This window comes from Pseudopodoces humilis, chromosome 6 (assembly GCF_049639895.1).
Source record: "Pseudopodoces humilis isolate 2021_Gansu_Grassland_sample_001 chromosome 6, ASM4963989v1, whole genome shotgun sequence".
Classification (NCBI taxonomy): Eukaryota; Metazoa; Chordata; class Aves; order Passeriformes; family Paridae; genus Pseudopodoces; species Pseudopodoces humilis.
Window position 1 is genome coordinate 49,460,150 of NC_142205.1, and position 144,179 is coordinate 49,604,328.

The 144,179-nt window shown below is 39.0% G+C and overlaps 2 protein-coding genes across 7 annotated transcripts in view; one reads left to right on the plus strand and one right to left on the minus strand.

Annotated features, from left to right (window-relative positions):
- Positions 1-1,334: 1,334 nt before the first annotated feature.
- Positions 1,335-81,495, plus strand: TSPAN5 (tetraspanin 5). 2 transcript variants are annotated; one of them, XM_088056326.1, is made up of 9 exons: positions 1,335-1,890; positions 17,603-17,812; positions 60,254-60,304; positions 71,274-71,420; positions 73,243-73,413; positions 75,294-75,419; positions 78,512-78,559; positions 78,695-78,811; positions 79,354-81,495. In XM_088056326.1, exons 2-9 carry the CDS (start codon positions 17,795-17,797, stop codon positions 79,417-79,419), a joined length of 744 nt encoding a protein of 247 aa, XP_087912452.1. In that variant the 5' UTR covers positions 1,335-1,890; positions 17,603-17,794; the 3' UTR covers positions 79,420-81,495. The 2 variants fall into 2 exon arrangements, with proteins under 2 accessions (XP_087912452.1, XP_005517530.1); XM_005517473.3 differs by lacking the exon at positions 17,603-17,812.
- A 6,321-nt stretch (positions 81,496-87,816) lies between these two features.
- Positions 87,817-144,179, minus strand: part of RAP1GDS1 (Rap1 GTPase-GDP dissociation stimulator 1) — an 89,946-nt gene continuing 33,583 nt past the window's right edge. For 2 of the 5 annotated variants that reach the window (XM_014263173.2, XM_014263172.2), the window contains exons 3-15: positions 131,240-131,362; positions 126,100-126,225; positions 113,514-113,660; positions 105,620-105,748; positions 103,196-103,321; positions 100,521-100,664; positions 100,174-100,305; positions 99,633-99,767; positions 98,082-98,207; positions 96,951-97,090; positions 93,935-94,061; positions 92,545-92,673; positions 87,817-88,479 (exon numbers count right to left, since the gene is read on the minus strand). In XM_014263173.2, the coding sequence (XP_014118648.1) occupies positions 88,352-88,479; positions 92,545-92,673; positions 93,935-94,061; positions 96,951-97,090; positions 98,082-98,207; positions 99,633-99,767; positions 100,174-100,305; positions 100,521-100,664; positions 103,196-103,321; positions 105,620-105,748; positions 113,514-113,660; positions 126,100-126,225; positions 131,240-131,362 (1,712 nt within the window). In that variant the 3' untranslated portion in view covers positions 87,817-88,351. Of the gene's footprint in view, positions 88,480-92,544; positions 92,674-93,934; positions 94,062-96,950; positions 97,091-98,081; positions 98,208-99,632; positions 99,768-100,173; positions 100,306-100,520; positions 100,665-103,195; positions 103,322-105,619; positions 105,749-113,513; positions 113,661-126,099; positions 126,226-131,178; positions 131,363-144,179 lie in introns of those variants that run through there. The other 3 variants (XM_088056398.1, XM_014263176.2, XM_014263175.2) reach the window with 3 other exon arrangements.

The following is a 144,179-nucleotide window of genomic DNA, read 5'->3' on the forward strand; positions in this document are numbered from 1 at the left end:
TTCTTGTGATAAACTCTACAGTCATGGTTAAAGTGTATGTGTTGCATTAATTTCTCATTTACCAAAAACATCGCTTATGTTCATGGATCCATTTCAGCACATTTTGCTTTTTCTTCTCATCGTCGACCAGATGCGACAGACAAATATTTCTCTTTGCTCTCAAAAAAGACTCACAACAAGGCCCCATAACTGATATGATGTGATCTTGCATCAAGACTGCCTTCTGTAGTTCTATCAGTGTCATGCTTCTGAAGTGTGTTACCTTGCAATCCTGTAGAGATGGGAAATGCATTTTATTATAAAGAAATCTTCCATCTATTGAATCATAAGTTATACTTGCAGAATCATATAAACACAGAATCGATTAGGTTGGAAAAAGACCTCCAAGAATGAGTCGAACTTTAATCAATCCCAACCTTGTCAACCAGATCATGGCACTAAGTGCCACATACAGTCTTTCCTTAAACACCTCTGGGGGCTTTGACTCCACCACCTCCCTGGGCAGCCCATTCCAATGTTTAACAACCCTTTCTGTGAAGGAATGTCCAACCTAAACCTCCCCTGGCACATCTTGAGGCCATTTCCCCTCATCCTGTCTCACCTGGCACAACATCCTTTCAGGGAGTTGCAGAGAGACAGTCACCCTTATGCCTCCTTTCCTCCAGCCTCTCTCTTAGAGCTGGACCAGAAAGCCTTGATCCACTGAAATGACGACATCCTTCCACAAAGAAAACCTATTAATTATGCTGTTAATGCCAGACCATCTGTATGCCACTCTGAATCCCAAACAGCATACGAATACAGCTAAGCCACAAACTTTATAGCTGACAGGTTCAACATAAACTCGGGGTTTGTTAAAATATAAACCCTAGCAATCATTGTAAAATGGTTCTTCATGTGTTCCTGCGCGTATGGCGCATACGAGATCATGTGGGAGGCGATCTGACGGCGCCCATTGAGAACAACCTGCACGGTGCAATTACGGTCTTGCTCCTCCTCATTACCGCAGCCAGCCTAGAACCGGTGCTGCCCTCCTGGCAGCTCTCCCGCTGTGGAGCGGTGTTCTCCGTGCCAGGCAGGGACAGTCCTCGCTGTCTCAGCGTTCTCCGGCGTGTGTCGCCGCGGGCCGCCGGAGGAGAGGGACGGACAGCCGGACGGAGAGACAGCAGGCTGAAGGGACGGCGCGCTGGAGCCCCTCAGCCTGGCACGCCCGGCCCGGGCGGAGCCTCAGGGCCGCTCCCGCCCCGCCCCCTCGCCGGCGGCTCCCGCGCGGTCGGATTGGCGGGGAGCGGTGCCAATCACGCCGCGGGGCGGGGCGGGGCGAGCGCGGCGGCCCTTGGCGCTGAGGGGGCGCGCGGCTCCGGCCTCTGCCCGGGCCGACCCTGCCCTGGCGGCGCCTTACCCGGCGGCCGCCCCGCTCCTTGTCTTTCTCTCCTGCCTCCCGCTGCGAGCAGCCGGGGCCTCCTCCATGCGGGAGAAGAGGAGGAGGAGGAGGAGGTGGGAGCTGCTCGCCGGCCATCCCCGGCGCCCGGCAAGTCGGAGCCGACCCGCCGCCGCGCCGCTCCTGCCGCATCTCCCCGCGGCGCGGAGCCGGCCCTGAGCTCTGCCCGCCTCGCCGCCCCCGGACCCCTCCTCATAGTCTTGCCGCCACCGTCCTTCTATTCTTCCCAGACCCATCCTCCTAGTCTTCCTTCTTTTTGTTTGTTTGTTTGTTTTTTTTTTTTTTTTAAATTCTCCTCCTTCCCTCCCGCCCCCCCACCTTTGGTTCTCACCCTGGCTGCGAGCAAAGCGTCTTCATGAGCGCAGAGGATGTCCGGAAAGCACTACAAGGGGCCTGAAGTCAGTTGTTGCATCAAATATTTTATCTTCGGCTTCAATGTCATTTTCTGGGTAAGTGGGGCCGCTTTCGTGTCTTCCTCTGCTTCCTCCTCCTCCTCCTCCCCCCCTCCCCGGCCGCCGCTGCTCCCGGGCTGGGCACGGCCAGGAGCGACAGGGACGTGTGACAGCTCGGTATGAGGCCGCGGGGGGATTTTTGATGAAGTGCGGGTGCGAGGCCAGAGGTGCCGCCGCCTCCGACCCGACCGCCCCGGTCAGCCCTTCCCCGGGCAAGTTGTGGTGCTGCATTCCTCCACCTCCCGAGGGTGCCGGTTCTCTTCCCTTCCGGCCCTCCTAATTGCTTTTGTTGTTAGTATGAAGCAGATTTCGTGCCTTCTTCCCCACTCCCCGTCTTTTCCTTTTTTCCTCTTCCCTCCTTCCTTCCCCCACCTCTGCTTTGTGGTGAGAGAGGAAGGGAGCAACCAGGCACCCAGGCCTGGAGAATGAATTGATCTGCATGTTTTCATGCTGTCATCCCTGTTAGATGCAAATAATAGAAAGAACCACAGCTCAGGTTCTCTGAACAGTGCTGTTTAATGATTTCACAGTGATGAAGTTATGTATGGCACAGGTTTATTATGATTAGCTGTTAATGCATAGTAGTAGTAGCAATAATAGGATGGAGGAGGGGGGAAACGGTATTGCCACCCGTCCCTAAAGTGCAAGCCCGTGGGAAGCCTGTTTGGGCATTTGTTGGGATTCCTGGCAGTGCTGCTTGATCTGCCTGCACAGTATCTTGTTGCACCATTCCCCACCGGCTGTGGAGTAGGCAGAACTGTACAGTGAAATGTAACCTCCCTGTAACAGTACTTCTAGCATCTTCTCAATGTGCTGGATTTGAAAGAGAAGCGACTGTTTTTGGATATTCATGCCAAATTTCATAACCACGGGGGAGGTTAGGGGGGGCCGAGCATTCTCATACATGTGTGAGTGATGAGGTCTTCTCTCTGCACAGAATGCTAAAGTCAGGTGAAGGCTCTTACATCTAAAAGTTCCCCTTTTTATATGAGGTATTCCACAGAGTAGTGAGAAACATGCACAAACCCAGTTTCACAGAATATTCTGAGTTGGAAGGACCCACCAGGATCATCGAGTCCAGCTCCGGATCAAACCCAGGTAGTGTGGATGTGATTTTGAGGGCCTTTGGAAGCAAGTTAAATACATACCCGGTATAGTGGCTTGTTTGGACTAGAAAGGAGAATTGGGGTAAAAAAGCCCCAAACACCACCTTGAAGGTTATGGATGAAGGTAGGAAAGAACAGAGGAGAGAAACCTTTTGAGAAGTGCTGAGTTTCTGATTGTTCCCTTGGGGAGAACAGAGGATTCACGGATAGAACTTCGGGATTCACGGATAGCAGGTATCCATAGCTAACCTCAGGTCAGTGTTCCTGGAAAATAAACATGTCTGAAAAAGATGTTTTGAAAGGATGGGAATTTTGGTTAAGTCCAGTTTTATACTGTATTACCTTTTCTTAAACAAGAAGATATGCTGCCAGAGTGAAGCTGACTGTGGCTTTATGTCAGTGTTTACTTGGCCCCAGATCGACCCCTGTAGATGAACGGTAGCAAGCTTTGTAGTATTCTGACCCTACAGAACTGTTGTGATTGAACTCTTGGCTCAGTTTTTGGTGGTTGAGTTTGCTATGGTTCTTCGCCCTTGTCTCTTTCTTTGTTTTGATTTTGCTGGGCATATGTTGCTGTGAACATGGATATTTTTCAGTAGGGAGCAAGTAGTGTGAGGAACACTTGTGTGCTGTGTCCTTGGATTTAGGGGGGGATATTATGGTGGAATATATATAACCATTTAACTCACTCTTTCAGACACTGCCAGTGTCTCAGAAGCTGTATATCCTGTAATTTCCTTCATTTTATTCTCTGGAGGTGAATGTGTGGACGGTGCAAGCAGGGAAGTGGTTATGTTTTAGGTTTTCTGTAACTAGTCTTTTTCTTACTCCTGTGTTCCTGAGGCTGATGCAGTGTAACTTCTGCAGGATGACAGGTGTGCCTGTGTTGTAGCTAAATGGGCCAAAGCCTTTACACTGCTTGAATGCTGATCTGAAAGCCCGAAAAAATAGAGTTGTGTATCGCCCACTCTGCCACTTACTTGATGTGAGGCCCTTACTTGCAGATTTCCTCTTTTGCAAAGCACTAACTGTCTCATTTGTGGTCCTGGCTAAACTTTTTGAAATTCATGAAGACCAAGCACTTTGAGAGTTTAGTCATTTCTTTAGAATATTGTAATCTCTTTAAGAGAAAGCCTGCATTTATTACCATGTCTCTCATGATTGGGAGTGAAAACAAAGGCAGATGCTCTTGTTGAATACATGTTAATGTTGTTTTTACTGATGTAATAGCGAACTCTTCAATAACTGGGCCAGAAAAGCTGTAAATGAAAATTGCAAATTCAGTTGCTTGTTTACAGAAAGTGATAATCAAAAATAGCCACTAATGTAGTCATTGTAAATAGATTGAAATGATGAAGAGGTTGTCATATTAACCCCATGACACTTTACAGGATCTTGCAAACAGGGAACATACCTTGTAAGGCCTTCTATCTGAGCATTATTATATAGTGGTTTTAACACAATCTTTTAAAACATTAATGTAAACAAAAAAAATACCTCTATTCTGCATCATAAAACAATGAACTAAAAATAAAGAGAACTGAGTTGGAAGAGTAATGATTTTGACAAGAAAATTGTCAGTGCTTTGAATAGAGGAATATTATAGATCTGCTGAAATTATGCAGGGAATGATTATACTTGCTACTTAAACTGGAGTTATTACAAAAAAATTGAGGCTTTAAATACAGAATAGGGGCAAGAAAACCGGCCAAACCTTATTGTCTTTTTTGTTTTGTGCTGGTCAGGTATTTAACGCCTTAATAACCACAGCAGAATTATTAGGATAATGAATATGGGAAAGTTGCACTCCAATGTTGTGTATGTAGTTGTGACTAAAGGTGAGTGACAGTAAGCTTTTTAGGAGGTAGTTCTCAGGCTTGCACCACCCCAGGTAATGTATTCTTGCCTAAATATGTGTTTCATTCTGTTGTAGAAGACAACATTATCTGCTGAGTCTGTGCATAATTAATGTTCTAGATATATTTGCAGGCTTAATTTCTTTTGGCAATTCAGTGTTAAAGTTGGTAAATACTCTGGAAACGTTTGTTCAGAAAAGGTTATTTTATGAGACTGCTATGCTGTTGTGGATGAAGAAAGCTCCTTTCTGATTTGACTGATTGGGCAGTCACTGAAGTAGTATTTAGGAACAGGGAACTAATAGGCACAAATGCATCTAAGTCTAAAGCTGAGGTCAGTGTAGTGTTTCCCTTTGCTGTGCTGCCGGTTTTGCACTGGGGCACACACCTGTGCTTTAGCTCTGCTTCCATTCTGCCAGTGCTAAAGCACCACATGCTGTGTGTGCCACCTTTCCTGGCTGGCAGCTGCTGCAGTAGACACTGCTTTTTCATGAGCCTTCCTGCTCTTGTCTCAGTAAAGCATAAAGCTGTAATCTGAGGTAACAGAGAACACTTTTCTGTACTCCAAGCAAGCAAACAAACAACGCCCCCTTCCCCTTTCGGCTTCCATGTAGAATGATGTCAAAGGTATGGTGCAAAAGGTCAAAGTATGTTGCCGTGCTTCACAAAAGAACTATTTCCCCCTCTTTCCCCCTTACTTTGGGAAGACAATTTTAGGCTGACTTTTAGTTCCAAGATATGTTTTTAATTGTTCTCTGTGCTTTTTTTATATTTGATGGAAACAGTGGATGTATTAAGATCTAAATTCCAATCCACACTTGATTCCACTGACCCTGATCTAACTGAAAAGATGTATGAAAAGCACTGACACCTCAGAAACTTTTGCTTTAGCTGGTGATTCACTCTAAGTTATGAGCTATGCTGCAATTATGATACATCAGCATATTACGAGTCATAACTTGTGTTTTAATTTGCTTGGCATCTGCTCTATTTGATGGCAACCATATGGGAATCTAAACAGTCTTCTGAATTACAGAAAGATAGCAGAAAGAAAATAAGGTTATGTAAGTGTGTTACAGGAAAAGTATTGGACAAGTGCACTGACCTTTAAAGGACAACCAATAGATTGCTTATTAAATTTTGTATGTTGTTGATAGCTTGTTTTTCAGAGGAGGTGAGGGTAATTCTCTGATGTCAGCTGGTTTTCAGATATCCACAAGGAAGTTTTGATTTTATAGTTTTTCCCTTGCCACAGTGTTTAAAAAAAACTCCAAACAAATCAATGTGAAGCTTGTTCCATGCAATTTTGAAATGCATTCTGTGGCATTTAATCTTTAAAAATTTGCATTGGGAGGATGTCCTTGCAGCGGAAGCATTCTGTGAATTTCCCACCCCTCCCCCTTTTATGATCAAATTACTTTTTTATTTCACATTTCTTCATAGCACAGATGAAGCATAGCTAAGCATTCTACCAGTGATCCTGCCAGAAACAGAACAATGCTTGTTTAGGGCAAGTACTCCACTGGTTTGTGATGGTGAAAGGTGGAGTATATGTATTGACGAAATAAATGCATTATTGTGAGATCGGCATTCTTGAATTCCTCAGTGTCCCTTTCAGCAGATGTAGGCTCAGTCTTTCTAAGGCATATAAAAATTTAGTAACCGCTGACTTTGGGGGACTTGTTTCAGATCTGTAGAGGTCATTCTCAGAATAAAAATTTTTCTTGCCTTGTGTTCTCTCACAACTTTGTGGTAGGCTGTATCATTGGTAATATAAAAAGAAATAGGTGAGGAATATGGGAAAAACTATTTCCTTTCTCATAAATATTTCTTTTGCCAAAATTGAGTGTTTATAAATGTGATACTGTTTTAAGTTATTTGATGTTTCTAGTTTATTAAAGATTGAAGAAGCATAAGGGAACTAGAACTGTAGAAAACCCATTGTGATTAATTGTGTGACTTCTCTTGTTTGATGTCACCATGCTTTAAGAGAATACTATTGGAACTATCATGTGCAGCTTACATACTTAGTGTTAAAGATGAATTTGGTAAATATATTTACCAGTTTTCTACCTTGATTGAATTGTCACAGTACATTTTTTCTGGTGGCATATCTATCTCAAAGTATGAAGAGTCAAATTTCAGTGTCCAGTCAGAGAAAAGCTGGTCCATGTGAATGGCATCCAGAGCACAGGCAGCTCCAACTGAATACTTCTGCAAGTGAAACATCCTGTGGATATTTGTGTGTGTGAAGTTAGCGCTGGTCCTAATCCCATTGCCCTTGTTGCATGTTGTTAATATTTCCATATTAAAGGCAACAAATTCATGTTCTGCAACATTGAATTTGAAGGCAGATGTGCTACCTTAATTCTAGTAAGGCAGCCTTTGCACTGTGAACTTTTTGGTGTATGTATTAGGTATTTATGTATTCAACTGTAGTGTATGATGTAATAGGCATGTAGGGAAGGCATGAGTTGTTCCAGGGAAGAAAGGTTTTCTTTTCCAGATGGGAACCCAGAAGACATGTTCTTGTAAACAAACAAAAAAATTACATACAAGGTACAGTTGATATAGGATAATTTTCAGACGGAAAATGTGGGAAAGAAAGTTTTTTTTGGAGGGGAGTGGTGGGGTTCAGAGTGGTGGTGGTGTTCTTTTTGTGGAGAGTAGTAAGAAGAAAAATCCTCTGAAGTGGACAGGAGTTTGAAAGTATGTATGTAATCTGTTATTTAAGAATGCTTTCTAAAACCTAATTCTATAGATTACAATAATTCTGATGTACTTCTTAGCTAACTTTAATTTATTCTTTATTCCTCAGACTCTGTAAGATGCAAGTAAATGATTAGTAGAGGATGAGAAACTTGAGCTTACAGTTAATGAAATATCTCTTCCTTTTCTTTTGAGTCCCATTCTTACAAACAGACATTTTGAAGTCTATGTTGAGAAATAAATATAAACTGGTTTTGGCACAAGGTCGGCTACAAGTTATAAATTTGGAGCAAGAAACATGTTGTTAAGTGCTGGGGCTAATTACATTAGCAGTTCATACTCCAGTAACCAAAAGCAGTAACCTGTGAAGATTCACTTATGGGCATTTAGAATATAATGTTTTGCTTTCAGTAAAAAACTGGAGGTGAGAGAAAATATTTTTGACCCCAAGAAATCACTTGACCTAATTCTACCAGTTAGGAAATTCTGGTCTTAAACTATAGTTCTGTAGTGGAGCCTTGTTTTGGCCAAAATATGCAGCATGCTTCTCAAATGCATGGCTGGTAGCCTGTCAACAGGACTGTAATTGTTTTATTGATGTAGACAGGAGAGCAAGGAGCTGAACAGCTTGTGAACTAACCCAGCTCTGTTAGAGATGACCCAGAAGTCACTGTCAGCATTAGCCATAAAAGTGTCTTCCAGTATGGTAGTATTTTTAAAATTTTTCATATCTGACTTTTTAATTAGCTTGAATTTTATAGTGACTTTGTACTTGTGTACAATTTATCTGTTTCTCATTAAAAATTAGCTAATATTGTTAAAACGCAATAAAGAATTAAAACCAAGAAGAAGCTTATCCAATTTTTAATGAATGTACTGAATTGCACTTCATGACAGTTTTACGGTATAAAATCCATCAATACATTGCTTACTGATTTACACTACTTACATTCCTTTACTTATCTTTAAGTAAAGATATTTCTTTACTTAAATCAGTAAAGAATAATCTGTTTCATTGTGCTGTCATATTAAATTTGGAAAACATCCCAATTTTTTAGATTGTGCTACTACTTCTACCACAAAACATCCTATGTTGTGAGGTAAGGCCCCAAAAAACACTTGCTGGATGAGACTCCTGAAAAGGTTTATGGTTTTTCATGTACTCTGAGTTAGATGTACAGGAGAGGTATTGACAAGATGTTGTCAAGAGGTCAAAACAACAAAAAACTTTATTGGTAACTTCAGAAAATTGGAGAATATTGGTAAAAGTTTAGAGCAGCATTCACTCAACATAAAACAGTTCACAAAGCCCATTGAACTCAGCTACTCCAGGCCTGTCTGATTTTAAGTTACTCAAAACTGAGAAGAGAGAGTTAGAAGAAGAAGAAAGAAGAAGAGAGAAAGACAGAAAAGATTGAAAAGACCAAGCATAACTGCCCCTCCTGGTTCCACCAGTGTTCAGCTGAGAGGAATTCCAAGAGGAGTTAGGGTCAATACCTGTGCTTGCCTCATGCTTCAGTTTAGTACCCTTTGGCTTTCCTGGGCCCTTCCCTCAGTTTGGACTTAAGGTCATCTAGCCCCTCTGGGGCTTGACTGGGGCTCCAGGGCTGGAGTGTGGAGCACTTCCTGTGGGGTGGCGGGGACTGGTGAGCATCTTGTGGCTGGGATACAGGCCCAGAGGGGGATGTGTGTGTGCAGAGTGGGGCATCGCCTCTCCAGAACAAGACCTACCTATTCTCCCACACATACACGCAAAATACTTTGAGCCAGCAGTCCTTCCAGTCTTTCACATGTAGTTCTCTGTGGATACAGATTTTCCCTTATTTCAGCAGTATTTTGTACAGGTGTAAGGGTCGGTGTGGGTGGAAGCCACTGTTGGCACAGTGCTCAGTGTAGCTGCTTCTGTAACATACACAGAGACCTAGAGCAGTTCAGGCTTCTCTGCTGGCATTTAAAAATGTCACTAGCACACTGAGGCTTGCAGTCAGGGGTGCTTGATTTGGTATCAAACTCTGACTCAATGTGATCTCATATAACCTCCAGATGGCCTGACTTGCAGAGATGCAGAAAACAGTCAGATCCTACTCCTTTAGCTTTATAAATTAAATGAGCCTGTAGCAGTATTTATTTTAATACACATCAGTCTCTACATCAGATTCTTCAACTAATGTTTCAGCTTTCAAGTCACTTTCCTCTGGACAGCATTTAGAATAAGTATTTCATCACACACAGAGGATCTTATGAATGAACTGTCAATTTTCCACAGAACTGGGAAAAATCAATATGCCTCTTCCAGGCCTTGAAAATCCCTCTGCTGCTAGTGAAGACTGTTACATCAAATCATATTGAAAACCATTTCAAGCAATGTTCCTGATGTGTGGTGACAAAAGAGCTTTTTTCCTTTTGTGGCAAAGGGAAGAAATATTATGAAAACACTTTGTGTTCCTATTCTGTACCTGTTGCCTCCTGGTTTTCCCAACAGCAAAACTTCCTACAGGGAAAAAAAGCCCCAAAGAACTATAGGAATTTTTGCTTAAACGGGTTTTCTTTAATAAGCAAATAATGTTATTTCTAAAAGTATTTGGTCCTTCTTTGTGGTATTGAATTAAAAAAAAAAACATTAAAAGAAGACTAGATGTCTTTAGACATGTGCAATATTTTGGATTCATAGAGACTTCTGTTCTGCTCACTTTGTAAATGTGATATTGATGAGTTATATATAACCTGAGTGTGTCTGCTGTCATTGCCCTAGCTGACTACTGTTAGAGGGTACTGAGTATGGAATAAGTGATACTGCAAGGATGCCTGCAGTACCTTGGCCTGTGGGGTGTTTCCTAGTGTTAGTGGATTACATTTGATGAGAGTCCAGCTTAATTTTTGTTGATTTAGGGGCTAATCTTACATGATGTGGAACATCATTTTTTGTCAGGATTTTCTCTGTGTCAAGAGGGCAGGTTCTTTCAGTTGAGCTCTGGTGCCCCAAGCAAAGGTGCAGCAGTGCTGTGTGTGGGATGTCACCCCAAGCAGACCCACCTGGTGCCTGTCACTTTGTCCGAGCTTGCAGCACAGGTTCTCCCTGTTGGATACCTTTGCTTTGCTTACCCATGTAGGGCATATACTTACCCTTGTGAGGCTGGGTTCTCTGTGCTTCCTTCTCACTGAACTGCATCTCTTCTGCTACATTCTGTTTTCCAGTGGGCTGTCATTTAAAGATTTTGTGATTTAAAAAGCTTGGAGGGAGTTCCCTGTATGTGCTGTAAATGGTTTTTATATAGGAGCAGAGACCCTGAGGAAAAAAAGTTCCCAGATAATGTACGGCAAGGGTTTTGTTGCTTTGTGCTGTGCTTCAATTAACTATGTCACCTTGTGGAAGATGTCTCTGCACTGCCATGTGATTGGAGTGTTTCAGACTGGAGCACAGAATTTGGAAATGGTGGAATTTCAAAGCAGTGGGTCCTCCCAGGTAATGAGAAGGGTTGCCAAGTATCCCAGGCACCTCTCAGTTCAAAGTATACTGGGGTGTTGTACTGTGCACAGAGCAAGGGTTTCAGATTTTTTAATTTTAATTTTTCCCATTTAAATATAAAAACAGAAAGGTTCCATGTGGGTTAAAGACAGCATTTTGTAGAAATTGTCTTCCTGACTGCCAGTTCCTGATGGCTGGTTCATGTGGGTATATGTCTAAATGAATGTGTGTAAATTCAGTCAGTCCAACAATAATTAAATATATAATTAAAAAGGAAGAGGTAAGACTTGTAAAATTAAAATTCCTCTTTTTCAAGAAGTTATCCAGTTAATTTCTAGATGAAAATTCATCCATCTGGCTTGTGAAGACTATAAAATATATATATATAACTATAAAATATGAATGATTGCAGTTAAAAAATAACTAACATACAGTGTTGAATGAATACTGCTTGATATCACAACCATGCTCTTGTTTCTTTTTCATTCTGTGGCCATTAAGGGTGCCTAACTCAATTTTTTTAACTCAATTTTTTCTTTCATCTCTGAATGCCTAGGAGGACTTGTTTCTATTGCAGGGCCACTTTCCTCTTTCGTTGTGGGAACCTTTCAGGATTGGTTTTCATGTGTTGTGGAGGAAGCCCAGCCCTCCGACAGGCTACCTCCTTGGAGATCTGTCCCCTAAGATAAGACAAAACTACTTAGTCATGGTGACTAAGCTGTGGACCCCTTCCAGGACCCCATGTTATCTCCTGTGGACCTGATTTGCTCTGAACCTAAGGGAATTGCAGGCTGCCAGTGGCAGATCTGTTCCCAAGGGAGTTTCTTGAGAGATCTTTCACTCAAGGACAGAATTTGTAAATCATCTTGCTTTCTCAAAACAGTTCTGCATAACTGTAGATAGCATGTTTTTCTCTTGTCCCAGCAATGGGACAAGAGGTGGTGTTCCCTTACCCAATCATGTTAACCCTGTAGCATAAGACTCTATAAAAGCTGAAAAGTTTGGAGAATAAAAGCCCCTTTTCCTAGCAACTGATGGTGTGTTTGCTGTGAACCCACACTGATACATCGTGTCCAACAGCGACAATCTCCCTGTTAACTTCTGGTGATGTTATCCCGGTCTCAGACCATCGGTCCCTTTCCCAGTTCTTCCCTTCCCTATAAAAACCCTGGCTTTTGCCTAGTTCTGTGGAAGATCATCACTGGCTCCCTTCGCTGAAGCCTCCTAATAAAGGTCCCCGTGGAATGCTACACGGTCTCCCTTCTACGCGTTGGCTGGTGTAACCCATGAGCAGAGCTGGGCTGATCTGAGCTGATCACTAGAGCTGAAATCACTTCTAAAAGAGCTGATCACGTGAAGCCTCAGACCGCTCCTAAGGGTTACCCCTGGCTGGAAAGTGCCTGAGACTCCCTGGATCACTATTCCTTCTCAGGACCTCTATCCAGGATAGTTTGTGGCAGAGCTGGGGGTCGGACAGGCCCCCAAGTCCCAGCCTCGACATTGTGTGGCCTTGCAAATTCTGGTGTCAAAATGAGAGCAGGAGGCTGCAAACCGCTGAGGCTGGCACAAGGCTGCAGAGCCAAATCTGCTAATGCAGCTTCAGTGGACTGACAGCAGTCAGTTACCAGATATGGCTGAGAACTTTCCCATCTGGGTCAATTTCTATCGATTTGCTGTTTGGCTCCAAGAATGAAGTGTTGGAAGATGGTGGGACTGGCTCCTTCTTTCCCTGCATAGATCAACTTAAAGTGATTGTACAAGCATGGCCTGTTTCAGCTCTAAGTAAAGTGGTTTTGTAGTATGGAGTACACAGACGTGTAGGACATAGTGCTGGGTCAATAGTTAGCTCACTCCAGTGAGCACTGTTAAGTAAGTGCTACCTCTCTGGTGCACTTTGATCTTCACTGTTTTGGAAGAGTTATAGTGGTTATCTGTTTACTCCTGCTTGCTCAGTGATGTTAGAGAAACAGAAAGCAGTGTTTCTCTTCCAAGGTTATTGTGATGGGAACTTAACTTGAACCTAAGTGGACAGCTCCATCATTTATCTCTCTGGTTTCTTTTTCTTCCCATAAATGTTATTCCACTTTGCCTCTCCCTCTTTGTTGGAGTGGCCTCCTAGATGGGGTGGCAAATGACCTCTCTGAGATGTTTGTCATGATTATCCATTCCCAAGTAGTGTAGTTTCTGCTGCCTTGTTACATACAAAGGGTTTGTATGCATTTAGTGCTGGAGATGCATTTGTATATGTATAACACTATGCATGCATATACATATATATACACACACATACCTTTAATTACATAGTATGTACACAAAATAACACAGTACTTAAAAATTAATTCTAATTTGCTAGAGCAGAAGTTTATTAACTTAGGTACCTAAAAGCAGGACTCAAGGGGACTGGAAACCCATCTAACTGCTGTTGCATGCAGAGTAGGACTTTTGCTTCCCCTGACTGTTCTACTGCTCTGCTCCTGCTGGGAGCTCTGTCATGGTCACAAGTAGTGTTCCCTCTTCAGCTGTGTGGGGCTGGGTGTGGTTTGAAAACATTACTTTATTTTTGTATTTTTTGTTTTGAAGATAGGCAAAACCACTGCCTGGGTAGTTTAAAGGTTTGTGGTGATATTTGAATCAATATTTTATTCTGCAGAAACTTTTTCATGCAAATAAGTGTGTGTTTGACTCAGGAACATAAGTCAATTACATTTTTACATAGTTTATATCCTTGTTGGCTTCTGCTTTCCTACGTTTTTTCCTAAACCACTTTCATACCTGTAAGGAGAGGAAGTAGCTCCTGAGCGGATGCAGTTAATAACTTTGCCTGTTAAAGAAAACCAGTCCGAATCCTGATGAGATTGTCACTCAAGGGTTTGCACCACTGTAGCAGGTGAATGAATTGTGACTCCCATCTGGCCATTTTAGTTTTTGAGTACTTTTCTCTGCCCCATAGATTCATGATTCTATCAGCTGTCCTGCAGTGGGGATGACATCTGACAGAGGGAAAAGGACAGCTGTAGGCTACAGTAGCTTTTGTCTTCAACTTCCCCATCCCAGAAATAGGGATGTGTGTAAGATTTCTAGTGAGCTCTCTATCTAATCTGGTATTTCATATATTGTTTTAGATGTCATGCCTAATAAATGACAGTGATGAAGTAGTCCACTTACTTGTGGTTTTCTTGTCAATAGCAGCTCACCACTATCTAGAGAAATTACCATGCCTTTTGTAAATATCCTATTCTTGTTGGTTTTGCCCTCCTTTCAGTTTGTGCTCTTCTCCAGCTTGAAGAGGCAGTTCTCTCTGCTCCATTCTCTGAGGAAGCCCTTTCTGTGGCTCTCCATGTGTCTGTGTCTGTTCTTACACCTGGAATAAAAAGGTCACAGGAGCCTCTGCATGTTGCGAGAGGCAGTTTGTGGACTCTGTTACTGGAGTCCAGCCACATGACCACTGGAAAGTGGGAAGGAGAAGTAAAACCCCACCTCTGGCAGGTTTTTGTACCATTTTCTAAGGTACTTGCTCCTATTTGACAAACATCTTTGTTCCATAAACATGTGTACACCTTTCAGGGTAATCTGCGAGCATCTCCCTGTGAAACAGCAAGCCTCATGTTGGTGCAAGACTTCCCAAATAACATCTTTGGGAGATAATCCTTCTCTAGTTATTGTGTCAAATTGTAAGTCTGGTGAATATCAAAGCTATGCACACAGCTCTGGCTCTGATGTGAAGAATTTCACATTTCATAACAATTCATAAAAAATGGCTGCAAGACTGAGCCAAGTAGAATCAAGTGAGGTGGAATGGATGAGGCTATTTTAGATTGGCATGATCATAGAGATTTGAGGGATGTGCAATGTCTCCTATTTGCACCGCATGGAAGGCCTGTTGCTGTTGAAGCACAGGATCTCAGTGATGTTTTGAGGCTGGAGAACAGGACTGATATTTAAATAGGCTGGTGGTTGTTGTTGCTGTATGAGTTAGAAACATACAGTAAAGTCCTAAGTATTTTATGGTGAGACTTTGTGGGGCTCCTTTTTTGTATCTTTGGTGATGTATCAGAACTCCAGTGAGTATTGCTATTTAAATCTTCTTAGTGTACTAGGGTCAGATTTTCATTTATGCTGAAAGGCTACCTGTTCCTACCTGCCACTGTAACATGTCCTTAAAATGACTGTAGATCATATTTATGGAGCAGGGTAGAACACTTCTGATGTAGCGGTGTTATTGAAATCATTCAAGTGAGCAGTATTAGACTCCTAGCTTGAGGAGTTGGAAGGACTTTAGAAGATGGAAGGATGGACTTTGCATTGTGGGATGTGATTGTATTTCTGTATAAATGATGGCTAGAAGAGAAACCTGTAATTTTTCACAGAACAAGGAGGAAAGGAATACACACATTTGTTCATAAAGCAGAAGGTGTTTAAGAATGTAAGCTTATAGAAGTGAGAGGGTAGCCATATTTTGTCTGAAAAAAGACCTGCCTTGTTTTTTCTCTTTCTTTCTGGGAAGATACTTTTCTGCTTGTTGTTATCAAAAGGCCACTCTTGCCATTATTTCACTTGGTTTTGTTAGTAGAACTTCAGTTCAAAAACTTTCTGCCGTGGAAAATACAAACACAAAGGCAAACCAAAACAAACATCCATAAAATTGTTTCAGAATTCACAGAAAACAAACCGTGGATCAATTATTCAGTGCCTTCCCTCTCCTCATCCACTTCCTGATGCGTTATTAATTTTGCATGAGCCCCCTGCTTAGCCCTTCATGCACTTAAAGTATAGAGCGCAAAGGCTTTCAGCTCTGTAAATGACTGGGCACTTACTACGACCCTCTGCGCAAGAGCAGATCCTGTTGACTTCAGTGGGAATCACTTGTTGGCAGCTGCATAATTGTTTTTCAAACAATGTAGGTTTAAAAAAAAAACCAAACAAAAAAAGGGAGGATGTGTGAGAAAGCCCAAAGAGGTTCCCCAAATGAAACACTGAAAAGTCATTCAAAGGAGCTGGAGCAATTACTTCAGTTGCCTAAGAAGTTAAGACCTGGCAAAAAGGGTGATAGAGTGCTCTAACCAAAAGCTCTGGCAGAGAACAGTCAAGTGCACCAGACATCCATTACATGATAACTTCCCTGCAGTAACAGGAGCTCTATGAGACTCTAATCCTTGGAGCACTGAGAGAACTTTTAGCTGATGAAGGACACAGAGGTTATTCTCAGCAAGCAATTGTGACTGTTCTCTCTAACTGCAGAGTAGTGGTGTGCTTGTAGGAAATAGCTTTACATGTGCTGAAATATGTGCAGAAAACAGTTGTTTGTGCAGTCTATCTGCCTTGCTACCAGTCTGGGCAGCAAGCTGGTCACTGCTGTCATTTTTATAAGTAGTGATTCCTAGCCCTTCGTTGCCCTGCTTTCACCAGGCATGTACATAATAACAGCAACTTCATGATACATCTGTGTCCCAGGGAGCTGCTAATGCCCAGCTCTAAAGCACCACTGCTGATGTGCTCTACCAACAACCGCATAAGAAAGCTCCACATTTTATTAGAGGCATCTGAACTTTAACGACAGCTTAGGCTAAAGATAATGGCTTCCATATGAAATACGTTCTGTTACTGCTAATGCTGTCTTATCAAGTAAGTTAGTGTGTCAGATAGTAGAATTTCTGTAAACAAATAATAAAAGAAGGTGTGCGTATATAAATCATGCCTGAAAATCAATTTACAGATGAATGGGGACTGAACATCTAGGTCTAGTTTTGTCTATGCTTTGGTGATTGATAGAGAAAAAATAAAAAGTCTCTCTAAGTGCAGAACTTGATGAATATTACATTTATTTCTTACTATTGGATTGTTTCAGCACTTTGTGGTAAAGCAATATGAGGAGGTAGTTTTAGCTGGTGATAGTACCAATGGTTTCAATACTGTTAAAAGTAAACAACAAGAGCCACCTTTCTTTTTGCCCTTAAGGAACACTTTAAAGAAATGTGAAACTGATTCTTATTGATGGTTTAGGGAAAAAAAAAAAAAAGGTTAAGGTTAACAATCCCTGATTTTAGATCCATCATACCACCAAGTGAGATGAAGAACTTTAATCTATTGCACTGAATCCTTAGTCTGCTACATTGTCACGTACCTTTACATGAACCATTAACCTCCAGAGCCAAAAACTGTTCCAAGATTTTGGAGGAGAGTGCTGAGCTTTGCCTTTTGACCAGATTCAATGCAAGGGAGTTCTCTAGGGGAAAGACATTGCTCTTATTTTTCCCTTTAGTGTGTGAAGAAACAATATACCAATGGATCTACAGTTCTTATTAAGCAAGTTGAAGTGTTAATGATAAAGAAGTGAAAAAAAATGTTTCTTTAAAGATCCTGTAATCTGGATTTCTGTTACTTTTGTGTGGATTAACAATTTAATTACCAAGAACAGGTTTGTTCGTTTGTTTGTTTGTTTTAAAATGTGTTTGGCTGTGTTTTGTGTGGTGTGAAAGATGTGATAAAAGGGCATTTCTCAATAATCTTTAATTTCTGCCTGGGGTACCATGCAGTCCAAAGGTAGTTTGGAGTTTTGATGGTTTTATTCCCAGGGGGGCGTTTGAAGATGGTGTCTTTGCCAGCTAAACCAGCTTAAAGCCTGTGTAAGATATGGCTTCATGGATCAACCGGGAGGCTGGTGAAGAGTGACATGGAAGAACAACTTCCCTTGGGGAGGATGTGACTAGGAGAACCATTTTGCTGCTGAAACACCAGACTGGTTTACCTGCTTTGACTTAAAGCCTATGGGGTTGTTTTTTTTGGTGAGTAGCGCCCATGTCAAACATGAACCCTGCAATTAGTATTTGGCATAATTATTAACTTCTGTAGACAGATCCAGTCTGAAAAAAAGTCTACTGTACACTGAGCAATGCCCCCTTGGAATATTTCAGCTTAATTAGCTCAAGTCTGTGGACACAGACTGTGTCACGTTGTCTGTTGTCCTTTCCATATTGTTTTCAAAGCCTGATACCTTTGATCAACCCCAGGCTGAGTTAGGAAAGCCTAAGGCATGAAAGGAATGCTGAAATCTGCAGAGTTAGAGTTACTACAGAAGTTATGGAAACTAAACCATTAATACTGGTCTGATATGACCCAGTAGGAGTTTGTCTGGAGTGGTATTTCTTACTGTACTTTGCTGAAAGGTAATAAAGGTGAGGTTTTTTCTTTCTCCCTTGAACTTTTGGGATGAATATGTCTAGTGAAAATTTTTCTTTGCCTTAACCTGAGATAATGCCAGCAGTTTGTACTTCACGGTCTGTAAACTGTTACAAAATTGCAAAATGGATTCTCAATGTTCACAATGAGAGTAGGGTGAGGCTCATGTATTTGTTGTTTGTGCAATGTTCCTAACAAATTATAATAATCAGTAAAGTAACTGGAAGCAAAAGGAGTAACTCCTCCTAAGTTTCAAAGGTTATTGGAAGTAATTTTGTGAGCTTATTAAGGGTAGCTCCTGAAATTTTCAAGAAATTGTTACTTTAATAAAATAAAGAGCATTAAAACATTGTTTTAAATTCATGCACATTCACTGTTAATCATTTCCCTTAATATGGGTGTTTTGCATTTAAAATAAAAGGGAATGTTCTTGGATTTGGATAGGGCACAAGAATGAAAACTTGCACAGAAAGTTGTTTTGAAGCTCTAATGGGTGATGTGCTATGAGATGTTCTAGTCTTTTCTCTCTGACATGTAATATTATGCTTGGCTGGAGTATTTCCTCATATAGAAAATAACTAAAATAAGGTATCACTGCCAAGGAGGACCTCAGCCTTTTTAGATATGCAACTAAGAGGCCATACCTGTGATCATGTTGGATCAGGCAATAGGTCTGTTTAAGGTAAATATCATCAGAAAGTGGCCAGTGGTAGAGAGCTGTTGAGAAGTGTAAGAAGCAAGGTAGGTACACACTGATACATCTTAGGGAATGTGCTCTCAATCCCCAGCCTTTCAGACCCAGAACTAATATCTTTGTACTTGGTATCCCTATATTATATTTTCTTTGTGAATTTATCTGGTTGACTGTTGAATCTCTAATTTTCTGAAGTGAGTGACATCCAGTTGTTAGCTGTACCTTTTTTCCATTAGTATTAGCTTGCTTTGGGAGAGGTGGAGTTCCAACAGGCATCTAATAAAGCATTCTGTAGCTTAGAGTCGATTAACTTTCATGTTCATCTGCTTAGCTTCTGTGAAACCACAATGAAAATCCTGCATCTGAAGAATGTAGCTTGAAACACCTTTTATCTGCTTCCTGCTGTGCCCTGCCCCTGGCTTTTGCACATAATACCATCAAGAAACAAATTTTGGACACCTTCCTTTTCAGTGGTTCACATGGTTGAATTACAAATGTAGGAGGCGTGTAAAGTCGAGTGAGTGTACCAGTCCAAGGCAACTACAGCTGGATGTCACAGATGAAAAAGCTTTCTGCTGCGAAGAGGAGCTTTAACTTTCCAGATGGTGACCTAGTTGGATCTCCTCAGAGCTCCTCCAGTTACAGTGAAATAACCATTTTCAGCCCAGGCCATGTTTAACAGTAAGACATACAGTTGGCAGTTTTTTATGTAGGATTGCAATTCCTTGAAGTTCTGTCCTTTTTCATCCGCCCTTTCCTATGCTTCACAGAAGGAAGAAACATGTAATCCTAAACTCCCAGAATCCTTATCTAATTTTGCCATTGATTATGGTGCATTTTTATTAATTAACAAAATAGTGTACAAAATATGAGAGTTTTGTGCTGGGCGGGTGAATCTGAAGGGTGTTCTCAGGCAGACACCAGGCTATGCCTTCCTTTGGTTACTATTTTGGAAGATTGCAGTAATTGGCTGCAACATAAAAGGTCAAATGTAGCACTCACCTGTTACTTTGGAAGAAAAGATGTAAAGTTCCTTTCTTGTCTGGGCCCCAAGAAAGCTCCTAAGCAAACGTGTGGCTGGCTTATTGGCCGTGCTGCCTGAAGCAGAGATCAGTGTTGTGGTGAGAGTAGAATCCTGAGGGGTTGCAAAAAGTAAATCACTGGCCTGGCAGAAGAGTGGATTCGTTGGTGCTGGATAAGTGTGACATCTGGAAGGTTGTGTTGTAGTCCAAGAAAATTTTTCTTTTGTTAATCAAGGCAAGTTTATAAAAGTCATCTTTCTTTGTACCACAGCATTGGACATCTGATAAATGAAATGTGGGACTTTTCTTGTTCATTTGCATAGTAGTCCTGGGAAGGAAGGAAGAAAGAATGTGTTGTGGATGATGACTAGTATTGACTGGCTGACAAAGAGAGAGGCAAGAGTGCAACATAAACTTGATGGCATGATCAGATCCTTTGAAACTAAGTGACCATAGAGAGACTGGCTTCAGATTTGAGCTAGTTTACTAGGCTTGAGAATGAGAAAAAAATAGCTTACAGAGTTCTAAGACTTTTTTGTTTTACTTAAAAATAATAAATGAGTGCTTCTGAATTCCTTTGTAAATTCTTATTCCCAGGGCTCAGGTCTATGATCCGATCCCCTTGGGAACTGGATTTCCAGGTAAAGAACTTAGTCTTGTTGCTGTAGGAAAGCTTAAAAAAAACAAAAAAAGAAAATAGCCCTGAGAAAACAGTTTGGTAGCTGTTCATCTTGAAATCTGTTTTATTTGCTGCATGGGGATCTATTTTGGAAGTACTTCAGTGAAAAGTTGGACAATGGAACAAAACACTTCAAGGCTTAGCATTTAAATGTGTATTACTTTGGTTGCTTGTTTTGGTTTTCTTACGCTTTTCGGTGTGTATTTTTGGGGGGTGGAGGTGGGTGGTTTAGGGGTTTTGTTTGGTTATATATATATGTGAAGTACTTGGATTAATTCCTGTTTTCTTGGCAACAAAGAATTGTTCCCTCTCTGCCACATCCTTGTTGCTCACTATAACTGTGTTCTGCATTGTGCCTTGATCTTGCATATGGTAGATTCTACTGAATGAAAAAAACCCATGTTGCAAATTCAATTTAATGCTGTAGGCTAGCTCTACTTCCAAAAGTTTAATTGGTAGGAAACTGTGGATTTTCCTAGCATTAATAAAATTGAGTGTGGGCAGTGTATGTTAGCATGTTTACTTTTATTTATATATATATATATATGTGTGTTTGTATGTGTGTATATGTGTGTATATATACACACACATGCATATATACAGGTATGCTTGTGTGCATGTATATATATATATATTAACTCCTTTTCCTGTTTCTGTTTTTTCACTTCTGCTCCATACCAATACTGCTGAAGCTTGTGTAAGAGGACAGCTTTTGCTCTTGCCAGCCAGAATCTGTTTTTGCAGTGAGGGGTCCCTGCTGGGGAAGCCTTTCTTTTCCTGCTCTTTCTTCTCTCTACAGGGTAGCAGGCATAAGGACTGCCCTCCCGTCTGCTCTGCTGACAGCCGTGCCTTCTCTGCTCCATCTGCAGCAGCTGCTGCTCCTCAGCCTGCCTGAGAGAGCATAAATTAAAATACAAAGGTCTCCTGTGGCCATTCTTGGCTGGCAGTGCAATGGCAGATCAGACCTTCCTACATCATCTTCACTTGACTTTCTTCTTTTTCTCAAGAATTTCCTCTGCATTTGTCTCAGTCACAGTCTTTTGCCACTGAGCTGAATAGAAGTAGCAATCCAGTAACTCTCAATGTTTTATGTGCTTGTGTCACTGGAGCAGTTTGCAGAGAAAAGAATCAGAGATGTGGGTTTCACCAAAAGCTCAAGTCTTTCTGCTTTTCATGCTGCCTGGAGGAGATGGACTGTTTGTGTGCTTTTCATGGCTGCTGAAGATCCCGGGCTAATTCCTGTTCTCATCTCCCCATGAAGTCAGTGGGAGTGTTAGAAACAGCAGAACCATTGTGCTGCCATTGTGTCTGTGTGACTGAGGGCACAGCAGTGAGCATGAGTGTTTTCTCCAGTGGGCTTTTACTGTTTTGCAACCTGCTGTCTTACAATGCTCGTATTGGGGGTCTCATCCCCAGAGGGTGGAGAGGGAGCTACTTAGTGGTGGGATGGAGTGCCATGCCACAAAATTGGCTATGTGAAATTCCTGACCCAGCTGTGGTTCGTTTACTTTTTTTTGTGAGGGAGTTGTTTTGGGTTGGCTTTTTTTTGCCCTGTGCTTGTCTGACATAGATGTTTTTTGGCTTAATGTGCTTAAATATGAGGACTGTTCCTTGTAGGTGGTAAGTGGTGAGGATGATGGCTATTTTAAATTGTTTTATTAAAGTAACTTTATCTGCTTCCCCTGCTTTTTCCTGCCTTAGACCCTGCAGGCTGGTTTGGCTTATTGGGCATTCAGCTTATGCCAATGGCTTTGAATATTCTTTTTATAGAGTGCTCACATTTTTGCTAGTCGTCTTATCCGTTTCAGTCAAAATCTGAATTCCAACACCTTTATGGGAAAAAAAAAACTGAACGGACTAATATTTTAAGTGTTTTTTATTTTTTTAAACCCTTCTTGAAATTTTTTTTTCTATTTTTTTCCCTTTTCTTCCCAACCATGGAATGCAGTGTTAAACTTGCATCCTCTTGTGTTGTAGCTTCTATTCTGTTTGATTTGTCTTCAGGGCATTGTCAGGATTGGAAGGCAGCCCTAAGGAAAGGCATTTCAGTAAATGGTTCATTTTCAGTCCCTGAAAATCATGTAAGAAATGAGAAGCTGTGCTTTTTTATTTCCATTTGTATAATTGTCAGCTAGTCCTCAATGCAAGTTTTTTTGGGTCCTCTGGTCATTTTATCCACTGTTCTCTGGATTATGGATGTAGAGGTTCTCCATGATTTGTGCAATGACTCAATTGTTTTTGTTTAATGTAAATATATTTTGGCTTTAAATGTAAGTCTCTACAACAGTGAATGTTACAGGCTAAATGCCATTTTGTCATACTTAATAATATTCTGCATTGTGAAAGCCTAAAAGCAAAACATGCCTAAGCCTAGAAACTTTCTATCCACAGTTGTATTACATTTAAAATGTCTTGATTTCTATAATTGACTTCATGCATTTGGAGGGAAGGAAGTATCAGGACTTGCTCATGCTGTTCCTTTTATCATGCTGGTTAGGCAAATGAAAGCTGCTGTGGTGGTGGGGCAAGAGGGACAACATCGTGCAAGTGGACTGTTAAATGAAAGCAAAATGCTCAGGTGATGAAAAATGTGTGTGTCCTCTTTCTTCAGTAAGTTCCATGCTAGTAGCAGGTGCAGTTGAAGAGCTGGCATCCTGTATCTCCATGTCACATACAGCAGCATGAGTGGGGACAGCAAGTGGCTGTGCAGCACCCACACTGAGGTACAGTGGCAGAGCACTTCTCTAGCTGGTAACTCTCTCCTGTAATTCCATCCCAGCTGGCACAAACAATAGTGGGTCTGGGATGTGAACTTACAAGGCAGGGCTTGCGTTGAGTAAACTGGGCTCTGTTCGCTCAGCTTCTGGAGAGCTGTTGTAACAGCAGGTGGGCTCTTCCATTCTTTTTTTTTCCCCTTTTTTATCTTAAACAGTGAGCTTTCTATGGGGGGAGAATGAGAAGTATTCTGTGCATTGATTTGCTGTTTGTGTGCTTAATTCTGATCAGTTCAAGAATATTTTGGTACAAAGAGTTCAGGGTGTGGTGAGATTACCCAAGAAATTTGCTAAGGACATATGAAGTTAATTGCAGGGATTTTACTGTTCCTGTCAGATGATGGTGCTCACTTTTTTTTTATTGGTTCTGAAATGGTATCATCCTTGAATACATTTTTGGGAATCACTGTCACTTGACTTGCTTGTGGGTTCAGAAGATTGATTTTTGTGTAAAGCTCCTCCCTGTCCTTTCCTGGCTGACTAAATGAATAACATTTTTGTGAACTTTTGGCATATCTTTGTATTTGTGTTATCCTTTAAAGGGGAGGAAGAGAACCGAGAAGCATATCTATATCCTCTTCTTATTTAATCCCATAACCAAAAAATGAAGACATGAAGAGCTCACAGGGGCTCTTTTGGTGTTTGTGCTGCTCTCTTGTGCAGGCAGGAAAATAAGCAAATGGGAGCAGTAGCTGAAGTACTTGGTAGACTGTAATTGTCTGCAATTGCACTGTGATTTGCAAAGATTGTAGAAGCAGTATAAGTAGCATTGGTGGTGATTTCCTTTTTTCAGGCAATGTTCTTTCCACCCTCAGTTACAACCAGTGCCCTTTAATTACAGCTCCCTGTCTAATATGAGCTGAAGAGGCTCAGTGTCGGAGAGGGAGGGTGGAGCTACAGTGTAGAATTCATTCGCCTGGCACTGGTGTGATTCAGCTGACAGCTTTTATGCTTGCTGGCATGGCCCTTTCACAACATAAGATACTTTGTTCGTTTGTTAGTATTGTGCTGGGTGATTGCAATGCTTTCAAACAGGCTGATCATGAGTTTTTTGACACTTGGTTGGGGTTGACTGTGCTGGCCTATGTACAGGCCTTACAGTACCTACTCTTGTGGATACTGTAATGGTATAAATAACTGTGCTTATTCTGACCAAGTATATTCTTGAAATGTCATTTCAAGTGTAACAGTGAAGAACACATTAGTAAGAAAGAATGAGGCATGCAGCTATGCAGCTGTTGGGTTGTTTTCTTTTTTTGACACTGACCTGCTTAATCTTCCCAGGACCTTCCATTTTTTCATGGGAGCTTGGGAAACAACTGCTGATGGATTACCTTGAGGACTTTGAAAAGTATTGTTCAAAAGGGTAGTTTGTTCTGTTCTGTTTCCTCTGCTTCCTACAGCAGTGAGGCTTGGCCTGGTTTCTGTGTTAAGAAGCCAATTACTCTGGCTGGGTCTCTTACAGGCTATAGACAAACACAGTGAAAACTTGCCCAGGATTTGGTAAGGTTTTGGACTAAAATAGTAGGCTTTGTTTTGGTGTGGCTTGCTGTTGTCAGTGCTTTGGTCAAAATTGGGTAGGCTATGCAAATAGCTGGCTGGTTACAATATGCTTGCATTAAGAATATTTATTTTGGCATTAAAACTACATGTATGTTCATGCTATAAGTAAAGTCCTTTCATGCTGATCTTGCATTTGTTCCTAAAAGGCACTGTACTTTAGAGGTGCCTGTGGAAAAACAGAAATCATTTAGTTTTCGAGCAGTTACTGAAAAACTAATCCTGTAGTCCAGAATATAATGAGTTGTGAATTCTTTGCTCCATTGAGTGAAATATGACTGGTGTGACCTACTTAATTTGCATATTTAACATATTGGATACTTTTTGTTAGTGGGGTTGGCTTTCTTTTTTTTTTTGGCCTGTTTCCTAGGAACCAAATGCCCTGGTATATTAGAGAACAGCTATTATATGGAGACTGCTGCTTGTCTGAGCATTGTTCTTTTTTAGGTGGAAGGCTTTAAAGAGGAAGGAGCTGGAATTTTCAAAACATCTTTATTAACCGAAATAGCACAAGGATGTGTTTCAGACTGCTGTGCTACTCCTCCATATATTTGTGTTTTTCTCAGTAGGAGTATTGGTGTTGGTTTATCTAGTGAAGTGCTTGTATATGTTCCCATTGAGGGCATACCAAAAGAAAGTGAATGAGTAACTAATAAATGGATGTTCCTGTCATCCTTATTGTAGATGTATATTTCTGAATGTGTTTTGTATTGAATTATCTAGAATGGAAACAGTAATGCAGAATTTGGCATTAGAGTTGACTTCAGGAAGTAGTATTTTTGTTAGTGGAGTAGGTAAAGAGAAGGGTTTCTCACCCTTTTAAATACACCTTTTAAATGTAAAAATTGTCTCAAGTTGGTTTTGCTGCTGACTCTATTTTTTAGCCCAGTGTTTATTGTTGCAACATTAGAAAAATAGGTGTGGTTGTTACCATGTTAAATTTGGAGCTGTGATGGTGGAATGGTATTAGGATTGGTAATGCTGAATGTTACTAAGTGGTGAACAAAAACTGTCTCTCTGCTTGAATTGTTTGGTGAGCTAACAAGTGGTTAGGAGAGTGTTTTGGTAGTGTGTGACAAATAAAGCTGAGTTCTTAGCTTAGAAAGTGCTGCATCATTCCCCTTTGGTCTTTCTATGTTGACTTCAAAAACTCAGGTAAGGGCCAGTGCTCAGTGGTGCAGGTAACTTACAGCTGCATCTCTAGGAATCTGTAACTTTGCTGCTTCCAGACTGCTTGAACTGAGTGTGTAGCATGCGATGCCAGTCTCCATACACACAGCACTGGTGCCTGAGTTGTGTGCTGGGAGGGCTTGGTGCTTGTTATTCTGATAATTTTCTCTCCTCTTAATCCGCAGCATGTTGAGAAGGGAATAGAGGCAGGACGAGAGAAGTCCATGAAGCTCAGCAATTCCTTGCCAGGGCTGTATTTTGTGCTGCTTTTATTCAGCCCCTTGCTGAGGGAAGGACAGGTAGCTGACAGTAACAGCGTATTATCATGAGCTGCCTAGAAAGGGGAGCAAAATAAGGAGACGTGCTGGCGAATGGAGCTTGTTTGTTTGCAAGTGCTTGAGGGTTTGAGATTCAACAGGTAATTTTGTCCATATTTGCCAGTAGTAGGGATATAATGCATATTTCTTGCATTCTCTAAGGGTTAGAACTGTCAAAAAGCTAAATATCCTTTAATAATAAACTGCAGTTAAGGCCCCTGCTTAAGTGTGTTATTTTTTCTTTTCGTAATTAAAAAATTGAAGTTTTCAAAGTAAGACTTCAATGCAAGAATGAGGGGTGAAAGGAGAGTGAAGCAGAGTGAAACCATGTCCCAAAGTGCCACATCTACCCTATATTTTGTGGTCAATTCCTACAATCGAGGATGTTTTTGTGAAGGGAAAGTAATGAGGAGTTTTCTTATGAGAAAGGTCTTTTTGGGGCTAGGGGGAGGTTCATATTCTCTGTGGTGAGTTCTGCAAATGGATCAGATGATCTTCTCCCCAGGTGGTCATCATGTAGCTTATTCAGTGGTTTTGCCTAGTGGTAAGAAGGTAGGTGACTGACGTTGCTCTGGATGTTCAATACCAGCATCAACTGCTGTTCATGAGTACCCGTTCCTGCCTGTGCTTGGTCAAAAAGATGACTGACAGGAGTCAGTAATAGAAGTAACAGAAGATTTTACTGAGTTTTTTCAGATTTTTTTTTCATTACATTTTAATGAAAGTTCTAGTCTTCAAACTCTACACATGCCAGCTTTTTTGACTTGAGAGTACATTATGGCACTGTACCTCTTCACTAGTTACCAGTAAATTTGATCAAAGTAAACCTAAATCTGAAGACACAAACATTGTTTAACAAACTCTTCAAGTAACTGATTCAAGTTCTTGTGAAAGCAGCTGTAAGTGATGTGATCTGGACCTCCTGCAAGAGCTGTGTGCCAGTGGAACTGCTGATTTTCTTATCTGACTTCATGTGTGTAAAGTAAGACTTTCTCAACAGATAGACTTAATAATATGCGAGCAATTTCAGGTTTCAAAACATAAAAGAGCCCTAGTTCTCACACAGTTAAGGCATCTAAAGTAGATTTTCACCTCTTAGGTCTAGAGAGAGGGAGAGAAAAAAAAAAGCATATCTAGGTGTTGTAGATCTCTTGAAGTAGTAACTGAGCTGTCCCTTTGTGTGATACATACTCAGCATGTGAATGAATAAACGATTTAATGAGAGGTTACTGGTTAGCTTACTCTGTTCTCTCAGTGATGGTGGGACAGTTCTTAGGGAAAACTCTGTGCCTGACTATTCAGTTACTAACACTCATGGATGCAGCAACTAAAACTGCACAAAATGGAGAGGCCAAGCATCTAGGAGGGAAGATCTTGTAATTTCAGCTGGAATTAAAGCCTGTGAGCAGTCACCATGCAAATTTTGCAACATTCCATGTTAATGCCATGAGAATCCTTGTTCTATGAGTACATTAGTGAACACTGTTATAAGCTGTTTTCTTGAAAAATGCTGAATGCCCTTCCCAAACCCAGTGCTTACTTTTGTTGCCTTTCTTGTGGTCACTTTTTGAGAGAAGGTGAAAGGAGGTTCTGGTGAGCAAAATGGCAATTGCAAATAGGGCTGTAACTTCTGTCTCTGCATTAAGTGTTCCCATCTATTTTATCTTTAATACTTGTCTTGTTTCACTTAGTGTAGTTTTTCTGGATAGTACATGTCATGTGCATTTATTGCTGCTCTTAGGGCACTTATATGTAAATATAAAAACTCTGAACTGTGGTCTATTTGAGGTATTTGTGTGAAGCAGTATTTGAGTATACACAAATGCAAAGTGAAGGCACACTCTGCTGTGGAACAACTAAATGTGCCACTTAGGCCAAGATCTCAAGTGTTGTAGAAAATACATGTGGAAGTGTTTTAAGAGTTCATTACATAACTAGGGCATCTGATTATTGTTATTCAAATCTCTCTCACAATAAAAGCCAAAAATTTGTAGAGGAGTTGTCCTTGTATGTTCGCATCATCCCACTGTTCTGTAGTGCCGTGTAAATCTCAAAGCAACACTGATGCAGTGTTAGGGTGCTTCACTCTCATCAGAAAGTTATTTAATTTCACTGTTTTTCATTATATTTAATGATATGAGCATAGGAAATTTTCCATCTTTTTTCATTTTGGTAAGGAAATTCAGATTTGAAAATCTGGGGTGGATGTGTACATAAGGAAGCAGTCACTCCAAATATCATTCTGCCTCGTTGGTTATATTGCAGGATGATTTCCCTGGGCTTTCCCTTCTGTTTGTTACCTACTGTAGCTTGATAAGGAGAACCAAAGTGGACTTCTGTGGGCTCCTTCCTTGAGCTCTATTTGTAGCCTGCAACCGCAAGGACCATGAAGAAGCCAGCTGGACACTTAGAAATGTAGGAATGGATATTGGAACATAATCACAATGAGTTTCTTAACTCACCACTGCTAAAATTAGCTTTTGCCCAAGGTTTTGGAAACCGGGTGACCAGCTAACAGAGCAATGTCAAGCACTGGCTACAGCTGTCCCAGGTTGATGTCAGCTGGCACTGGTGATGTGGGAATGTATTCTCACAACAGCTGTAGTATTACTGGGGTCCCTTTGTGTGAATTGCATGTAGCAGTGACTGCTGGGAAAGATCGCTTTCCTTACTGGGGTTCCTTCTACAGTGTTGAAGGACATAGTGGTGAGAGGAGAAGCAGAAGGTAAGGACTCTGCTCTAGTGTGCTTGTTCTTACTGTTTTCTTCATCAATGGTGACTCACACGTATATCAAAACTTCAGTTCTGCTAAGTGCTGTGAATGCAAAATTAATGCTTAAGTTTTACATCTTGATCATTGTCAAGTATGTTCTAGTGTCTGCAGAAGAGATCAGCAAGAGAATAGCAAGGTGCAAATGACACATCTGCTGGTTTAATTCAACGTATTTGATTATTAGGATTCTTGGGTTCCAAATCTTTGTATAGTAATAATACTGCTTTTTCCTGATGCTTCCAGTTACATTCAGTAACTTCTTGCAGAACAAAATAGAAAATCCTATCTGCTTTAATCATGCTTAGTTTGTTTTGAGGAGCATCCTTTCAGAAAAATTTTGGTGAGTTTTAGCTCTGTGTTATATGAAGTGACTGTGTTGGTGGCAGATTCTCCATCTGCTGGCAGGCAACACTGTTAATTGTACTGGTGTCACTGTTGGTTTGACAACTCTCTCAGCTGAAATGGTGAAATTATATAGGTTGCAAACGTACTGTTCTTATGTCTTACTTTGTTTTCTTTGAAAATGACATAATTCATGGTTCCAGTTTAGAGAACAGCTAAAGAAAGTTGAGGAGGAAGCAACCTCTGTGCCAGGGTGGAGGAGGAATGAATATTGGAGGGAAGATCTGAGGCTTAAGAACTGTTGCTGATAAAAGGTTACTTGCATAGGCACAGACCAAACCCTGCCAGAAAGCACATCAGTATGTGCCCACATATTCCTGGAAAGGAAATTTGGATTAACTATAAGAGAATGTAGTGGAGGTTCTCTGTTGTGTTGTCAGTTTTTTGCTTGCAGGCTAAATGCAGTGCTGCAGTGAATTTGAAATGGTAGGAACTTAAGAGATTTCTTTTGCCTGCAGGTGTCAAACATCAAGAAGTTATCACAGGTTTATTGATGATTGTTTTTAATGGGAATATTAATCTGTTATGCTTTGGTTGCTTTATAGCAACCTGTTGTTCAGGCTTGTCCTCACTTTTTTTTTCCTCCTCTCCATTTAATGCAAGTTGCTCGCTGCAGGACTACATAATCATTTTTACTCTCAAGTAAATTGCTGTATATTAGTAGTTATACAGCAAGATTTATTTTATCCCTCTCTTCATTCCAGTGTATCATCAGTTCTTACACCATGTAAACCCCTGTATTTCAGCATTGTTTTGCAACCTGCTTTGACCTTTTTTAAATGCAACTGGCATTTTTACCTTACACCTTAGAAATAGAGTTGAGTAATTAACCTGCAGAATAGCAAGTGCGATTTGGGTTATTTAGACCTGAAATTTTTAGGGTATCTTTTTTTAGGATTACTCTAGTGTATGATTTTTCAATTTCTTTTGCTTGCACAATGACTAGTGCATGCATACTGTATGGGATAGACAGGAAGGTTCTCTTACTTTTAGACCAGATTCTCCTCAAAAGAATTGCAGGGAAGAGGGAATTGGTGTTTTTAAGTTGCTGAAGTGTAGATGACTTTATTGACACATAGCCTTGATCGTGAATTAAGTGCATGAACATTTGAACATTGCCAAGAGTGAGGTTGTATGGCTGCTGTGCTGCCCTTTCACTTTTATTGGCTCTTGGTGGCACCCCAGCCTGCTGGTGGGGGCAGACAATCTTTGTGTTCTGCCTGCACTGTGAACCTGTAGTGGTTGGTGTTCATCTGTGTTCACTCATTCTCTTCTAGTGCTTCCTTAATTAGCTGAGAATGCTGCATTACTGCCTTTTTCCTATGGATATGCTTTTCCTGCAAGGAAATTAAATGAAATGCAGCCCTATGCTCCTGAAACAGCAGATGGAAACCTTTTTGTTGCAGAGGTACTTTTGTTGTTAGCTGATCCATGAATTTGAGTTTCTCTTCAGATATGGTTAGGTGTACTCCTGTTGCTGTCAGTAGACACTCTTAGCTGCTCATGCTTTCAGCAGAGCTCAAGGAAAGAAGCAGCACTGCTGGGAAGAGTGACGTGATGGAACTTATTTTTCATATTCAAGAGCATCAAAGCTACCTGCATAGGAAAAGGCTTTTACAGTGAATGGGTTTTTCTCATCAGCTGGAGTGAGACTTTATCTTAACATTTTCCCCAAGAAGCTGTACTTCTGAGTTTGCTAGAAGTTGCTTTATTGTGTGATATGTATTGGCACTGATATTATTGAAAGCCCAATTTACATGACAGTATAATAGTAAATTTAGGTGCTTTTAAAACATTTCACAAGAGCTGATTCAACACTATAATTCAGCACTATAATTTTTTTCTTGGGTTGTGTTTCAAATAAATTATTTTCTACCTTTATATAATCTGTAGGGAAAGAAAGCAATTTAAAGATCAGCAAATAGGAACTCATCAAAATACATCTATAGTAGCTAGTGATAAATAACCTTTTTAACAATGGATTTCTTGCTGAATCTAAGTATTGTTCCCCGGTATTCAATTACTTGAGCTGAGTATATATACTTTGTTCATATACTAGAAATATTGTGTGCTTCAGTCCTCTGCTTATTGATCAAGTTGGAGTGTCTGTATTGCTCCCAAAAAACAGCCAACAAAGCTCCAGACGACAGAGCTTTTAATACAGGAGTCACGCAGCAACCATTTCCTATTGTCTTGAGTGGAGCTGCCCCAAACTGGCAGTCCTCAGACTTGCAGCTGGTTTGCTGTATTGTGCCAACGCTGGCTGGACAGAGGCAGCAGGCAGGGAAATAGGTTTTCCCAAGGGGAGGTAAATTTAAAATACTTCAGAAATTATGCATTTCCAGAAAGGGGTTAATATGGGGAAACTTAGTAAAGGTGTTTGAAAAAATGTGTGCCAGTTTGCAGATGATCTTGTCTCTGGGTTTTTGTGTGTGGAGGATTTTGCCTTGAAACTGGGCAGATCATGGCAGGTGGAATTATTTTAGCCCTTAGGTTCCAGAACTGTAAAATATTTGAAATATCTGCTTAGTACAGTTCTTACGATGTTACACTGTGGAGCAGTGCTGGGTGTGTAGTTATTCCCACTGTCCACCCCTCCAGCTTCAATACTATTGATGGAATCATAAACACTTAATATATAATCACTTTGGATGATAAAACCCTGCCTGGTTAATTTGCCTTTAGGTATTTTGAAGAGCTCTAACCAGAGAATACTGAAGGTTGAGGAGGATTTAAAAAACTTTTTCCACAACTTTTTGCCTTTCACTTTTCTCACTATTTGTGTGGTGAAGCCAAACACTTACAAGCTTATTTGGATTTGGAAGGACAGAAAGAATTTATGTAGATTTGTCAGAAGCATCTTTTAACAGAGTAGATTTTCTGATAAGAAGCATACATATTTGTATGTTTTATATATTATTTAAATATTCTTGTAAGCTTTTTGATGTTTTAGGAACTTTTTTGTTTGATTTTATATTCTGACTTGTTTGTATGACATTTTGTGGGTTAAGTTTATGTATTTTATTTCTTGAGTTTTTTTTTTTTGTTTTACACTCTCTGATAAGGAGTTTCTCTAATTTTTTTCTGGTGCTCTGGTTTGTGTTACTGTTATTACTTAGAGAGGTTGGTTAGTAGCTGTGGGGGAAACAAGCATAATTGTTTTACACAATTCTTTTAGTTATTTAGGAGCGTTTTAACATTCTGTGTTTTGTTAAGGTTTATGATATAATGTATTTATTACACTACTATTTCTACAAGCTATATGGTGCAAAACTAATAGATTATGTTACACTAATAAGCAGCTAAAAGGAGTTACTAATTGTATTATATCTAAATATTTATGCTAATACATAAATCCAAAAGCCAATATAATATGGTCATTTTTAACAGAACCCACAAGCTTATCAGCACCACCTGTGTGGCTACAGGAAGTGCTGTGTAGCTCTCAGACCTGAAGCTGGTGACTTGTGACAGTAATTCTCCCCAGTACTGGCTAGCATGTGTGCATCTGTACAAAATACCTTTTGTAAATCTTACTTAGAGGCTGCAGTCTTTGACTGTTGTTTCTTCTCATTTAGACAGTTCTGGTGCATTGTACATCTTTTGTTTAATGCCTTGTAGCAAATTTTCTGTAAGAGGCTTAAATTTGCAGGACTTGTTATCAGTTCTAACATGTTAGTGGTTCAAGTATAGTGCCAAATAAACAGTTTGTTCAATTTTTAATTAGGATTATTTTATATCTGACAGTTTTTTGTAATTGCCAGTCATTCTACAATTTTTAAAAAAATGAAATCAGATTACTTTGGTTGTCCAATTCCTGTTACTGCTCCTTCTGTGAGTACTTAGAAAGAGAAGCAGCCCACTTCAGCTAATTGTACTGTAACTCTCCTAGTGTCTATGACAAATTGTATTAATTCTTCTGTCCTTAATGGAAAAAAGAAGTGGAAATAGACTTGATGCAAAAGGCTGGCTTTATTTGGGAAAATGTGTTTTAGTTTAAACTTTCACTTGTTTTCAGCAGCACTGTTAACTTGAAGTTTAAATGCCTAGTTGTTTTGGAGATCCCTTGAGTTGAGAGCCTTGACAGGTATTGGTTAAGGATTCTGTTTCATGTTTTGTATTTTATGTAATCTTGCTTCTGGAGAGCTCAGCTGGGTCTTCCATGCAGTTCCTCAACTCAGCAGCTAATTTAGTTTTGTCTTATTTTGAGTTTGTTGTGTTTTATTTGTTTGGGTTTTTTGTTATTTTTTGTTATACTGATATCTCAGAATAGCAAGTCTTATTTGTGACTAGCCAGCATAATTTATGACTACTTGGAACTAATTTTTGAGGGGGAGGAGGAATGTATTGAGTTTTGCGAAGTCCTGGTCCTATACCATGGTCTGACTGAAAGATGGCATTGCTGTGGGACAATTCTTGGACCACCAGTCTTCAAACTTTTGCTGACCTCTTGTCAAGAGTACAGGGAGGAGTAAGGTGCTAAATGTGTTATCCCTTCCACCTTCCTCTGTAATAATTCTGAAGCCCTTTGGCCCACATCTGCAATATTTATTGGAAGGGAAAGGAACCTTTGATCCTATGCAAAAAGCTTATCTGAAGAGATGGAGTACGAACCTGCTGCAGAGGACCCTGTTTTATTGACAGGAACTCTTTGAGCAGTTGAAGTTCTGAGCTGTCCTCTTCCTGACCTTGAAAGAGGAGGGAAAAATAAAAAAGCTAAGAATAACTGAAATATCCCTTAATATTCATATCCTAGCTCTGTTGCCGAAGGAAAGCTGCAGCAAAGCAAGAGGCTAAGCTGTGTATGATGAGTTAGTGCAACCCCTGAGTTACCCTAGAGTTCTTAGCTGAGCATGGGAGGAGGCTTGGCTTTCCAAAGGAACTACCAGCAGAGCATAACTTGATATTTTGGCTCTGACATATTCCCAGAGATATGAATAGGCTTCTTATGTTGCAGCACGTAAGCAGGATTAGAATGCGAGTCTACTACAGCAGTTGGTGAAAACAGCATATGTTTAATTTTATGAAGACTTAAAGACAGATGGTGTCCCATAGAATAATTATATAACAGCCAAAATTCCCTTAACAAATCTTTTTATAATAGTTGTGATAATTACTCATGAATAGCCAGTCATTTCAGTATTTTTCTGTTACATAAATAGTACAGGGATCTAGTTTAGCCCCTCTTAAACTCCTGGGTGAATTTGTTCTTTAGTCTGGGTTATTTTTTTCACTTGTCATTTCTAGTCTTCCCTTGTTTTTGACAAAAGGCCCAAGTGATGTGCACTTCTGTCCAATCAAGTGAAATAAATCTGAAAATGTCACCTCTCTACAGCTGTCTCTCTTAGGCTTTTTCCTTTGCTTTCATGGACTCCCTGTTTTTTAGTCCTCCCAGTCTCTGTCCAAAGAGATTAAAGTTCGCATAAGAAATTGGTTACTGCATATTCCCCTGTAGTCAGCCTTGGAGCAATGGAATATAGAATTAAGATCTGTTTTCTGGCAACTGCTGGCTTTCATCCAAGATTTTATACCCATTTCTTCAGCTGTTATCTTGGATGTTTCTTGCATGACTCTTGGGTGGACTGGGAAGTTGTGCAGATTGCTGGAGAAGAGTTGTTAGAAATGGGTATGAGCTGGGCAACTACTTCTGAGGCATCAGTGTCATAACAGCCATTGAAGCACCAGTGGCCCTGATTGATCTGACACCAAGATGAACTGCCTGCTAGCAAAGGACAGTTGCCTTTTGATGAGGATTTTAAGGAATGGATTTAACCATGTCCTTTCTTAACTCTTTAAGTCTAAGCCTTTTCAGTATTCAGTAGCTCATAACCCATCTGCTTTCTGTATCCAAAGGGCAGTTTGCCAACTCCTTGTAAGCCACAGGTCACTCCTCGACTGTCATCATCTTGGGGGAAGGGATAGAGAAAAGCTTTTTTCCAGCTCACTGACTGTATCATGTTTGTGCCGATTTCTACCTTTTCTGGCAAAGGTAGCACGCAGGGCAGGGATTCAGATACAGGTCATGTTAAATACGCTGGCCAAGGTTAAGGAGACGTTAAACTTGTGATGGACAGAATTCTGCTAACACACCATTTTAGGTGATGCCAGCGAAAAGTAGAAGCATATATTGAGCACTGGCCAGTTTGTCTGCACAATGTGCTTCTTATTTATAGGCCTCTTTGTATGAAGCTATATTCCTGCTTTCCCCAAAGAAAGCCTTGGTAGCTTCCTTGCTGGCCGTGGACCTTTAGCAATCCTAACAGATGAGGATTTGAAGAAGTAATTTTAGGAAATACAGCAGCAGAAGTACTTCAGTAAAAGTACTTCAGCTGTTTCTCAGCTGGAGAAGTACTAATAGTGATTTCCTTTGGGACACCACACTTTTTTCTCAGTGGTAGATGCAAGTCTGGACCTTGACAATTGATCAGATTCAGCCCATGGCTCAGACAAATTGAGAAATTAAACAGGACAATGTGTTTAGCATCCTAAACAAGTTTCCAAGCAGCTAGACTCCCAGTTACTCCGTGGTGATGACTTTCATGATTATCCATCCGAGAAATCCAGTGATTCCTTGGTCTGGACGTTGTTAGAACTGTTGCAGGGTAGTTAAATGTCTTATCTTCCAGGTCTAATGTGGTTTTTGCTTTAAGACTTTTAAAATGTTCTTTCACATTACATGTTTGCATTATACTGAACATGTTATTTGGTGTGGAGTATCCCTTGGGTCGCTTGGGGTCAGCTGTCCCAGCTATTTCCTCTCAACTCAATGGGCACTCCAGCCTCCTTGCTGGTAGGGTGGGATGAGGAATAGGAAAGACCTTGACTGTTCAAGTGCTGCTCAGCAGGAATGGAAACATCACTGTGTTATCAACACTGTTTCCAGCCCAAATCCAAAATATAGTCCATAGTAACTACAGTGAAGACAATGAACTCCATCCCAGCCAAAACCAGCATGCTGATGGAAATGGGGACTGCATGTGAAAGAAGGGAGTTAGGGGATAAAGCAGTGAAATGTTGCAAATAAGGGTTATTGCTAATATTGGTGTTTCTTATGTGGTCCTTAAAAATGACTATATTCGGTTTTTTATTTTGGGGGGAATGGCTAAAGGGAGTTATAATTTAATGTTGATATGCTGATGAATGTGGCAGTTGCCAGCATTTTGCCATAGAATATTCTCTCTGATTTCTCCAGTTGATGCAGCTTCTTTGCCTCTTTTTAGCAATAGGAGTCAGATCTTAAAGGAAAAAAGGTCTGTGCTACTACAAGGCAAACTGCACTAATATTTTATCTGTTCGAGACCACAGTATTATGTGGAAGGTACAGGGTTCATGAGAAAAAGCTTGTAAGCAGCAGTTAGTTGGTATGTGATTTACACAGCATGAAAATCCATTGAACTATTTTAGGCCTTTTGTGCCCATGATTCTAAAGTGGATCTGTTGTCTGTCGCAGTCGGAGGACAGAGGCACTTACATCCTCAGCAAGATGCTAGTTTAGAGGAGTAAAGTTTAGCTCCCTTTCCAACCTGGGGATAAAGAAAGGTAGGATTGTCATATTTCTCCAAGTGATTTGCAGCATGTATGAAGTCTTTTATAGTGACCTCTATTATACTACTTTAAACAATAACACTGAGAGTGTTGAGGTGTAGAGGATTATTATCCTTGGTGTCTACTGCCAGATCTGGAGTCTACTTTAGTCTCTTCAGTTTGCTATTTTTGTTTCACTAACAAAATCTTTCAATGCATTCAACTTGTTCTTGTCCTAGAAGAAAAAGCTTCCAGCTCAAAAGCAAAGAATGTATTCATTGAAGACGTGGGACATGGAGTGAGACATGGCAGCATAATTACAACGACAGCTTGTCAGTTAGTCTGTACTAGCTTTGGTTACATCTTATTTTTACAAGTTTTTCTTGTTTTCCCAGTATTTGCCTTTCTGGAAATTTTAACACCACCTTGTACCCTGTTTCTTGAATCTCGGATAAAAAGAAAGACTGGAAGTCAGATCAGCTTCTCATATTGATACTTGAAAACAGAAAACTGCTAATAGTTTGTTTTGATTGAGGTCTTTAAGGAAAGCTTATTGAGAGGTTGAGAACAAATCATCCCAGTGTGCAGAGTACCAAGAATGTCAGAAGAAGGGATGTTGAGCTAAGCAAGGAGTCTTAATGAATTCAAATGTAAAAGAGCAAGAAGAAAAAAAGAAACACGAGCAAAGACAGGCAGAGGCAAAGAGTGTGCAGATATCCTTGGGCACTAGGGCTGCTATCCAGCAGGCCAAAGCCTGGTTGCAGTTCAAACTGTCTTGGGACATGAAAAATTGCTAAAAAGGGCCTCTACAAGTATACCAGTAGCAAAAGAAATTTATTTGAAAAGACAAGTGTGTTGTTGAATAGGGAGACAGCTTAATAATGGATCATACAGGGAAGGCTCAAGTACTCATTGTTTTTGGCTCAAAAAAATGATAAATCAGGGACTTAGCAGAGAAGCTGATGTGTTCTACTGTCCTCCTATTAGAGCTTTACTTGATATCTCATCTGACTCATCTTTGATTAAATATCAGCCTATTGCTGTTTCTGTTGCGGACAGAGAGTACAGGTTATTCCTTTTTCCTTATGCAGTGGTTAGAGTCTATTACCAGTTTGCTGTCCTTTGTATTGTAAATAAGGATTCTAAGCCTGTTGGAGTTTTTTAGGCCAACATTTACTTCTTTGCTTTGTTAGGTGCTCAAAGCAATCCATGTTTTTGTAAAAGTTGAGTGCCTAAAACTAGATGTAACATCCAGCTAAGCTTTACAGGGAGTAAATAGAACATAAGGATTACTGTCTGTATTTTGCAGGATATATGGCTTCAATTTTAAGCTCCTGTATGGACTAGGGTTTCGTGTAGTTGCTCTTTCTTGTTGACTCAACTTAGAATAGACCTGAGCTCTTTAAAACACTTGCTATTATAAACTTCAATTTTTTTAATGGTGCATACTCAATAAGGAAGCAGTGTGTGACTGAATTTGCCAGAGAAACACATAGTTATTGTGACCGAAATTATAACAGTGCTTCGGTGTTGATGTTGGAGGGAGGAAAAGAATGGGAAGTGGGGGATCATCCTGAGAAATCTGCATGCTCTGTGTGTGTATGTATATATAGCTGGGATCTTGAAGTCTAGGCAGAATTTACTTGCACTGAGAGTCTTAACAAGCATCAGCCATTTGGATAATCCTGTATTAGATGCTTTCTGGGAGGAGCTGCAACACACTGCTCTCTGAGCTGCACTTCTGCACTTGGCTGTGTCAGCTTTTGAGTAGCTCCTTGTATGTTGCCTCTGCTGAATGGATTGTTTCATTCTGTCTAGATCTCTGGACTCAGTTAAAATAAAGGTGAGGTCTCATTCTGCCTGCTCTAGGAAGACCGATTAAATGTGCTGTTTTCTTTTATCCTGCTGGTAAGAAAAATACTGAATGATACAAGACAAGCACCTGGAAATTAGTTGTCATGTTCTTCCATTTTGGTGGGGAGATACTGGTAATTATTTGCTTACTTAGCCTGTCCTCCCCATTCTCACTGTCATGTCCTAGTAGATTCACTAACACTTCTTATCCAAACTTGATAATAAGAGTCTCTTAATTCAAATTCCTTCAAAATGCTGAGGACTAGTCAGTTTTGTTGCAGGTAGTGGGACCCAGAGCAGGCACCAGAGAACTTGTGGGTGGATAATGCTGTTAGAATAAGGGTTTTACTTTGTACATTGACATTAATCAAAATAATTTCTACAGTACAATGCACAGCTGCAGTGTCAGTGTCCTCTGGGAAACATTTTTGATCTAAATGCAGTGGGTGTCATTAAGAGCATTTGAAGTGCATGGGGGGAAGTGCAGTCTTGTGGCATGAAATAATAATAGTCTTCCCAACACAGAATCACAGAATGGTTTGTGTTGGAAGGAACCTTAAAGATGATTTAGTTCCACCCCCCACCCCGCCATGGGTAGGGACACCATTTGTCGGGTTTTACTTTCTAAAGAACACAGAGACAATTAACAGCCTATTTTTATTATTGTTATTGTTATTATTTTTTTTTTTTGGTAGTTGTTTGTCCTTCTCTGAATGGAGGAGAGGAAGAAATTTCCGCTCATTTTTGATTTGCTTCAGATTCTTTATTAATTTTGGAACTTAGTAAATATCTGAGTTAATGGTTACTTAGTTGCTTTTCCAAGTGGAGCTGGGCTTGGCAGAATTTTGCCTTGGTACATGGCAAATATGGCAAAGCTGGTCATCAGGGCCCTGTGTTTTCATTCTGTACACTGTAAAGCAGCAACAGCAGTTTGAAATACTTTTCCCACTGATCTTTTAAAATATTTTAAAGGATGCTCTTATGAGACCTCACCTGGAGTATTGCACCCAGCTCTGTGGTCCTCAGCACAGGAAGGACACAGAGCTGTTGGAGTGAGTCCAGAGGAGGCCATGAATGTGGATCAGAGGGATGGAGCTCCTGTGCAGACAGTCTGAGAACTGGGGCTGCTCTGTCTGGGGAAGGGGCAAATTCTGGGGAGAACTTCCAGTACCTAAAGAGAACCCACAGGAAAGCTGGGGGCCAATGTTTTAGGAGGTCCTGTTGTGATAAAACAAAGGGTAATATTTTCAAACTGAAGAGGGTCAATTTGAATTAGATGTAAGGAAGAAGTTTGTTTTCGAGAGCATGGTAAAACACTGAAACTGGTTCTATGATTTAAGGAGATGCTACCTTGTGAAGCTTTCAAGCTTTTAAGAATTCTGTGTTATTTCTCTGATATGCTGTTGTGGTTTAACCTCAGCTGCCAACTGAGCGCCTCACAGTTGCTCACTGGCTTTGACTACTCTGCCAGTTTTGATGTAGAGTTTACTTTGTCTTGTCATTGCTGACAGTCTGTGGGAAGAAATAAAAGTATTTGAATGAGCAGAGTCAACATTTTGGATGAAAACACGAATCTCCTAGAAGTCCTTCTATTTGTAAGTGTAACTTACTTTTTTCTTATTAAATGAAACAAAAACCCGTATCCCAACAAAAATTAAAAAATATGCAAAAGCAACCCAGCCTTCAACATAGAGAGTTCAAGAACATTCTAATTTGAAGTTCTTCTTTAAACACCTTTGGGACTGCACAGCAAGTATTCAGTTGAAATTACATTAAATTAGTAGTAGTCACTTAAAGTTGGTGATTCATGTGAAAAACTCTAGATAGAACTGTTTTGCAGTCTTCATTGCTAATAACACTGTCAGGAAACGTTAAAGAATGAACATTTTGTCACTGAACAGTAAACTTATGTCATGTTTCAGAGCATGGGATGGTTATTACATGGGGTTTGGATTTTTTTGTTTCTCTGGAGAAGCTGATTAAAGCTGGTTGTTGCCTAAAGGCATGTTGGAACAAGTTTCTGTTCTTGTTTCTTAGGGTTTCTGTTTGTTTTTAAAATAATCTAATGCAATGAATGCAATCTGTAGTGCAAATGAAATGGAAGAAATCTGCTGTCCCAAAACAAGGGTTTTGTTCCAAGGTTCATTTCATAGGGGAATTTCTCCTCTTCTGGGAATTGGGTGGGTGCGCAAAACAGTTGAGGAATTTTGGAACAGACGAAATTAGCAGGTAGCTGGTACTGCCCACAGAGAGAAATGTTATCACAATTTTGGTTTCCTTTTCTTTTGTTTTCACATTGTTGTTAGTATCTTTTCATTGACTTGCCTGGGGTCCATCTGTGATTTTGGCCACTACCAGCCTGATGTTTCCTGAATTATATTTGTGATGTCCAAGAGAGGCAAAAAATATCACTAGGGGCAGGTTTCATTCTGGTCAGCACTTCATCATTCTGGCAAGGGCAAGGCCATGCAGCTTGTAGCAAACAAGCTTAGTGCCCTTGCTCTCTTAGGATCCTCTGTGGCATTATTAGACTTAATTATGTTGATCCCAAATGCACTTCAATTAGGACAGGCAAGGAGAAAATGAACTAGACAGCACAAGTCGCAGGAACCTCCTCTATCCTGCTTTTTATGTTCTTTGCTTTATTTTTCTTTTCTTCCTTCTTTGGCTCTTGGGCTTTTAATGGAATAAAAAAAGTATTTGGCTTTGTCACACAAGGTAATTGCATCTTTTAAAGTATAGCTGCCTGCTGTGACTAAAAGGTACCAAAACAGCCTTTAATACCCTGGTGCTGATGAAAGTTTGTCAGGTGGGAATGGTAGATAAACCTGCTCTTAGATTTTTTTTCTACTGGAGTTTAGGACAGGCCACTAGAAAAGATGGGTTTCTGCATTTCGCTTGTCTCCTCTGGGACTTCCCTAGATATTTTTATCAAATGTCTATACAGCCAGCCCTTTACACCAACATTTATCTCACTTTTCCCTCCCCTCCCTTTCTTTAGACTTTAAATCTATCAAACAGTGGATTTGTAACCCACTGTAATAATGTATGGCCAAAACCAGTGACTGTTGGCAGTACTGCTTAAATGAAACATTTGCTAAATGTTTTTTCAGATGCTGTGTTCTTTCTTGTGTGTTCAGTACATTAAAGTGAACCAGCAACAATCTGTCATGATACCCCAAATTCAGTCTCATTTAATTGAACAATAAGAAACCATTTTTTTTTTTTCATCAGTTTCATCAACACTTTACCCTTCCTGAGCCTGAGAAACTACTGGGGTTTTTTGCTTATAGAACAGAGGTAGCATTGTACTCAGCCATCAGCTTTGAGACAGGCCTTGTCCTGAAGATTTCAGTCTATTTGGAGGAGACAATAGATGATAGGAAAAACTGAGGCATGGAAGGGACGTGACCTGTGTCGGATCTTGCTGCAGGTCAGTGGCAAAACCATGGTGACAACTCGTGTGCTGTAGCTGCTGTCTCATAGCTGGGTCAGCCCCTGGTCACTGTGGGCAGCCACTTCCCAGGCACCCCTGATAATCAACTTGTAATGTGTGTACTGCAGGTCAAGCTGCTCCTGAACTCTGGTGGTGGTGCTGTCATCTGTTCTTTCAGTTCATTGTCTGATTTATAGCTTCAGGTCTCTCGCACTCCTGTTTCTAAACTTCTTCATTAATTCCAAGACTAGTTTGGAATGAGAAAACGTTAATTTCTAGAAGTATCTTATGCCAGATTATAATAAGCAGGTCATTAAGCTGTCATGGTCTATCGTGTCTGTGGGACTTGAGAGACCTTTAATCAGCAGATTATTGACACTACATGGCAAACAGTCTGGTATGTAAATAAAAGTTCATGACCTTTGGAATTGCTAATAGAAGGTCGCCATTCAGGTTACTACTGCTAAAAAAGAAAGGTCTATATATGTTTTTGATGTTTTTATTGTAAGGCTAGTGAAAGGTAAAGAGTGTAGTGCTTTGTAGTTCAGGCCCAAGGCTTTTTTATCAGCAACTGTAACATTGCACTGCTGCTAATGTTTGATTTTGCATCCAAGAGTTTCCATATGTTGTGTTGTAATCCTCTTTTTGGTGATTTTGTCCTCTGAAGTTATTTCAAGTTCCTTTGTCATAATATGCATTTAAGCAGCATGAGTGTAATTTTAGGCATTTGTTTTATGGTAGTAAACTCTGATGCTTTTTTTTTACGTACAGTGTAAGCACTGTACAGAAGTTGCCATTTAACTCCATGAGTCTTTGCATGTGTAAGACTGATTAGCTCTCAGTTTGTAATGTGTTAGATGGTCTTAAACAGAGAAAAAACAGAAAACAGAATCTTCCTCTATACATCAAGACAAAATGCATTTTGGTTACCAGCCCTCTCCCAGTTAAAGGTATGAGAACATCTAAACTAAAGACATTTCGCAGCCTTTCTCTAAAAACAGCTGTGTGGTCGCCCCTGCCCCAGGCTCAGTGCTCTGAGCCCAAGGTGGATTGTGATAAACACACCAGAGCTGGAAGGAGTTCCTGGTTTCTGTGTGAAGTGCAGCAGCATTTGGTGCAGAATGCAAGTACAGATGGCCACAGTTACTTTAGCTCCCCTGGAATTTCCACTGCAATCTCTTGTCCTTATACAGTTGCCCTTTTCTGTGTTTCATACTACAGTACAAATTAAAACTAATGTTTGAAAAAAATAGTTCTCAAAAACAAGCTGCAGCCTTAGTCCTGGGTGTCTGTAACTGACCATGGAAAATGAATAAACTCCACAGAACTGAGCATGCTCCTTTGTGCTAAATAAATTCTCTTACTGAGTAAAAAAAATCACAAGAAATTGATAATAGCTGAAAGTTCATTCTTCTCATATTCTTTAAACTTGCTGCAATTTTACTGCCTGTGTTACTCTTATTTTGGAGGGAAATATGTTTATAGTTAATTTGCCCAATCTTCAGTTAGCTGAATTTGGTACACAGATTAAATTTTAATAATGAAAAGCATTACTGATTAAAAAAATAGATAAAACTTGTGGATATTGCATAAAGCATTCTAAATGTTAAACTGAACATGGGACTACAAAAAAAGGCTTGCTTTTAGTTCTTCATTCAGCCAAACATACCAATTAGATGCTGTACTCTTTGTCTTAGAGGTTTTGTCTTTCGTATAAGTTTTACGAGAATTTTAATTGAAAATTTGTAAAAAGGCTTGTCAAAGTTACCAATTTCAGCGATAGAATAAAAACAATGATATAGGATGAAATATATATTAAATATTGTGTTAGATTTCTCAGGAGAAATACTAAACTTGTTAGGTAGTTACTTGTTTTTCTTTGACTTCTGAAATACAGTAAAAGAGCTCATTGCCCTAACTCGAGGCTGGTTTCTTTTTTCTTTGTCTCCGCTACAGTGGTATCAGTCTTAATCTGTTGCTCCCAATCACTCTTCGATTTTTAAAAAGGATACTATACAATTTCTGAATACTGAAGTATGCCCTATTTTTTGTAATTTGATGTAAGAATATACAGTATTCACTCAGTAATAATTCAGTGGAGAATTCCCTTTGCTGATTAAATAAACACTTCTTGATCTTTATTATTGTCCAAGTTGCAGCTTTGCTTTTGTGGAATGGAATTGAACAATTGAGAGGAAAAGTCAATGGAAATGCATTTATCTGTGCTGCAGGACACATGGCTTGTTCAAAGAGGACTCACTGAAAAGTAGATCAGATGTCTTGTGTAAAAAACTGCTGACTCTGAGTTCATGCACATGCTTCTAGCAAAGCTCTTGCTCTTGCGTAAATGGAGAGGTGACGGGGACATGAGGTTGTTTCTGTAGAAACATTTTTTTGGCAGCTCTTTTGCAGTAGAAAAATACAGGTGATGACAACTCTTGGGACAAAAGAAATTTTACTTCCATAGGGTGTTTTTTTCCTTTGCAAAATCAGTAGCAATGGCTTCATGCAAAAGTATTAAAGAATAGGTGTCTGTCTAGAATTTGACTGATAAAAATGATATGTTTTAGTTAGAAGGTGTTCCTCAATGCCTTTTCTTGAAGGCAAAATAGGGATAGATGAAGGACTACAGTTTAGAATATATCACCTTTGATAAGAAGTCAGTGTTACTGGATTGTTATCTTTTTACAGTGCCTCAAAAGAGTTTCTAAGGTGCGCTTTCAGGTTAAAAAATCTAAAGTGAAAATTTTCATGCAAGGATGCATTTAAAAAGAAAAAATCTAAATCATGAGGTGGACTGTGCTGCATTGATTACTTAGACTACTGAAGTGCACCATCTCTGAAAATGCAGCACAGCCAAGATACTGCTTTGGGACTGGCAGATGTCCTGCAGGACTTGGGGCAGATCATTGAGCACAGCTCACCTCCTCAGCTTTTACAAACAGATATTGTGTTTTTCAGGGTTCCTTTATTAAGTTTTCAGTTTTGTTTTGCAAGTTATGGCAGGGTGGTATGTTAATTTTCATTATGAAATGAGGTTTTTGTAAATGAAGACTTACCTGGATGCTTACCATGCAGCTCACCATACTGTGCATTGTATATGCTGAGAATAGCAGGAGTTTTTGTGTAATTCCAAGGGGATTTCTTCACATGGGCAATTTTCAGCATCATTGAACACAGGAATAAAAATGTAATTTGTAAGATAATTGCAGAACAATTATTAGGAAGGACTCAGAGCTACACACTAAAGAAAAGAAAGGAAAAACAGGAAGGATAGAAAAGTCTGAGATCCAGGTAGTATATTTGTTAGTGTCTGGTTATGTTTTGTCTTTTAAAGCCAGAAAAATATTCTGATCAATCTGAAAAATTTTATTATTATAAAAATGTATTAAAGTTCTGATTTTGCATTTACTAGTATCTCTCATTACCCTAGAAGACTGGCAGAGATCTTTTGTCCGAAGTTCTAAATGCCTGCTTGTGGCCAGTATACACGTGCGTGTATTTGGGGTGGTTTTATCAGCTGTCTTACTGCCTTCCTTGTGTGCACCTGCAGTACTGGGGTGGCTGGATTACTCAGAAGGCCCTTGGTGACAGGATTTGGAAGAGTGAATTAAGTAGAAAGTATAAGTCAGAGCTTAAGCTGAGCTCTTAATTGCACTGCTTCTGTCAGTGGAGATTGACCCACAGAGTAGTCGTCTCCTTGCTTTGTACAAACCTCCAGTCCTATCACTCCTGGTTTATGAGAAGGCTGCATAGAAATATAGGGAAGTACCTAAAAAAGATTGCTGTGCATAAGACACAGTATCAGGCAGCTTAGAGTCTTTGGTTTTGCTCCCAGTTATTGCTGATTCTTGTGGCAGAAATAGGAAGGATATGTTTGTGTTGCACTGATTAGTGAGATTTGTTGATAAAGTAATTGATATATTTTATAAGCATGTATGAATACCTTAGGACTCAAACTGGATAAAGTTATTTCATATTTATTGGGAGCCAAGAATTGAGGAAATCCTTAAATTGATGAAAAGAATGGAATCTATATATGTGGAACTTTTTTTTTCTCCAGGAAATCTGTGATCTATAAGATGCCTTAATTTTGCAAGGGGATAACCATTTTAAAAAATAAACTGGGAGAATACAAAAATATAAGCAGCTATTCTTAAATGAAGAGGTAAAACAATTTCATTTGTGAAATTGATTGCATGCAATTTTAAGGAACAGAAAATCTGGTAAAGCTGGTGGACACTCATTAATTTTTTTCTTTCTAAATTAAGAATATATTTTGAGAGGACATGGAGCAGGTGGCTTCAAAGACAGTGGTACTATTTTTAGCCTTCTAATTCTGTGATGAGAATTAATGACAGTAGAATTAAGAAGAGTCTACCGGTTTCCCATTATGCTTTTTTGGTACACTTCTCAGTTTTAACTACAAATTTGGTAATAAATTGCTTCTCTTAAGTCAGGTACTGTGGACATTAGTAGTTATTATGGAGAGAATTTTCAAAAGCTTCTAGTACTTCTTATACACTGTTAAAGTCAAAAGGGAAACTAGAGGGAATTGTGCCACAATTTGGTGTATTTGTACATACTGATTGTTGTGCATCTTTTGCCTGGAGAACTAAAACAGTGTAATTTCTACAAACATTAAAAAAAAAAAATTAGTTGTATTTCATGCCTTTAGATGGATAATAGATGCAATGTCTTATGGGGACAGACAGCTCAACCAGCAGCCAACTCTAATCTCTCTTAGTCACTGGAAGGCTGTGGAGTGTGGGCTTTCTCCTTCTGCTGCTTCTTTTTCCGCTCCAGCCTCCACACGGCCTCATGGCTGATCAGAAGCTCTTTGTGCAGAAATGTCCTTGTTGGTTGAGAGTGCAGGGGCTTGTACATGTTACAGATTGGGGCTGGTAAGTTCTTGTAGCACAGCTTCAAAAATCCATATCTTGCAGGAATTGTGTAGGAGAGGCAGGAGTAGGAGCACCAAGCAAACTGGTGATAGACCACACTGACAGTGTAGAAAACTATGGATGGATTGTTGTCCTGCATTGTTACATAAAAATCATATATATTGACTGCAATGGCAGGCAGAGCAGCAACCCCATTGCTTAATTTGGGCCATATCATTCCAACTCATAAAGGGTTTTTCCTTCTGCTCCGCCTGAGGCAAGAGCTGGTAGTGCTAATTACCAGATTAAGTGAAGGAGAGACAAAAAGTAATCGGTGGTGTCTCTCCGTCTTCACACACTCTGTTCCCCTTGCTCTCTCTTTTTAATGCCCTAAGGGTGCCTGCTGTAGAGTCTAATTGCTTGATTTGGTGCATCCAGAGAGAGGATGTGACACGCCACCCTGCACTTATTTGTGCTCTGCCCATTTGGCAGTGACAGAAACCAAGCAGAGGTCATGTGAGGGCAGCCAGAAGAGCGCGGCCGCGCCGGGAACGCAGTTCCACTACACTGGGCTCCTTTCATGCCTTCTGTGTGAATAGGGGTCAGCGCTGTACCAAATGGCATGGAATTAAGTGGTGATTTTATGCAGACACATCTAAGTGGGGCTGACTGAGGAGCCCCACCCCATGCTGGAAACAGTGTGCTCTGCTTCCAGGGCAGGTGGCTAGGACTAACCATGGGTGGTTGAATAAATGAGAGTGACTTTGGAGCAAAGCAATTAGGAGCCTGATGCTAGAAAATCTTCTTCCTTACTGTTTGTGTGACACAAGCCTGATGATTTACTAGGGAGACCAGGAGTCACAGAAGGAGCTGTTGAAGACATGTTCCTTGAGAAAAAACATGCTGTCATTCTAAGGAGTTAGGGAGCTGTAATCTTTTATGCTTCTGTTTGTGTGTTTGCATTTAAGTCTACACTCTCTGGGCTGCCTTGTCTCCCTAGCATTGTTTAGGTTGAAGTGTAGTTAATGAAGGTGCAGTTTTATGCTGACATGCCCAGCTACTTATGAAGGGTTACAGGTCCATTTACAATAATCCTGAGAACCCACTTTCATTGGTGTTGATGGGGTGCAGTAGTAGGATGCAGATGGGGTCCTGTGGGAGTTATAATCCGTATGCTGTAACTCCTACAGTAGGGCACTGCCAGTGGCAATGTAACCACTTGGAAGAAGTGTCCACAAACATTTACTGGGCTACAGCTGTACTGGTGGTGCTGGCCATTTTATATCTTTGCAGAGATAATGGATGTGAAGGAAATTTACAGAAAGCAGTTGTAATCTTTCTGAGAATGTTGTATTAAATGTCAAGTGTTTTCTCTTTCTGTATTCCATCAACTTGCTAGCTCACATATTGATGCATGCAATTTCAAGGCCATCTTCTGTTGTGTTTCCAGTGGAAAAAAAGTCAGCTTATAGCACATATTTTCTTAGTCTTTAAGTGTATGACACTGTGTTTGGATTGTTAGATTTCATTCCATCTGTATGTCCCGTATGTTCAGCCCTCCTACTGTTCCAATTTGTTTGCGGTCAGAAAGGATTCTTACTGACAGCTCCACAGTCGTGGTCACAGCTGGTACAGCTGTGCGTTGTTGAAGACCTCTTCTCTTTCCCTGTCTCTGGGTAGCCCAATGCAGGGTTATTTGCAGCAGGACCAGATTTAAAGGTCTTTCTGTTTCCTGATGTTTCAGCTCAAATAAATATCTAGAAGTATGCAAATACAGTTAAAGGAAAACAATTCATGCTTTGAAAGGTTTCTAATGTCCTTGTAGTGGATGAACAACAGAATAGGTTAATGGGGAAATTTTCTAGGCTGAATTGTTTTGAAATGGAAGAGAAGGCAGGCAGAACATTCTCAAGTTTCCTGGGCTTGTTTGTCAATGTACAAATAGTTTCAGTTGCTTCAAAGAGGATCAGTAAATGGGATTATTGAAAAACAGGAAAAATGTGTTTGATATTGCTTTTCCTTGCTCAGTTAAACTTTATTTCGTTCTGTTTGCATTTACTTCTCAAAATTAGAATCAGCTTCCAAATATACTTGCTCTTAAACAAAAGCAAGGCTGAAAAGCAGGAGAAGCTCTCTTAAGAGCGGTTTCCTTTCTGAACACTTCTCTGGGAAAAGAAGCCTTTCAAGTTGAATCTTTTCCTGTTGCTTTTGTTTGTCAGTTAGTGGCTGAAAAGTAAAACTTCTGATACTGTTAACTTTGGGTAAAACTTAGGCCTTATTTTTCAGATAAGGGAAAAAAACCCAAATAAGTTGTTCTTCTGTGTAGTGTTGTGCTTGCACTTCTGTGTTGCAAAATGTTTGTTTTCTCTTCTAGCATGGATTGAAGTTGCAGTGTAGGCAGAGAGGTGTCAAGATTGATTTAGCAATTTGGTGCTGTGCATGTTCTCCTTTATGCTCAAGTTTTTACCCTTCCTCTACCAGGGTGCCCTCTTGACACTGGTGTTTTTAGCAGGAATTAGTTGTCTCCAGTTATCAGCTGAGATACATCTTCTCTGCTGTATAAATACATCACTGGAATTATCTGTTAGCCAATATATGGGATTATCTGTAGTGTGGAGTTGTCCTTTTTTAGAACTTGAAGACTTTTAAGCAGAGTTGAGGAAATGTCCTGGCTGGTGCTTTTGCCCTTGTTTTTATCACAGGTTTGTTAGAACACACATTTCTTGATCTCTTTCTATCCTTGACTGTATTATTGGTACTGAGAAACCTTCTATCAGGGTGGTCAGGAGGCTTTCTGAGCCCTTCAGTCTGACAGAGGTCTGCTTGCTGTAGCACGTTGCTGTTGTGTAATGTGTCCAAAGCATCACTATTCCAACAAGATTCTGTGGGATTCTTCAGACAGTGTTCTGGAAAATCTTGTTAACTTCCAATTGATCAAGCCAAGTGTAGTGGATTTTGCTTGGAGGGCAGGAGTTGAGAGTCTGTGGATTGTGGATGTCTCTTTTGAGATTCTGTGCAGAGTGACTTTTCTGTGGGAAACAGCTGAAGTTTTGAAATGAGTTTTACTGCTGGCACTCAGTAGTAAAAAATAAATGCTTTCTTTTATTCACTTTTCTAACAATGTCCAGCTGGGCATGGAAACTTACCCAGTATTCATATTTTTATAATTAAATGGTTGCTTTGTGCTGCTCACCTGGTGCCTTGAAACTCTCCTGGGGCTGAGCAGAAAGAAAGGAACTTTTCCTATGAGGAGTAGCAGTTGCTGGACTAAGTTGAAGTGATGGGAGAGTGCATGAAATCAAACCAAATCCAGTCCTCTGTGCACAGTTGTTGGGGATTTTTTTTTTTGGAATGTTGTTTTGAAAAAGTGGTAGGCAAAGACTAACTGACTGCAAGAGCACAACTTTGCAGCACAAGGGTCTTAGTCACTTGCTTTTTATAGCTTTTCTCTTAGGGAGCCATCTGCATGTACTACAATTACATTTCCAGATCCCTCAAAGATGTTTTCTTGTTTTACTGCTAGGTGTCAGAATCAGCTATTAGTGGTTGTGCAAAGCAGAGGTTTGTGCAGACAGTAAGTAACCTGGTGGATTCGTCAGGAACTATATAGTTTATAGAAATAATGTAATTCAAAGTGGCAGTAAAACTGGGAATAAAAGTTTGCACTTGCAAGCAGATGAGCATTTTATATGATGTAGGTGATACTGCTCATACTGTTGGCTAAGCTGAAATTATATGAGAAGAGGCTCTGTCATAGTGAACTGGAAATCTTCCAGTGTAGTTCTGTTTTTTCAATGCATTTATTCTTAAAGCAGGTTTAATCCTCAAATTAAATTGCAGTGATAGTGTTGCATTTGTATCTTCAGTGCAAGTCCAGCAAAGGTGTCGGCAGCAAAGCCATCCCAGGCTGCCATGTCACATTAAACAGATGTGATCTGAAGGGGCATCTTAACAGAAGTGAAGAGGATTTTGTCTGCATGTTTAGTCAAGCCCCCAACACCTTGTTTGAGAATGACAAATAATAGAGGTGCTTTTGCTGCTACCAAAAGGTGGAACTTTTGCCTAGGAACAAACCCCTCAGGAAAACAGCACTGTGACCATTTGTTGCTGCCTGTTTGTTCCTTGTTGCTTGTGTTTGAAAAGAAATTACTTTGCCCCTGTGAAGTGTGCTATTGCAGAAAGGACATTATTATGTCAATTATTATTTATTATTTATTAATATAACATTATTATGTCAATCCCTGCATATTTTACTTTTATTGGAAATTAGAAAGATATAAGTATAGATACTAAAGCATGGGTTAATACTGACATAATTAAAAATATAGCTTGATTTGGTAAATAGTCTTGTTTAATCTACATGCAGTAACCTCTAGAATTAGTAAGAAGCAACACACTGCAAAGCAACATGCAGAGCTGAATTACCTTCTGGAAAAGAATTTTTCAAAGCTCTGTTCAGCAGACCTCCAGTGTCTCTGGAAGCTGCACTCAGTGGTCTGAGAAATAGAACTATTTCTAATACATAATCTGAATTTTTTAGTTCTGGGCAGTTAGTGTAACACACAGGAAATGTTGATATTGGGTAAAAATACTCCGTTTGAGACACTTCCCTGTCTTGCAATGACTACAAAGTGCAAAGCGATGAGGAATTTTTGTCAGTATTCACGCAACATGTGTCTTGTAATTTGGCTTTGTGCATCTGGATTGCTGATAGCAATTGGGCATGGGTATTAGAAAATAATTTTGATACCTGCCTATTTAGCATTTGGCGTTTTTTCCTCCTACATCTCTCTGAAAAACCGTGTTTTGCATAGGTGTGACTTTTGAGGTTCTGCTTTTGTTTATGTTGATGAAGTACTGCTGGCCTCTGTACATCTTGGTGCACCTTTGTTAAGTGAAGTGTTTGTAGGCTGTCAACTCTTGATAAACCTACCACAGCCCTTCTGCTGTCTGCTTCTCTCCTGCATTGCCCCGTACTTGGTGTTGTAGTTGTTGGAAGTTGATTTATTTCATGTATTAACATATGCCATACATTTGGGCATTTGCCGCTAGAGAATTTATAACTCTGAATTAGATATGATCGGGGAGAAGTGTGATAAGCTGTACAAGCACATCGTATCAGGGCCAGGATTTTGGATATGTGAACTTGGCTTCTGGCATGTTACTAAATTGCACTGACTCACTTCCTACCTTTTCAACATATGTTTTCTTCATATATGTGGTAGCAGTTTCTTTGTAAAAGGTTTTGAACATCTTATTGTGGGAGACTCTAGAAGGAGAACCAGGAATGAGCATTTGGTGCAGGGAAGAGGCAATAAAGCTGTTGAAAAAGTTGCTAGGAAAAGTTCTCTGTGCATTTGCATTTTGGGGCTGTGTTCACCATTTGCTTGATGCCCAGTCTTTTCTGTACTGGTTGGTTTGGTTGTTTTTGTTTTTGTTTTTTGTTTGTTTTTTGTTTTGTTTGTTTTTTTAAGTAGAAGGAGAGCAAGGTTAGATTGTTTGGCTCAAGTTTTTCTGTAAAGCTGGTGGTGTTCACATGCCTGCCTCTCTGTCCAGACTATTTCAGTCTTCTCACTCCTCCCTCATCCTCCACTTGTGTTTGCTTCTCTGCAACATGAAGAGAACAAATCTCTAACATTTGAATCTTCTATGAAATCTCTGAGAACAAATCTCCTATGAAACAACCTGGGATGTGGCAGCTTGTGTAGCTGGGGCAGAATATTTTGGGATTCCCTCTCTATAACCTACAAGCAGAGCTAGGAGCTGAGACTGCTTTCCCAAAAGGAAATGCTGAGCATTCAGAGTATCCTGCTGCGTTGACAAGCAAACCTGTTTGTGTTTCCTGGCTCTGCACTCTTGATGTTCTCAGCTGTTCAATCAATTGTGTAGGCAATGTAATTGCCCATTTGTTACCAGGGAAAAAGACTAGCTCAGATTGTTTCTGTTTGCAGTATCAAGTGCCTGAATCAGATGTTACAGCTTTACTGCTTGCAACTGAAATAAGTGAGCACTTGTGTATGGCTTTCCTAATGACACTTAATGTATTCTGTTTTTTTGTGGGTGTGGTGTTATTTTTCAAAATTTTAGTAGAGCAGTGGCTTCAGAAAAAGAGCATGAAGACTCATGGTGGAGATGCACCTAAATAGTCTGAAGCTCAGGTAGAGGGGTTTGGGATGAATAAGATTGGCACAGCAGCAGGAAGAAGACAGAACAGTTCTAGCTGCCCTCAGGGGCTGGAAGCTGCTAACCCTGGGCAACAGAACAGACCTGGAAAATGACCCATTTGCGGTTTTGCTTCCAGACCTTTTTCCCTCACCCTGCCTTGAAGCAAAACATGCTTCCTTTGCCCTTATACCTCTTCTTACACCTGATTTATATGCCAGAATGAGAAGACTTTTATGTCTTTGCATTGTCAAACTGCCTAAGAGAAATGATGAGTGTAATGATAGAGGATGTCAAATTAAGGTTTAGGGCTTTTTCCCAATTATTTTATTTTATACTTTTCTACTGTGCATGTTTGCATTTTAAGCCCATAATGTTTATATATGCTGCTACAGCACAAGTTACATAATTTTTAGAAGGTTTTGCAAATAGAAACTGACTTCAGTCAAGGGTGCTGCAGTGGAGAGGACTGAGCTAGAGATGGGGTGGTATTGATGAGAACAAGGCTGGATAGGAAAAGCAAAAGGACATGTAGCACTTACTGTAGCTCAGAAGCAAAGGCAGGGAAGAGATCCTTGGAAAGGTGTGTACAGCAGAATTTCTCAGTCTTTCTGCAAAGTCTTTTGGGATCAAGGAGAGCAGAGAAAAAAGTGTGGTGAAAAAAATTCCACTAGAGAGTAGAAAGATGAGAAAAGATGGGATCTATGTGAGATGAGTGTACCTAAGTGACTGTGAATGGAGATGTCTTGTTACTTCAACTCTAGGCTTTTTGAATGTGTGTTTGGTAGTGGTGGGGTATTTACCTTAGTGGTCTTTGTATGGGGAAAAAAAGGTACTAGGAAATGAGCTAGATCTCACAGAAATATAAAGATTACACTCCCAAAAACTTTTATTGAAGAATTTTACAAAGTGACTGGTATGTTAAAGTTTTTTATCCTTTAAAATAAATCTGCTCCAAGGGAAGTATTTTCTTTAGGCATCAGGACCTGAGTTTGCAGAGTCTCAGTGTGCATTTGAAGAGTTAAATTTATTTTGTCTAGGCTTGAGGGGAGTTATTCAAAAGTTGGAGCAGGGGAAATAGGGCATAATTCATCCTCTTTTGTGTGTTTTCCAGAATATCAATTTCTATGGACAAGAGGAGAGGGACTTCAGTCTTAAGGGACTCTTGCTCCAAGCTGATTGGCAGTGCATACAATTGCACTGCCAGAAAGCAATAAAATAAATACCTAGAGCAACAGTAACAGAAAGCAGATGTCTTGCTTTAACAATTAAAGAACTGGAAAAGACAGTAAGAAACTCAAGGCAATTGACTCTGCATTGTGAGGAGTGTATAGATCTTGCTTTCTTGTCAGACAAAATGGAAACCCCCATACTGGTTAAAACAAAATATACATTAACAGCCATAGTGTCTTGCTCTGAAAACTGGGGTCTGAAAACTGTGTGCTTAATTTTTCATGAGAAAATACCATGCAAAGGATCCTGCAAGATGTGGCAGGCAGTTTTTCTCATTGTGTTCTCAGGTCTGTTTTTCCCCTTTGGATAGGTCTATAAAAATCAGTCAAGTCCCTGATTTAACTAAGAAAAATGTGTGGAAACTGGGAATTTTTTTTTTTTTTTTAAATTCCACATGTGTGGGTTTTGTGTCGGGTGGGAAAAGATCTTACCAAGACAGTTATCTGTGAAATATAGTTTGATGTTTTTTAGAGACTGAACATAAAATGGAAATAGGTTTGACATCTTGTATTCTATGTCTGAATGTCGCCATGAACTAAAATGGTAATTAGTCACCTACGCAGCATCTTCATCAGCACCTTCATTCACTGACTGTAGTACGTGGAGTTTTCTTGCTGCTGATCTCAAGGCAAACAAGAAATGGGCTTTAGAGGAAAGCATTCTTTGTAAGCATTAGCATAGATGTGTATATATATATATAGGTGTGCTTTGAGCGGTTTGCCTCTCCTTTCATCAGCACACTTTTTTAGCCACTTGAAAATGAAATGCTTTAACAATTTATGTTGAGAATGGAAAAGTCATTGAAACTGGGGCATATGGAAAAAGAAATAAGAGCAGACTTCTGGTACTTCCCTTTTATGTGATACTGGTCCAGGTGAAAGCTGTAGGGTATGAGAGGATGTCCTGTCTGTTCTGCTTGAGAGAATGCTAAGTGACATTTTAAGGAGAGTGCACATCACTGGCTTGGAGGAGAGAAGAAAACTGTGTGAAACTTCATTTTGATTGCTACTTTGGTGCTCTTTCTCTGCCAGAGCTACTTAAAAACAAACAAGTGACAAAACCAACAAATAAATACTTTTTTGACACTGACAAAAGCAGACACACACATGAAGCTCATTTTTTGCTCTGGCTTCAAAAAGCAAAAGGACTTATTTGACATAAAATACTTTAAATAAGCAGTGAGTATTGCCGCTAAAATAACTTTGAGTCTGAGCACAGACTACTGCAGAGGAAGTTCTTTGGGAAAAATTGTCCATTTGGGGTTTTGGAGTTCATTTAGGAGCTTGTCAGCACTGCTTTATACATATACAAAGCTCAGGAGCCATGTGTTTCCCTGACTTTTCAGGGTGTGAAATGCTGTATTTCATGTTGTCCTGATCACCGCTGTGCTGTTGGTAAAATACTGTACCTCGTGTTTTGTGCTGTGCTGCTTGAGTCACAGCAGGAAGTCTTGCTCAGTGAATGACCTACAACATACTGGTGTGGAGGAAACACAGAAGTGCCCGTGGGAATCCTGGTAGTCTCCATGCTAACTCCATGCACAAAATTTTCTTGTGGCACCTCAAAGGATGGGCAGGTGGGAGTTTTTCACACTTCCAAAATACAGGACTTAAACACGCAGCCCCCTGCTTCCCTGACCCAACAAACCAGAAAAGCTCTAGCCAGAAAGCTCTGGTTCTGAACTTCAGCAGTTTTGGCAGGGTTTGGCTGGTGTTTGTGTTGTCACAAGGAGGGTGAGATTAGGTGCCTGCACAAGACTTCCACCTCTCACAAGTGTTTAATGTAACCACACTTGGAAGGTACATTGGTTTATGCGTGTGGCACATTAACCAACCTCTTACTGCTTGGCCTGCTGCTGTTGTCCTTTCGGTTGAAAACTGGTGCCAAGTTATTTAAGAATGTCAGCTGAGATGAAAAAATTCCCTATGTTTAATAATTGCTGGTCACTCTATGATTAAGTGCCTCTCAAAGATTTTCTGAGCTTTTTGTTAGTGTTTTTTGTTAGTCTTTTCCCCAATAGCCTTTAAATGCAATGCTGTGCTGTGTGATGCTGCATCCCTACCAGAAAAGAATCATTTTCCTCCACGCAGGCAAGATTGAGAATAAAATACGTACAGCTCAAAATGCTCAATTCACTTCGGAAATCAGCATGTGAATTTCACAAGCAGAGTAACAGCACAAATACTGCTACACCTTCTATTTCTAAATACATTTAATTGTTATAGAAGAGAAACATGAAAATATTTGGGTTTTATTTGAGAGTAGAAAACTTACGGCTGGGAAAATACTGCTATGCAAGTTGTTTTTGTTTTTTTGTTTTGTTTTGTTTTGGTTTTTTTTCCAGGCTAATGCTCCAGAGAAATGTTTTAATATTCTCCTGAATTTTTTTTTATAAGAAAGGAAATCAAGATTTTACATGCTCTGCAGCAGCGACCATTTATAGTTTGGCCAGATGTTCTTATTAGACGTCTGTGGAGAATTGAGGCTTTTTCTCTGTAAAGCGTTTTGTTGATAATGAGGTAAACTTCCACCTTTTTATTGCTCATTGGAATTGCTTCCAAGTAATTTTAGGCTGTGCAGGAGTTTCTTTCATAATTGTCAAGAAAATCCGAAGTTAATCCTGGTGAGAGGTGTAAGCCTTCTCATGAACGTCTGTTTTCTGCTGGTGGGGGGTACAGAGAGCAGTCTGTGTGCTTTATCCCTGTAGAAGGCTGTGTTTGTGCAAAGGTGGGCCTTTCCTAGGGCATCGCTGTAGGGGCTTTGGTCGGTGGTCTGTCTACCTCTGTATTTTGTTTCACATAGTGCAAGTAAAGTTCCTCCAAGTCAAAAGGCAGTTAACCAACAAAACATGCATGCAGCAATCGTCTCCTGATTTCAGTCTCCCAGTGAGTATCAGTGTAAAAACTTTCTGAGCCAGAAGCTGCATCAGAATCACATTTCAATAGCTATGGACCAAATGTTAATTATTTATTTTTTTTTTTCTGAATGCCATTAAGCTTTTGATTTCCACAGCATCCTGTGATAGAGTTAGTGATTCCATTCTGAATCGTTTTTCTCCTAATGGATCTTGCTCGTTGTTCCTCATCTGCTCTTCTTTATCTTCTCAAAAAAATCATTTCTAGTTTAGGGTATGGAGAGGACTGAGCGGATATGAGAGGGCATGTAATTCTTTTATCCTTTTGAAAACTCTGAAACCTGAGTTTTCTGGGTTTTTTCTTGACAGAAGCTAGACAACCTTGTTTTTTAGGTGCTTCAGTTTAGCACAGTATGGTCTGATCACGTAGTCTGTAAATGGGGGTGAGCTCGGCCTGGCTTGAGACCTGTGTAGTTTACTCTAAGTCACCTTTTACAAATCATGAGGTAATCTTATCCTTAAGTCTCAAGTTCTGGTGAAGGATCAGGATGCTTGACTGGATTAAATTTATGTAAAGTCAGTGAAGCCAGGCCAGACCTGCAGCTGATACATATGAACGTAAAGTTGCATTCATATGCACTGGTCAAATACTTCCATTCTAGTTTTCCATGCTTGTTCTGTTCGAAACCATATTAACCTGTTCACAGAACAATGTTTTGTGCCCCTTTACATATAACTATTTGCCACTTCCAAATGTAATTTATGGATTTTTATAATATGTAGCTTCCCTCCTCCTCATTCCTCTTTCTTCAACTGTGATGCCTTCAGCTGTGTAAGAAAGAAGGAAAGGAGTCTGTTACTGCAAAAGAGAGCTGCATTTGTCTGAGAGAGATTTGGAAACTTGAACAGCTTTATCTCAAGTTTCAAATAATGACTGCAGTCAGAAAGATTACACACAATTTTTGGCAAGCTTTATAAACATACAAAAGGCAGTCTTGATACAGGTAAGATGACCTTTTTTGGCTTTTTTTGTGGTTTATCACAAGAAGCTGTACTGACTTTCTCAAATCCACATATTGTACTTTATAAATAATGAAGTCTGAAATAAGACTTTCTTGACCAGCTGTCCTGCTTTCCATCTAAGAAAAATTTCCATTTATCTTTTTTAAATTGCAGCCAAGCCTGCAAGTTTCATTTGAAGAATGCTGACTGTTGTTTAAATTTACAGTCATGACTATTCAAGTCAAAAAGGAAAAGTTTAATTCCCAGTATGTATGGTCCTTTGGGTAGCTGGCATGAACAATTGGAGAAGAAAGTTACAGAAATGCAGGGGGTGTTTGGGAACTTCAGGGCATCATAGCAAGTATATTCTGCTTGATAATGGGTTGTGCTTTACAGATATCCTTTGTAATACAAAGCTGAAATTGCCCCTTCAAAAAAAGTGCATCTAAGGAAGGAGTCTTTGTTTGAAACTGTTGAAATCATTTCTGGGAAGGGTTTTAAAGTTTATATTCCTGCCTCCACCCACTTTTCAACAGAAAAACACTTTTGTTCTGTTTGCAAAAGAGAAATTATTAGGATTCTTCACTGTTTACACAGATCTAAAAAAGAAAGGGTATTTATGTGCCAAAATAAGTCTGTACGCTGCAATGTGGAGAAGTGAAAAAGAAAACCAGTTTTATGTTTGAGCAACATTTTATTATATGCCCTGAAACTACAGTGAAAATAGTTTTCTTTGTAGTTGGCACTTTCAAAATCAAATATGCAAGTTGGACAGATGGACATTTAGACGTGTGCTCAGACATCTACTAAATGTTTTTTAAACATTTTATGTGATTGATACTGTATCATGCCAAATACACGGTAATCATGTTGGGAGATGGAGTGCTTATTCTGCCTGTTTTGCTTGTTTCACTGATCATTAGTGTAGGTTTTGTATGGAATCCCTGTAGATTTGGAGGGAAATGATGCATTTGAAATTATTCAGTGGAATGGAGGACACAGGGATATACCAAAATCAAAGTTTGTGTTCTCTTTTTCACCACGGGGGAAAGACAATCTCTTGAATTTGGTGCTTTTGAACCCGTTGGAGGAGAAAGGGAATGGAACTTCCCTTATGAAACAGTATCAGAAGAGTTATCAACTGTTAGCTGCAGGGCTTTTAAAAATTCTTAGTCTTTCAGACCGGTATTATTTTTATTATTTTTTCCCCCTCAGAAATTATGGGTTAGTTTATGTGAACAGCATTGCTAAAACTGATAATAATGTGTAATTAAGATTTTTTTAAAAAATCTCTTTCTCACTGGGAGAATGCTGCCAGGGCAATTGCTTTGTACAGGCAGTGGTGATGCAATAGTCAAATAGCAAACAAAAGTGTTGTTTGAGTGTGGAGTTTGCTTTGAGTCCTACAAACTCAAAAAGAACCTTTCTTGCTCGGTACCGATAAAGTGACACCTATTGCATTTACTGGTCCTTTGTGGGACATCCCTGAGTTGTGCAAGTTTTAAATTCTTCAACTTAAAGTTTTGTAAATTGTAAAATAAACCAGATACATATTGTAAAGCTCTCACTGAGTGCCCCTCAGTCCTGATAAAATTATTATCCAGCAGAGGAGTCATTATGTATCTTAAAAAAAAAAAACAACAGACAAAAACCACCACAAATTTCTAATTCCTGCTCTTTTTTTTTTTTTTTTTTTTTTTTCCTTTAGTTCCTTGGCATAGCATTTCTTGGGATTGGATTGTGGGCATGGAATGAAAAGGTAAGTTGAATATAGCACCAAACTTTGTTTTTCCTCTTTATCTCTCTTTTTCTGATGAAATACTGAAACAATAATATGTTGCATATTTTGTGTTCACACACAGTTTCTACTGAAGCAAAATCAAGCCTCTCTGTCAAATAAAACCTTAGCTTGGGTCACTTAGAGGAACATCGTTGGAATCTTCCCAAGAATACCTTGGCAAGAAATGGTGTCTGACACTTGCCCATAAAATAACCATTTCAATCCTTACACACTCAGACTGCAGCTCAGATACGAGAACACCCTGCTGGGGCAGTTATGGGCAGGGTGTCCCCAGGAATGAAGGGGGAGCCTACATGTCTTAGAAGGCAGCTTCCTGAAAATACCCAACCAGGCTTTGCTTTAACATAGTATGTTAATTGCTGTTCCTCTTAAGAAAACAAACCCAAAAAACTGAAAATCAAGATGAGCCCTGAAAACCAAGGGAAACCTGAGGCAGAATAACTGTTGCTTTTTCTTGTGCAAATTAAACTGGCCACTAGAACATCCTTTGTTGCAAGACTCTAAAATCAGCTTTGAAATGGGAAGTGTGTGTGGGGTGAGTGGGCAGGGAAAGAGAAAACATTTCTGAACCAGAGCCTAATTTTTATTTTGCTTGCTGTAGAAATTGGGAAGAAGATAAATTGTCAAGGCATAATTTACAAAACAAGTCAGTATGTCTTGGGTTACTGGATGAAGAGTCTGGCTTTCTAAAAAGACAACAGCTGAAATTAAAGCCCGTGTTTCCTTTTCTTTGTTGAAAAGATTGAAAATAATAAAATTTGTCTGTTAACAATGATGCTGCGTTGTTCAGTTACATAATTGTTTTTTCTTCTTTTAATGGAAAACACTGAGTAAGTTATAAATTGATCTTCACTTAAGGCATAATAACTGGTGCTTGCAGCAGAACAAATAACACATTTGGAAGCTCTGGAGTTCTGGCTCTAAAAAATTCAGGACAAATTTTGAGTTGTTGACTTATATTCTAATTGCTCTGTGTGCCCTGGATATATAGATCATTACAAACAGTAATGAGATATTAACTAATGCACACTGTATACACCTATATATATATGTGCATATTTACATACCATATGATTCTGATATTGGATAGCTCAGATAGGCTTAGAAAGAGGTGCTGTGACTTTTTTATTCAGCAAAGATGTAAAAACATATTTTATTTAATACTCTGAACATACTCTCAGAGCTTGTAGCTATGTCTAAGCCTTAGAGAGCTGCATTGTTTAGGAGTGGCTCTACACAAGACATTTGAACATTGTTGTATCATTACAGTAGGTAACACAAATGATTCCTCTTTAGTGTGAATGAGCAGATAAAGGGAAAACAGCTATAGTTTTTATAGTGTTTTAGTCTTTGATGTCTAAAGTATGCCAGGCTTAACAGCTAGAAGGCGTTCTGGTGGAATCCTGGTTTGTTAGGATTTACATATTTTCTGTATGGGAAAGCTTGTACCCTTTCCTAGGGAAAATGCATTCAATTCATAATTGTTAATAGCCAGAAGTCAAAGCTCTTGTTTTTACTTGAGATTTGGATGTCTGTTATCAAATCATCTTAAACCACTTTTAATCAGATTCTCAAAGTAGGAGAAAATGCCATGTTGTTTTAAGATGAGCAAATAAGACCACCACAGCTTAATATGCATTGACTCGGGCTCCATATGTAGTAGGTTTTTAGATTTATTTTATTTTTAAATTAACAAGTAAAATAAAATACTGTTTATTGGTTTAAATCATGGGTTTTTCCTTGAAAAATTATCATATTTCCCCAACTTCTTTAGCTGTTTTATTTTGCAGTGCTTAGTATGGAGTGTTTTAATTCATGGTTGTAACAATCAAAATGCTGTATTAGGTATAGGTGAACTTGTGCCAAACCAGTTTGAGTCTTTTATTTCACTCGGCTCTTTAGAGGACAGGCAGTGGCCAAAAGCTGCTGTCAGCAGGATCAAGTTCCAGGTACTCATAGGCTCTGTGTTATTTAGCTCAGAGCAGACCCAGTTAGATCCCAGACAGAGTTATTCTTACTGTTCATGAGGAATTGAAGATGGAAGCCAGGGGCTTGAGAGATCTGTAAAATAACTGAAAAGCACTTCTCTAGCTAGTCTGCTGCTTGCCTAAGGCTGGGATGGATACCCCTTAAGCATTATGGGCTGTTGTAATGGTACACTGTATGACAATGAAGCAGTTTGTTAGAGAAGGACCTGGGGTTCCTGGTGTACACAAAGTCAAACAGTGAGCCAGCACCGTGACCTTGTGACAAACAGGACAAATGTGTCCTGGGCTGTACTAGGAGTGTTGCTAACAAGTTGAGGGAGGGAATTCTTCCCCTCTGTTTCAGCACTGGTGAGGCCACACCTAGGCCAGTTCTGGACTCCCCAGTCCAAGAAGGATGCTGACATACTGGAGAGTTCAGCAAAGGGCTGAATAGGTGATTAAGGTGCTTGAGCTTCTCTCCTACGAGGAAAGGCTGAGAGAGGTAAGATGGTTTAGTCTAGAGAAGAGTAGACTCAGGGAATCTTCATGTATGGAAATACCTGAAGGAAGAACTCAGAGAATGGAGCCGGGCTGTTTTCAGTAGTGCCCAGTGACAAAGGCAGCGGACACAAAATGAAACACAGGCGGTGTTTTCCCCTGAACATCAGCAAACACATTATTTTTATAATGTGAAGGTGACCAAGTACTGGCATAGTTCGCTCAGAGATGATTTGAATGAAGTCTCTGTCTGGAGATTTTTCCAAAGCAATCACAATATGGTTCTACATGGCCAGATGATGTCACCTGTTCTGTGAAGATTTGGTGCTGCCCCAATGAACTTGACTTTATCAGACTTGAACTTGACACTGCTTGTGTAATGTGTAAATTTGTAAGGGTTTTTTGCAGGAGTAGGTCATCAGGATTCCTACTGTAAAATTCATTTGGTGGTGGGGAGGATTTTGATTAACTTCTGTTTTGCATTGTGCAGCTTTATATTCAGCTGTGTGGTTTTATAGCTTGGCCATCAACTTGTGTATACTTTTGTTGCTTCACAGAATCTTTTCAAGGTAAAAAGATAGTGTTCCAGGCCACATTAAAATTGTAGGATGTAACAAAATAATTCAGACTTCACAGGAGTCCTATTCGCTGCTAGTTAAAACCAGTTTGGGACAGATTTGTGGACTTGGTGCCTAGTTTCTCTTTTTTTGCTAAGTTGGCTTGAATTCTCCCCTTTAAACTTTCTTGTGAGAAAGAAAAGCACAATATCCAGTCTTGTGGCCTTCCTTACTGCCTTTGCAGGGAGGCAAAAGAGCTCATTTGTCAAGTAGGCAATAGAATTGGCTTGACAGCCAGTCAGCCAGCCCTAAACAAAAGCTGGGCAATTAGCATTCTGAGCCATGAACCTGAAAGAGAGCTGGGGGTGGGGTGGGGGGCAGTAAACTCTGGGGATGAATGAAGCTATCTATACATGGTGGGACTGTATAGCTCACAGTCTCCCAGTGTTTTGAGGCATGCCAGGCTTGGGCTTGTACCAATAAATAGTTCATCCATGGCAGCCGATTTCCACCCTCCTCCCTGCAACAGTGACATGAACATTGTTAACATACAAAGAGTCTGTGCAAAACCTCAGCAACTTACAGCACTTTTGCTCAGTAGCAGGGGATAATGTTTATATTTCATTGTTTTTCTTAACCACTTCAAGTCATGTCTTCTGTTGACTCTTTAAAAATAAACCAGTGTTGTACAAAATGTCTGTTTCCCTCCTTTGCTGTCTATATTAGATATTGTGGTCTTAAGGCCATTTGTGCTGTGATACCAGTAGGTGCTTGGGAAAATAAGCTTCCTGTCTACTTCAAGGAGATTTATGTTCAAGAGTAGTGAGCCTAAGTGATGAATTGCTGTTAATGTCTTCTTATAAGATCTTATAAGATAGTTGATGGAGAGGGACTTTTTAGGAGGAATGCACTGTGGTTTTGAGGTAAACTCTTAAGTAAGAGGTAGCAAAAGTCAGAGGTAGTAAAGTAGGGAAGAAATCTTTCAAATTTTGTTGATTAGATTTAGTTTGTGTATAAAGTTGACTGAAGTGAAGAGGGAGAAGTGGAAGAAGCTGACAATGTGCATGAGTATGGCTTCTCAGCTTTTCCAGTCAAATCAGCATAATGAGTTGCTTCAGCTCAGAAGTCAAGTTGTGTGTAGTTTGGAGAGCCAGTATGGTACCTCTGGATGCCAGCATTGTATTCTTAGTGAGCAGGAGCTCTAAATCTGAATCTCAAGTTTTAAGATAGACTTTCACTTGTCTAAGGTGATTTAGGTCTGCTTTGGTGTTCTCGGACAAGCTAAACTCTGTACATGGAAACAGTCATAATTTGTCAGATCAAATCTGTCTCTCCTTGCCCTGAAGTGAAATCTAAAGTTGTTTTCAAGACAAAATTCTCACTTCTCTTATTGTCCCAGTGAGCAGTGGACACCAGGAAGGAGTGATAGACTAGTCACTCCATAATTGTAGTGCATGCATGTCTATCACTCAGTTCTTCTAAAAATTCTTGTCAACAAGGAAACTGCACATATCTGATGTTCCTTACAGGCTGAAGGATACCCAAAGCCTATATCTTGCCTCTAAGACAGGGCTGTGTGTGGGTTTTATAGGACTGGAGAAGAGAGGAGGGGATCCACTATTACACTTCATTTGATTCTCAATGCATAAAAATGCAGTCTAAACAGGCAGGCTCTTAAATGGTGTGCTAGTACCAATATTTGATAGTCATTAATCCTGAAAAGTCTAAAAATCCATATCTTGTATGTATTTATGCCAGTTATTCACCTATTGAACTCTACTTTGTTAGGACAAGAAAGCTAGACTAGTTTTCCTCCTCCGTCAGACACTTGAAAAATCAAGTTCTGCTGCAATTACTGCTTGCTGTGGGAAATGCAAAACCAACAAAAATCAAGGAAATTAGATTTGTAAACATCCCCCACCTAGTTTCTTGCTTGCAGAGACAAAATTCTGGAGTAGAATTGATTTGGCATGTTTCAATGAATATTGTTCTGTTCCTTATGTTCATTCTGATGCACAGCATGCAGGAACTCCATGGTGTTATGACTAACGAAGCAGAGAGACATTTTTCTGTTTTAAAATCATGCATTTGAAAATACTTTTATTTACCATCACCCCCGAGATGTTACTGTTTGCCAGTGATACTAAGTCCTGCAGACAAGCCTGTGAAAAGGCTAAACCTCTGTTTGCAAAAATGGATGTTTCAGAAGGTCTTGTATTGATGTATCTTTTTCTGGTCTTCTGTATTTCTTGGGTGTATGGTGTGGGGGGGGTTTTGGTTTGTTTTGTTTTTTCCTCCCAGTAATGAGTTATTGCAGCAGAGAAGTTTTTTTTCCCCATCTTGGAGGAAATGGAAGGTAAAAAAGTAGTGGCCTTCTCCCATTCTCCTGTAGAGTCCCCTTCTTTTACGTGCATCCTGTGGGCCAAATTTCATATATACTTATTGTATCACCTCTTTGTTTCTTAGGCTGATGGTTCTCCTAAGTTATCTCTGACTCTTTATGCCTTGAATTTTTATTACTGGGTCAACTTTTCAAAATTGCTGGCTGCCTGGAGTGTTTTCAGTTGGAGCCATTCTCTCTTGTCCTGCAGTTTGCTACTGTGCCTGTTACAGCAGCAGCTGTTTAGCAACAGATCATCTGGAAATGTCACTAGTTTGTTAGTGCACTTGTGACTCCCTTAGGAACCCAGGAAAGCATCAGATTCTGTAGGTGTGACAACACTGGGTTGCTGCTCCAGCTGAGATGTGTGTCTGGCTCTGGGATGAGCCTGTGAGGGCTGTTACTACTAAATGCAGGCAGTGGGGACCAACAGGAGGGGAAGTGGTGCTGAAGATCCAGCTTGCACACTGCAGATTTTGAAAGGTTTGAGTTATTTTCTACCTAGTTCCAGTGTGATCTTGTGGACCAAATGCCTGCTAGTGGTTGGAGCAAGAGTTGTGTTCCAGGGGCACATCTTAATTTTTAAGTAATCCAGTCTGTGTCCTCTGAGAGTGTTCCTGGTGTGAACTGAAGCACAGCTTGTGTATGATCACTTCAAAAGGACTGCTGGATCTGACCTGAAATATTAATCTAGATGTGCATCCAAGGCAGAAGCTGGAGTCAGGGGTCTGTCTCTGGAAAGTAGTACAAGCTGTTTTGATGATGTTAAAGAGTACAAGACGGAGAAGGGGTGAGGTGTGCACCCTTACTGCTTTTGTATGTAGCTGTTGCTTCCTTATTCTTTATTGATGGGAAAAAGGCAAACCATTGTGCAGCTATAAATGTATCATCAGGATGTAACATCAGATATAACATCAGGAGGGGCATTCACAAGCTCCTGTGTTCCAGACCACCATTTTTCCTTTACCTTGTTCTCCCTTGAGCTATACATGAGATCCTGCTTATAGTGTGGAGGGCTCTGGCCGTGAGAAAAACATGGCACCAGAGGACCTGTCAGGCATCTCTCAGGCTTTTTTCTTACCTGTGCTCACATACCAGGAGGAGAAGACTCCAGTTGTGTAGGAGTTTTTGTTGGGCTTGGCTTGGTTGTCTCACATTTCTTGGTGGGTGGAATGTACCCTTGTGTTGAGAAAAGAGCCAAGTCCTAACCATTTCATTTGACTTCCCCTGAATTTGGGGTGGGGTAGAAATGTGGGGTCAGTCTTTCCTCTTCCATCCATGCATCATTGTATCCTAATGACTGAAATACATGTCACAAATAAAGGAACCTTTTTCATAGCTTTACTGTTAGTTATTTTAGTTCACTTATGGATGATTTTGTTGTTTTACTACACCAAATAAATTTTGGCTTGCGTTGGATTAAAATATGAAATAGCGACTCATGGGCTGCTATATACAACAGGCTGTGGAGGGTGGAGGAACAGAGCAAACAGATGAGCTTGGAGATCAGCCAGGGAGCATGTCCTGCTGGCTCTCCTTGTGGGACTACAGCAGAGCCCTGGGTTGACACCATAGTGAGAAGTAAATTACTTGAGTACGTAGCTTTGTACAAACAAAGCATTTCCTGCCAAATACAGATTACACAAATGCCTAAACTGCTGAGAAAGTGATGTGCATGTACCTCAAAACTAGCCGTACTTCAAAATGAAAATGCGTCTAGAGGAAAAAATTGCTCCTAATTTTAGATGTTAAAGTATCAGAGTACTCACAATGATTTAACACTTGTGGTTGTAGAGGGCAACTGCAATAGTGTTGCTGAGGAGAAATGCCTTGCATTTGTAGAAAGCCTTACTTTAAAGTATTTACAGGTGGTTTGTTTAGGTCTTGCATTGATGTATGAGAGAAGTGGACAGTCACCATCTATTCCATGACTGACTGCTCAGCCTGAGGATTTAGAGGACATTGTGGAGGGTGCAGTGTTAGACTATGAGATTACACATCCTCTGCTCAAGCACCTCTGGAATTGTTTCCTTCTGCTTTTGGCTAAAGATGGGTTGAAGACAGAATTGGTCACTACCAGATGTTCGTACCTCTGTGTCAAACTTTTCCCAGGAGTAGCTGTTGCAGCCAAAAAAATATTTGATATTGTGGTAGTAGTTGTAGTAGGCATTATAGAAACTTGTAGTGAATAGGAAGTTTCCTAGAGGACTGTACATTTAGATCGTCTTAACAACATAAAGTGAGATATTATTCCCCAGTTGTTGCCCTGCTGCTTGAAGCAAAATATGCTTTACTTCAAGGTATTGCACTGCTGCATCTTCAGAGAACTTATTTGTGTCCAGAGTACAAGACTGGAAAATTGTATTCTAAGCAGTAAGTGGTAATTTTCTATCAGACTACCTCTGTGTATCTTGAGCTGTAATCACAGAGCATTGTCTGTGTTTCTCATTCCCACTGCTAGCTATTGTTTTATTGACAAAGCCTCTCTGAAGACAGTGTATCCTGAGATGTCTCTCCAGAACGCTGATAACTTGCGGTTCATGTGCAGAGAGCATACAGAGTACAAATGAGAATTAAGCAGTATGTGCTTTGCATTGTTAAGATGTGTTATTTGGGATTTATCCAAGCTAGGCTTATGATTGCCATATGTGGACTAGCAACAGATGCACATAAAGGTGCTTTCCAAGGACAGCAAACAATGGCAGATAAAGCCTGTGTTGATCTATGCAGTTTGTGTTGGATCATAGCTACCCTGAGGAGTGGCCAGCCAACATGTGGCATTACAGGCTGCCTGGCAGTTCTAGAAAATCAAGTAAAGGGAAAAAGGGCAGGATTGGAAAAACAGTATAAAACTGGCTCAATAAATTTTGTTGCCATCGAATTTAATGTGACTGTGACAAAAACAAAGCAGTATGTTTGTTACTACCACTTTTGTAATATAACTGTCTTCTCTAACAGTATTATCCACAAATGTGAGCTGAATTTTACGTGGATTTCTTTTAATTTGGATTTTACTACTTTCATATGGAAAGAAGTTGATTTAGCGTAGTAATTTGCTTAGAGTTTTTTTGTTGATTTATTTGGTTTTGTTTGCTTTGTTTTTAAAGAAATGCAGTGTCTTATGAAGAGAGACTTAAATCTTTTTTGGATTTTGGATTCTTAAATCTTTCTTGGATATTTTTTTTTAAGTAAATCCAAGTAATAACAAAGGCAACATCCTTTCTCCAGTGACTAGATTTTTTTCACTCCACTACACTACAGTCCATTAATTCCAAAATCAGCTAATGTTACAAGAAAAGAGTAGTAATGTTTGTTAGAACAGAATTTGTTCTCATCTTATGGTAACTATATAAGCACAGGGGAAAGGACTTTAAAGCTTTGTGAAGAAATAATTTTAGTAGTTGTTTTTCCCCTTGAGGCAGAGCTCATGCCTCTTAACTTGTGTAGGGCCAAGGCCTTGGTTTTTTCAAAGGTTTTGTGTTGTTGGATTATCCTGTTTATATTACTTGTTATTCTTAGCCAGAAAGTTAGCTTGGATTTATTTTCTGTGACAAATTTAATGAAAGAAAAGTAGTAGAAAAACTTTTGCACAAGTTGATATAGTGTTAATGACAGGTAAATCTTCATTTCATCTTGGTGTGTATCATCTCTTCACTGAGATAGTACCAGAAAAAGGGATGGGCCAACTGCTCCACTTTTATAGCAGTGCTGGCTTTGAGTTGTGTTACATTGTTCCTTACATCTTTTTGCTTTTTTAATGAATGACAGTAAGGCTAGTACTGTATGTGATGTAGGAGGAAAGTGATGAATGTGATTTTTTTTTTTCATTCCTCTCAGGCAATAGTCTTCTCTAGTAGGAGGAAAAAGAATATACTTAGATAATGTTATTCATGCTGTTGGATTATTGTTTGTATTGTAGGATTAGATTGGAGTCAGATTTTTCTCTGGATTTCAGTCTTTCCTAAGGCTCCTTGATGTGTGCATTGGTGAAATTCACATGTATATTTTATTTACTCTGTCCTTGTCTGCAGAATTAAGAACTTTGAGTACTGTCTTCATTTATTACTTGCTCAAGTTTTGCTTGGGAAACTATGAAAATGGTTGCAGACTACATGAAGTAATGTGTTAGAGATATTGGTTACATGGCAATTGATATGTTTTGAGTGGTTCAGAATGAATGTATGTGTGTCACAAGTCTAAAGCCACAGTTGTGAGCAGTCATCATTAACAATGTTACTTAAAACTTCTGGAAATGAGGTTATGGTAGCTTCCCTCTAAATTATTGCTGTTTTGGGACTATTTCAAAGAAACAAAGGGGTATGAACAGGAAGAATAAAAAGGATGAAGCATAGAGGTTTGCAAATAAGGAGCTGTAGGTGTAGAGATCTATGTTGCTGTTTCCCAAGCCACAGAATCATGCAGGAGTTAGAGGAAGCAGTAGTCCAAAGCACTCAGCCTGGGTTCAGGCTTCTGTGAGGAAACACAGAAGTGTGCTTTTCATTGACCTACAGCACTGGGGAGGGGAATGAAGAAATAGTGACACTTCAGCATTTTTTTTTCTGCCAAAAAGCCTTAGGAAACTGTAATTGTTCCTGTGCAAACTCACTGGATATGGTAAACTTTGTACTTGCTTCTTGATACAACCCATCTGTTCAACATCAGCCAAACTCCGCCTAAAATGTGTTCAAAAAATTAAAATAGTTCCTCAAGATTACTGGTGTTGCAACCCAAGCTTTGCTTCTAAGGCAAAAATGGCATTACAAGCAGACTGTGCTGACAGCCGTATCTAAAACACAGCATATGTGGTTTAACATATGATAGGTCTACCCTAAGTTAGTATAAACCATGCCCCAAGACAAGTTCTTAAATTGTCTTTCAGCCTACTAAGAGACTTCGATATTTCAAATTTTTCTGGCTCACTAAGCAGTCAGTAGCCATACTTCATTTCTAGAATGAGGTTTTGGCACTGTAGGTGCCTGAAGTTGAATTGGCCAGATACGTAGTTTGTCAAAATTTGTTGAAAAGTTTTTTGTTGCAAGATGCTGCAACCTAAGAGCTCACTTCTAATTTCTGACAATTGCTATAAATAATGAGAGTAAATGCTAAATTCAAGGTGGTTTTATTGTTTTTAACAGTTTTTTTTTCTATATAACATGTAACTGTGTGTTTACATAGACAATGTATATGATACGTAAAATGCATCTCAGCATGGGTAATAGGAATGAGTTAAGTTTTGTTCAAATATCTGTTCTGAGTTTCTGGCAGACTACTTATTATAGCTAAATAAGCAGAAAATGCCCTGTGGGTTTCTCACAGAGAATTCTTCAAGAACATTTTGTTGCTCATTCACATGTTGATTCAGAAATATTGCACATAATTGCACTTTTTATCTCTTTTGGGATACAAAGATTTTCTTGTGTTTTCTTGCTGTACTGCAGAACATTTATTTTGCTGTAGTCTTCTTCCTTTTTAAGAAGAAAAATGCAGGCAGAATTTATACAACAGAAACATTGTCTTTTTCTCAGGGAGTGCTGTCCAATATCTCCTCCATCACTGACCTCGGAGGCTTTGATCCTGTTTGGCTCTTCCTAGTGGTAGGAGGAGTTATGTTCATTTTGGGATTTGCAGGATGCATTGGAGCTTTACGAGAGAACACTTTTCTTCTCAAATTTGTAAGTAGCTTTTGCAACTGTGACATTCCTCATTTATGTAGCGTGCCATGTTGTCTGTTCTGTTTGACTGTGTTAAGCTTTTAAAATGTATTTTGGAGAGGAAGGTGTTATCCAGTGTCAGAGTACCATGAAATCACTTAGCTTTTAACATATTACAGTTCTTCAGTCTCTGGTACTTACTGGCTGTACTTTTTTAAAGCTCAAAGCTATTGGTGGCAAGAACCATAACATGGAAGTACTGCTTTTCATATGGACGTAGCCTAACATTTTGCTTCCCTGTCACAAAAAGAGAGAAATTTCTTGTGAGAATCTGCATGTTGAACTTGGAGTCCATAACAAGCTGCCTGTGAAATGTGAGGGATGTAGTTGCTGCAGTGAATGTGACCCATGTGACTTCTGCTGTGCCAGGGCCCCTCAGGGTACAGAGGGGATAGGACTGTTACAATATCCTCAGTCTGGCTGATATCCTCAGTCTGTGCCATTCAGCTTAAATGGAAGAGGCTTCACTGCTTTCAGTGCTGGGGCCTGAGAAGGAGAAGGGGGGAGGAGAGTCCAGGATGTGGAAAGAAAATTGAAGTTTTCTTGAACTCTGGGCTGGATTGTTGGTTAGGGAAGGAGCGTCTGGTATACAAATGCACCTCAGTATGCAGAACTTTTTTAGCTAAGTAGCCAGGTTCTGTATTTTGAAAGACTTCCTCCTGTGACTTTTGAAAATGAGGGTATCAGTATCATGTTCACTTTTAGATAAATAGAAGATTTATAATAAAGAAAATTCTTTCCTCCATTTCCAGAGATGGGCACAGCCTGTGCACACAGTTGTGGCTTCATAACCATTAACTGTTAATATATACATGAAAAAACTTCCAGTGGAATAAGTGCCTCCAAGTGACACATTTGGCTCCCACAGTAATGTTGTATAAGGGGAGGAGGCAATTGAGAGTCACAGTTCTTCAGGCATTTATAAAGCAGCTTGTAACACTTTTTTTTTTTGCTTCTTCCTTGCTTCTCTTAGTTTGCCTAAAATGAACCCATCTGCTGTACCAGAAATAGCTTCCCATACAGCAGCTGCAGGAGAAATTAAAAATGTATCTGAACACGCACAGAGAGCATATTAAAATGAAACTCAAAGGCACAGTTGCAAAGGGGATGGACTTCCAGTATACCAGGACCCCTGTGTGGCTTAAAAGAGTGTAGATTCAGTGGAAATGCTTAGAGAAAGTGGCAGATCATTAGTAATGCCTTTGGCATCCATTGCATTTGCATTAATCATAGCAGCCTCATTTAATTTTAACGTGGATGTGAGTCATTTCATAGACATTCCGCTCCGACTTAGTCATTAATTAATTTCTGCTGTTACCAGTTTCTGCTTTGGCTGCTTAGGCGGGGCTTTGCCCGTGAGAGGATCTAAAGCAAAAGTCATGTAGAAAGCATTTTACTAGCACTCTTGGTTGTTTATGCCTTCTAAAATGTAAGTGCCTATGTAGAAATTTAGGATGGGTTTTCAAGGGCCCTACATGTGGTGGTGACTAGCTGTGTATTGAAATTTACAGTGAATTCTCTTGAATCTCTTTGAAAATTTCAGTGAAATGTCCAAGGTTTCGATATTTGTTACCATTTTTGTTATTTGTTAGAATAGAATTAAGGTTTCTGTGCTAAACTCCAATAAAAATGGTGTGTTTTTAATGTGAAATTTCCTATGTGCCAAAATGGCTTGAACTTGCACTGAAACAGATAAAGCCTTATCACTGGATATAATTGTGAGCTTTGAAAAAGATTTGGTCATAAAGGAAAATAATTCTAGCCTTTTTTATTTTATTTATAGTTCTCTGTATTTCTTGGAATTATTTTCTTCTTGGAGCTCACTGCTGGTGTTCTAGCATTTGTTTTCAAAGACTGGATAAAGGACCAGCTGTATTTCTTTATAAACAACAACATCAGAGCATACCGAGATGACATTGATTTACAAAACCTCATAGACTTCACACAGGAATATGTAAGTTGGACTATGTTTATTTTTTTGTAAAGCTTACTTTTGAGAAATACCTGCTCTTATTTTTAACTTTCCATCTGTTCTGTTCTTCAAGGAGCAGCAGAAATATTCTAGCATGTAGTGCTTTTGAATATATTTATATTTGTTTTTACAGAACTTCTACAAGCATACAATACCTGTGTAAAGTGCCTTTATTGATGTATGACTGAGTAAAACAAGATGAAGAGTTGGGGTGACTTTTTGAAGACTTAGAGATAGTGTGTCAAATGCACCAAGTTAAAATAATTTGTTGTAAAAGCAATCATGTCTGTTTAAGAAATTACTCCTTTTCTCAGCTTCATTTGGTCCTAAGATGAATGTTGGTGTAGTTTTAGCAACATTAGAAGTGCTACACTACACTGCAGAGTGGCAGAGGTATTTAGTTGGTCCAAATGAAACTACAATGTTATTTCTTCTGAATTAGGCTTAATAGAATTAGCCTAATGAAGTGGGCCACTTGTAGAGTTCTTATAGGACATCTCTAAGTGATGCCACATCTGCACTTGGGAGGGAAGGGTGAAACCAGTGGTGCAATTGTTTGTGCAGGTTAAGCTCTGTAATTTCTCAGTGTGTGTGAAGAAGTCTTGCACTGACTTTTGCACACAAGGTGTGCCTGTACCTTCCCTCTCTACTACTCAGTTCTGGCCTTTGTTGATGAAGTCCTCTATGAATCTGGCACTGTGTGGCTAACATGGCTAAGTGTTGGTTGAATTCATGTTTACTAATTTTTGTACATTCTGCAATTAAATTAATTTCAATGCTTGATTTGCTTCTCTAAACCTGGAGGAAGAATGGTAAGTAACAGGATGTGGATCCTTGCACTATTTTGAATCTTTTGCAAGAAGGTCACAGGTCACTACAAACTGAAAGTACTGGTCCACTTGTATGCAGCCAAAGTCTACAGTCCAGTTTTGCAGCTTCCTAAAGCTCTCTCCTAACTGGATTCGCACTCAGCAAATAAGTCAGGGGCAGCATGAGTTGTGAGAACGAATTACTTCTTCAACCATGGTAGAGATAGTGCATGAAGACAACACATCAGGTATTTCAGAGAGAACTGCTACATCTAGAAAGAGAAAATGGCTATTCCAGTGCTTTTAAAAATGTGGTTGGTTTGTTGTGTTTTTTTTAAAGTTGACATAGATGGGTTCATTATTCTAACTCCTTGAAGGCTGTAAACTTCACTGGTTTCCAGTGCTTCACTGGTTTCCAGTCCATTCTTCGTATATTCAGCAAAACACATCAATTCTTCATGTGTTCAACATGTTTTGCCAGAGACTAAGCCTGCCTTTGGCAGATTTACTCATTGAAAGATTCAATGAAGGTGTTAATTGTGCAATGTGTGATGCTCAGGGAGCAGTGTGTTCACACTGTCCGATGTACAGCCTGCAGCCAGGCAAAGTTCCCCTAAACTGGCAAAAGGAGTAGCTATACCAGTGTATCCTTGGAGCTTGTTTATTTGAAAATCCAGGGCTTGTTAGACTGGACAGAATATTTATTGTACTCTTGGCTCTACTGTTCCTCAGGCCTGAGCTTGTAGGCCTGTGGTATTGTGTAGGCTTATCAGCTCACCCACAGGTTTCTCTCCAGAGAGCAGCATAGCAGTGTGTGAACGTAACTTTAATCACATGATAACTTTGGAACAGCTTACACATTTGGAATGGTATTTTTAAAAAATGACAAAAATCCCCAACCTAACAAAAAAAACCCCAAACAGTTTCAATGAAAACAGTGGGAGTCTCAGATTTTGTTTTGAAAGCTAGAGGGAAACTGGCAGCAATGGTGCGTGTTACTAATGCTGAGATTTTCATTCTGAAATTTAAGAAGCTCTTCTTTTTTTGTTCTAGTGGCAGTGCTGTGGGGCTTTTGGAGCCGATGACTGGAACCTTAATATTTACTTCAATTGTACAGATTCCAACGCGAGTCGAGAGCGCTGTGGTGTGCCGTTCTCTTGCTGTACTAAAGACCCTGCTGTAAGTGATGGTCTAGAGGGTAGGATGGGTCTGCTGTTCCAATTGTAAATAACTCTTCAAGATTTTCCTTTTTTATGTCTGGAAATTTAGCCTAATTATTAACTTCTCACTGACCTGTATTTTTTTTTGTTCTTGCAGCTTAGCTTAACCACTAACTTCTGCAGTCAGCAAAACTCAAAAGATAACTTAAGTCTTCACTGTTTGTGGCTTTTATTAGAAAGAGAGAACTATGGGCTTGGCTGAACATGCGTATTAATTTTAGCAAGTATAAAATGAGAAGCACTTAATGAGTTGAAGGATGTGAGCTTTCAGTTGAAATTCATCTGAACAGGAACCCTTAAGATCAGACACTTTAGAGGAGGTATTATTCATTATTTAATGCAGTGTCCTGAGGCTGAAGCCAGTTTGACCTAGTTTGTGCCAGGTACAGTAATGAATGAGTCTGTGCCTTGAGGAACTGACATGTTTGCATTAGAATCTTGAGTTGGGTATGGGTATCTTTACATACTTGTTTTTTTACCTTCAAAATTACTGCCTGTCCTACAGTCACCTGAAATCAGACTTCAAAGGTCAGAAATCGTTTGTGGGAGGAGCTTTTTTGGTAAATTTTCATGCCTTTAAAAATATTTATAGTTCTGGATCATCTAGTGGAAAGTATTGGAGCCATGAATTGCTAATGTGGATATAATAAAGAAGAGTAAAGTGAAAATATGGATATAATAATAAAGAAGAGTAAAGTGAAAAGTGTAGGGACTCTACACTTTGCTTTTCACTTTACATTATACTGATAGTGAAAGGCTTGGAACAGGGATGGGTATGTGCATGGAAACTGTTACGTGCCTAGCACTGTATACATTTGACTTCATATAGCTTGAAAGAAGCTGGCTTTGAGTGCTTGTGTTATCTAGCAATTCAGCTGTGGCTTTTTTTCCACCTGGAATGACTTATAGTTCCTTGAATGTATTAGTCTAGCACAGACTGAAGTTAGGCAAGTTGCCAAAAGGCATCTCAGGTGCTTCCTGCCTGACTAATGCAATGCAGTCAGTGCTCCTGGCATCCAGTTGCTGCTGCTCTGCCCCTCTCCTGATAAGGCACGACCACTTGCACGGGCTGGTTCTGGTTCCTCAGTAGTGAACATGTCTTCACAGTAGTTTGAATTTGTCTCACAAACATAGCTGAAAATATTTCAATGGGATATTAAAACAAAATGTAGGTTAGGCTCATGCATTACCTTATGCTTAGGATTCCCTCTGCTGTTTGCCTATCTACCCACCCACCCACACAGAGGTCATTACAACCCAGTTTTAAAAATATAGTTGTTATAAAACCAAACCAGTGACAGCAGTACAAGATAATCCTATAAATACATAATCCATCCTAAAGTTCTCTCTTTCTCTCTGTTGTGAAAATAGCTATGTCGTTTGTTAGGATGTGATGCAGCAAGCAGAAATTTACAGATAAGTCTCATTCACTGTAAGGAAACAGCAACCTTAACGGCCTCTAAAAACTGAAAACATTAGAAGTCATGCATACATGTAAAATAATTGTGACCAAGCTGTGATTGGTTCAATTACAGTGATAAACACAGGTTTATTCTGTGGGAAAGCAAATTTGTCCTTTTTAGAATTAGGTTTCAGTGTTGGACTGATGCAAACAGTTATGTGGATGCCTTATTGTTTTTAGTTTAGCTTGAATCAGGAACTGGTAAGTTTAAGGCAGGCTAAAATAAGTTTCTTGAAACAAATTTTGATTACTGTAGCTCATTTTGATGTAGTTAAGGAGGTTGAAGTGTTCCAAATACCTGTACAGGCAAGTCTAGAAAACTTTTTTATATCCATTGCATTTTTTGTACCTTCTTTTGGTTAACAAATTCCAAGGCTAAAAAGGCAGAAGACATTAATGATGAAGCAAGTAGGCATTTAATACAAGGAAGAAAACTTAAAATCCCTCTGTCAGAATCTTAGGTACTTTTACATCCTTTCCTTGTAGTCTGTGGCACTTAGATCCTGGAACAGAAGCATTCATCTCATTGGGAGATACAAGTTACTTGCATTTTGAATGTCCATTAGGGGAATCCACTTTGGGCAGCTGACGGAATGTGACTTGTTGGACTTCCTGCAAAGTGAGGAAACAGAGGAGCTTTCCATGCTGATAGGAGATACTGTTTTCCATATGACTGCTTTTTAAAATCCATTTCACTGCTTGCCTCTCTCACTTCCCACAGTTTGATTAAATTGTGGTGTTTGGTACATGTAGATAAGATTGGCTGATTTTCTCACTTTCTTGAGTAGTCCTTCTTCTGCTTACTGTCTTTATATGATAAGCCAGTAACTTAATATTTTGCTGCCATTGTGGCTGATGCCAAAAGTTTCATGCTTCTTTTTATTACCATGAAATAAATTACCATGAAATAAAATAAAAATAGAGCTTCAGCTGCCAATGACAAGCATTTGTTCACTAGAGAAAGTCTGCCAGAGCCTATCTTATTACCTGTGCTTTGGGAGTACTAAAGGAAAGGGAGTAGGAAAAAACCCTCCTTTCCCATTGGTATCAAGCTCCTATAAGAAAGAACAGGCAGTAAGAACAGATTACTCCATCTATTCTTTTTTCTTCCAGGTTTTTGGAAAGGAACTGTACATAGTTCTAGAGACATTCTCAGAAAGAGCTTGCAGCTTCTGCAACCGAACTGCCCCATGTCACCTCTTCATTCTGCACAGACTGAACCGTGAAAATGGCAACAGTACTCTTGGCATACTTTTTAGTACAGACAAAACCTTATCAGTAGAATGTTCTTTCATTTACCACAGATGTTCCCCAGTTCCTTTATTAAATGCTAGCATCTGGAACATGGAGGGCTGGTTTTCCCAGTTTGCTGACTTGAGAGATAAAATTTTTTTTGACCATGTACTCTTGTTTGCTGCAAATAATTAATAGTACAGAGAGAAGGAGGAATGATTTTTTTATTAAAGCAATATGCTAACCAAAGTTTGGGTGATTGTTTTATTACATACAGGATCAACTCCAGGATGCTGGGAGAAGGTATTGGGGAGACATTTTACTGATTGCCTCTCTTCTTTCTCTCTCTCCTCTAGGAAGATGTTATTAATACTCAGTGTGGCTATGATGCAAGGCAAAAACCAGTAAGCTGCTTTTTTTTTTTTCCCCTTCTTAATATGGTATGTTAAGGATCTGAATCCCTATTGGAAGAGGATATTATTTTACTGATGATGTAGTTGAATGTAATTATCTGTTTTCTTCCCTCTTCTCCTTGGCAGGAAGTTGATCAGCAGATTGTTATCTACACTAAAGGCTGCGTCCCTCAGTTTGAGAAATGGTTGCAGGACAACCTTACCATAGTTGCTGGTATATTCATTGGGATAGCATTACTGCAGGTAAACATCATGTTCCCTGGAATGAGTTGCACAGAGGAATAATTGATAAAGTGAATATATGAGGGGGGGAAACTGTATATGAGAATAGTAAATGCAGTGCCAGTTGTCTTGTTTGTGGGTTTTAGCAGTGAGAACTAAATGTATGAGACTTTGTTTTAAGGAATACTTAATTTTTATCTACAGGGATGCATTGTTTTCTTTTCAACTCTCAGCAGACTGAAACTAACACTGTTAGATAAAGCTTATGTAGAGACTTTCAAGCCTGTACAGACCTGCTGTTTCCAATGGTGCTTGAATGAACAGCAGAGAGCCTTTATGGTTGCTTTGAAACAAGACTAGAACAGTTAATTAACTGGAACCCGGTGCCACCATAAAATTACTGGGGTTACAGGAGTTCTGCAATATTCTTACTTCTAAAACTTAGTGTTAATTTAATTTCTGCCTCTGTTATTTAATATCTAAGCTCTTTATAATCAAAGGAGTTTGCCTGTGTGAAAAGAGTTGTCCAATGCTCCAAATGAATAAATTGTTGTCTCTTCCAGATATTTGGGATATGCTTAGCCCAGAATTTGGTTAGTGACATTGAGGCTGTCAGAGCCAGCTGGTAAAACTGCTGAAGTAACCACAACAAGACACTGGACAACCGAAACCCTCTGAAACCTCCAGTGTGTCACTCCGACACCAAGCTGTATGGACATGGGTGACAGGGAAGCCTTCTCTCCTGAGCAGTCTCAAGTCTAAGTTCCTGATATTGCAGTGAACTTGTGTTTCTTTGGGGTGGGGGAGAGAAGAGTGGGCTATTGAAAATCTGCTGCTCACTGACAATTTTTTCTTTTAAACCACCACTTTGAAAGCTGTTGAGCCGTGAATCTCTACTGTATTCTTGATTTTGAGTAACAAGTGGACACTTTTTTAAATTGGTGTGTTCAGTGAGACAGAGTTGCGTTGTTGTAGTCTGTGGATATGCTGTTTATTCTTCATGTCATGAGCTCTTTGATAGCTGCCAAATATTCCTGAGATGGTCTATCTCCTCACCACTCTGTAAAGGAACAATCTTCTTGTTTTCACAGCTAAACATAGCTACAGGCCTAAACCCATGAAGCAGGAAGCAACTTTCTATGCATCTATTGTACAGTAAAAGAAATTGTTTTTAAAACAAGGGAATTTTTTTTTATGCAAGCTTCCAACTATCTCCCTATAGTACATTGAGGTTGGAATCAGCAGAAGGGAGAATTGCTTAATTTTGTCAAGATCTTTTTTCCTTCTCCACCCTTGTGTGAAGGGAAAGGAGTTTTATATTTGACAAAAAGGGTTGCTGCCATACCTTTGGATATCAGTCTCTTAAGGCAAGGATGGGATATGACTGTATAAATGTATGAAAGCAGTGTAGATGTTGGGTCCAAGTGAAGAATAATATTCAAAGAATGAATTATATATTAACTTAAAAAAAGTCAAAACTTATGTATCTGATATGGCAAAATCTTTTGTTTCTCTGAAATTTAGTGTAACCTAATGTATTTAGGGATCTCACTAATATTAATGCTTTGACATACTTGTGCGAAGCTTGTTTCTTTGGTCTGTTCCTAGTTGGGGCTTTGGTCTTTCTTTTTTTCCCTTTTTCTTTTCTTTAATTCTTTTTACCTGCATGAGCTGTGGAATAAGAATCTGTGACACTCCAGTGCTTTAAATATGTGCATATGTTTTAATTCAGTCTAATCCAAACTTATTTATTGATAAATGCATGTGATTATGGAAAGATCATATCCCATTCTCTTGGAAGTTGGAGAGAACAGTTTTTGCCAGAGTAAATGCTTACCTCCAGTGACCTAATCCATGCTATGGAGATGTGTCTCCCTTTCTTGCTCTAAAGGCAACAAGAGCTTTCTTGAAGCAACAGAGTAAAAGTCTTTAAATAGAAGCATTTATTAGATCAGTTAAGACAGACCCTTTTGAATTGGACACAAGAAAGCAGAATGTGGAAAAAAGCACAAACAGTAGAAGAAGACTTCAATCAGGCTCCATCCAGCTTAGCGCTTTTGATTTGTTCTTCTTCACTAATAATAGAGAACCTAAAGACCTGACCATGGCTTGGTTAATTTATTGCACTTTGTATAAATTTACCATGTTTTATGACCCTTCTCAGTATCTCCATACCAGTCCTGAAAGCTGTGGTCCTGCTTTGGTCAGACAGTGGCAAAGGGTGTGTAGCACCTTGGTAAGGACGTAACATCTTTCTGAGCTGAGTTTCCTGAAACAGGAGGTATATGGAGTAGAGAAGAGGAACACATTGCTTTCAAAGCTCTCCTATTTTGGGGGATGGATAGAAGGCTGATTTGATGACTTGTCAAGGCCCTTTCTGGTCCTGTGACTCTTAAACAAATGAACATATGTACCCTTGCACATTATGCCTTTCTGTGCTTTAGTTGGCTGTGGTTTTTCTCCCCTCTGGAGGCTGGTGATGGGTACGCCAGTGCTTCACAGATGCCTCAGACAGACCCGTTGTCCTCCCATCTTTGAGCATTACCTCATCCTCTTCTGGTTAACTCCCACTGACTGGCTCTGAATCAGGCAGCCTCCATATCCTTTGGTATCTGCTGTTAAAGGCTAGCCATGACTCAGAGTATTTTTAAAGCCTTTCAAAGTAATTATAACTCATTGTCCTTAATAAAGTTGGTTCCACCTCAGCACAGTGTTATGTTTTTCTTAGCCACTCCTTGACTTGAGGAGTTACTAGTTGTTTTCCCCTAGAGGGACATACCGTTTTGCATGATAGTAGCAGGACAGACAGATCATCAGCACCAGTGTTGCTGCACTGAGACAAAATGGTGCAGGGAGGAATCAGGGGAGTGGGGTTGAGGAAATAACCCCTCCACCAAAGAGCCTTGATGGTGATCCCAGGCTTTGGTTTGGAGGGAAAACAAAAAGCCTAATTACAGAAACATTCCTTGTTGCCGCTGATCTTGAATACTGCTGTTGCTGCTCTGAGCTTCTGAAGGTAGCTTCGTTCTTCTACTTGAATCTCTGCAGTTGTACTGTATTGGCCTTCTGTCTTGTCATGCTGTTCTCTGAGTTCCAGTCTGCTGGCTGTGCTGTTGGCAGTGGCAGACTGATAGGAGGGTAAATGCTCCAAGCTGAGCAATTCTTGTTCTCACGACTTGCACGTCTACACACAAATGTGCAACACTTCTGAATCCCGGAATGACTGACTGTTCTTAAAAAAACCACTAAATAACTTACTTTTCTAGAGCTTGTCTTTTTTGCTGCGGATGTTGATCCTTCTCCCTTTTTTTTTTTTTTTTTTTGTTCCCAAGAGATACTTATTTACTCATTTTTGCATTGTTTTGATGGATGTGCAATGAATGTTTAGGATTAGCTGTCTGTTACACATTTAAATCCCACTTTTTTGTCTACAGATCAGGTAAGATGTCCTAGAAATGTCCCATCAACATCTACTCAGCAGCTTAGGTGTCCAGTTTGGAAAGCTTGTGGGAGGCCTTGGAAATCAATGTATTATTGTCAGAGCCTGGCAAATATAAGCAAACTTTCTCCCAGGAAACTTAGAAAAGTTCACATGAGCTGCAACTAAAGCACAACTGCTGGCTACATGGGCTTAGTGTCTAAAGCAATAAGATGTGGTAGGCACTAGGATTCCATGGCAATTTCTAGCCTGCCTGATGTGGTGGTGGGGTAGATGTGAGTTCAGAGATCAGTCTAATTATCTTTAATGTGCAGTAGTTGTTCATAAATTTGTTGTCAGGCTTATGGAGTGGGAAACAGCTCTGTTTACTGAGTAGTGGCATTACTAACGAGGACTCTGGTAGCTCAGCAGCAGCACTGGCTTTAAAGCTATTTCCATATATCCCATTGGGCCCTGCCAGAGGGCATCACAGTCCTTGCTCCTCTGCTTTCTAAATACCCTCTGTATTCACAGTCCTTTCTGTTGTTTGGGTTTGTTTTGTTTTGTTTTGTTTTGTTTTTTAATTTTTATTAATAGCCTAATGGACAAATGTTTGATTAATCTCTTTGTGTCTGTTTTGGTAGCAGTAGTATCTCTATGCTTAAAATCCATAATTTTGATTGTGCCCCTTAGAGTTTGAAGCTGTGGGGGTGCTTGCTCAAGTGTACTCTGTCCTGAAAGCCTTCTTCTCTCCCCTTTGAGAGAGATGCTCATTGTAGTTCTGGTGTGTAAATAGTGTTTGAAATGTAAATAGTAGCATGCAGATTAAATGATTCTTGCACATGACTGCTTTTCCCCCTGAAAGTGTTTATTATGGAGATGAAAGGTGTCTGCCAGGAGAGTTTGCTGGTGAGTTCTGAGTGGCTGTCTGGGCTGTCCCTCGCCCTGATGGAGCAGCAGGAGTGCGTCAGCTGCCCATGCTCGCGTGTCTACCCAGTGAGTGGGTGGCTGCACCTGAGGAAGGTGAAGCCCTGGCCATCCCTTTGGGCCCTTGTTAGTGGCAGGGCCTTCCTTGCCTTTTCCCTTTGCTGCTTGGCATTAGAACAGCATTAGACTCTAAAGTGGAGAGTAGGTGGCAGAACCTCCTACCAGTTATGGGAGGTTGCCATCACTTGTGGCAGGACTAAATATGGTGCTATAAGAACTGACCTGGACATCAATCTGTGTTTTCAGTACTTTAGAGATGCCCTTGTTAAAATTGGTCTTGATTAATATGGCTGGTTATGAGAGAAACTATTGGCTGAATTTTTGATTCTGTTTCCCTTTTTGTTGTGTATGTATTTTGGGTGCATTGAAATAGCAGTTTTGCAAAGGACTGTCCTTGGAAGGACAGTAGACCTCAAAAGGCGTCATGCACTGCTGAATGTCCCAGTTCCTAACATTTTTGTTTTTTCTCTGCATCTTTTTCAGATACCTGTAACAGGTGATGAAACTGTGTAAAACAAATGAACCAATACTACCCCGATCCATTAGCTACCAAATTTGCCCCTTGAAAAAAAGAAATAAAAGAAATCTGTCACCCTTAACATGCAGTATACGAAGAAGTGTTGTACTACTAGCGTGCAAGAGCAGCACTGCTAGCTGTCTTTTGTGTTTTGGCAATTTAAGTGTGCTAATAAAAAGCTCCATCTATATGTGTGTTCATGTTCACGCTCTGTATGTAATAGAGATGGACCTTGAGCTCTGGGGAGACTGGGATGTGGGTTTGTGACTCAGAGCCATTTCTGATACTTATATTCCAGATAAGTTCCAGCTGAGTCTTTCTCTCGTTCATCTGAAGGTGTACAGCAAGGTGTCAATATTTACCCTTTGTGTATCATTCCTTTTTATACGAATGTATTCTCTTGTGTTCCTTTTTTATCAGTTGTAAAATTGATTGTAAAAGCCAACTACACTTACCGATTGAAAGTATTGCTATAACAGAACTGCATGCCCAGTAGAGTTTGACTTGAGCTTTAGTTTTCTGATTTCAGACTGGTTCCCTTCAGTCTAGGAGAAAAGCATAGATGAGGTGCATAATGTATTACTTGTCATCTTTAGCGTTAGACTGTGGTATTGTATCACATGCTGATCTCAATGGATGTAACTGGAGTCTACTTAGGAAGTTAATGCAACTTCCTGGTAATTCATTTTAAGCTATTGAAAATGGTCTTGGTCATGCTACTTGTGTTCTTGGGTTTTTGTTTTTTAATAGAGGCATTTTTTAGGAATGTTTTAATACACTTATGATGGACAATACAATAGTTTTAATAGTTGTGCAGTATTCTGTATTTACTTGAAGTAAATCATTTTATATGCAATTTGTTAGATAATTACAATTTTATAAATAAAATTGTGTGAAATATGATGTTGCGAATGTGTATGTACTCTTGATGTAGCACTTAATATTAACAAGAGAAAGATACATTAATGGAAAGCTCCTCCAGGAAAAGATCCCTACCTCCTTTTCTCCAAACCAACAGGGAAAATAAATCCCCATCTCTCATATGTGTTGTAGGATACTGTGTTGATTAAATCACAAAGCATGCTCATGCCACCAGTGGCTGCCCTTAGGTTAATAATAAGCTAAGACATGAAGAGCATGCCCCCACATGAAAAGATCCTTTATTTGCTGTCAGCTGTTGTTGAAGTCTCTGCCTAATGAACATGCTCTGCTTCTTTCCAACAGGTTTCTGATGTTCCTCAGGCTGCAGTGGCTGTGCTCTCCCCAGAATTATTCTGGTGACCCTGGTGTGTTGAGAAGTTGCTGCTTTACATGACTTAGGCAAATGAAATTCCCACCTCCCCTTTTAAAAGTTTAAATAAGTGCAGCATGTCCTTAAACAGAAGTAGTGAGAACTGGCTTACATTATTGTGCAGGTAAAAACGGGTAACGATGTCTTGTGCTACTTTGGATAGAGGAGGACACAGAGTTTGTTTTTAAAGTATTTCAAAGCCTCTAGGTTTTGTACACAAAATAGTACTGTGATCAATTTAAAAGCATGTCTATATCCAGACTAAAGTCTAATGCCTTTTGCGTATTTCAGGCATATGACATTTATCTGTATATATGGAAATGATTTGACAAAATACGCATCTAAATTGGGGACACACAAACAGAGGTATGACCAAAAGTTGACAGAAGAGAAGAATAGCCAAGGACGTTGCCTAATAGATGTGACAGACTTGGATAGGCATTTTCATGATGGAGATGGAGACTAGGAGTGGCTACCTGCTATCTGTCAAACACTTAACAGACTTGTACACTGATTCTTGAAGTTGAGGCTAGTTACCATTTTGAAACAAATGACATTTTCCAACGGGTGCTGTGGATGCAAGGCCAGTATTGTTGGGGTTTGTGCCTTACCTGGAGTGAAGGTTCTCCTTGTAATAACGACACTGAAATGTAAAAACACTTGTGTTCACTTTCCTGACAGTGCTGTGCTGGGCCTTGCAAAGTCTGTAGATGATGAGTGTGACACTCGAGGGAGGTGCTGCCTGCCCTGTGGTGTGGCTGTAGGGATCGTTCTGGCTTGGCTTTGGTGGCACTAAAGAGAAAGACAAGGCCCTATGTCTGGCATTGCCGTCATAGAAACAGTCTGAGCAGCATATGTCAAGCTTTGCTTACATGTAATCTAGCTAGTAAACATCTAATTGGAATTACTGTCAGTGGTCCCACTTCACTTGACTTCAGTGCAGTGAGTAGTGAAATGCATGTGATAGTAATGTCCTTAGATCCCATTTGTTTTTAAAGGTGCTCAGAGGAGAAATGATTTACCAGCTACACAGAAGTGACCTGCAGGCTGCAGCATGCCTCAGGACAGCACAGCATTTCCGTGGCTAGACAGTCTTTTCAATTACCTCCTTCTGCTGTGACATACACCCATCTTTGCCCTTACGTGTGCTTTCCTTCCTAGGCTCAGCACAGATTTTATCTAGGAATATATGTCATTTGGTATTCCATCCAGGGAAACCATGTGAAAGTAGGGTATCACCACTGGACTTGCTGTGACAGTAGTATTCCTGATAAACATCTGGTGGTGAGAATAGAGCTAATGCTTAACCACAGCTGTTTGGTTAGACAACCAAATGGGAATTCTGTCAGTATCACAACCAGTTTGTGTGAGCACTTGAAGTTTATACCAACTGCACTGGTAAAATTCAGTCATGAGGACATGAGGATCAGTCAAAAATACTAGTCTCTTTCTAGAATCAGGCAGGTTGTTGTAACTGACATTTCAAATGTTATTTTGGGTTCTGTTTAAGTCAATAGAAAGAGTTTCTGTGCCTGAGAAAACTTGGGCTTGTGAGGGCCTGTGAGCTGTGATTGTAAACATGCTGGTTATTTTCAGCAGAAGTGCAGAGGTTCTGTGTTATTTGGAGCCTGATGTCACGAGTTCCTGGTCCATGCTGACACCTCTGTACTCTCAGTGGCTTTATTGCACTAGTACTAGCAAATGTCTTTTTGTGTGTTTTGTTCTGTTGGTTTTGGTTTTTTTTTGCTGTTGTGCAGTTTGGTATTGGAGGCTTTTTCTGCATGTTTCTGGCACTTGATTAAATAGATGTGAAATCTCTTCAGAGTGAAAACTCCTGTAGCATCTGCTGTGTTTTGGTATCATCTGAAGAGCTTAAGCTGACTATTGAAGTCAAGTTTCTTTTCATACTCAGCTTGTGTAAACAATCGCTTTACCCTCATGACTGGCATCTTCCCATCACAGTATCTGAGGGATAGGCAGTGGTCTCATGGAGCTGGGGAGTGAATTTGTGAAGGTCAAAAGCAATGGTCTGCAATTACCTGGCATGGAATCTCATAGGTGCTTGGACTGTGGGTTTGCTGCCTCTGCTGGTAAGAAAAGGAACTTCAAACTTCTGAGGCTGCCATTTCAGCACTAAGAACGCTGAATTCACTTTAAAATGTTACAGATCTTATGACTTTCATACATGGGGGGCTTTATCAAGCTACACAATGGTATCACACAGTTCAAAATAGCATCTGCAGGCTTGCTGGAAACCATTATCCCAACTAGCTCCTTGTTTTGCCAAAGGGCTGTCTGCTGGTTAGCTAGCTGGCATGTTATAGATCTATGGAAGAGCAGCTGTGAGATAGGATGCTGAGACTGGCAGTTTTCCATCTCTCTTACCTAGGAAAAGAGAAAAAGGAAGTCTCTTGCATCTTGCATTTCTCACCTGATGGGCTTCTCTTGAACAGCTGCTGCAAGACAGACCTTTAAAAATCCATCTATAAAAACCCCCTGATAAATAAACAAGCAATCCCAAGCAAGCCCAGGAGCACTCATACGCACATGGCTTTATAGGGTAAGGATTGCATCATGCACTGCTGCTAAAATGCATGATTGCTGCTAAAATGCATGATTGTTGCGCCACACAGCGCCTCTGTGGGAGCACACACAGTGGAAGTGGTTGGAATAGCTTCCTTTGTGTCTGCTCAGCTGAAAGGCAGCAATTGTGTTGGGCCAGAGCCAGGAGCAAAAAGAACTCACCAGTGCATGGTGGTGCAGTTGCAGCTTCTGCGTGGGATTAGAAAAAAAGGACAAACCACAGGATAAAGTGAGAGCACTGAAATTTTTATTTGTTACCTCTAGGTACCACGAATTTGACATTAATAGGCAAGACCAGTGAATGAGCAGCAGTACATTGCATTCAAACCTGAATCTCCAAAGCACCAGAAATTGAGCTAGATTTACTTCTTAATCCTATAGTCAGCACACTAGTCTGGACTTGCTGCATCTTGTATTGTCCCTAATTTAGTAGTACATTTTTATGCAGTTAGGGGGCATGAGGAAAGAGTCAGTTGTGTAGTACCACTTCTACATCATCATAGGACTACAACATGCACATTCTACTATGTGGCCCAAGCAACAAGAATACAAGTAGAACAGTTACGGGTGGAGACAGTTTCATGTTAACACCACCTATGAATTTGTAGAAACCTTTTTGGATGGGTACCTACATCAGTTCATCAATTTGTGTGGGAACGTTACACGCATGCACAAGTGATACAGTGGAAAACATAGCAGGAGCGGCAGCAGGACGGAGGACAGAAGTGAAATCTGTGATGGGATGCACTGGAAACAAGACCTTCCTCAGCTTTCTACAGCAAGTCTCTGCTCTGTTAGCGAGGCCTGCTGGGCAACAGTTTTGTTCTCATGGCTGCGGAGTTTTGATATGACTTCTAGAAATGCCATGCTCTGCACTTCCTTTTGAAGAGGTTCTGAAAAAGGAAATATTAAAATAAACAGTGATTTGTATGAGACAGGCAGAAGAAAACTGTGAGAAACTTTTCTACTAAACTGTACACACAAGCACGCGGCTGTACATATGCATAATCTGGTTATTGTTTACTTTTTTGAATTGCTTTTGAGGATGGAGAGACAACTTTTCAGGGCCCCCAGCACAGAGAAACTCCATGGATTTCAGATAATGATCAGTGATGAAGCTGGCTGCATAGCAGTTAAGAATATCCACCTGGATTACCCTCTGAAACAGATGCTTAGGAAGTATTTTTACTGAAAACAGTTTTTTGGTTTATCCTTTAAACTAGCCTGACCAGGTAAGTTGGCTGTGACAGGCTCACTGCATCATTTGTGTGTGTCAACTTTTACTGGTTGTGTGGGGGTGTGAGATGGGTCCTTAATGGATGTGTCACCAATTGGGCACTGTTTGCTGTCCCTTTACAGCTCAGCTCTGAAGTTAATGCAAACACAACACGCAGTGCATTGGCCAGTGCTGTGCATATGGATACAGTGTTTATGTTCTACTCAAAACTAGGAGACACTGTCTGATGAATCTGATCCTGGACTGCATGTTACTTTTTGTATTGGGAGAGGTTGGAATCAACTCATAAAATTGAGCAATTTTGTAAGAGATTCAATGAGTTTTCTCAAAGCCCGGCACTCTGGACATTTCAGTTTTGATCCAAAATGACTGGTTTTGTTTCATGCCTCTCTAGTGAAATCCCACAACAAATACATATAATTTTGCTTTCCACATGTTGCTGGGGGCCTAATCTCTGAATTTCCCAGGAGAAAACCCAACCATGTGTTTCAGACAGCTATGCTTTATGCTGTATTTACTTTTTTTTTTAAAAAAAGCAAGTTTTAATTTGTTCCCATCCCTACCTACTTTCTTGAGATTCACATATTTTTAGTTCTCATGCAGTTTAACCCCTACCATGTAAGAGCTGGAGCCTCTCATGCTGCTGTGCACCTGGGAATGTGTATGTACAGACTGATGTCAGTAAAGCTTTTGGGGTGTTTGTGCTATGTATGCACTTCCTGCTTTCTCCTGAGATATCAACATATTTAAGCAGGCCTTTCACTGTGCTTTACCATGGCTGCTAACATCCAGTTTCATGGAGACTTGCTTACAGAAGACTGTGCTAGCTAAGAATGCTCTGCTTTGGATGATTCTTCCATTTTCCATTGTCCTCATTTTTCTTTCCCTATCCATTCACTCTGTCACAAGAGGAACTTCCAGATGGAAAGATTCACATGAAAATAGATATCTGTTAACTGCTTAACAGAATATGAAGTTCAACAAGGGCAAATGCAGAGTTCTTCACCTGGAAGAGTAACTTCAGGCATCAGCACAGGCTGGGGACTGATCTGGGGAAAGCAGCTCCGTGAAGAAGGACCTGGGTGTCCTGGTAATGAAAGCTGTCAGTAAGCCAACAGTGTCCTTGTAGCCAAGAAGGCCATTGGTATCCTGGCGTGGATAGGAAGAACAGCAGGTCAAGGGACCCTCTGCTCAGTCCTGACAAAGCAACATCTGGAGTGCTTTTGTCCAGTTCTGGGCTCCTCAGTGCAAGACATGGAGCTCCTGGAGTGCATCCAGTGGAGGGCAGCAAAGATGATTAAGGGATTGGAACATCTCTCAGAAGGAAAGGCTGATGGAGCTGGGCCTGTTCAGCCTTGAGAAGAGATGATGACAGAAAAGGAAACTCATCAATGTGAGTGAAGGGAGGGTGTGAAGAGGACAGACCCAGGCTCTGCTCATTGATGCCCAGCAATAGGGCGAGAGGCAACAGGCAGAAACTGATGCACAGAAAGTTCCACCTGAACATGAGGAAGAACTGCTTTACTGTGCAGGTGACTGAGCACTGGAACAGATTGCCCAGAGAGGTTCTGGAGTCTCCCTCACTGGAACTTTCTGGATAGAATTGTGTGCCATGTGATCTAGGATGGCTCTGCTTGAGCAGGGAGGTTGGACCACTGTGGTCCCTTCCACCTTGACCATTCCGTGAACACAGAGATGCTGGCAGCATCAAGTTAAATGTGATGCCAGATACCCTGTAACAAAGCACAGTACCAACAGGAGTCACTGGAGAATTAAACTAAACCAATAATTAAACCAGTGGAACTGCTTCTAGTCTTTATCCAACTATACTGGGGTCAGTTACTTTAAAAACAACTACACAGGTCTATTATTTTATTCTGTAGAATAACAGAAGCACGTGGCTCACGATGTAGGGATGGTGATGAAAAGAGTTTAGAGGCAGCAGAGCTCTAAGAGGTGTACTTCAGTTTTTTCCCATGTAAAGAGCAATCAGCTCCTTGATCCTCCTCTCCTTGGTTAAAATAGTAACACACACCCCTCCCCCAACTTAGAAGTTTAATAACAGGGTTGCTCAGTTGCTCAGTTGTTACTCTTGTGTCCTTACTGCTTTTACACAGGTCCATTCATCACGAAGCAGGGCAGAACACTGGGTCAGTCAAATGCTGGGTCCTAACTTCACAGCTGCATAATGCAGTGACATGCTGCTGTCTGTTCTCTGGGAGCAGGGTAAGGAGCCTTACACCTAGGCAAGGCTTACAGTGCAGTGGCAGACTGAACTCTGCTGCTTGGATAACGCTAAAATACCCCTCTAAGAGAAGACTCATCTGTACTCTGGTGAACAAGAGAGACAGGTATTTGACTTTAAATAACTCTGTCAGTCTTGCAGGTGACAAGATTCAGGAAGGGAAAACCAACTGTCAGGCAGATTTTCTGAAGATTACTATTTTAGTTGGAAGCGATGGAAATAAAGATCAAGACAACAAGGCTGACTCTGAACCTTTGGCAAAAGGCTTCTGCTCTAAAATGCATGGATAGTCCCAAGCATGAAATGGCTCGAGAAGGCTGTGAGTAACAATTAAGTTTACATGTCTTAACATTAAAGTGAGTGCTTACTGAGAGCTGAGGCTTGTTATCAGATTTTGAGCACAATCTTTGCACACTGAGACGTGTATACTCTCTAAAATCAAGTATTTGTTCCTATAAGATGGCAGGAATACAATACTCTCTTGCATGGATGTACAGGTCTCCAAAATTACACTTGCAGTAGGCATGGTGAACTCTGTTTAAGTAAAAAAGCATCTTTTTTTACAGAGACAGCACACATTTAACTGTGGTAACTTTTAATCTATTGAGTTGCCATAAACTAATCTCTAGAGAACCTTTGTATGTTTCACACTTGGCAAGTTGTGCAGACTTTCCACCCTTCTGTTATTATTCAAGTTCTTTGTCATCTTAGTTGTCTGTAAATGCCTAAACCTTTATGGAATGAAGTTTTTTCTCCCTCCACAGATTCAGTCTTTCTTAAAGAACTGAATAAAAGAAATGCAGCAACTTCTTGAAACCTTGAATGAAATTTCCCCATGACACCTTTTTTTTTTTTTTTTTTTTTTTGTTTGTTTGTTTGTTTGTTTGCCCACACACAGGTGGGAAGTTGTAATATCAAACCACAGCCTGCTCAAACAGCCTGACCTTTAGCAGAGGGGAAGCTCAGAGAGAGAGATAAGAGTTTACAGTGTCCAGCACTGATGTGTTAGTGCACATTGTGCCTGGTGGGCTGAGCATATGAGGGCTGTTAAGGGAAAGAGTCTTCCTACTGACATAAATGTAAAGATCCTTCCTAAAGCACCATTACACATCAATTAAGGGAACTTGCAGCTAAAAGTGAAAATGAAGTTCTTGTGATCTGTGTATTTACAAAGGCACCTTGATACTGTACAGCTTTAAATGCTTTTCATTTCTTTCCTGTCAAAGTTTGAGCTAGTTGCATCCAACAGAAGCCAGGTTCAGGTTTTGCAGTTAATATCCAAAACTGAGTTAGCAGCTTCATCCCTGACACTATAGATAGACACTAGAGAGTCATAGTAAACTGAACCTTTGTGTCTATACCCATTGTGGACAGAGAACCAGTCACAGTGTGTTTGCACATGCTCTGTGTTCAGCCGTAGGAGAGAACTATATTGCATACATAAATCTTGGGAAGCAGCCTCTCCTGAATACTCACCAGATCCTATAAGAGCACAGATCAGCACCATGGAGTTATATTTTATTTCTGGAGCACTCCTGTCGTCTGAGAGCAGTCTGTGTAGAATCTGAACAAGCTGAGCATTTTCAAGATCCTTTTCAGCAGTGACTGAAATACAAGTGAAAATTTATAAGTCTGGAAGTGCCACTTGCTTTGACGCTTCCATGTGTTATCCCTTTCCTGAAACATGATCTCTCACCAGAATGAAAGTGAGGCTGTGGTACATAACTCATTGGTATAAAACTCAAGCACATATTTGATGGTATGATGACAAGAATCACATCTCTTGCTATAAAAATGTGAGGTTGTCTAACTGGTTGAAAGGACAGTCACAGAGTTTAATGATGAAATCCAGTGCCGTAAGCTGATGGAAAAGCCATGAGGTTTTCTAGCTATTTAGGCCAACACCTGGAATATTTCAGCTTTCAAGACTTCCATTGCCTGAATTTGCTTTCAGAAATTCTGAGTAAATATAGATTGTGTAGTTCTTGATTCCATGGTAGGGGGAGCTGAGGGTCCATTATAAAGCCTGTGGAAAACTTTTCAAGATCTCTATTTGAGTTACTGTCTCCGTAGCTTTCTAAGATACATGTACTGAATTTGGGCTCAACCTTTAAATGCCTGAAGACAAGACAAAGAGATTCATGTGAATAGGAACATCTTTCCTTTTATTAAAAACAATTCCTTGATGTATTGGCAATACTTTGAAAATTGAACAGAGCATTCCTGCAGTAAACAATGGATGAAATCGAGAGCAAAAATATTTAAGGTTGCTTGTTTAGTTCCTTAGTTAATAAGTAAGCAAATAAGATAAACAAAACCTCTGTTTAGCATTTATTTTCCTGTTTGAAAACCTGAGGTACTACAAATGCAGGTCAAGACGTGTAATCTTGTCTGCCTTCATATGGCAATTCTTGCAGTTATTCTGGGTAATTTAATGAAGACGTTGGGGGCGTTACCCACCTCCGTGTATTCTCTAATTCTTACTTATCAAAGTGAAGTGTCCACTTACCTATTAAGCTCTCTCAAAAGCGGATTAACATTCTAGTGTAGGAATGTGGTCAGATCATATAGTCTCTAGTTTAAGGTATGTTTGCTTTCTGGGTTTTACCCCAAAACTGAAAGTTAAGCTGGAGGGCCTTTCTAGATCACACCACCACCTACCAGTATGATGGAGCAGATTCCATGAAACCAGCACTCTTGAACTTCCTGCATAACATGATGGCTTGCCTGTGTCCATGAACCAGCACAGAAATACTGAAAGGCAGGTGGAAGGAGGAGGCTATTCTACATTGCATTCTCCCTCTATGGCTTCTCTTGGGCACAGACTGGAAAGGAAACAGGTGGAGTGAACTGCTGGGATACTTACCTAACTCTAGAGCTGCTATCAATGCCAGTGCAACGAGGGCTTCATTTTGCATTATTACATGTTCGCTGGTCGCCATGGTTACTAAATGCTTGATGCCGCCGCTCTGTACAATGGTCCTAATTACATCCTAAAATAAATAACGAGAAATGAAAAAATTCTGCATTCCATACAAACTGTATTAAATAAGGGAACTGTCAGGGATGCTGTGTTATCTTAGCGTAAGTGTACTCGGCTTTAAGCACATAGAATCACTTTACACATCAATGTACACACATGCAGGCCTCCATATTATCTGTTACTGCTCTGCAATTTTAAGGTACAGGGTGTTAAACCAAGGCAGGTAACCCCATAACTAAGTTAAGACACACATAATAAACTCTTTCCGGGTTATATGGTATAACTCAAATTCTCACACTGTGCCATCAATCATCAAATAATTAGGTATTTAAAAGTATCTAACAATCTATATACTTAGGGTAAAGGAAACACACAAACATAGTTATAATAAAGCTATTAAATGCTTCATCTCTCTCTATAAATTTTCAGAGTTTATTCAAAATGTTCAGAGAGGTGAGATCACAAATATTACACCATACTATGTAATAGAAATGGTGTACTTGAAAAGCTATTGACTGGAAAATGAGCAGTGGTGTCTCACTATGGAATTTTTCTTCAAATACAAAGCAGGTATGGAAAAGGTAGGTATGGGACACCAATGTGTTGGTTTCTGTTCTAAAGCCAGCTGTTAAAATGAACTGTTGTACAGTACTGCTGCCCAATATTGAGGAACTTAGAATGTCATTTCACTGGGTTAAATGTGTCTAAAGCAGATCAAAAATACACAGCTGGGATTCTGTTTTCAAGTCCAAAATTTGATCCAATTTACGTGACAAGAGATAAATAAAGATTTCTGGTCTCTACAGGTATTTGTTAGTTAAAATTTCAAAAGTGATTGTGCACGTTTTCACCATCTTATATCCCAAATATACTTGCAAAATGTTTGCCTGAAAAATCAGGTAACTTGGCATGCTGAAAGGAAACTGCTTGAGGAAATGTGGATTGGGTTTTATTTATTATTTGTCCTGTGAGTGCACAAAGGTTTGAATAAGCATTTATTTCTTGAAACAAGACTATGATTAAAATTTTTCATCTAGATCTTAAATTTTCATTTAAAACACATCCCTGTTTCTTACACCAGCTACAAGCCAAAACCAATAACCTGACATATGTGCTGAAAATTAATTATTTTTTCAGTCCTTGCACAGGCTTTGCAGTAGCGTTGTTTATGCAAGGAAACAGACACGATATAATCATAATCCTTAAAACGAAATATTTTTAGATAATCTTACTGAAGATATTAGCAGCCCAAATTACAGCCTAATGACCCAGGAATATCACATTTAAAACCCTTTTTCTTCTTAAATGACATAATGTATGCAAGCATTTAAGTATTGTTACTTAAAATTTTTACTTATTTTTACTTATTTCTGTATGTGAAATGATATATTTTATTATTTGTGATTCTCTGCTGGAACTCCAAGGTAGTTTTCAGACTGACACAATCTGGGAACTAAGTTCTATTTGAATTGGTGTGGAATTTTGGCTCTATAAGTCTTAAGAACCAATCAGCATCTTTGACATCAAAATTTTTTATATAGTGGGTGAGCATCACCCTTTAAAAGGCAGTACTGAATAGATGGATAACCATCAGGTTTGATGCTAGTGGGCTGAAATCACAGGTACCTACTCCAGTTTTTTAGAATGACTAAAACTGACTGTTGCCTTTGTAAATATTACTCCAAAGCATTTAAAATTACAAGCCAAATTCAAACCTGATGTTAAGAGCCATACAGCTGTACTCATATTCAAACCTAGAGGGCAGCAAAAGCTTAAAAAACCCCACCCTCTCAGCTGTTATCCTCTTCACGTCAAATTTCCTCTGAGTACATGCACCCCACAAAAATTAATTCACCTGTAATAATGCTGTTAATTTCTGCCTTAATATCTATTTGATGTCATCAGTCATGTCTCCATATTTAGAATTGAATTCTGTGTCCTACAGGAATATTTATTAAGTCTCACATCTGTGGTGGTGTTTGCCATCCATGCATGCATACTGGGGACTGTGGGGAGGAGGGCAAAAAAAGTGGGAATTAGAAAAATGAACCCTGATCAGTTTTAGAGGCCAAACATAAAATGGAGAGTGGGCATTAGACAGAGATGATAATACTAGAAATCAGCAAAGATTTAAATCCCTGTAAGGGCTGTTGATTTTTTCTTGGAGATGCTCAGTACACATCAGGCCCCTACTATATTTTTCAATTCATAAATGCCATGGATGAATGAAGAGGTCACTGTTACAGTCTGAGCTCTCCAAATCACACTTGCTATTTAAGATCAGTAATGCAGCCTTGTGTTCATATCAGTGAACTTGCTAAAGGAAGTCTGAGCCTGAAATAGCCTGTCTCCAGAGGAGATGTGTTTGTCCTTTATAAGGCTGCTTTGTCTAATACTCAGCTGCACAAGAATGGTGGATCTGAGACTGCTTAGGTAAAGATATTCGATGGATGTGAACGTGATGGGAGGAGCAGATGAATTTTTCCTAACGTTATACCTTTTGCCATATACAAGCAGCTTTTGTTAGAATTTGGAATAAATTACCATTTCTAATGATTCATCTGAATCTTAAAACTCTGAAACATGCTGTATGAAGAGTAGGGAGACAGACTATTTCTGGATCGCAGTTTTATATAAATATATAGCAAGATCCTAACAACTGAGTTCACTGATTCTTCTTATATAGCATCATTAAAACATAGAGAATACAGCATGCTGAACTTCCGCAGAATACATTAAAAATAAAAATGAGCCAAGCCTTGGGCAGAGGAGATGTAACACACGAATACCCAAGCTGGCTCACTAGACAAGGATTGCAAGCTGGAGGGTTGGTTACCAACAGCAAGTGCATGGGCAAGCCTTGGTTCTAACAAGCTGATCTTCTCCTCCACTAACTTACTTTTGATTTGCTGTGTCGTATAAGTGCAGAAAGTAGTCTGTTGGACTCTCCCATCACACCTGCGTGATCCTTGGCTTCACACCACTCCACCAATCGTTCCACCAGTTTTACGTTTTTGCCCAGCTGTTCAGCTGCTTCTGCTACATGGTGCCGGAGCCAACAACACAACAAAAAGGTTGTCACTTTTTTAAAGCAAGTGCTAGAAAAACAAGCTGAAAGTTACTAACTTGGAGGAGTTAGAAGAACTTCACTAGCCTGCACTACTAGTGGGAAAAGTCTAGGTTGCATTGAAGCAAGTAAAGCCAGCCAAATGGAATAAAAAGAAAAAATAAATCCAGAGAAACATTCATAATCCAGTTTTTGAAACAACTTATCAGCCCAGTTAATGAAGCTTGTGCACTGATTAAGAGCAGGGAAAGTACAGGTGGTATCACGCCCCCCACTGAGCTGTGTGCCAGCTCAAGAATTAAAAACCAGGAGGGACTGCTGCCAGAAGGGGGCACTGTGGTCAGTTAGATCAGGTTTGATAGACTGTAAGTCACTACGTTTCTTTAAAAAATTTCTATTTCACATTCCAATTGCTTTGCTAGAACTTGAATGGATCTTTTGAAAAAATCTGTAGGACTGAGTCAAAAATAAATACACAGCTAATTAACCTCATGAACTATTTCTGGTTTTTAGCAGATTTCTGGTTTTATAAATCCTCATCCTGGAATAAGTTGGTAACTAAAAGGTGAGTTTTCTTTTTGGAATTGCAGTCTGTCAATTAATAGAGTATTAACCTGTTCCAAGGACTGAGGTACAGCCAGGGAATACAGTAAGTGAACAGCAAAACAGGAGTGGTAGCTCAAAACACGCCTCAATATACACTTCTAATGTGACAGTGTAAAGAAGTTCAAAAGTAAATAAGCATTTTACACCTATTTTGAGAGTCCCTGGTCGTCAATTTAGGAGTTCTGAAAAAAAAATCAACCCATATTCCTCTCCTTTTGCATATGTATTAGATTTATTCCATGATTTCAGGAATGAAATTTAGAAAAACTCTGCTTCTCTCTTTTAAGAATCTTGGCAGCATATCACAGACTGAACCAAAGAGAATCACTTTATACATAGAGAACAGTTTATTTTTACCTTGTGCATCTATTAACATTCTTAATGTTCCCAGCAGCTTGAACTGAACGGGGGGCATCTCCGATCTGAGAAATTTCAATACAGCTTCTGCAACGCCAGCTGATAGCATCTTAGCCTTATTTACAACTGCATGAATAAAGAACAGGGATTGATCTCAAAAACATTTCTGGAAGATGCAGTTTATTTCAGAGGTGGTCTTGAAGCAAATTTTCAGATGTGGTTTGAAAAAGAGGTTGTGAACACAGACTTCAGGTACATTGTGTGCTGGTGATACTGTGTTTTGGAAAAATGTCACGGTTCCTGTGAAAATAAGTGTTTTTTCCTAGCATGCACATCTAACTTTCTGTGTTCAGCTTGAGCACCACCTAAGGGGTAGACTCCTTCCTTTGGTCTAGGAAAGGCATCTTCCACAAAATGCATTAGGCAGAAGCCCAGGCTAATACTTGCAACCCCAAAGGTTGTATGAGGACATTTCTCTGAGTCCCAACCACACTTCTGTTTCTCACAGGCTAAGGAACTAAAGCATCTAATTAGCAGAATAACCTCTTACCCAGTTCCAGTACTTCATACGAACAACACTGTGGCCTGACATGGCTGGAGTCTGTAGTCTTGTTGCCTTCTTCCCCTCTCCAGCCTCTCTCATTCATCCCTTCCACTAGTCCATGTTCTCCACTTTCACAGAGCTTTTTGAAATGCATTTAAGGTGCAAACCTTGCCCAGTAGTGTACTTGGAAAAAAGTACTGATTAGGTATTTGATCATCAGAGCTCATCACTGAGGTCAGTTATTACTTGGAACACTGCTAAACCTCAGTGGGTTTAGTTATGTATGCATGATCATTTCTAAAATTTATGATTTGTCAAAACTGAAAATAGTAAAATAAAGTTAAATGGATGAAAGACTTATTTTTGGCTTGGCATAGGAAACCATAGACAAGTGTTACGGATTTGCTTTGTTGTTTCGTGCGCGTGCTCTACCTTTATGCTTGGGTAATCAAAACTCATACAAATTAAGTTACTAAGAATGACAAAATTAGCATTCAGCTTACTGCCAAAAAACAGTAACTAACTGCAATAGGCTGGCCATTCTGTCAGTCTACCTCCAGCTCTAATCTGGCAATTTTCAAAGTCTTAAGATGCAGTGTTTTAAAAAAGTGGGCACTGTTCTGTGGTGGGGACCCTCAGCTGTGAGACAGATTGCAAATGAAGCAAGCAAAAACAAAAAATAAATATGCAGTGCTCTGGACAAAAAGGGTTGAGAAATCATATTCAAGGCCTCCTCAGCTTCTTGCCAATTACAAGGCTGCCCTTTCCTTGGTGGGGGCTACTACTGTGGGATCAGTGGCAAGGGACAGTCACTATGCCCATGATGTATTCAGAACTGCTTGTCTCAACTGCTGTGCAGCAGACACAAAAGCAGTGATGGGCCAGAATGAAAAGCAGCAGTCTGACCTGCCTCTAGGACTGTCAGTCAGTGCTCCCATTCCCTGGGGGGTACAGTGGGAGAACAGAATTTCACCTTCATGTAGTTAGCAATGCAAAGAGAGGCTTACCAGGAATAGCCAGGTTTCTGAGAGCACTCAGTGCAGCGTGCTGCACAGTTACGTTTCCATCCTCCACATGTCTGTCTAGCAGATCCATCAGCTTTTGAACTATGCCATTATCCACCATATGGATGCAGTTTCCGTCTGTGTGAGATGTAACAAGTTACTTGTGAAGAGAAGATTATTACTAAGATTTTTACAATAGCTTCTTATGAAGAGATGGGTTATTTCCTTGCTCCTTTTTAGATTTCATTGTTGAGAATTTGACCACCATCATCTGTGAGAATCGCAGTGCTCATGACAAGCTTACAAGAGTGACAGAAGAAATACTGAATAAGGCAGAAATCCCCTATACCTCTCTAGACATGCAAAATAATATTTTTAAAGTAGGCTTAATGGTTTTGAGGACTGTAAAGTTTAAAACTAGTGATGTTGCTGCGTAACTCAACAACAGCTTTACTACAACACAGTTCTTGGTTGTAGCTCTACAGACAGAGCATGATAGAGGGCCACACATAAATTTACATAAGCTATTATAGCATGTTCTTACCATTTCTGGCAAAATTTGCAATAGCCAGTGCTCCTGCAAGCTGTAGCTGATGACTATTGGAAGGAATCCATGAAAGTACTCTTTGGAACACACTGCCTTTTCCTCCTTCAAATAATTTCTGCATGGATTCATCTGGGGTAAAAAGCACAGACAGCAAACCAGAGTGTGTGTTAGGGAAACTGTATTTGTGAAGCTCTACTGGTTGCACTACAATTAATCCAGACCTTCAATGACAGACAAAATCTGATCTGTTAAATGTTTACCTGGTGGGTAGCAGGTCATCCAGGTTATTTAGAAAATCAATAAATAGTGAAATTTGGCAGCTAAACAGCACTACAAGTACTTACCTCCAAGCAGTAACAGAACCATAAGATCAGAAGCTGTTTTAAGCTCTGCAATATCATCCTCTTTGTCACTGTCCACAGTCTTCTGGACGATCTCAAGTAAGCACTCCACCAAACCTGCTTCAACCAGCTGCAGTTTAATGACATCTGGAAAACAGCATGGATAATAGGAGTCAGAATTAGGATTTTAAATGCATCTATCATACACACATATGTAAGATGGACTGTAAGAAACAGTGATGTCAGTGTTTTCACTGACAACTTGTGTACGTAAAACCGCAAGTTCCTTATCTGAAATTCTTATGGCCAACTTCTATTATTATTTATCTAACAGGCTGTCCCTGGCTCTGGACTGCCTTTAGAGCACAGTCATAAGCTGAAGGTGTATGGAGCTCTTCACTTCTAAAAATAAAGATATTTCTCTACAGCAGATTTCTGGCACCTCAGTCATGGCACAGCAGATTCATAAGGACTGTGCTGTGTTCACGCTTTCCAAAGAGAGTGTATCTGCCATTCGTTGAAAGAGCTGCAGAAGGAGTGCAGAAAGGGCAAATCCAAAAAGCTGGGTTGGTAGAGAGGTTTCTTCTGGAAACCAATGAAGTAAACTCATTTCTTAGTTGTTACTAAAAACAAGGCTTGAGAAGGTAAATTTTTTTTCAGGTGACATAAAATCTGTGAACAATATTTTTTGTCTTGTTTCTAAAATAACGAAGTATTTAACAGATATTTCCCTTGGAATCTCCTTTACATGCCTAAACTCCCTTTCTGTTAAAAGGAAATGGCAGGCTGTCTTATGCTATGTTAGGTCTTTTCATACATGGAAGTGATTCTGGTAGTTTTTTGCATGCTGATTTTGAAAAATAGCCACAAAGCTCTGCAGAAGTGTGCAGAAAAAGTAGATTTCTGTCAGTTTTCTACATGAAACAGTATTTTAACAAAAAGGTGTTTAACCCAAGTTAAAATATTTTTAGGCCAGGGGTTTGTAAATACTTTTTCCTACAGTTTACAAGCCACACTTGGGAGAGCAAGTGTGTTCTACCTCTGGTGAAGGATGTGTCCGACTCTCAGTTTCCTGGTGTCACTAGGCTTTTTGCCTCAGTGAAATTCATTGTTCCTCTAAGAGCGGCTGACCTACTCATGAACTTTGTAAATGAAATGCAAAATCTGCAACTGAGATTTTTTTTTTTAAATAGGCACTTTTGCACTGAGGGGTTTTAAAAACAGAGAATTCCTGTAGATAGAGAATACTGGTTGCAGATGTTCTGTGATTTGAAATTGAAATAGCTACACCAGCATGCTTAATCAACAAGTAAATTAGGAAAAAAAACTTTAAAACACCCCAACCACCAAAATCTGCAAATACTTGAAGTTTTTTTCCCTTCTGACCTATTGCTAATTATCTACAATCAAAACACCAAAACAGTACCAGCAAAGTAAGCTCATTTAATTATGCGTTGAATCAGCAGTGGAAATGTTTTTCTGACTATCTCTCAACATCTGAGCACCTGAGTTAGGGTCAGCAGCAGTGAATTTCTCAAATCTTATTGCAAATAAAAAACATACTCTTATGAAAAAGTAAGCATTTGAAATGACATATGTCAAATACACAAGAAGTTCAATTTGGGTTAATCTCTGAGGATGGAACTCTTAGAGCAAATTGTAAATTATTACATATTAAACTATATCTTTTGGAAAAAATGTGTTATTTTTAAAACTGAAAAATGGAATTGATTTTCCATGCCACTTAAAATAAAAGTCAAAATAACTTTTTTAATTGAAGTGAAAGTTTATCCTGAATTATACTTTGTAAAACAGACACACAGCGTGTGTATGCACAACAGAGTAGAACAAAACATAAATCTGAGTTTTCAGTTCTTTCTAACAATCTATTCAATTAAAAAAAGCTTTAATGCTGAGGTGGTTAAAACAAGGTTAGAAAGCCAACAAATGTGATGTCTTCCTTACACAGAACTGCTTCCCACATCAGTCCAGCTCCACCTGTTAACTCATTTCTTTATTTCCATTTAAAGCAAATGATACACTGTACAAGCTACATCCATCTCATCCTTTGTTTCTCTGGGAGGAACATCCCAGAGCTGTGATCATGGGTGCACATCAATTCCTGCTCTGGCTTGAGCAGTGAGTCAAACTCCCAGGGACTGCTTGGGGCTATGTAAGATACACCACCAAACACTCAAATTAAATTCATATGATCTCTCAATGAACAGTAAGGGCAGACTGTCCAGCCCTTAGCTCTGCAATTGACTTGCCCCTAGCAAAAGTAGTGTTATAGGAAATGGAACTGCAGTGGCTCTGTGATTCCAGGAAATGATGTCTTGGTGCTCCAATGCTCTCTCTGTTTGCAGACAAATGTTGTGAAGCTCTCTAAAAAGCAGCTTTTGATACTCCCACTGTGGGCACAGGGCAATAAAAAATAACACAATCATATACAGAGTGAATCAGCAATGGAATTAGCAATGTGCTGGCTCTTGTCATGTGCTCAACAATTAAGACCTATCCACTTTTCATGAAACTACAATCACAAGGATCAGCTGTGGTGGCTTCGGAAAGAGGCAGCCCATTACTCTGTGTGTAGTGCCTGAAAAGGACATTGGTATACTGAAATAAAAAATACACGTAAGAGAATGAGTAAAAGAGTAAGAAAAAAAAATTCTCACCATTTTCTGCCAGGGGGGCCAAAACTTCAAAAATCATCTCTTTTTTATCATGCTCTATTTGCTTCTTGAACAGTTTCACAAGCTCTTCAGCAATGTTTGTGTAGGCAAACTGCTCCTTACTTGACTCTGTGAAGCAAAAAGAGAAATTCAGTATAAAGTAAACAAACCACATCAAAAGGTAGAATTACTTTTTCTCTTTGTTACTAGGTTACTATTCAGTAAGATGACTAACTGCTCTTCATAGACAAGAGCAATAGACTCATGCTTGTCACAAAATGAAAAGATAAATGTCTGACACTTTGAATGTGCTGACCTGAATTAGTTATGGTTAAGGCTCTTAAAAACATATAAATATATGATTCAAAGCTGTTGTGTCTGGCTTTGCCCAACAAAATGTAAGGTAGCTACAGAAACAGTAATAGTACAAAAATAATTAGTTCTTGATTTCCCTCAACAGAAAGAGGAGCAAGTTATATACTGCATTTTCTATGGGAGAGATGAAGATTTGCACAAATGCTTTAATATTTAAATGGTTTCACGATGGTGACATTTCTTTTGAAATCTGTGTGTGGCTGTTGCTGGGCCATCTCATACTGCACAGATACAGCATAAAGCAGTTTTACAGATGGGCGAGATTCCTACCAGATTAGCCAGCAGATCTTCAAATGTAAATTCAACAAAAGCATCTCTTATACCATTGCCCGTATCATATTCCTCCTCACTGGCAGTATTACAAGGGATGCAGGTGGTAGGGCTGGTGTTCTGCATTCTCCAGTTGCCACCTCCTGAGGGCCATCTGTAGTTAGAAAACCTTCCAGCACCTTTGCTATTGCTTTGATGGATGCTTAGGGATTTACTTTACTGTAGAACTGCCCCCAAGGACTTGGGAAAAGCATGAACTGCAGTCCTAGACACTTTCGTGCACATCTCATTATTATTTTCTCTCACTATGCATGGTTGCATAGTATATTCTATGTGGATTTTTGATCTTTCCAGTATTTTAGCAGATCCATCACTGGTTTGTGCCCTGCTTTGAAACAGAATTAGAGTCATATAATGCTTTTCAAGGGATCTGTGCAATGCTGTTGTCTCATAAGTGATGAAAAATAACAACCTCACAAAAAAAAATCCCTGAAGTTACAAGGCAAAAATAAAATAATACAGTTACAATGTGATTGACTATTGCTTAAGGGAGAATAAAGTATCACACAGTAAATTTTGTGCCAGTGTGTATGAACTGGAAGGGAAGCAGCTGCTGTAAAGTTTCTTTCCCATGGTTCTCATTACTCAACAAGACAGAGCTGGATCTTTCCAAAAAGGGAAATGAAATTCTCAATGAGTTCTCTCTTTATTATATCTAGTATCATTATGGTTTTGATTGTATTTAAGCACTAGAACTTTCAGTGTATGACTCTTATACTTTCTGCTGTGCAGACACAGTACATAGCACCCATCTTGAAGACCTCTGATTTGTTAATTTCTCTGGTGCTACTTTGACGCTTTTCTTGTTGTCAACTTGTTAAGAATTGTCTGCTGGAAATAAATGTATTATGTGTATGATCAGACTAAACTAGGTAATATGATATTTTCTCTGGCCTTGAAATCTGTAAACTCAGGCCACCAAATACTACAAACTCAGAGATATATTTTTCATATTTTGAACTGCTGAATGTTCTTAGATGATATTGTAAGTGCTATGTATTATTTACTCCAGTGCAAAAAACACCCCAACTCATAAAACTAGAATGTCACCAAATAGGTTAGCAAAAGAACAACAATATAAACCACAGATGTTAATAAAACACAGACCTTAGCAACCCATTGATTTACACATGGTTGAATTCCAGTGAAAACTGATCTGCTTGCAAAGACATCGGATCAAAGCAGGACCACAGAGTTCAATTTAAATGAAGTTGTAACTAAAATTAAGATTTATTCATGATTTATACATGGAGGTATTTAGACCAGAATATGTTAAAATTTAGCACCTAAAATAATACTGTATATGCAGATTAACAAACTGTGCCTGTCTCAGTTTCATTCAGAGATTTTCATGAGCCGAATTTAATTTTGCTAAAACTTTGTGGAGCTACACCAGGATACAATATTTATATTATCAATAAAAAATTCACATTAAGTAGCAGTGCTATGGAAATACTGTTAAGATGATTTAAAATGTGCTTAGTTGCACTGAAGCACATTAACATAAAACATAAGGTTGAATTAAGTACCCAAATAAATTTCAGTTCCTGAAGGGGGGGAAAAAAAGAGACAACTATATATTCTAGAGAAAATAAGCAAAAATTTCTTGTCTATTACTGTTGAATGTACCAAAAGGACTTGAATGAGCTTTTGTTAGTCTTTAACTAAGACTTAACATTATGAAAACTAGATGTAAATTTGAGATTAGTATCGTGGACTTACCGAGTTCTGCTAAATTGCCAAATGCAACAAGGCACATTTCTGTCAGAGCTGCATTTTGGCAATGAATACCCAACAATTTCACTAACGTAGGAATAACACCCATATTGATAAGCTGTGACTGCAAGGTATCTACATAAAAAGAGAGTACAACAGTGAGTTAGCATTTCTCTTCATAGTACTGTTCTTTTAACCAAAAAAGCATTTTTCATACTAAGCAACTACTAGGCAAAGCAGCATTAAAATGTCTGTCTCCTCTACTCTTCAGACTAGGATTTGGTCCAGATTTGAGATATGAACTCATAATTCTCCTTGTCCCTGGCAATGGAATGTACTCCCAGAAATATTCCTTCCTGATCTGGTCATAGGGTATAGTGAATTATGCAGCTATTGTCAATTTTGTGGTTATCAGGTTCCTAATAAATGTCAAGTTTTATTCTGGACTCACTGAGACTAGCTGACTGAAATTGACCTGAACTAGGTCAGTGAAACAATGATTTATCTGAGAGCTTTTTCTATATACTGTTTTTTAAATTAAAGATCAAAACTGGAAAATTAAAATTAGAATGAATATAAACTGGCACTGAAATAAACATGAGAAGTTTTATAAACACAGGAAGTCACAATGTAGATTATGAAGAGCTTGAGAAAAAAGAAGGTTTAATAAAGACAAAAAATGGAAGGTTTAAGAAAAGTCCTTAGAAGCCATTCTGATAATTTCTTGCACAGGATGAAAGTTTATAGTATTTACAAGTAAGAAAAGTATTGCTCCTAGGTGTCTGCAAATAGAAAGGTGCTTTGATGGTTAGGTAGAAACATGATTGGTTTAAAAGATTATTTATAACAGTATTTCCTCTTACACGTTTTACCTATAACACAGCAAAGAAGAAAAACATTGTTTCACAGTTGAACAGAATGAAGCAGACATAAACACAGCAGATGTTATTTAGTAATTTTCCTAAGCATCTTTTTTTCCTTTGTTTCTAAAGCACTTCAACTATGTTTAAATGTTACAGACTCAAAAGACAAGGATCCAAAGCTCAGTGAAGTCAAGAGAATTGTGCTACTTCATTTAGCTTTTGGTCAAGCCCTACTGGGGAATTATGGAGTGGGGTTTCCGTTTGGTTTTTTCATTTGCTTATTTGTTTTTTTTTAGTGTGGTTTTCTTGTTAAGGAATTAATTCTAGGCAACTGAAATCAGTTGGAATTCTTGTATCTGTGGCATCAGAGCCATAAAAAATTGCAGATTTTTACAGGGAGATAAAACCATATGACATCTGAAGTTTAGCAAATTTAGAATCATCTCATGGTCTCAAAAAACTCTTTGCCCTCAAAATTCTGCCAAGTGTGTTTGAAATTTTCATATAATGAAAATTATTATATGATTCCAGAATGTTTAGCTCATTGGTACTTTGATACTAATTATGAATTTGTTATACCAAGTAAGTAAATGGCATAGTTACTACAGGTTATTGGGGATGAGCAGGAATCCTTATGGCTTGACATCTTTAATAAAACTGTATTACTTACCAGTAACTGAATTTCCTTTTTTGGGGGGAGGGATTAACTCTTCCACAGATTCATGGTCTTTAGTGAAATTTATGAGAACGCCATGTCAGACACCAAAGAGCTGCTGAAGTTGTCAAATTTCAGGTAAGTACAAATTGTACTAGCGCATGCATTGAATGCCATTTTACCTCTGGCAGATGTGTCAGTCACTACTACACTCTCCTACTTCATTCCAAACTGACTGGAAAAATCTGTCTTTCAATAGGAAAACTGGGGAGAGAGGGAGATGGAATGGGTCTACAGAAAAAAATTCTGGGAATAGGAGAACTCAAGTTACTGGTAAATAATCTGGTTTCGTCCTCGGTTTGTGATTGTCCCATGCAAACATTTAAAAATTTGGAAGGAAAACTGGTCATCATGGAGAGTGGGAGAAAAAAGACACAAATGCCATAGAAAATCATTTGGAATGAAATTGCTTTGTTACTAGACTATACCTTTAGCCATTCTAAAAATTACTTTATCCAGCTGTAATGGATAAAGAGACAATCTCTATGGACTTCATTCCAACATCAGAAGCATAAACTCTCCATTTTGAGCAGGTTTGTTTTTTTTTCCTGCCGTCTCTTTTTAAATTAAAATCATATAAAAAGCATGGAGGGAAACCACATAATCTTTGAAAGGAAATAGGAATCTTAAGAGCCAGATAGAAAGATATATGGTTGAGAGCACAGAGTGCACTGACTAAAGGACCTCTAGAATTTCCAAACTAAAAAAAAAATGAAAAAAAAGCCATATACTAAGAAAGAAGAATTGTATTGCATCAAAAGTCAGGCATTATACCAGACTCCATACCAGTCTGATTTTCCCAGAGCAGAAGGATGGCACCTGAGTACAGGAAATATCTACAGTAGTAAGAATGGCATTACAAGAACTGACAATAAGGTAAACATTGCTTTAACAGCAGTAAGTGCTAATTTAAAATTTGTATATTTTCTCTTTTGACAAAGACAGGGCAACCCTGTGAGTCACAAAGCTGCACAGGAAGCAAGACCTTTGAAAATAAAAGGCTGCCAGCAGCTATTTGCCATGTTTATACTTAAGCCTGGGCTTACCATACAAATTCTGGACCTGACATTTACATCTGTCATCATCACCAACAGCAGGCTCTTTCTCTAGCAAAGTCTACTAAGCATTTTAAGAGAAAAATATCGGGCATCTCACTGGTATGGAGACCTACAGCAATTTTTAGTTCTGATAAATGAAAAATACCTAAGTGGTTCAGTCTTAGCTGGAGGGACTGCCAGCAGTTAGTTCTCTCTCTGCCCTAGGAAAACCTCATACTGGGTAACTTAGACTAACTGCATGTCTTGGCCTTTCACTGCAGGAAGTGTTAATGCCCTACTAGAGCAGGAGACAATTTTGGGGAAACATGCATCCATCCTACAATCAGTTGCCTGACACAGGACTGAAGAGAGCCGTGACACCTGGCAACGCTGTGTTTCAGGATGAAACAGCACTTCTATCACTTCCTAAGCAGAACTTTATGCACAGCGAGCAGGAAGCATGAAGAACTGAATGCCTCTTCTGAATTTATGACTTAGAACCACAATTTACACTGCTATCACAAGTTGCTCTATGCCTGTGTGTTCTTTTAGGGTGAAAAGCACTGACAGTGATGCTGTACAGATGCATATACAGGTAGATAAAAGGCAATCAATACATGCGCCAGCACAAAGAATTACCTACCTAAAACTTGAATTTCAATGGCTCCATGTCCTTCGGTGACACACATGGAAACTCCAAAGAGTAAGATCTGAGGAGAATATCCCAAATTGAGAACTTTATTGGGGGCATTTTAGTTAAAAATGCTGATTTAGGCTAATTCATGATTTTGAAAAGAATTTTAGAAAACAACTCATCATTTGTGTCCCATCAATTACTGCAATTATAATGCTGAAGTAGTTTTGTAAAAATTGATGGTACATTTTTATACCCTAGAGAAACCTGCTTGCAATCCCCACAGCTATGTTAAATCATGACAGAACATAAAAGTGATTGTATTGATTATCTCACTATAGTAAGGAACATACTTTTTATCATACTTTAGGTTACTTTGCAATTAAGTGTTTTGAGGTCTCAAAAGCATGCTAGGCATCTCTAGCTGTGATGTAAATGAAACAAAACCCATGACAAGCATGAAAATTAGCAAAGGCAAGTCTTAGGAGGAAGCATTACTTAAATATTGCTGTCAGACCATAATAATGGTGCCATAAATCTCCCTTACATTTCTTGTATATTTACATAGCTTCTGCAGATGGTCAACAGTGCACATCAGACCCCAACATTCATTCCAGTTGCTAAGAGTTTTGTGAGAATAAGAAAGGCTCAGCAGTCGTATGAGATAACATCAGGATGCCACGTTTTACAAAAGTGCTGAAGGAAAGACAATCTCGACAGACTGAAGTTTGCTATGAAATGAAATGAGGCAGCAGTGTATAAACATAATTATTTTTATCAACATATATATGCTTATATATATAAATGTATGTATACTTTCACATGCATACTGTATCCAGTTAACTTCTGATCTCTGATTTGACTATCTAATAAGCCAATTGGCCTAGTTTTTCCATAATTTCTGCATTTCTTTAAAAAGCATTCATGGTCCGTTTTAGAGATCTCAAGAGACAATTCGTTACCTTATGGACTGATCCCATTAACTTGCAAATAGTATTGGCTCACACGATTATGGGATCTGCAGAATAACCACTCATATTTCTAACTCTTTTATGTGTTTGCATATGATTGTTAGGTTTATTAGATTAGTTATTAGTTTTCCCCTCTTTATCCAAGCCTGCTTTGCTTCTTGCTCTCAAGCAGATTAATGGCTGCACAGAAGCTAGTAACTGAAAGCAGGGATGAGTTATTTGTGTCCGACTGAATTTGGGTAATAAAATACAGTTATGACACGAGGGTTGAGATAACCTGGGCTGAAGGCAAAGGGATGTTTTCCATCAGAAAAAAACCCCTCTCATTTCTAGCAGTGCAATTAAATATCAACACTTTTTTTTTTTAAGCTTAAAAGAACTGCAAGAAATGCCGAGGTTTGAGTTTGTTGTCTTAACAATTGTAGTTACTAATGAAATGATAAGATACCAAGGAAGCAAAGAAAGAGAAACAGTAAGCAAAAATAATTCCTGAACACAAGAAGATGACACAAGAACCTTGTAAAAGGAAGCCTATTTTTAAAGCTTAGACAATACTGTTATATGATTGGAGTTACAATTGCAACATGAGTGTCCAGAATCAGGATGAGATACAAGAATGCTCCATTAATTTGCTCTGTTTAGGAAAAGGAAGTCTTACTTGTAGCTGCTCCTTAGTTGCCTTTTTTGTAAAACTCATGTATGATAAATCCCTTCAAATACTCAAGACCAAGTCTTTCATGTTAAAAAAAATATAAGGCAATCAATAGTTACTAATAATGAAGTAGTAGCTAGTGGAAAAAGAGGGCAATTAGCTGACTGAGAATGACAAACTGGAATCAAATATAACATTTTATTACTCTTTTGCTCATAAAATGCTGATGATTAGAAAATATTAGGGTGTTCACAGATAATTAGATGCAACTAAGAACCAGCTGTGCTGTAATGGTCCTTATCTGGATAGCTGGTACAAATTAAGAGTGCAAGTGATTAAGAGCAGTTAAAGAAATCTTCCAAGCCCCCACCTGTAACTTTTTAACACAGCATGCCAAGCTGGAAAAGATTATGGAAACATGAAAAGAGAATGCAGAAGTGCTGTTTCAAAGACTGAAACACTTCCTTCTTGCCTAATATTTTTTCTTTTATTTTTGTCCAATTGGTTTCCATAACTACGGACAAAGAAATCTGTGACTCTAGGCTGCAATTCCATACTGCTCATCCTTCAGCAAAACCAATGCAGTGTTTTATCTTCTTTGTAAGTAGCTGGGATCAAACCTTTGCAAGTAAATCCCAAAAATGGTATTCACTAAGCTTTGAGCACAATTAACTGTCAGGGTAATCTCAGTTTTGATGTTTAACAGGTCAGCAAAGAACTGCATTTAGTCGGAATATTATTCACTTGCTGCTGCAATGCATGGAAGTAAGTGGGTGTCTCGGGCTCCTATCCTGAAAATTTATGATGGCCCACAGGTGATATTTTTAGATCAGCTCACAATTATGGTCCAGTTGTACTCATGACTCTTAAAACTGGCAAGACAGGTCAACTACCTGTTTCTCCATTTACATGCTACAGTTATGGTCACTGAATTTTCTTCTAAAAATTTAGTCCTCTAAATCATTCTTTCTTTAAAATACTGATTTTGCATACTATTAGGGGTTTGATTCAATCATTGCCCCAGTCAGTGATCAAATTCACAATGGAACTAGAGGACACAAATCTTACACAGCCTACCCATGAAAGCTGGGCCAAACATGAGCTTGGTTCCTACAAAAGGGACCCTTCCTCATGAAGACAACCAAGTCTGTGGGGTAAGGTGGAGGTTTGGTAAACCCCCAGCACTCCTCCCTGATGTGATGGTAGAACATGGGGCTGGTGAGCACCTTGATCCAAGAGCTTGGAATACTGCATTTCTCACTTCTGACACTGCTTCAGTGGCTGCTGTGAATAGTGTGTGTGAGATGAAAGATGTCCTTTAGCAGAGGGGAGAGCAGCTAGTGAATCCTCCTGGCTGTCACTGAACCACACAACTGCTTTATTGATTGCATCAGAATAAGCTATCTTACTAGATGGAATGAGTCATTTATTCAATGTTCCTAACAGTTAAGCTGTTCAGAAGCTGCTTGTTTGGGAGATTTATCTCATAATTAGTTTTCCTAGAGAAGATCTCTGAGAGCTTGGTCACTGAAGCAAAACTGATAAAAGTATCTCTACACATCACTTTTGGATTTGTCTGTCTTGAGCTACCAAGTATACTATATGCTCGTTAGTCTTAATTAATACAGAGCATTCTGGTAGCTTAGAGGTGCGAATATCTATTTGCTCCAAATATTGTAACAAAGAAAATACTGACTTAACACTATGAAATGTAATAAATGTGATACTCATGCAAAGTGGTCAAGGAAAACAGTTCCTGGAAACTGTAAGAAATGAAGTAACTAGAAAGTTGATATTTTGGAGAAGATGGAAGAAATACTGTAACGAAGAATTCTTAGATAATGGAAAGAAAAGAGGAGGTAAAGAAAACAGTGTAAGAATGAGCGAAAGAGATGAGACACGTACAACAGTTATATTTGGAGCTGGATGAGTAACACAAAGAGCTGAGATCTCCAGAGAGATAGCACAGAAAACACACATGGAAACGATGCTAGAAGAGATGATAAAGCAGATTAAAAATGTATACAATAAAACCTATGGACCATCCTGAGAAGTAGAAAAGTTTTGGGGAGATAGCATTGGAAAGTGAGTTACAGCAAGTGCTGCCTTTCAGGAAATGGTGAGTAACTAATAAAGAAGATATTTCATCCTAAGATGAGACCTGCAATTCAGGAAATGGGCATGACTGAAGACAATGTAATTACTAACTGTATTTGTAATCTGTGCCATTGCAAGTCAGGAGAAGAGCCTCTCTGTAGCCCTCCTAATGTATTCCAATTTTCTTCACATTTTGAAAACTTGAAAATGTGTGAATGCTGTAAATATATTTTGGCACATTAAAACACTCGTGTGCAGAAGCAAGCTAGGTACTATTTTGTACAACTAATGTAGAATGCTTACTCTCAGTGGTCAAGGGTTTCTTATTTAATATACTCTCATGGTTTTGTCCCAGTCTCTAAACATCTCCAATTAATGAGACAATGAACATAAACTTATAATTTGTAGACACAGAACAGCATTGAACATACCTATAAATGATTCCCCATTTATTTAAGAACAATGTAACATATGGTTTTATATACATTTCACAGGAAGAAAAATTATTTACTGTTTGGCATACATACCCTTAAATAATTAACAACACTGCATGTCTGCACCAAATTAGTCTTATGATGTTATTTGATACTAATGAGAAAGAGAGGACTTAATGTAACCTTCTTATTAACTTCTGTAAATCTTTACATCTTTATGCTTTGCTTTTAGACAAGTAAATTCCAGATATTGATCTTAAAACTTTACACAATCTATGTTATATGGAATTGTATCAGGAATATATCTAGTATTTTTGGGAACATAATTTTACTGAACCAGAAAATTGTATATGTGAATTGAGGTCCCTGATCTCTTCAGAATAACTTAGTGTTAAGCATCCACAATGTAAACCTACAGATGATTTTAACTTTTTTATCTTTTTTTTGTTGGGGTTGTTCTCCTGGTAGACATAAAGCAAATTTTCGGTGTTGTTTACCATTCTCATTGCTATAGTTCATCAGCATGCCACAAAAGACAGTCAAGAGCTTCTCACTGGCTGGATCTGTTTTACTGCACAGTGACCTTAAATGGTCTACTACAATATGTGCACCACCTGCATGGTCAACTGCGTTCCTGCCCTCATCTGTAAAACAAAGAGTTACGTTAAAAAAAAATGAAACCAAACCCCACCGTCGAATCCCGAACGTAACAGTATCATACAAAATGAAGCTTTTAAACAGTGAAGTCATTTCACCAGTGTTGTCAAATTCATCTAGAGAGATGAAGGCCAACTTTTAGTGCAACAGAGCTAGGAAAGTGAAAACACCTACAACAAAAACGATTAACCACCTGGCACTAATACCTTTGTAAAGAAGTTCAGTGATTGAGACAGAGCTGCTGGAGCTGATAAATAACATTCTGAAGATGCACTGAGTTTTGCCAGAGGGAGGTTCTGAGAACTTGCCATAGCTTAGTCCATATACAGATAAATTACTCTTGCTGTTTTGCAGATCAAGAAATTGAAATACAGACAATAAATTGCTTGGATTATTTAAAAACAGAAAGGAGAATAAAATGGACAAAGCAGACGGAGGTGCTAGTTCCCAGTGGCAACTGTTCATGCACTCTCTCTGCCACACAGCATGTTCTTTGTACTTCTACAGCTGAAAATTAGTACCACTATTAGATACTTTTTGTATGGCTAAAAGAAAAATTTACTCTTCATCTATAAAAGACTACAACGTTCTGAAGGGTTGTAAATAACATACCATAATCTTTGTATGGAACTCTTCCTATATAACAAATCAGATTTGATGCAACAGTGTAGGAATAAAGGAAAAATAGGCCTTCTATTATAGTAATCATCAATACTGCTTCCTTTCCCAGCAATAAGCAATAGACAACAGTCAATAAACTAAATTCCGGGGCTTCCAAAAGAAGGGATTTCCATGTGATCTACCACTGGAATCAGCTGGGAAATCTGGACTAAAACCTTCAGGGGAAGGAGGAGGGAATCACTAAAGTTTTGAATATAACAAAAAAACCCAACCATCTCCTCAATTTCTTCATGGCCCCAAAGCAGATCTCCTCTTTTCCTTGTTCTTCACCACTCTACCATCCCTCCTCTCTCTCCCCATCGTATGTGCGGGTCAAGCTACCAAGTTTTCATCATTCTGCAGTGTATTCAGCATGAAACCCAAGGCTGTACACATTTACAATATGATCTTCCACTGTAAAATGTTCCAAAGCTCAGCAAAAAGAAGCTTCTACATCTTCCAATTCTTGTTAATACTATTAGCAAACTATATATACCCCTTATACTGTATATAAAAAACAGGTTTCCAAGTGTTGCATATAGGGACTTCAGAAAATCTGCCAAATGGAGCTAAAGGAAGGGTAATTCTTGACAGGTCTTAAAAAAGTAGTAAGAGTTTTACAGAATAAATTCACTGCCATGACTGTTTCCACTTTGGATAGGATCAGGGTTTCAGAAAACTGTTTTGCTGAAGGCATGTCTATTTAATTTTGAAAAAGGAGGAATTAGAATCTATTAAACAATTAAAGTCAAGGTAGGACTCTGTGTCAAGGAACAACTATGAAAAAAGGACAAACAGAAAAGAAATTTCTCAGATCCTTGATGTCATAATAAACATAGCTCTAATGCTAAAACAAATGGAAGTCCTACATCAAAATACAGTGAAGAAATATAGTCAGGTGTTCAGACTCAGTGCTTACATCTACCAAATTAGAAGAGAATAAAATGTATTTTGAGTTGGAATATTCAAGCATTCTATTTTATGTATCATCTTCTGGTATTTTTTACTAGGAAATCTATGCAAATACATGATTTTGTATTTAACTCATCTGTTCTGTGAGTAAAAACAGGTGTGAAAAATGAATCACTGATTCTGGATCAGATGGACTGACTGTGGTCCTCAAATTACTATAATGCAACTTAAATAAACAAACAAAGATGATAGTGTCAGATAAGAATCACATGTCAAGCTCAACCCTGTGTCCTGATGTTGATGAAATTAATGCAAAATATGTAAGAAAAGTATAATAGAAAGGTAGAGTTAGGTAAGTGTTTGGAAGCAAGTGTTGAAATACCAAGAAAAATAGTTACAAGCTAAGCTCCTTACCTGGACAGAATTTGGCAGAGCTCTACTGAAAATTACTGTGTGATAATATTATCTCTCGTTTGTTAAAAACTGCTGTACAGTCTCTAACTTCAAATGACAAAACTTACCCACACAAGGTTTTTGTTAGGTAAACAAGGTAAACAGATAACCAGATTCTGCTGTACAGACAGAGAAAGTGAAGCAGGAAGATTCAGAAACAAATCTCAGTCCAAGAACTATCTGTCTTTATGGTATACTCAAACGTTAGGTACAAATGAACCTCAGAAGGTGGCAGGCTGTAAGAGCCAGCCTTTGACAGGACTACATATGCTGGTAGACTTGTAAAGGAGATGCTGTAACTGAGTTTGGTGCGCTCCCTCTTTCCCATGCTTTTCCTCTTCCCTTTGTGGCTGCTTCTCTGCCCCAGGCAGCTGGGTGAAGAACAGACCTGGGTGAGTGCTATAATTAGGATCTCCTGATGCTGCCTTCTTTGCCCAAGACGATTAACTCAGCTCATTAGGGCAGGGCCACAAAGAATCCTGTGCCAGATGTAGGAGGAAAACCCTGAAGGTCCTGCCTACCCACTGCCAGCACTGCTGTGACACTCCGCTGCATCCCCAAGCAGAAGGCGTACTCCCAACTGAGAACGCTTCGTGTGCGTTTCACCAACTCGGTTCTCTCTACTCCTCTGTCGCTAAGGAACAGATTTTGCACACAAGAATACTCATCAAACTCCAAATCATTTACAGTCAAAACAAGCCCACAGCATGTTGCTGTGTCTTGTTCTCAGTCCAACTATTACCTTGCAGTTCAGCAGCTCTATGCACTCCCACACTTAACGTGCTTCCAAGCCTCCCAGAAGCTGTGTTGATTTTTTTTCCTGTGACCTTTTTAAATAAACATTTGCCATTCCTAAGAGAACAGTGGTTGAACAGTTTAATGAGAGCATTCACATTTCTGCTTAAAAATGCTTCACTGCAGCTCACAAAGGGCAATGCTGTTGGATAGCTTTTTTTGAAATACATGTAATACTGTCTAAATATGCCAAATGAGAACCCAAGAAACCAGATGGATTTTTTTCCCTGTAAAATGTACAATAAGATTACAGAATGAGTTATTACTTCACAATTTTCTTTAGTCTAATTCAACACATCTGTCTCTAAGAATTAGTACAGTCCCTTTTCCTATCCTGAGTTGCTCAAAGGAGTTTTATGCAAAAGAAGGGTTTTAAGTGGATTATCAAATTACTGTGACTGTTCACATTCCCTCTATGAACAGTCTTGTCAAATCTTAGTGTTGCTCAACTATGCCCAAAGTCAACAACCAAACTTTTTTAATGTGCAGGATTGTTAGATCTTTACAATGTAGCACTTAGAGTAGTTTCAATTTGCTTTTCTCAAGCCGTTTTCATCACTTTCCTGTAAGTTTTTGCACCTAATTCACCAAGCCCTAAAACAAATCCTGAAGTCACAAAATACACAAAAATATACAAAATACAAGAAAAATACAAATACAAGAAAACAAAAAACAAAGCAAAAAAAAACTAAGTCAGGAAATAAAGGCTGTGCCATAATAGACAGAGATATTGGAAAAAAATTTAGGTTTAAAAAATATGCCCATTTCTCAGATGATCAGGTAGAAAACAATTTGACAGTATTTCTGAAAAAAACAATTTTGGGCTTTAAGTATCAGATTTATACTTAGAAATGTTCTAGTTTTGTCTTGCAACTGGATACCTGAATTATCCTTTCCCCAGTTCATGTTCTGCAAAAGTTTATTGGTGTAAATGGTTGTATTGGTATAAATGGTGAAAGTCAGGAAGAGAAAGGATCATCTGAATGATCAAGGTCCGATTTGCATAAACCAAATTGCCAAGACAGCAAATTTGGGTGACATGGGAAAAATATAGTATTTATTTTAAAATTCTTTTTACTTGTGTAATGATCAAGTCATTTAAGTGACATACTGCCATTTTACTTTAATTTTTTCATCATTATTGCATTTGGCTACAATTCTGCATTTTTTTACCAAAATATTGCTTAGATTAGACACTAGTACTTTACAGGTAACTCTTTCTTGTTTTTCTTAATTAAAATAGATGAACTAATCTACATTAGCCCAAGCAGAGGGGTGGGGGGGACTGTTCTTTCTATGTGTTCTATTTTAACCTGTTTTTTAAATTAGGTCCTCTTTGCAAGACTTTTGTGGTGAGGCACTTACTTGCTCCTGCTGCTTATTCTTTCACCAGAAAAAAAATATTCAAAAAGCAATGGCAAACCCTGAGCTAGTGTAAATGACCTAATCTATGTAGACACCAGGAAAAATACTGCTGCTTACATGAACTGGGACTTTACCTTTTCTGTCTGACTACTGGAAGATTAAAACTTTCCATGCAATGCTGTCATTCAGTTTTAACACCTGACTCTTCTTTTTATCCTCAGTCTGATTTGTGTATGCTTTTTAGTCACTGTCCCTGTCAGGTCTCTGATGGCATGACTACAGACCATAACCCTGTTATGCATCATATAGTAGCATTTCATTAATTTTATTTTTCAAGGAAAGTAAGTTTCATGTGATTATACTGCATTACTATTGTTTGTTGTTTTTTCCATGTCTTCTGTGCACCTGACTAAAAGGGACATTACACAGCAAATACCGTATTTTAAGATTCATGTTTTAATAATTGAAAGATAATTTTTGGGGCTGTTCGGTCTTGTACTCAAACTTCCCTTTCCTTTATTAATTCCTTTAGGAATTATAAGGCTGATTAGCAGAATTACAGTTTTATTTGCTTACTGGTTAAAATCAATCAATATAATCTTAAAAGCTTTGCTTTATAAAGAAAAAAACAATCTTGAATTAGTTATGCTTGCTTCAGAGATAAACAGAATTGTCCTGTAGTCAGTCCATCTTAAAATTCTAGCAGTTATCCTTAGCCATAAGGGTAAGCATTGAGGGTACTGTTTCGTAAGTTATTCCTTTAGAAAAATTGCTAAAATAATAAATATGTAAACAGTAAACTAGAAACAGTAAACTAGGAGAACACTATCTTTTAATACAGCCCCTTCAAGGACTGAAAATAGGTAGATCTTTTCGGATAAAACTGTTGCCAGCAATTTTTTTTGGCTAATGACAACTGATGCAGCAGTGTATTGGCCCTATTATGCAACTAGTTTATTCTAACAAGCAAATACAATTTTTAAATGTATCCAAATAGAGATCTAGGGATATTTTTGGTAGACTCTTCATAGTATGTTCAGTGTGTGGACCACAGGATATCAATGCCAAAAAGCCCTAATCTCTTTCGTGATTTCTTTTGTCTACAGAGTCAGGAACTTGGCAGAACATTTGATGGGAAAGGTTAAGTGTGCAGGTATTGCAATCTCCCTAGCACCACGCTGAGGTAGCAGACAAATGCAAGCCGGATTCAAGGCCACAATTTAATTTCAGTAACATTTGCTTATTAGTCATATTTCTGTTATATTAACACATGAAAAATCATGTGTTTCTGATTTCAGACAAAAGAACAGCGATGAATTTACTGCTCAAGACTTCAATACTTAGCTTCCAGTCAAATGCTACTAGGGGATCTGAGATTCTAATATAGGAGGAGAAACATTTTTATCAGCAACAAGACATACAACACTACTAGACTCAGTACTGGCAAGTAATTTGTTCTGGATTCCAAGGATACTTCAGTGTGTAATTAAAATGTAGTAATTACTACTACTGAATGCTGTTTGAAATTGAAGAAGCCAACTTAGAGAAGAAGAGAATGTTCTACTTAGATATACTAAAGAAAGGTAAAGGTCCTCAAAGCTGAATGTTTTTCCTTTGCCTTCTGTTTCATATGCAATATGCTTACAGCAGACTCTTCAGTTGATTTTATAACTCTATGAAACTCCTTAGTAATTCCATTGCAGTCAAACAAATTACTCCAGGTTTATGAGAGTGTAAGGCAGAACTGAAGCCAGCTCAGTATTTCATACAGCATGAAATAAATCATGGAACCCAATTACAGAGTAAAACAGCAGGCAGTTTTTCTACACTGGTAAATAGCATTTATAGCATCTCATGCTAGTAACAGAATAGACCTGCACACCACAATTAATTTAGAATTCCTGCTCCCAGGCCTGCAGTGCAATGTTGTCTCTTGGCTTCAAACTCTCCAAGAGGAAGGGTGTGAAGTGAGCATGGCATGGTCACAGTCTGGTGCGGAACAGAGGTGTGCTGCTGGCTGCTGCTGAAAGGAGCCCAAATGAGCTGTGGGTCTCCACCAAAGCAGCCAGAGGAGCAGTCCCAGAAGATGTGAAACCCATGGGGATTTGGAGTATATTGGGAAAATCCCAAGAAGGAAAAAGTATAACAAAACCTAAAGAATCCACCATAAACCATATTTTCGGATTCTACCAGGGTACTTTTCTTTTCCTGCTAGAAAAAGAAAGACAATTATTCCAATAATTGAAAAAGTAATACGGGGACCTGGGATCTATAAACAACTGAGGCAAGTCCTGGGTTTGGGGTCAGTGCTATTTGTTCCAATCATGAAGCCTAGGAGGAGCCTAGCCTGAGAACTCATGGGTTTTGCATTACCTCTCAAATGTGTTTTCTGATGATCTAGAAAGATTTCCTCATCATTCTGATTCAATTTAGGCCAGCTGTAAAATAAAAAGTTAGACTAATATTGTTTAACAGCTTCCTAAGAACATTCATGATTAATTGCTAGTAAGAACTCAGTATTACTGAGGAAGTATATGTGTGTATATATACATACACTCTAGTTTCTAGCTGATGCAATACTTGTGTGCAGAGCCTTGGAGAAAAACCTGCACTGTCAAGGACTTCTAAAGTAAAAATGCTATAGTTTTCTAAGACTGTGGCATCCCTCAGAGAGGACACATCTAAAGGTAAAGCACTATTACTGTACAATCAAAACCTTGAATTTGAATTCTCTTCAAGCAAAATACTCAGTTTTCAAGAGACAATTTAAGGACTTGGTCTTGATTTCACAGTATTTCTTGGGAAACAGCTTAGTAGGCGGCATTTGCATTTGGTAGGATCCAGTACAACGATAAGTGAAAAATAGTGGTAAGATGCTGCCTAGCTGCATGAATCAGGGTGACCTTCATAAAAATGATTAGCCAGTAGTGTGCCATTATCAAGATCAGTTGTGTTCTAGGATTCTGCTGGTTTTCCATATGGTAATGAAAAAGGTTATGCTGTTTTTTGAATAAAATTGAATTTGACTTCTTTCCAGTATGCTTTATTTTAAAGTATCTGATTTTCTCCTGTAGATCTGAAATGAATAGTTTCTCCTGAGAGAACATAACTGTAAAATTGAGCTCTTTCTTATTTTTGTGCTTAGCCTTTCTTAGCAGTTCCCTGCAACAGATCTGTACATTCTTATAAGACAGGCAGCTGAGTTTACAGAATTTATAGCATGTATAAGATCTTTTTAACAAAAAGTGATAAAATGTTCATGTTCTGGAGTTGAGGCTGAGATGAAGAGGGATCTGGTTTCATGTGAAAGGCCACATAGCTGAAAATGCAGCTAGGAGTCTTGCCATCAATACAAGTAAGACTGCATAGATAACAAAGACATGTACAGATTGAGAAATGAGAAAAGGACCCAATAAATCTCCTGCTGAGAAAGGTAGATAAGCTGCTGTCAAAGGACAGTCTTTACAGAATAAGCTGGCATTTTAGCTCATTTACAGCTCTATAAGATCCTTATATACCAAATATGGTTGCTAGGAACATGTACCCAAGCTGGTGGTTTCATGAAGAAACAAGGCTGTGGTACAAAACGAAGTAACTTGTGGATTACACAAGGAGGTCTCTAAGCACTACCATTAATTTGTGTATTAGGGAAGGGGAAGAATGGCAAATTTTTCACTTCTACTACAAGCTATATGGAGAGCTTAACTTCCCTTTGCTAGCTTTCAGAATATGTGAATGCTCCAAACAGCAAGAAGGAATTATTTTCTAATGGGTAAAAGCCTAACTAATCTCAACTGAAGTCAATCAGAATCCCTCTAGTTTTCATGGCTTCTGAATCAGGTTCTAAACATGTCAGCCTTTCATTTCCTCTTAGAATTACCACTTTCATAGCATAAGTATGGCAGCCTCTATCATGTGCACAATGCTATATAAAAACACAGGAAAGTAGTTTGTCAATCAGTTCAGAACTGAAGTATTTGACAAGTTACCTGTGGAAAGATTGCTGAGATTAAGATAGCACGTGCATCACAAACTTCATGATAAAAATTTTGTGAGGCTATTATTTGCTAAGAAAATAATACAAATTTAATATAGCATCATCATTAATTAAAATTCTTGATAAAATTTATTAGATTGGCCTGATCTTTCATCTAGACAAACTGCACTGGTGTGGGGAGTGTCAGAGTAGGAGAGAGAGCTGGCTACAGACAGGTTTTGTCTTTCTCCCACATTGTCTTGTTGGTCTTGCAAGAAAGCAAGGCCTAAGTTGAAAACTGTAGTCTCAATTTCTCTGTTGCCCATGCACTTGATCAGCCACATGAGACCAGTCACCAGACTCTTCCCAGTCTACTGTGAAAAAAGCCACCAGAGAGAGCTGAGGGTGTACTAATCACCAGAATCTTCATTACGTGATCACGAGGTGCAATTTGGATAATGCTTTTCTTTAACTTAATATCCCAAAGGCCAAGGCTGAGTGGAGCAAATAATTCTTAGGCTTTATCTACAGCAGAATTAGCCATTCTGCACTGACTTAAGACATTGTTTTTGCAGCAAGAACCATATTAAACATAACCTTTTCCAAATAATGGAGATATTTACGTTACACGAGGAGCCAAGGTGCAGGGAGAACTTAGAAGAGTTTGGGAGGTATCCCTTCTTTGTAACATCTGTACCTCTGTCATGCCCCTTAAAGAACAAACTTATTAAAGAAAGAGCGCCAGGAAAAACAACAGGAGGGGATGGACAGACAGACAGTAGAAAGGTACCTATAGCTTGACTCATGGATGAAGAGTGGTGAAGCAGCTAGGATAGTTGTTATGCTCTGACTGGACAATTCCTAAGAATGGGTCTTTGATTATAAGCAAAACCACATAACTGGTGGTCAAAAGTAAAGAATGGGCTAGGAGCTTTTCACCTAATAATACAGCTCTGATAAAATTCTGCCCATGAATGAGGCCAAAGACTCTGTTGTTCGGGGATTTGGAAGTACAAGAAACTCTGTTTGGTACAGGCTGTAGATACAGTGGCAGAGAAAGCAGGAGAGGGAAGAGGAGACATCGTATCTCCATTTCTTTACTTTGCATTTTCTGCTTTGATGAAAATTTGGGGGCTGAGGTGTATGTGGCATTTACTAGATAAAGCGTGTAGAACAATTACAGGCAGTACAGGAACGTGCAATAATGTATCTGTTTTTAACTGTACAGCTACACTGAACAATCTGCATACACTTGCTTCTGTCAGTCTGCAATTCATTACTTCTGACTTAAAATCTTTTTATCTGCCTCAATTGTTTCTTGCATCTCTGCATGCAAGAGGGAGGCTGGGAGATCAGAAACCTCATCAGTACTGACAAAGCTTCCTTCTACCTTGCTTTGCAATTATATTTGCCTGTATTCTTCATGTTCAGCAATTCACATAACATAGATTTCTTCAAAACAAATACTTGAAAAGGATGCTCTCAAGGCTGCTTGGTATAAGTTTGACCTATTTTTTTCCCTTTAACTCTTTATGTAATGCATTTAATTCTCAGTATTTTCTTCCATGTTCAAATAGGTAATTAAGTAGTGTTTTTGAGGGCTAATACAGATGAGCACCCAGACAATAACATGTCTATCTCAAACATAATGGACAAGAAAAGTTTATCAGTAAGTTAACAGGTTTTCATTTCATGTTTTCTGTGAGGAAATGAATCTGTTCAGTGAGGTCTTTGGCCAAGTGTAATTCCCCTTTAACCTGTGCAAGATACTAAATCTCTTTCAGCACTGGGACTTAGTCATGAACTACCTTTCCACAGCAGCTGTGTTCCAGGAGTAGCCACTCCTGAATTTACCGGGAAATGCTCTTGCATTCATGCAGCAGCTCTGGGATCTGTGAACACTGAGGAACCACTGCCATTTTCCTCTGGAAAAACAATTCAGGCAATCCTTCACCTCTTCATGGTCAGTTTTAAGGGGCTTGCCCTGCAGAAGCAGCTGTTTGTCCCACAGCTTTCATCCTGCACCATGCCAACTTCTCTCAGAAACAGAGACCTGATGAACTCATTTTGGCACAAGATGTCACTAAACGAAGTGATGTACGCTTGCTGGGATGAAAAACAGGACAACTGGACTTTCAATATAAAGAAATATTGCTATGAGCCATTCAATATGGGCTTTATTGTATAGGCTCAGCCTAACAATGATTTAGGACTCAAAGACATTCCTCATTGATGCATGTTACAGTTACATGGGCAGTAGAAGTGCAAGAAAAGTTCATGTATTTGGAAAAATATAGTTACTGATGTATTTCAAGTTCTTATACAAATCACAATTACCACAAGGGTAACAGATGCTTTTGTCTCAATTGGAAATATAAATACAATTGATATGTAGCATTTTTAATTAGAGCTACCAGCTTCCACATCTTGTCTTTGTTAAACATTATATCTCCTTGTTAGGGAAAACCAATAGTAAAAAATTGAAATATTTTAAATTTTGTAGTAATAAGCATAGTGAAAGTATTTGTCCTAAATAGGAATTTAGGCTAGAGTGCATAACCATTTAATAATTATACATTAAGTTAACAGAAAATGTCAGATAGGGTGGATGTGACAACTAAGCACTGTAAATAGCCTTTTCCACTCAAATCCAATATGCTAACCTTGATTTTTGTCACATTTTATTACACTTTACTCATTAATTTTATTCAAATACACAGGGAAGGTAGTGACTGTCCTCCCACAGGAGCATGACAACACATGGCACACAGAACACATCAGTGCCTACTGTAGATTTTATCAGTGCCAGCTTTGCTCCACAGAAGGACAACACAAGGTGAGTAATAGTTTTCTGTATAGCATAAATTCTGCACTGTAAAAGCCAGCAGTAGTTCACAAAACCTCACACTACAAAACCATTTGTGTGTGTCCTTATTGTATTTCATGAAAAAATGTGGGATGAAAAATAATGACATGAGCAGTTACACAGATTTTGCTTATATGAAATAAACCACTCTCAGTGCACCCGAGAGTGGCCTTGATCTCATACATAATCCTGAAACAGAATATAGTAAATAAATTATGTTATAGGAAGCTTAACAGCTTCTACATGAAGTTTCCATGGGGAAGCAGCTGTTCCGTTGATTGGTCACCTTAAAAAAAATCCGAAATGAAAGAATTATACATTAACATCCTCAAGCAGTAGTTGTCTGTAACTGGAAATGCCAATATATGATTAACTTCCCTGAGGTCAAAGGCAAGGTAATTTTAAACAACATAAAATGTAAATTTTTGAACTCAGATGAAAAAAAGTAGCAAGTAGAAAGGCTACAGTCATTATTCATACAGCAGAACTTTTGGTAAATGCAACACAGTATGCAGAAAAATTCTCACCATTTAAAATAAGTCATAAATTCTCAGGATAACAAAATGATTTTACAATTTCATCTCACATCCCATCTGCAGACATCCATAATTCCTTCATGTGCAACATGTTCCTGGTGTCTCTGCTTTTGCACCATATTTATTGTGCACTGGCTTTTTTCAAAATTTTGAAGTAAGGGATAATGAGGCTGCATTTTCAAAACACTGCAACTGCTGGTTTGGTTTTGCAGATGACACACCCAGGCATGTAATCAGCACATGCAATCATAATTGCATTTCAAAACTCAATTGCTTCTCATTGTAAAATTTATTGTGCACATAAAAAGCAAAACAACCTCACCTATATTCCCACCCCCCCCTCAACCCTTGACTACCAAAAATACTAATAAGTAATCATGGAGCAACTGATTGGCCACATAAGAATTTTGAGAATCAGCAACATAACTCAGGCATCATTTCAGCCACATATGCAGCTCTGGACAGATTTGAGACTGGTTAGAATGTGAGTGTTCCCTTCTGACTCTGTTCCATTTCAACACATTCTGTTTGAGGAAAAATTAACTGTTCAGTGCCTCTGCATATGTAGCAACTGCTCCTTGAAAACCTAGTTCATTATGTTTGAAAATAGAACCAAAAATACTAAACCCAGAATCAGAAAACCTTTCTGTTCTTATATCCACAATATTGAAAATGTGTTTTCATCTGTCACAAAAGCATTATGAAAGTGTGATGTTCAATTTTTTCATCCAGTCACCAGAATCGTGGGGTATATAAAAACCTAGAAAAGAGGAAAATGACCCTGCGGCACACAATATACAGAACACCGAAACACTCCCCTTCCACAAGAGCAAGTGCAAAATACTGCAGATTTCAACACTCACGGCTATCGTAGCATATATTGCCCAGGGCACGTCCTGTTTGAAGCAATACTTCCTGGTCTTTGCAGTTTAACAGCTGCACCAAGGGAGGGATCAACCCAGCATCCACACAGGGGTTCCGCATGAATTCTGCAAATAAAGCAAAACCTGTTAATGCCAGGCCAGCTATTCCCAGTTTCATCAATTCCAGTTACACTGGCCTGGCAACTGGGCCTTCTGTGTGCCCCAAATCTATGCACGGACAAACTGTAAATTCTCATGCACACTTCTAGAGAATAAACCCAAGTCAGGATTTGGGCTTAGTTCTTTCCATTATTTGCTAATTTAGAAGGAATTAAGGATATTTAATTGACTTCCATGGAAACTAATTTAACATAGCTCAGACTAAGCATATTTTTAGCATCACAAAGAAGTGTTGAAAAGAACAGTGAATTCACAACAAATTCAACGTAAACTAGAATTACTAATAACACAAAAGATGACTCAAAACTAGTATTCTAGAGCAGCATTTTTTACTCTCTAGTGCCTTAATTAGAATTCCAGAAAAGCTTTTGCTTTAACAGAATAAAAAAAACCAACCAAAAAACCCCCCAAAATAATCTCAGTAACAGGCTTTTATTTGGAACGTGAAGAAAAGAACAGAAAAAGAGAATGAGAAATACAAGTGTTTATGTGAGCCCAAAGACCTGTAGCTTTCCACAATCTAAAGGATGCCCACCGTGGGAGGAAAGGTAGAGGACCCATCCACTGCTAAGCTCTCTGCCCTTCCTTCCTTCAATACCACAGAGAACCAAAGAATTATTCTATATCTATGCAAGTCATAGAGAACTATCCTGGTGTCAGAGACATAAAGGGCTGTCCTCCAGAAGGAGATATACCTGGCAGGCACTGTGCTGCATATTTAAAAAAAAAAAGGTGATTTATAGGAGGAACCACCTGGTAACACCAGTGTTATTTCACAGTTTACTACAGAGCACCCTTTAGAGATGTAGTATTGTAAGGGAAATGGTCAGTATGTTTTTGATTTGTTCTGAACTGCAATTTATCACAGAATCACAGAGCAGGTAAGATTGAAAGAGGCTGCAGTGGCTCATCTGGCCCAGCCTTCCTGCTTAAGCAGGGTCATCCTAGAGCACAGGGCATAGGATTGCATCCAGATGGTTCTTGGATATCTGCAGTGAAAGAGACTCCACAACCCCTCTGGGTAATCTGTTGCAGTGTTCCGTCACCCATACAATAAAGAAGTTCTTCCTCATACATTGGTAAGGTCCTCTCACTGTTGTCTCTTCTCAAGGCTGAACAGGCCCAGCTCCCTCAGCCTTTCCTTGTTACAGATGCTAACCTGTAACATCTGCAGCTCCCTCTCACCTTTGTGGCCTCTGCTGGACCTGCTCCAGGAGCTCCACGTCTCTTGTACAGACGAGCCAGAATGGGATACAGTAATCAGGATGCTGCCTCCCCAGGGCTGAGTAGAGGGGCAAGTTTTGTCTCTTCCTGACCCTAAACAATACTGGATCTTTCAGAGTAAGTTTACCTTTGTGTTACTTACTCATTTATGATGCAGAATGAACCAGAGTCTACAATCCCCCTAAGAACAGATAAGAAAATTTTTCTGATTCTGGATCAGCAGAACTCCTCATGCCAATAACTCAAAGATTTCACACAATGCTTGAAGTATGAATACAGCTTCTCAAATACTCCTTTTGTTGCACCTATTACAATGTTCTTTGATGTTTTGGTAGCTACAAAATCTATTCTCTTTTGTATTTAATCCAGCAGTGTTATTTTAGCTAAAGAACTGTCAGAGGTAAGCAATTCTCATGTGATGATATAACCCTGATACATCAACACGCAGATTAAGAAGAATCAGCAATATCTATACACTTGCACAGTTCCAAGGAAGATAGTTGTGAGCACAATTAACCCACCTTCCTAAGGTACTGTAACATTTTAGAACTGTGGCTAGATGCTATAGTGTGATAGATGGTGAACAAAACAAATATCAGATACATCTGATCTTGAAAACGGGTCTTTCCATGTCCTTGTAACATTCAGTATATTTCTTTACTGCCCAATTTTGACTTCACTGCAGTGTTTCTTTATTAGATGTATTTAGTATCTTTCTCTGTCTTCCCTGCCCCCTCAGCATCTTCCTCTCAATTGCCTGTAAAAACTCTTCCCTGTTCCTCAGCTGTCCATTCAGCACTTTCCTTTACACCCATTAACTTACCAGTCTTTACATCATCAAAGTCAGGTAGTTTTCTTTTCTCCTAGTCTGTATCAGGAAATGAAACTTATTCACTCCTAACAGACTGAGAGGTCTTAGTCTGTTCTGCTGTTAGTTTAGGTTCTTTCTCATGTGGTGAAAAGGAGTAAGAAACCCTTCCTTCCACCCTCCCTCCATTTGGAATGAGCATAAGCTTTTTCAGCAACAAAATCACTGGTCAATACACTGAGCAAACTTGTATTTATCCAGGTCATGTAAGAGCAAGAAGTAAAAGAAGTGGTGCCATATGTATCAAAACAGATCTATTGAACAGGAACTAAGATGTGGTAACTGCAACAACTTTTGCAGCTGATACTACACAGAAGTAATAGAAGAATGAGAAAGTAATTGAGAACAGAGTCCTTAAAAGGTTTCCACCTGGGAAAAGGTTTCCTTCATGGGAGAGGAATGAAGCAGATCCCTTGAAGGAAATAGCAAAGAATTCCTTAAGAAGTTAGGAAGAGAACCCCTGAGGACAGAGTAACATAAACCAAAAGAAGGACAAGATTTTGAACATGAAACGCAATTGTGTTGTAGTATTATGGACTGTGAAGATGATGTTCCCTCACTCCTGCACTTGGCAAAGAAGACAAGACTAAAAATCTTGGAAAAGAGTTTAAAAGGTCCACAGTGGAGGGAGAAACTCCATGTAACAAGTCCATCTGAGCCTTCATAATGCTCACAGTTGAAAGGCAAATGGCTGTAGTTGGAGAAACATGACTGACTAAAGGGAGTTTAAAATAGGGGAAACAAATATGAGCTCAAGCTGGGAGGAGGAAGAGTCATGTGAGCAGAAGAGGTGAAACAGCGGAACATGAAGAGGTGAAAAGACGAAACATGGCCAAGCCACCAAGGCAAGCAGAGAGATTTGATGTGATCAGATGCGTGTGTGCATATGATCAGATGAGGGGAATGTAAGAGGAAAATGAGAAGTGAGAAAGGAAAAGATGCTCTTGTATCAGTAGCACCTAAAATCACAGTATCTGCTCCCAGTTCTGGCAGCACTGCATGGCATGTCCACTCAGGGAATGGGTTCAATCCTTACTATCCACTGAATGTTAATAACACAAATTTCTCAATGTACCCTAAAATCTGTTGAAAAGATGTACAATGTAAGCATTAAACTCTTGTATTTTTATGCCATAAAACAAAGAAAACAACAGAATTCAAATGAGATATTCCCTGCTATCATGCTTAAACAACGATTTTAACAGTATTAGAATCTAATGAGAAACACCCAGATGATCTCAGCTTTGAAAGCACTGGGACCTTAAATACTTTCTGAATACCTTCACTTTAACCTTGGCTAACAGAGGTCCCAGTTGCACTTGCTAATGACTCTAGAGGAAAAGACAAAAGCTATTTTGTATGATGAACCAGGTAAAATGACGGCTTTTCTGAGAGTGAACATAAAGCATCAGTTTAAAAGCTGTCAGGAAAAAGGACACATTAAAAATTATTCAGACATTTCATGTGTGATTTCAGATACTGGCTAAAATGCTTTGTAAGGAAATCTTTGAGGAAACAATACAGTAATCAGTTTAGCTATTGCAAACATTGATTTTATTCTTAACTTTTCCCTTCTTGGGTAGGAGCTAAAAGGACCGACTGTGAGGACACATGGTTCACAGTGTTTTTCTAAAAATACTTATTATTAATTCATTAAGTACAGAAAACAAAACACGATATATTTGCCTAAATCTCTATAATTCTGAAAAGTTTCTAAATTTAAATTTCTATGTACACATCTTTTATTGGCTGTTTATCTAAATAATTTTAACACTTAAAAACGAAACATATCTCTTTTCTCATTAGTGTTGTTTCTGAATAAACATATATAGCTCAGTCTTAAAACCAGTAAATTATGTGGAGGTCACCATGGGGGTATCAGTAAGAAGCTGTAGTTTGTGATTCCTCAGAAAAGGTGGAAATGGAATGTGAAAGAAGTCAGCAAGAATGTAGCCCTTTCCCTCAAGAGGCATCAGCGTAAGAGTTTACAAAGGGAGAGGGATAAGGCTGCCAGGACAGCAGTTAAGAAACATTCTACTTTTCTCTGTCTGGCCTGTGGGCAAGGAAGGTCCAAAATGGAATCTGTGCTTCTACAGCTGTGACAGCAGCAAGTCCAGGAGAGAAAAGTCAGCCACAAATGTTCTCTGCCCTCATGGCAGGGTCTGCCCATAGCATCTGCTTGCAGGTATGAAGCCATTCTTCTGGGCTCAAGCTATACAGGTATTGGGTAAGCATTAAGATAATCCCATCTGAAGAAAAATTTAAATAGTTTTTTGATTACCTGTGATGTTATATACTGTAGGTATACCTACAGTAATATATATAAAATGGACCTGATTCTTATTTGGGACTTTGGGCTCTTACTCTAACACATATACCGCTCTTTAGGTAGGACTAATAGGTTTTAGTGTTGTATCAAAGGACTCATAATGGTTATAATCTTAGGACAAATCTCAGACCAAAGAAATGATCCCTTAACCACCTGTATAGATGCTACTGCTGTAACCATGGGCCCTGTGCATAACTGGCTGCACACATTGTGCATGTCTCTTTTTCTACATGCTTTTCATATAGAAATCTATTTCATCAGTGGTAGGCTATTTTTGCCCAGTAAATTACATTACTGTCTTAAAAACTAAACAGAATGAAAATAAGAGTAAAAGAAATTCCCAATTCCAGCAGCCAACTGCTGTTCTGACTGTATTAAAAAGTAGAGAAAAAAATTAGATGAAACAAAAAGAGTGAAAGGGAGGGACATGAAAGGTGTCTAATCTATAAAATGAAAACATAAATGAAGTAAAACATACTGACAAGTGAGGTGAAAAACTGAAGATGTTCCAGCAGAAAAGTTCTTGTAGAAAACCTCACCATTTCTGGCTACTTCTGCTATGATGTTAGCTACTTTTGCTGTGCAGGACGATTGTGGCGTCAACAGACTTGCAAACACCTGAAGAACTCCACTTTTCTGGATTTTTTCACTTGTCTCCATATCTGAAAAACACAACACACAAAAATGACTTGTGCATCAAATTGCTTTGGGGAAGAACAGAAAGCAAAGCAGAAGGGAAGTCTCCTCAAAAGTAATTTTGATAGTCATTATTTCCCATATAAGAAGCCAACTGTTAGTTCAGTAACCATACTTATTTTATCTGATGTACTCATAGAACTTAATGGTTTGCCATTTCTAATCAATTGACCTTTATAAGGTGACTGTTATATAAATATATACAGATACATACTCATGCCTACATGGGGAAAATAGTGGAGAGACTGTAAGACTAAAGGTCATAAAGTGATATGCAGCAGATAAAGATATTATGTGAAAGTCAAGGAATGACACTTTGAAGAGATGAATTATTAGAAATGTTCAGAGAATGATGGGGAAAGTTCTTACGGTTTAGGGTACAGCTTAATGAAGTGTAGGAATCAGAAACTGGAGAAGAGGGAGAGTTAAGATGATCCTGTGGTTGTAAACTCCTCTTAAACTCAATTAATTATCTTCTATGTTACTCAGTTACTGAGTAGCTCCAGTACAGACTCAGTAGAAAGGAAAGGAAAAAACATTGAGTTTCCTGGAGTAGATATCAAAGATTTTTGACAAAAGCTTTCCCCTTTCTGTGTGTAGTAAGAGGAATTGTGCTGCTGCTCCCTAACAGGGCCCCACCTAACATTGCTGGCCAATAGCAATGCTCTGTAGTAAACTGAAAACCAACATTGATTCAACTGCCATCAAAGACAAGGTACTACATGCTATGATGTATTTTGCTAACGCTTTCAAAAATGGTGTATTTGAGATGAATATTAGTGTGACACACAGTACAACTAGATGGCAGCTATCATTTTAGAAAGCAGCATGACTTCTTAAGCCATTTGTAAGGGAAGTTATTTGCATTCTTCAGAGTTTACTGTGAGATGCTCCAATTGATGACCTCTGCAAAGCAAAACAAATCCATCTGAATGCAGTTTGCAACCACTCTTCGGCTGTGCTTCACCCGTAAATTGATAATAACATACCATCCTCTCTTCTCCTCCTCCTTCCTTTCCCCACCCTCAGGGCTGCAATTGAATTTGTGGCAGCCTCAGGACCACTCTGCTGCCTCTGAGAGTGGGAGAGATCCACTTAAGCTGCCCCTGAACAGAAGCCAGCACAAACCTGGCAGAGGTGACCCCATGGGTTTTGTGGCTCACAGAGTGTATGTACATGCTTCACTGTCTGGGAGCTGGTTATGTCTACATGACAGAACACAGGCTAGAAACAGAGAACTTCAAGTCTGGATTGGAGTTATGCCTCCCATTTCTGTATATAATTCCAATTTGGGATGTTGGTGTTTGGCCAGGACCGCTCAGCTAGAATATGTCAGTGATGACATCTGATTGCCAACAGATTAGGCATCAGTAAAGAGTAATCTCAACATCTCATTTGTAATATAAGTGCTAATTATTAATAACCTGCAATCTAATTAACTGCAATTTTTGAAATACACTGACAAAACATCTCAAAATATACAATGTAAAGGAGCTTATGGCTTTGAAAGATTTTATAAACTCTGACATATCACATATAGTTAGTAGTAATGTTTTCCAGTGGATATAGACACACATAATGAAAGTCTGAATTTAGACAAAATCATGTCAGGACTAAAGACTAGTCCAGACATCCTAAATGTATATTAAGGAAGATCTTCTCTCTCCCTTAAGTTCAAAACTCAAAGTACGGAATTCAAAATGCAAAATATGGATATGTGTGAACCTGTATTAATAGGCAGGAGATATTAATGCATTTTCTCCTGTCATGCTGCTGAGATATACAGTATCCAGTCGTATTTTTTTGGTCTGCAGTTTGATGGAATCATTACTGTGCAAAGCATAAATTACATAAGTAGAACTAAATATATCCTGCAAGAAGTGGAAAAATAAAATTAAATGCTTCTCCAGGCAAGTTGTGTGCAGCAGACACACCCTGATTTATTAAGAAAAGCAAATGAGCACCAATAAAAGCACAGCCCTAACAGACCTCTCAGAAACTGGGAAATCAGCTACCTGGGATCACACAGATGAAAACTGACCAGTGATTTGTTCTTACTCTGAAGCAGTAGAGGAAGCACACCAGCATATACCCATCCCTTCAAACCAAAATCCTAACGTTTCTTATTAGTCAGTTGGGTATCAATGTCAAACTTTTGCTTGTCATAAAAGAGGGAAGACAGATTAATTTGACCAGCAGTGAGTCCAGAACACCCCTACCTCTATTCTACCCTGGGTGACTGCTGTGGCATCATTATTTTGGGGAAAAGCACATTACTCTGGCATCAGGCAGAAGAATTTACTACTATCAGCCCACAGTGCTCTCTGAGGCACTTTTGCCAGGAATTGCCTTAGGTGTAAAAAATGCCAAAGGGTGCTTCAGCTTGTCTACTCCAAGTCTAAGTAAGCACTGCTATTCCTCTGCAGAACACATACAATTTAAACCTGGTGTAAAACACAAATTAATTCAGTTTCAAAACAGAGAGAGGAGAGTATGACACAAAATCTTTGCAAGTAGTTTATAGTAGGTTCTCCATATAAGGCATCCTAAAAGAATGTGCCAGGAAAATTACTCTTCCATCCTCATGCACATTACTCTGTTTTTTATCTGCAAAAAAAAATCCATTTTTTCTAGGGATTCTCTGTTCATCATATTAAAGTTCTAATAAAGAAGGAAAAAAAAAGAATGTGCTGTAATATACAAATTAATTTTGTAAGTCTCATGTAATTAGCACACATTTTTGTTATAGGAAACCAATCTTTCTGGAGTTTTGAAATGCTTAAACAAGGAAGGGTATTTTAATCGGAAGAAGATGTCTTATTTATAAACCTAATATTGCCTTGTTAAATATAGCATTTTTGCTCAGTCTTTCTTATATTCTTTTAAAGGAGGAAGACAACAGGCAAATGATGCACTGGGCTGCCCTGCAAAGTCCAAACAAAGATCTTCAAGCACCCTTTATTTGTCTGCAGAGTCAACTGTACACTCAGTTCAGGTATTAAGTGTTAAAATCCATGTCTACAGAAGAGAATACCAAGCTGGAAGTCTTGAAGATGATTTCAGCACAGCTGTAGGATATAAGCATTTCTTATATTGCCCAAATGGGACAATTGCTTTACTTACAAAACATGACTGAACAGCCCTGTGTGTGACTCTCCTTTTGCTCAGCTTCACATAACACACGTCCTGTACAAATACATAAAACATACAGGGACATAGGAACAGAAATTAAGGGAAGCATGTGTGGTGTTATTCTTTGGAGTTGACAATAGATTGTTATGTTTATACAGTAGTATTTTCACTATGATTGTAAAAACCATCAGTTGTTTTTGATTCTGCAGAACCTGAGACTGGAAGACCACACACCAGTGCTGTCAAAGGGCTGGTACCCCCACCACTGCCTGGCTCTAGGAGAAATAAGGTAGGGTTTGCTGAGAATTAGAAACTGCTAGTGGCTTTAGCATAGGCAACCCTCAACTCTTGCCTTTATTTATTCTCTTCAGAGGCTGGAGAAAGCCTGCCTGGCTTCCTGTCTCTCTGTCTGTATGCACTAAAGAGGTAGTCTTCATTATGGATATCAATATTCTGCATGCTAGTTTCATTCTGGACTTCCTAGTAAATTATTAGGGTAAATTATTTTGGAAACTTATTTCAGTTGTCATTTTTAAATTGCTATTTCAATTGTAGTTGGAGAATGTAAACTCAAAAAATTTCTCCAGGAGCAAGAAAGACCTAAGCAAATCTCTACCACGTATTCTCCTCCTCTGCTTTCTATACCGGCCAAAAGGGAAACTACAGGCAACATTCCTTTAGCAGAACTGCATCTCTTTAAAATCCATTACATTTGAGTCTGAAAGGAACCTAGCAATGTAGACATCCTGACATTAGGGTACCATATCTCATAATCACTTTGCTCTCTGTGGTGATCTGTGTTTCAAATGCTTTCTTTCAAAGGCTGATTTTTAGTCTGCTTACATCAGCCCACCACTAGAGCTGTCCCATCTTAAAGCAAAGAAACTGTAGGACTGTAATAATGCTGCATTAAAAGCAGCACTTTTGTACAGTCTAATACAGCACAATTGGAGGGAAAAAACCCTCTAAGGTTAAGCCTGCTGCTTTAGATGCCTCCTTGTAACTTAATATCAAGACAAAGGGTATGTCAGATCACGTAGTGTCAAAATCTTATTAATGTCATAGCTGAGTGATTAAAATGTCAATATGCTTGCTTTTTGTGGTTTCTGCAGTGCCTGAAGTCAGAATAGTTAAGGGTGTGGGCAGGAAAATCTTTAATGCCACAGATCAGAGCTGAAGAGCTGAGCACCGTGGCTATCAGACTGGTTAATTAAGTAGCAGAAATCATAGGAAAAAATCTGATGTGTTTCAAATTAAAATTCGACACTCTCTTCCCTGTCAGCTCTCTTTCCTCTGAATTTCACTTCCCTCTATTCACTCTTTTCTCCTCTCTGTATTATTTTGTACACCTTGAAGTGAAACAAAAGGCAGAAAGAGGGAAGGGAAAGACAAGGCATATCTCTCAGCAGTGCCTTGCTAGCAGAAGAAAGCTGTAGACTCACCATTCCTTATCTCCTTTGAACCATGAGTTGAAGTTACACTATTATTAGTAACCCTACAGTCATGGTGGCTAGCACTGCAATAATTCCCATGTTGTGGAGTTTCACACCACAGAATTATAAATAAACAGCTTTGTGAGGGTCCTCTTTATTAAGCAAACTGTGTTTGCCATGTATTCTGAAAAATACATGTCTTTCTAGCTGCAAAGATTTTTTATAAACCTACTGGAACTACTGCAGAAATTTACCTTGGCTTGATAATGTTCCTCCTACATGTACTCTCATCAGAAAGAGAAAGATGAACACATGAATAAATAATGATGAACCACATACATCATGAAAGAAACCTTCCATCTGCTCTTTCAGAAGGCAGAAGGGAAGAGAAAGAAGGGAACAAGGGGTATCTTTTGAACTGGCACATGCTCCTAACCACCACAGTAAGAAGGTTCATACGACCAAGTGTAATTACTGATGCTCTCTCCATATACAGCCTCCTTCAAGAAATATTGTCCCTCTCTCCACAGCCTCCCACTGTATTTTTCAAACCACAAAGTGCAGATTTTAGTCTGGCTGCAAAAACACAAAAAGTGAGTTGTAAAGAACCTCAGAAAAACAAATTATATGCTCTCATGAAACAAAGAATGCACCACTGAAAAGGAGGTTTTGCTTAACAAACCTTAACCAAAGAGTCTGTTCCAACTACCAAGAGTTATTTTAACAGGGGAAAATAAGTCCTTTAATAATAATAATTTATGTATAAAAATAACTGTAGACATTTGATTTCTTTTTAGCATGACCCTCCTGATGTGGGGAAATCCCCAAAATCTGCCTGTACACTTATTCTTGAAATTAGACACCTATCAGGCAAGGAGGGAGGATTCTCCCTTAGCTGTACTAACACTTCTATCATGGTGTTTGCTCTGTTTTGTCTTTGTCAGCAGCTACAGGGCAACTTCAACTCCTATTTTTAACGAAGAAAGAGACAGTACACAGATGTTTGTAATTAAAATCTCAGCTCTAACAAGGAAGGAAGGACAGATGGAGAGACAGATTTATCAATCAACTAGCTGCATGAGTCCCGATGATTAAATTCACCAAAAGCCACATACAAAGCAAAAAAGTGAATTTCAGGATGAGATTCTACCAATTGAAGAGCCTGTTGCAGTACTAATGAAGTAAAAAATACATGATATCTTTGTCTTCAATAAAGAAAAATGCACTTCCCTGAATAGGTTACAGCACAAGGCAGAATATTAAAGTTAGGCAGCTTGGCACCCCTGAGTTTCTGAACTGGATTCAGTATTGAGCCTTGGCACATAGCTGATGGATTTATCCGAGCTGTTCCCCCTTTCTGACTCATCCTCTCCAGGGTGTAACCACTTCAGTAGCAAGGTTGCTGAAAGAGTTTGATGTCAGTGCCTCAGCTGCCAAGTTTGTTGTCTGGCATCTTAGTAGGAATGTCACACACTCACATCTTCGTGTTTTGTATTCAGCCTCCGTGGACATTTCCCCCTGCCTCCTCTCTTACTTGTACAGACTGAACTTAGTAAAGGTCTCAGGGTAAAAGGGTATTCTCATGCTTTAGTTTGTCAAAATATATAACAAATGCTAGTCCTATGGAGTAAAATCCCTTCCCCAAATTTTGATTTATTTTATTAACATCAAATTAAATTTGAAAGCTGATCATTTTACATGCAGGAAATGTTTCATGGTCCTTTTAAGCAACTTCTTAAGAGTGCTCTTAAGTGAGCTGAAATGCCTGCTGTGAAATTCCACCCTTTGCTTATTGAAAGAGTATGTCTACACACAAAGGAATTTTTCATCTGCTGGTATTTTTAGTGAGCTGTGCTATCAGAGTAGCTTAAAGAAAACCTAATCTAAATGAGATCACATTTTTAAGTTACAAGGGACTGGGGAAGAGCTAAGAATGAAACTGCACACCTGAAATTGTGAATTACATGATCTCGAAATATAATTTTTTTGGTAAAGGGTAGGTGTTTTCCTCTGCTTTTCTGAAATGCAATACAGAAGCAAAAAGAAAAGCCCTGCCTTTTGAAAATGCAATACAGAGGCAATCTAAAAAAAAAGAAGATGTGTCAATTCCATTATCTGGAACTGCTATTCAATGATGCCTTCTGCAAAGGAAAAAAATATAATAGTTAATCTTTATTTGGCACATTGTGTATTCAATGAATAGCACTTGGAATTTAACACTTGGATAAACATTTTACTATCTGGCACTAACTAAATACATCACTATTAAGGGGAATTTATGTAAAGTATAATCCCACTAAGCAGCAGTGATTACCATGCAGTATCATTAGGGTAAGCCAGTTTACTGGGAGACAGTCCAATAAAAAGCAGTCACCTTGATTTAGTAAAGTTATACTGTAAAAATATATTATATATAGCTCTTAATGAGGAAACATTTCTGGATTATGTGTGTACAATATCATGACAAGGCAACAGCCCAAGAGCTAAGATGAAAAAAAGACCATCCTTCAGCAAAAAAGAAGAACACTTTATAACACATTATTTGAGCCAAAACTCCCTCTTAAAAAATATTCATCAGGATCCCAAACTTTTAGCAGGGCATTTGACTAGAAATCTTTGCAGGTAAGCTTAATGGCTTGATTGGCTGAGCTGGCCCAATTAAATTTGAACCCCTGCCTCTGTTACAATAGATTATCTGTGTCAGAAGCAGGCTAGAACTTCTTGCTGGTGTGAGATGTGGGGTTTTGGTTTGACTGCTTCCTACCAGCCACTCAGCACGTACATTTAGCTTGTTTTGTTTATTTGGTTTTTTTCAAAAAATTTTTCTTTATATCTGTTTCTCCCTTCTATCATTTCTCGTCTTCCTCTAAAATAAAAATTTTATGTTCCACTGTATTCCTTGTTACTCATCCATTTAGTTTCATTTCTTCATTTTTCATTTCTACTCCCTCTCCCTCCCTTGGTTTGAATAGACATTAAATGTATTATGCCCGCTCCACTGAATTCCAAAGAAGCTGAATCAAGGTTTAGTAGTAGCTAAACAGTTCATGTCTTCAATATGTAAAGAAAGCAAGTCCTACAAGGTATTATGATGCCTTAGTGCTCCTCTTAATATTTTTGTAGTTTCCAAGACAAACCAGGAATAAAGTCCTAAAATCTTTGTCATAGGCTAAGGACACCATCTACCTAAAAATACTTTAATCTCAGCAAATAACTATAAATTTCAGTAGACAGTTAGCAATGATACTGCTTAGTTTTCCTTTTATTAGAGGAGGACGTTCTAGCTTTCATCTGCATATTTCCTCTTCATGGATAACACCATAAATGTCTGTTGCTTGTTTGAATGTTCAGGCTGAGACATTTACACGTCAGGACTAACATGCAGGTCTGTGCCTGCTGGGTCTGAATATATATCCATGGGTGGCCTCCTTCTCCTTCCAAGATCACAGGTGGGAGACATATAGCAGGGACCACTGGAGGGCACACCCGAGGAGAATCAAAAATCCTCCTGGAAGGGAGACTGCTGCTAAGAAAGGGAGATGGTAAAGATCAAAGAGGAATGAGAAAGCAGGGGAATGCTATTTGTCAGTGAACTTAATTCTACTAGTTATCAGTTGTTTTAATAGGCCACTAATCCAATTAGTACCACTGCCTACCCCCTTGGTTGTGCTAAGCTCTCTTGATGTGCTTATGCACTGCCTTGTCACAGTTACATGTTTATAAAGTGTGCTAAATCTGCAGGGATGCTGAAAGCTCTTTTTAAATTTATACAAAACAACTGCTCAGAAGCTAGAGGATCTGAATAGGGTCTATAGACAGTTATTGTTTTAAGCTTTAAACTGTGTAAGCATTAACAATCAGGAAAGCATTGTTCGTTGGCCACAATCTGCATGAAACAACAGTTGCATCATTTTACTCTTATTCTGCTCATACAATTTCTTCAAAACAGAGAAAGGTTAGTGTGCTGATGTTTAAGAATATGTTTGCTTGAGCAAGCTCTGAAATGTGGGGGTTTTCTCCATGTTCCATTCCTAGAAAGGGAATGGAGAGAGCTTAAGATGTCCAGCCAACAGGAAAAATGAAAGTGATTTCAGTTGTTTGTGCCTTAGAATAACTCTGCTACGACAAAAGGTTCTACAACTTAATTTTTTCTATGTTTGGAGCAGGAGGATAGATATTTTCATGCAAACGTGAGAGGACTGTGGAAACAAAAGATGAAATGACTGTTTCTTAATCCTCTGTGTACTGAAGAGGTATAAGGGTTCACTGAAATCAGATGGGACTTAGTGTTACAAGTTAAGCAGACAGCTGCCTACCTGACTCTGCAATGAACAGATAAAAGTACGTACACAGAACTATCAAGAGTGTCCAAAAAAAAGGTAAATAGATAAAAATAGGTAAATCTTCATTTTTTTTCTTTTACAAATTAAAGGTATTAATAGCAACAATAATACATTTTAAAATTTCAAGGGTTTGTTTTTTGTTTTTTTCAGTTAAGCCTTGAATTACAGAATTATAAAATTCTTAATTCTTCATGATTTTTCTGCTCCAGTGGAGGAATGGTTCCATCTTCTATGGCCAGTGAAGATCAGAAAAAGGAACATCAAATATAGGAAGCACAAGTACTAACTAAATTCAACAACAATTGGAAACCACAGCTATGAAGAGCAGAATAAAATTAATTTCCAACTGAAATATGACCTCTTTGTAAACATATGGTTGTGAAAACTAGAAATCCACCAAAATAATTAAAGAGAGGAAACTAGATGCCTGTTAAAGCAGGTGCCTACCAAAGTTTTAGGGCATTCAATGAAAAGTTTCACCACTGACAAATGAATGTGAGGAATCTGCCCTTTCTCCAGATAGCCAAGATTTTCTTAAGCGCTCCAGATGCTAACACATCCTCCTCTGGGGTGCCATCAAATAGGAACAAACACATTTCAGAAAACCCACTGCTGACTCCCAAGAGAAAACCTGAACAGGAAGCTTTAGGTAGGAGGGATGAGCCCATGGTCCCTACACCAGAAGGCTGCAACAGCAGGAAGTGATGGCAAAAGCTTACTAGAAATTGCTCAGGTAATTTGTAACAATGTTATTTTCCCTGATACAACACAGCCCCTATATTCTAAGCAAAGCATGGCTCCAGCATACACATTTTGAGGCAATGCAAAATACTTTTACCAAACTGTGTGTGTTACGGGAAGAAAAATGGCACTTTAAAGTAGCCATTGAATAATGCTGAGATTTCAAGCATGAATTTAAAATTTTCATGTGTCATGTGATGACTCCTTGAGTTACCAAGGTATCAGCAAAGCTCAACAAGTAGAAAATAGGGCATCTTAGTCAGCCAGATCTTAAAGGTAAACTGCATTATTTCAAATATTTCTAATGTTTCTAAATCCTTTTCAAAACTGGGGCCTTGCCCTCTCACGTAAGCTTGTCTTTATTGTTGTGATTTTGCTTAACCATTTTTTCACACAAACCTGTAAACTCATATTCTTAGTCTCCTAAAAAGTGTATGCAAAAAAATATTTGAAATGCATGTGCCAGCCTTTGCATTTCAGCTACATGTCAGACATTTTCAGAGCCAGGTGCTGAAAGCTGGGATTAGTGGGCATTTTCAGCCTCATACGCTGAGTACAGCAGAGCCAAAAATAACATTCTCAGCAGACTTTTCAGATTTCTCATTTATCAAAACTGGGTTATTTATGTCTGCTGTAACTTCTTGTATCTGAAACACAGCATGTCTGGACTAGCAGTAACTTTTTTTTGTTGTTACTGCAAAAATTATGTCCCAGAGAGTCTGCTGTTTAAGAAACCTCTATTTCCTTCTTGCTTGCTTTCTCTCAGGCAGTCCCCTTTCTTGTGAACATTTATTTAGGGATCTTAGGATAAATGCACTTTTTTGATAAGCATAGTATTTATGAAATGGCTCTTAACAAATATAAATGTGTATATGTTGAGTGAAAATAATGGCCGACATTGTTTTCTCATGTAATTCCTTATACAGGACAATTGTATAATTGTATAATTGTTCCCAATGTCTGATAGTAGTATATACCCATCTTTTTCTTTGGGTGTGAGATACAAAATAAAACAATTATATTTCACTCACTTCATTCCAGAAACATAAGCATATGATCTTTCAAATTACTTTTCTTCAGTACACGTCTTACTCATACTTTTGAGGAGATTTGTGCCTTTTCTGATTGTTATAATCATTCTACACTCCATGTCACTGTAAAGAGTCTGCTTCCAGATCAGCAAAATTCTTTCTAGACAATAACATATCAATCTATGTCTCAATAGAATGAATCCAGATTATATGGAGCACACAAAGGAGTAACTTGCTTTAATATACAGTTGTTAAAAGAAAACACATGGAATACATGACTTTCGCCTCTTGATTGAATGTAAGCCAGTAATTCATTTAGTGCATGGCTGGCTCTGTTTTTTTGCTTCTAATAATGCTTATGGATCATGTATCCCAGCCTTTCCTTAAAAATCTGAATTATTGGAAGTTTAGCAGATGGTGAGTGCTTGCAGGTGGTCAGAGATCAAATATTTGTGTTTTTCTTTCAGGAGCAAGATGGACAGAATCTCAGCTTATGTGAATGAGGTAGATCCACAGAGGTGAAAGGAGCTCTTACACTGCCTGTGAATCTCGACTAATGTTACTGCAACTTTATGGCTGTCAAGCCCCCAGATATGCTAGTTCACTGGGAATGCTGAAGGAATTCCACACAAAATGAGGTATGTCATTATTCTAAAGCATTTCTAATGCATGTTTATATCTTACTCTTCTGTCATTGTTGTCTCTTTCATCTTAACCTCCTCAGTTTTCTCTAGTGCCACAAGCTAGACCATATATGACTGGCTTCAGACAAAAGTGCTGGTGACAGACAAGAACTCAAGTATCTGCATAAATAGGAATATATGTATTTCCAAACAAGGAAATACATGTATTTCCTTCTCCTAAGGAAGCCATCTGTGCAGGATTTTCAGACCCAGGTCTCAGATGTGAAGAGCTATGCAAGTTTCTCCTAGACAAATTGTATTTAAAACAATTTGAATTTGGCTTGCCAAATATTTACCAGCAGTTATCTCACTTCAGCTGAGTATTTGACTCACCCTTCTGTAGTATAGCATATGTGTGTGTGCATGAACCTTAATTTGACTGGTGTGACAAATGGCAGAATAGCTCCTTAAGTCAGGCAGGAGGTATCGTGTTCCAGGGCATTACACCTGTCTAGGATTATCAACAGATAACTTTTGAGAAGGAGTGAGAAAAACAAAAGAAAACACAGCAGATTACATAGAAAGAAATTAAAAATTATGATATTCATTGTAACTTTGTCATCTCTTTCTCTACAGTAGAAAATATGAGAAGAAAGTAATGTTTTAACATAATGAAAACATAAATATTGTATGCAAAGTAAATGGAACTATAAGTTTCACTGTAGTCTTAGAGACTAGGGAATTTAACATTCTGCAGCAGCCACAAACCTATGCTGCATGCAGATACCAATTAAAAGCAGTGTAATGGTCACTAAAAGATTCCTGTGTACATGCAGTATGCAAAGCTGAAGCTGTCCTTTACTGAAAATCTCAATTTGTTATAGCATCACTGGGTTTAACTACTGATTTTGGCTGGCAGTAGATGGGAGTGGGTTGCATTAGAATATTAGTAATGTACTAAATTTTATCTAAGATAAAATAGTATAATACTACCATGAACTCCCAACAAAATCACAGTCCTATAAAATTCTCTTAAAATGAACTTTTCCTTGTATGGCTTTTTTTCTTTCACATTAATATGATGATTTACTTAACTATAATATAAATGTATACTTCATTAATTTAATCATACACATGAAAATATAATAAAAGAGAGCAGAATAACTATTTGCAAAATATTATTTACAATATTTTGGCATTACAATTAATGTGTACTTTTGTATAAACAATTTGATTTCTCATTATTATTGTGTAATAATTTATACACAGGCACAAAGGTACAGTGTGTCTCTCATAACTACCTATCATATATATGATAATATACACTATAATTAAAAATCAATCAGTCAAGTCTGTATTAAGATGTTAACTGAATGGATGAGCGCTGAGAAAGCATTTAGAAAGCTGATTCAGTATCAATTTGTTGAATCAATCTACTAGATGCAATTTACCTTAATCTCTGAAGTCTTTTAAATATACT

Bases quoted from the DNA above. Each gene is read 5' to 3' on its own strand.
- TSPAN5 (XM_005517473.3), top strand. From the start codon at position 1,810: ATGTCCGGAAAGCACTACAAGGGGCCTGAAGTCAGTTGTTGCATCAAA. The intron at 60,305-71,273 runs GTAAGTTGAATA...TCTTTTTCTCAG, and splicing joins TGTGGGCATGGAATGAAAAG to GGAGTGCTGTCCAATATCTC. The intron at 78,812-79,353 runs GTAAACATCATG...TGTCTCTTCCAG, and splicing joins TTGGGATAGCATTACTGCAG to ATATTTGGGATATGCTTAGC.